Source organism: Schistocerca americana, chromosome 8, assembly GCF_021461395.2.
Source record: "Schistocerca americana isolate TAMUIC-IGC-003095 chromosome 8, iqSchAmer2.1, whole genome shotgun sequence".
In the NCBI taxonomy this organism is placed as follows: domain Eukaryota; kingdom Metazoa; phylum Arthropoda; class Insecta; order Orthoptera; family Acrididae; genus Schistocerca; species Schistocerca americana.
In genome coordinates this window covers 258,643,169-258,787,347 of record NC_060126.1, presented here as the reverse complement: position 1 = coordinate 258,787,347, position 144,179 = coordinate 258,643,169, and the positions used below count along the sequence as shown (strand labels likewise).

Here is a 144,179-nt window from a genome sequence, read left to right as displayed (position 1 = left end):
TTTGACATTATGATAAATCACCTGCAAACCGTTTCTCTACAATGTCTCAAGCCTGCCTTCGTTGACTCTGACACCCCTCTGCCATCCCAGTCGGACTGCCCAAGCACGTGCTCTTTAGACGAACCCACTAATGAGTCCATTCAACCTACAGTTGGGTTTTCTCTGTCCAATGATTCACCACCACAGTTTGTGGGTTCCTCAGGCATGTAATCATCATCCCCATTCACAGGTTTTGAAGACGTTTCAGGTACTAGAGATGTGTCTTTCATTTTGCGCTGCAACGGACCGTGTCAACAATGTGTCAATTACGGTGTTAGATAATCATGTGCTTGTAGTGCTGACTGACAGCACAGACCTGACCTTCACTGAGGAACTCAGCGTCAAGATAGTGCACAGCTTGTCCCTCCCACAAGAGTATGACCCGTCACGTGTTTGAGCTTTCATTTCTTCGGACGGCTCAGTCAGCGTTCGGGGAAGGCACGCTAACATGCTGCCTCCTCTGCCATACTGCTACTCCCGAGTTGGCCGACCCATCATTCCCCACCGCTGGTTTTTGGATTATGAGTTGGACTGGCGGCCGCCCTCTGCACCTTCGCACGCCGACCCGATGGAGATGGAGCTTCCGGTCATGCACCTGCTGCCTCGCACCTCTCACACCGATGCTGAAACCCACACAACCCCCCCTCAGGTCTCATAGGCCGTGCTGGGGGGGGGGGGGGGGTCTGTGTGGTGTTCATAGGTCACATCGACCACACAAATTAAAATCTTTGGAATATTAACTACTCTGATGAGCCGCCATGTTTAATTCAGTGTGCCTGTGTACTTCATGCAGTGTTCACGTGTATCAGTCTTTACGGTAAAATATACGTATATATAGAAAACTTGGGAACTGTTTATTATTTACATTATGGTCCATATCCAGAATCCCATAGTGTCATAAAAATGTTAAGGTATGTAGTAAAATGCAGTTTTCCAGGATTAACTTGATTGTAATGTGTAGTTTCTAAGTAGTTCTCAAGTTAAGTCAATAAGAATGTGTGATTTATAACTAGCCAAAAGTATAATTTGGTACTGACAGCTGTTTAAGATTTAAAGTAGTTTGAGTAGTTTCTAATACCAACAGCAACAATTTCAGCTTGCTAGGGAATGTTACTTATGCCTGTCATGATATACATGTGAACATTTTCCCAAATTCTCAGAAATACGTGACTTTCTTAAGCCTGTCAAGCCATTTTTCCAGTTAAATCAGTTTCTCACAGAATCTGAGGGCAGAATGTTATTCACTAGAAGGAGAATCAAGGCCTTAGAGGCAGAATTATAGGAAAAAATTTCACTGTATCAATATCGCTAAGAGAATCATTATCAAAGGTTTCTGTGGTATCCGTACCATAGATGAGTCTGTGCAAGTTGATCCCTAACAATCACAGTGGGCTAGTCACAGTAGATTCACATGCTCACCTCAACTAATTATGTAAAGCAATTTTGTAAATGTCTCTGTGGAAATGCCTCAGTGTTGTCACAAATCTGTTGTCAGCTATTGTTTGCACATGCATCCATCTTAGCTTCACAGTTGAAAGTTGACAACAGCACTGTTAGCTGTCAGGGATTATATTACACTGACTTGATTACAGTGACAAGCTGATGGTATGATTAAAATGTTCTAATTTTAACAGAAATTGAGTCTCCAAAATCACCAGTGCTGCTTAGTACTGAAATAGTAAATTATAAAATTAGAATTATAGATTCAGTAGCTACCAACAAAGTTTGCCAGGCTGTGGTACGCCTCTTTCACTGCCCTGTTGAACACTACAGTAAAAGAAGTACTTGCAGTGCTGTAAATGTGAGACTTTGAGTATTTTCTGGATGGAAATGTGTGAACACATCAGATGTATTGCATTGATACTTTCTTTTCATAAGTAACACCTGCTTTTCTAATATTTACTCACAGAATGAGACATCCATTTCATTTTATTGTGAAAAAAGACATGCACTTAAAATGTAATACATATATACAAAGATCTGACTTCCAGTCATTAGTGAAAAATGATTCAATATATTTTGCAGTTGATTGAGAGAAGGATGTAAAGATAAAGGAAGTAAGCAATTCCAAATAAGACAAAAGACAATGCAGCTACTTGGTGGTTTGTAACATTGAGTGATTGGGTAAGTGAAGTATTGCAATGAAATTAAAAAAGTGTGCCAGTGTCAAAAAGAAATTTATTTTCTCTTTTTTTATCACTTGTACAGGATCTAAACTAGCCATCAGATTTGCCCAAATATAAATTTGTAAAGTTTGCTTACAGGTCACTGGAAAATGAATTTGCAAAAGCACTGGTGACTTACTCAGCACTGTATCAAGGAGATCCTGCATCCTTGGCAGAACTGCTAAGGTGAGAAGAATCTGACAGAGCTCTGAAAGACCTTAGTGCAAACAAGACCCCTCAAGTAGATGATATTCCCTTAGAATTATTAAGATTTTTGGGAGACTCAGCCATGACAACATTTTTATATCTGGTGTGCAAGATATATGAGACATGGGGAAATATCCTCAACTTCAAGAAGAATGTAATAATCCCAATTTCAAAAGAGGTACACTTTGACAGGTGTATGTACCACCAAACCATAAGTCACAGTTGCAAAATGTTGACACAAATTATTTACAGAAGAAACTTATAGAGTCTGACCTTGGAGAAGAACAGTTTGGTTTCCAGAGAAATGTTGAAATATGCGAGGCAACACTGACCATATGACTTATCCTAGAAGATAGATTGAAGAAAGGCAAACCTTCATTTATCGCATTTGTAGATTCAGATAAAGCCTTTGACAGGAGAAAGCCTTTAACAGTAGGGACTGAACTACACATTTTGAAATTTTAAAGGTAGCAGGGATAAAATACAGGGACCAAAAGATTATTTACAAATTGTACAGAGACCAGACTTCATTTACAAGACTCAAAGCAGTAGCTGACAAGGGAGTGAGATAGAGTGTAGCCTATGCCTGATGTTATTCAATCTGCACATTGAGGTAACTGTGAAGGAAACCAATGCCAAATTTTGAAAGGATATTAAAGTTCCGGAAGATGACATAAGAACCTTACAGTTTCCGGTTGACATTGTAATTCTGTCAGGGAATACTAAGAACTTGGAAGAGCAGTTGGACAAATTGCCTTGAAAAGGCGCAGAAAGAAGTAACGAGTGTAATGGAATGTGTTCAAAGTAAATCAGGTGATACTGAGGGAGTTAGATTAAGAAATGAGACATGAAATACAGTAGATGTATTTTGTTATTTGAGCACCAAAATAACTGATGATGGTTGAAGTATAGAAGAAATAAAACACAGACAGGCAATAGCATGGAAAGCGGTTCTGAAAGAGTGCCCAGTATGGAAGTGAAATGTGTACAGAAGGCAACTGAGACGACAAGAAGAAGGAAGCTTTTGAAATGTGCTGCTGTAAAAGAACACTGAGTTCTAGATGGGTAGATGGAATCACAAGTAAATTGAAATGAAGGAAAATGAAATGTAGGCACAACTAGACTAAAAGAAGGGATTGATTGGCAGGACACATCATGAGGCATAAAGAAATCATCAGTTCGTTAATGGAAGTAAGTGCTGAGAGTGGCCAAGGCTAGAATACTGTAAGCAAGTTGAAATGGATGTACGTTGAGGTACTTATGCAGAGATGAAGATGCTTGCACAGGATAGACTAGTGTGGGAAACTAGTCTTTGGACTGAAGATCACATCAACAACAACAGACAAAACATACTGCAGACAGCTAATTAAATGAATCATTAAATAAATTATAAACTGCATAAATTTTCTAAAATTGAGAGTAAAACATAATCTATGTTTTATTCTTATGTCAGCTACTGCACACTGACTCTAATATGACGTATAATAAGTAACAGATTTTATTTGCTCCTCATAAATTATTAATGGCATATAAATTAGTAATTGGGAAGAAAAGAAAAAGATCTACAAATAAGTGTTACAAACATATTCCTTTCCAACAATTACATTCTAATTATAATTTTACTTTCCACTTCCTTGCTTTCAGTGAAACAAACTCATTGGCTATGTCACTGAAGTCCAATTTAGCTACTGTATCATATTCTGCTGACAATATAGCTGAATCTGACAGCAGATTTCAACTGTACTTATCCTTTGGTAGTTTTTTACTATTTTTAATTAGCTGAATCTGCAGTCACAGGAATGGTCATAAATATCCTCAAAGCTATTTCAGAAATGTTTGGACAAGAATTTTACCCATACTTTGGGGGGGGACTTCAAAGTATCCAAATGGGAAACTGTGTCAACACCCATTACCATCAGCTCTTTCTACTGGAATTTGAAAGCTGATATTTCATTAATAGCCCAGCTGCATTGATATTTCTGCTGTATTTGACATCAAATTCTACTGAGCATAAAGAACTTACATTTCCTGCATGCAGATCAAAGTACAGCACACGAAGTATGCAAGTACTTATGCCAGATCGGCACAAGTAACAGCACGCATAGTGGGGCTTCTTGCTGAAACTTTACAGACAACCCTAACTGAAAGCAGCACATTTTTTATATTGTGTTACTCCATCAGTTGGGACTGTGAACTGTACCACATGCTTGCTTCCTTCTATAAGCAGTGGCATAGTGAACGTAACTGACACCCAGGGCACAACATTTTATTGTTCCCCAAATTGACAGATGGGGCACAACACTTTTTGGCGCCCTCAGTCCCTCCTCATCTCCACAGCACCTGGGGTATGACACTACACTTTATTGGCTCCTCCCCCTCCAGAAACACATATAGTAATATAATATACACAATTTACTCTGATAATAATATGTTTTGCAGAAAATCTTGTTTGTTTAAGAGACCGTTTGGCTATTTGGCTCCCCTCTGCAAGTGGCACCTGGGGAAGGGTATGTTGTCCCCCTTTCACCCCTCTCTATACCACTGTCGGTAAGACAAATTTCCTAGGGAAGAAATTGAGAAAGGAAAGATGGAAGAAAAACCAGAGCTTATTACTCATTATCAGAGACTATAAAATGCTATTTCATTTGGTTAACATGGGCAAAAGATTAAACCATGGACTACTCTGCATTGGATGTGGCAACATAAGGCTGTAGACTCATTCACTGTGTGTTTTCACTATCCTCATGCATCTCCTAAAAAAACCATTCCAGTGTTGTTTGTGACAATGGTACTACAGTGGAGGAGGATACTATATGAATTTAACAGCTGCAATATGTAGTCTACTAGATGGACCAAGAATGAGCTGGTATGGAATCAGCAGGGTCAGTTACAGTCATTTCAAGGTATGAGTACTTTAATTTTATTAGCAGTTTGTGTCATTTCATGTCAGATGGACAAGGTGACCAAGTCAGAGTTAGTGGATTTCACTATTGCACTTACACATTTCTTGAGATAAGATACAGAGTTCTCTTTTAAAATATTGCTAACAGGAAATTAAAGTGAATGAAATTGCGTGTTATGTATGAGGTCCGTTTCCTATATTACATACTATTCTATTAAATAATTTCAAGCATCCTAGCTTTTAAGCTTTTATTTCACACCATTCCTCAGCTGGCAGAAACAAGAAGCTTTCAGTCAAATAATGTACTTGCTTCAGTCCCTACTTGCCAACCTCTGAGATCCTATAATACAGTAGCAAAGCTTCAGCAAAAACTTCATTGTTGAATGCAAGATAGCTGCATAATAGGCAGCTGTGTGAACCAAGTGCCCTGTTGTCACGTAACCCATGTGACACCTGTTTCATGCTAGTCATTTCTTTGACAATGCTTCTTGGACGAAATGATACTGTAACAACAGTGCTCATTTGTAGTTTTGGGCTGACAGAAAGGCTTCTTTTCACAGGCATGGCAGGTGAATTGTGATTTATTTGCCTCACAATGTACATGATCTAAATCATTTGGTTCTGGTACAGGTGAACTCACATACTGCTCCCAGTGGTTAATTTGTAAATAGTTCCCCCTCCCCCACACCTGCTACATCTGTGCCTGTGGTGGGGGCCCATCTCACTACTGCCTCAGTACAGCCCGGACTAATTAGATACCAATGACCTCAGTTTAGTGCAGTCTAAAGCAACGGCAAGTCAGCTCATCAGATGCAAGGAACAACATCTGGAATCTCAAGGTTCTGAGTGATGCTAATTCTAATTGTTGTAATTAGTAGCTAGTTTCAGGCTACATTGACGGAAGTTCTTATGAAACAACAAATAAGAAAAAATAATTTACATTGTTACTTGAATTAGGTAGAGAATAACTGAGTTATTCAAGATAGAAAGTGGAAAGTATAATAATGGAACTCCTCATGCTCTTAGCTATGCTGCTGCATATTGCAGAACTACACTGTATCTATTGAAGACTGTACAAAATATTGGAACTGTTGTTCAAGTTAATCTGCCCATAGGTGTTTGAACCTGTTATATTGATTATGTATATTTAAGCATGCCAGACAAAACATTATTCACTCCCAGGAGATATAACACTAGCAACATTTAACACCATCTTCAGCCTCAATAATGACCTGAAGCCGACGAGGAAGACATTCTAAAAATTTCTTAAGATGTGGCATATCAACTGAAACAATTAACTGAAGATTAGATTGCATAGAGCTATCAAATTTTAGGTATGTTGATTGCTATGTTTCACCAGTTGTTCAAAATAATCCTAGATACACTGATCAGCCAGGATTATGACCACCTACCTAGTAGCCGGTAAGACAACCTTTGGTGTGGATAATACCAGGGACATATCATGGCATGGAAGCAATGAGGCCTCGGCAGGTTGCCGGAGGGAGTTGCTACCGCATCTGCTCACACAAGTCATCTAATTCTTGTAAATTCCCAGGTGGGGGAATAAGCTGTGATGCCGTGTTCAGTCACATCCCAGATGTGTTCAATTGGGTTTAGATCTGGCAAGTTGGGGGCTAGCACAATAATTGGAACTCACCACTATGTTCCTCAAACTGCTCCTTCAAACTCCTGCCCTTGTGCCATGGAGCATTATCGTGTTAAAAAATGTCACTGCCATCGGGAGACATGATTGTCATCAAGGTTTGTACATGGTCTGCAATCAGTGTACGATACTTCTTGACAATTATGGTGCCTTGCACGAGCTCCACTGGATCCATGAATGCCCATGTGAATGTTCCCCATCGAATAATGGAACTGCCACCGGCTTGTCTCAAACCCACAGCATAAGTGTCATGTCGCATAGGAAGATTACAAATTCATGCCCTCCCATCGGTAAAATGAAGAAGGTATTGGGATTCATCAGACCATGCAAGACTCTGCCACTGTGTCAACGTCAAATGCCAATGGTTGAGTGCCTATTTCAGTCATAGTTGCAAAAGTCGTGGTGTCAACATTGGCTTATTCATGGACTGTCAGCTGCAGAGGTCCATCGTTAGGAGTGTTCAGTGCACTGTGGGTTCAGATAAACTTTTACTCTGCCCAGCATTAAAGTCTGATGTTAGTTCTGTCCTGTTCCAAGATGGCCGCCGAGTAAGTGACGCCAGAAACCATTTCCAGAAAGTTAAGTGATTTAGACAGGAATATAATTTAGTTTAACGCCGACAACAAATTAAATACGTGCATTAGTGTATCGTTTAGTCTTGCCGTTAAAGGTTTGACTTTTCTTTGCGTATTTTTTTCAGAAAACACGAAAAGATCGTAACTTCGCGAAGTCGCGCTTAGGCTTAAATTTTGTAAACGTGTTTGTTTCTTGTTTCACGGTAATTTAACTACTTTCTCGGTAACAAATAAGTAAACTACCGTAAATAGCGTATAACTTCATTGTTTTAATACAGATTTCAGAAAAACAGCGTAACTTTATATCAGAAACTTGCCTATATACATTTGTTTATAGGCCTAATTCTCGTAACGTTTTTGGAGAATCAAAGTTAAAGTATCTCGTTTAATTGTCCTTTTCTTCATTCCATCGAGTGAAATATATAATAAATAGCGTATACCTTCGTTGTTTTAATACAGATCTAAGAAAAACAGCGGAATTTTAAATCAGAAACTTGCTTATATACATTTGTGAATAGGCTTAATTCTTGTAACGTCTTTGTGATTTTCGGTAATTTAATTGATTTATTCTAGCTAAAGTATTATTTTTGCCATGAGTGAGAAGTGCCTGACTTGCCGTAGAATTGTTAGTTCCGGGGTTTGGTGTGATGGATGCAGTAGTTTTTTTCACTGGGGGGACTGCAGTGGCGTGGGTGTTGGAAAAGTGGATCAGGCTCATCAGTGGTTATGTAGGATTTGCAGCAGAGATAGGAAGATAGTGGAACAGAAGGGGAAAATTGCTGCCCTTCAGGCTGAGCTAGATCAGGCTAGGGAAGATCTGGACAGGTTAAGGAGGGAGAAGGGCAAAGAGAGGTGGGAAGTGGCAACAGGTATCAGAAGGAACAGGCCTAGAACTAAGTCTGACAGTTTTGTGGTGAATGTCAAAAATAAGTTTGACCTGTTGCTTCAGTTAGAAACTGATGAGCCTCAAGCAGAGGTAGGTGTAGACAGGACACAACAAACTTTCAATAGGAAATTGAAAAAGAATGTAGGAAAGTCATCGAAAAGGAAGAAAGTTTTGTTGTTAGGCAGTTCTCATGCCAGAGGTGTAGGCCAACTTCTGCAGGAGGAATTAGGACCAGAATACCAGGTCACAAATTTTTTCAAACCAAGTGCTAGTCTGGATCAGGTGACAGAGGATCTAGGTTCACTCTGTAAAGGATTTACCAGGGAAGACACTGTGGTTATTGTGGGAGGGCCAGGGAACAGCATCGACAGAGATCCTGGGTACAGTATAGAGTGTGACCTGGTAAAGATTGTGTCGGCATCGAGACACACCAATGTTGAATTTGTATCTGTCCTGAGACGCCATGACCGGCCTCATTTGAACTCTTCTGTTGGGAGAGTTAATTTGGAGTTGGAACGGCTGCTTGGGTCGGGTGCGGGGGCTCATATTGGTGTGGTTCGTGTTGATTATCTCAGTAGGTGGGACTATACCAGGCACGGCCTACATCTCAACAGGAAAGGGAAGGGGAAACTGGCTGGGGTAATAGCACGAAATTTAAGGAGGGGAGGCACCGCCATGAATGGTAAAATACCAGTGGTTACAGGTGTTGGAGCAGCACCTTTTTTAGGATAGGTAAGACAGAAAGATGTCAAGTTCTACGAGAGGTCAGGATTGAAACAAATCTTCAGTTTAGGAAAGAAATTAAACAGCACAATTCTAGCACATTGGATCACCAGTCACAGCTATCAATTATAAATTTTCACCAATCACCAGAAATTTTATCTCCACCAAGTTGTATCTCAGTCCTAGGTAAGTGCATTGATGAATTAAAGTCACCCAACCCAGTTGACATAATCTGCCTCTCTGAACACCATGTGACCACTGGTATAGGAACTAGGCCTAAGCACAATGAGAAACTCAGACAGGAGAGTACTGCAAATGTTAGAATAAGGAAAGGTTCTCATAAAAGTATAATTAAAAATAATGTAAGTATATTTCATCAAAATATTGGGAGTTTAAAGAATAAAGTAGATGAGCTTCTGGTTTGTTTAGAAGATTTAGAAGCTGAGAATGAAATAGATATACTATGCCTGTCTGAGCATCACATTGTTACTGATATGGATAAGGTAAATGTAAGTGGTTATAAGCTCTCTGCACATGTAATGAGAGAAAATATGGAGAAAGGAGGAGTTGCCATGTATGTCAAAAGTTATCATTGTGCAAAAAGTATAGAAACAAAAAAGTTTTGTGCAGAGAAACATATAGAAGCATGTGCCTGTGAGCTTAAATTAAATAAAGGCACATTTATAATTGTAACTGTATATAGGTCCCCATCAGGAAATTTTCATCTATTTCTGAAAAGTTTGGACTCCTTGTTGTGCTATCTGTCAGACAGGGGGAAGCAAATTATTATTTGTGGGGACTTCAATGTAGATTCTCGGAAAGAGGGTAATAGGAAAAATGACCTTGAACTATTACTCGGTTCTTTCAATTTGACACCCGTTATTGATTTTCCTACTCGGGTGGTAAAGGATAGCAGCTCACTGATAGATAACTTCTTTATAGACCAAGATAAGTTTAACCAGATAAATGCTCAGCCTGTTGAGAATGGTCTTTCTGATCATGGTGCACAGCTAGTTACAATATATGACATAGCTCCATTCAGCAATACTAAACAGTCCTCCAAAGTAGTACGTTCAGTCAACGATTTAACAATTGCAAATTTCAGGGAAGGCCTACAGCAGTTAGACTGGGATGAGGTGTACCGTGAACCTGATGCCAATTTAAAATATAATTTATTTCATGACATTTTTGTAAATGCATTTGAAAACTGCTTCCCCAAGAAAATAGTTAAATATACTCATAAGAAACCTTGTAACAAACCATGGCTCACTAAGGGTATAAAAATATCTTGTAACCGGAAAAGGGAAATGTATCTGACAGCAAGAAAGAGTAGTGACCCAGAAACTATCAAAAATTATAAAAACTACTGTGTTATATTAAGAAAAGTTATTAAAAAATCCAGGAGTATGTGTATCATGTCTGAAATCAGCAACTCTGATAATAAAATTAAAACAATTTGGAATATTATTAAAAGAGAAACAGGTCAACCAAGAGCAGAGGAAGACAGTATTACCATCAAATTGAATGAAAACTTTACGAACAAAAAGTCAGAAGTTGAAAATATTTTTAATAATCATTTTCTAAATGTTGTGGATATAGTAGGATCCAGGTGTTCATTAGAAGATGCTAGGCTGTTAATGGAAGAGGCCATACCTATGCAATTTGATACAATTGAAATCTCACCCACTTCTCCCTCTGAAATTAGGAAAATAATAAACTTGCTTAAAAGCAAAAACTCACATGGAATTGATGGCATTTCCAGCAAAATACTAAAAGCTTGTTCTCAACAGATAAGTAAGATTCTCAGCCACCTGTGTAATAGCTCTCTGGAACAGGGCATTTTCCCTGATAGACTGAAATATGCTATTGTTATACCTTTGCATAAAAAGGGGGATAAATCTGATGTCAACAATTACCGTCCAATCTCCCTTCTAACAGCTTTATCCAAAATTTTTGAGAAAGTAATGTATTCAAGAGTAGCTTCACATATCTGTAAAAATGAAGTACTAACAAAATGTCAGTTTGGTTTCCAGAAAGGTTTTTCAACAGAAAATGCCATATATGCTTTCACCAGTCAAATTTTGAATGATCTGAATAACCAAACACCACCCATTTGGATTTTTTGTGATCTCTCAAAGGCTTTTGATTGTGTAAATCATGAAATTCTGCTAGACAAGCTCAAGTATTGTGGCATGAGTGGGACAGTGAACAAATGGTTTAATTCGTACCTAACTGGAAGAGTGCAGAAAGTTGAAATAAGTAGTTCTCGTAACATGCAAAGATCAGCACATTCCTCAAACTGGGGAACTATCAAGAATGGGGTTCCACAAGGGTCAGTCTTGGGTCCTTTGTTGTTCTTATTATATATTAATGACTTGCCATTCTATATTCATGAAGAGGCAAAGTTAGTTCTCTTTGCTGATGATACAAGTATAGTAATCACACCTGAGAAACAAGAATTAACTGATGAAATTGTCAATACTGTCTTTCAGAAAATTACTAAGTGGTTCCTTGTAAACGGACTCTCACTGAATTTTGATAAGACACAGTACATACAGTTCCGTACAGTAAATGGTGTGACGCCATTAATAAATATAGACCTTAATCAGAAGCATATAGCTAAGGTAGAATATTCCAAATTTTTAGGTATGTCCATTGATGAGAGATTAAATTGGAAGAAACACATTGATGATCTGCTGAAACGTTTGAGTTCAGCTACTTATGCAATAAGGGTCATTGCAAATTTTGGTGATAAACATCTTAGTAAATTAGCTTACTACGCCTATTTTCACTCATTGCTTTCATATGGCATCATATTTTGGGGTAATTCATCACTGAGGAATAAAGTATTTGTTGCACAAAAGCGTGTAATCAGAATAATAGCTGGAGTCCACCCAAGATCATCCTGTAGACATTTATTTAAGGATCTAGGGATATTCACAGTAGCTTCTCAGTATATATACTCTCTTATGAAATTTGTTATTAACAACCAAACCCAATTCAAAAGTAAAAGCAGTGTGCATAACTACAATACTAGGAGAAAGGACGATCTTCACTATTCAAGATTAAATCTAACTTTGGCACAGAAAGGGGTGAATTATACTGGCACTAAAGTCTTTGGTCACTTACCAAATAGTATCAAAAGTCTGACAGATAACCAACAAGTATTTAAGAAGAAATTAAAAGAATTTCTGAATGACAACTCCTTCTACTCCATAGAGGAATTTTTAGATATAAATTAAGAAAAAAAAGAAAAAAAAACCAAAACAAAAATATTAAAAAAATAAAAATAAAGAAAAACAAAAAAAAAAAACACAAAAAAATAAAGTTGTTATATTAACTTAAGTATGTTGTTAAATTAACCTAATTATGTCATGTATTGGAAAATTCGACTCGTTCCACATCATTACGAAATATCGTATTCATGATCCATGGAACTAGTATTAATCTAATCTAATCTAATCTAATCCACAGTCCACTGCCTGTCCTGTTAAGTCTGCCCAGCCTATGATCTCCAACATCTGTAATGAGGGGTGGCCGCCCATCCCCACGCTGTCTGGATGTGGTTTCATCTCGTTTTCACCATGTGTTGAAGAACTCACCACAGAACTCCTCAAACAACTAACAAGTCATGCAGTTTTCAAAATGTTTGTACTGAGCCTCTGTGCCATCACAATCTGCCCTCGGTCAAACTCAGATAAATCATGCACCTTCCCCATTCTACACACAGGCAGCACTCTCACTGATACAAAATGCACCATGTGTGTGTCTGACTATCAATCATTCCTTGCCAGGTGATGCTACTATTACCTGGACGGGTTTATATCAATAGTAGGTCAGTGGTCATAATGTTCTGGCTGATCAGTGTATTTTCATTAGTGTTAAAATAGGTTGATCTGACAGGCCAATCATGGTGTTTGTCAGACCACAAATGTATGCATACTGTGAGTATGGCTATTTTCATCTTGAAAGATGAGGGTGTTCGCAGCAGACTCATCATGAAGATGTAGAAGAAAGGACACCATTTAGTAACAAAAAATGTTGAAACAAATATCCTGGTTCACGTTACTGTAAACTGAATGAAAAGGCCCAAGTCATGGTAGAGAGGGCGACCTCATAATACCACAGACCACCTCCATCCTGAACTACTCTCTCCACACTATAGCAGGCCGCTGTGGCTGAGCAGTTCTAGGCGCTTCAGTCCAGAACCGCGCTGTTGCTACGGTCACAGGTTCGAATCCTGCCTTGGGCATGGATGTGTGTGATGTCCTTAGGTTAGTTAGGTTTAAGTAGTTGTAAGTCTAGGGGGACTGATGACCACAGATGTTAAGTCCCATAGTGCTTAGAGCCATTTGAACCATCCACACTATACAGGTTCAATGCCTCATTGGATCGTTAGTGCACTTGATATACTGCATCATTTGAAATGAGGCAAAAGTGTGACTCATTGAAGCACACTACATGCTTCCAGCCAGCTACTGTTCAGTTTTTGTGTTGTTTGACCCATTAAAGAATGCCGCTTTGTGCACTGCTATTAGCAATGCATTTTTATGACATACTTAACTCTGAATGTCCAATGCATGTAGTTTCCTTTGCAATATTCATAACAACATAATAATAATAATTATAATAATAATACATTAGCTGAGGTGGACCCACATACACTGACAGCAGAAATTCATGCTGTTTGAAACTGATTGCCATTGACAGGTGATGACACTCATATGCTGTCACCGTCAGAATCTTTTTATGACCACAGTACTTATAATGTGTACAGTTTGAGATTGGTACACCATTTCTTGTACACACATTGGACAGTCCACAGTGATACATCATCAAATTGGGCTACTTCGTTCACAGTGTGGTCACAGACATGTCCAAATATGATAATGCCTTTCCAATAGACTATTATGTCTCTATGTTGGCCCATTTTACTGTGTTGGTTCCATACAACTGACTGGCACATACACACCAATTCATTACCATACCATAGCCTTTGTCAGCAGAGGAGGGCCCCATGAGCATGTGATACCAATTGTGCACCAAAGCAATCAGTGTGGTCTTTTAAATGGCTGATAATATTTTGTCTTGCGACCTTACAACTTGCACATGTTTCACAATGTAGATTATTCCACTAGCCCATAATAAGAGAGCTTTAATTTGAAGGATTGTATTGAGTGTTACTGTTGTGTTGATGATGAGTATAGCACTTTTAATGGAAAAGTTAGTTAGCTGGTAAGAGCAAGACACAAATTATGGATCTGATAACACTGAAACTAGATGTAAAAAAGATGAGAAGAGAAAGGATGGTAAATGAAATGAAAATGACAGAAGAGAATAAGCAGAAGTATGGATGTGGTAGGCTAGGCAAAAGTAAAGAAAAGATAGTTACAAAGAGAACAGTGAGAGGTAGAAACCAGTTTAATAGGTTAATTTGAGTAGGTGGTATATTTTATATGCAGTTTTATTGGAAACTGTATTTCACAATTTTTGGTACAGAAAGTAAAGCAAGAAGCATGGCAATGTTTGTACATCAGAGAGTTTATTAAGCTTTCTTTTCTAACATAAACCTGTTAGCAAATTTCGGGATGGCAGAGCTGGAGGAGGAAAGCATCTGCATTAAATTTTGCATGAAAATCAATAAAACCTTTACAGAGACAAACCAAATGATGCAGGAAGCTTACAGTGATGAGTGCTTAAGCTGTATTTAGTGTTACAAATGGTTCACATGGTTTGGAAATAACAAGATGGAAGATGAAGCCGACCCTCATTCAAGATGTCCTTCGATGTCTACTGACGAGATCATGTCAGGAACTTCGATGAAATTGTGTGTGCCAATTGAAGGCTGACTATCCAAGAGATTGCACAAGAATGTAACATTTCAGTTTGATCACGTCATGAAACCCTGACGCAGCATCTTGCTGCCAAGTTTGTCCCACAGTTCATCAGTCAAGACCAGGAAGATCTTTGCCTCATAATCTATAACAGCTTTTGGATCACACAAACAAGAACAAGATGTTCCTTAAGGGAATCATAAATGGTGATGAGACATGGGTCTGCAGTTGTGATGTTGAGACCAAGGTTCAATCTTCACAATGGGTGGGGAAATGTTTTCCAAGACCAAATAAAACGTGTCTGCTCAATTCAAATGTCAAAGCCATACTGATGGATTTCTTTGACTTTGAAGGATTAATTCATCATTAATTTGTGCCACAGGGACAAACTGTTAATCAATGGTACTATTGGCATGTGTTATGATGCCTGTGAGAAAATGTGAGAAAAAAATGGCCTGAAATATTACAATACAATTCAAGGCTCTTGCATCACAATAACACATCTGCACATTCGTCCCTGTTAGTGCATGACTATAGCATAAAAAATTAAATCATTGGGCTGACTCATCCTCTGTACTCTCCAGATCTGGCCCCTGCAGTCTTTTTTTAATTTCCAGAGTTGAAAACCCCATTGAAAGAATGAAGATTTGCAACAATAGACAAGATAAAAAAATTCACAAATGGTGCTTCACACAATCCAGCAAGAGACGTACCAAGACTGCTTCCAGAAGTGGAAATGGTGTTGGGAGTGGTGTATCAATTGTGGAAGAGAGTATTTTGAAGGAGACCACACACAATAAATAAAAGGTAAGAACAGAAAAAAATTGTCGACAAAGTTCTGGAATTTTTTGAAGAGACCTCATATGTGGCCATGTGAGTGTAAGTTGTGAATGTGTTTTGTTTTGTCTACATCTGATGAAGGACTTACTCCAACAGCTAAATAATATTTAGCAGTCTTTTTACAATGTGCTTGCCTGTTATTCAGTAACTTCTTTATTGGTGAGTAGCAGTCTATCCTTTCAAATTGTTATTCCAACTGAGATTTTCCATTGGTTGGTAATGGTTTGCAACCTATTTTAAAAGCATTTGTCATAAGTTATTATTTTTAATTTATATTGTGTTTTGAAAATTTCATTTTATGAAAACCAGTGTATTACACCAATTGAAAGGTTACAGAATTCAGCTGAATTAAATTCAGGAATTTCCCCTTAAGCACTACAGATGTGAAAGTTTCTGTACCCACATCTCTACATATAAACTCATCATAGCCCAGGCCAAGCCACTAAGGACAAAAACTTGAAATGTGGAGACGGTGATAATCTTATATTTGTAGGAATCATTTAAGAATGCATTTTTCCAAATTCCACCCCTAAACAGGTGAAATAGAGGATGAAAGGTATTTTGAATATAAATCACTATTAAGACAAGTTTGAAGCTATAACTAAGAAAAGTGATATTTGGTATCCCAGGTAAAAAAATTTATCTTTCAGCTTTTTTGTAAATTCAACCCCTAAGGGGATAGGTGGAAGTAATTTTTTTTAATAAATCATTATTAAAGAATTACTAAAGCTACTTCTCTGATAATTGATGTTCGACTTCTTGGGTACGAAAAAAATAAAAAAAATAAATAAATAAAAAATAAAATAAAAATATACATATTTCATTGTTTTTGGAAATTCAACCCCTAAGGGGGTGAAATGAGGGGTGAGAAGTTGTAAGAGAATATTTCATTACGAAAGTACTTTTAAAGCTAAATCTATGAAAATTTGTATTTGGCTTCTTGGTTAGAAATAAAAAAATATGCATGTCACAGGAAATTCAACCTCTAAGATTGTAAAATAGGTGATGAAACTTTCCATTGAAATATCACCACAGGAACTCAAAAGGCAGGGTTAACAAAAACCTCCAACTCCATCTACCAGAATTACTTTTTGCTCAGAAGTACATTTCAGAAAGACCTAGCCTCTATGTCCTTAATTAGCATGAAAAGCTTAAAAGGGCTTGCAATTTGTTAACTAAATCAAAGAAAGCTATTTAACAGTCACCATGACAAATCAGCTTTGTCAGAATTGCATAGAAAAAGAAATGGATCTTTAATATATTAATTTTCCAGCAGGCATAATATATTAGGATGGTGCATAAAGCATTTTTGTTTTGCATGTTGGTAGTGTGGCTGCTGTGGGTTTATTTATCAATTGTCATTTTTTTATTTGTAGTTCACTGCTGCTATCTGAGTTTTGTCATTTGGAAATACTGACTGGAGTTGTGAATGCTAGAAAATGGCTTGCCAAGTGGAAAAGCCGGAATATTTCCAACATATTCTCCTGTTTCAGTTCAACAGAGAGGTGACATCATCAGACACTATACAAAATAGGCAAGAAAATGGTTTTATCATTTTAAGGAGGATTGTTTAGACATACGTGACTCTCCACAATCAGGAAGACCTTTTGGATTTGGTGAAGCTCATTTAAAACCATTAATCCACAATGATCCACGTCAGTGTACTTGAGAACTGGCAAATGTGATGAAGTGAGACCATTCTACCACAATGTAACATTTGCAACAATGGAGAAGATTAAAAAATCGGATGTATGGGTACCATGTGCACTAAGCCAAAAATCACAAAAATCAGCAGGTGGCCATATGTGCATCTCTGCTTGCTCATCATCAACTGGCTCACGAACAAAACTGGCCATTCTTATCCCATATCATTATTTGTGAGGAAAAATGGTCTTTATGCTAAAATAAGGAAAAGAAAGATATTGTTGAGCCAAACAACAAAGGAGCACCCCCCCCCCCCCCCCCCCCGCATACAAAGACCTACCTGCATCCACAAAAGATAATGTTATGCACCTGGTGGAACGACGACAGTGTAGTGTACTTTGAATTACTTCCCTGAGGTGTAACCATCACTGCTGATATTTGTTGCCATCAACTGAGATGTCTTGCAGCTGCAATCCAAGAACAGTGACCAGGAAGACTGTGTGAAATGATGGTACTCCACAGTAATGCCCACACCAATTCCACTAGACTGACAAAAAACACTATGCAGGAGTTGGATTGGGAAGTTGTTCCACACCCACCTTGCAGTCTGATGTTCATCTCCTCTCCTCTCTATTGAACAACCTTCAAAGAACTTCCTTTCTGAATGAAAATGCGCTCTGAGCATGGGTTGACGAGTTCTCCACCTCAAAACCATATGATTTCTACATTTGTGGGATCAAAACGTTACACCAGTATTGGCAGATTGTTGTAAATAGCGAAGGAGAATATATTATTGATGACTACAGTCTCTGTTATATATATCTGTTGAGTTTATTAAAATTCTGGAAAAACACTACAAACTTATGCATCAACTTCATGTGTTCATAAAATTATTTTTGTTGTAATTACTACACAAATTAATCATTACTGATGACAAAATAAATGCAATTCCATGTACAGGAATATCCATTTGTGATGTGTGAGTAAGAATCTATACATTGAATTAAATTTTCTAAAAAAATGTGCAAATCTTACCCAAATAATTGCTTTATTAAATTTTAATTTCCTGTCTGCAGCTTAGTTTGTGTAGACTAGATACACTGTTTGCACTGAGTGTAGATTTACACTTGAGCAATGATATTAACAACATACAAATTACATTGAAGGAATAAAAAATGTGCAGACCATACAGTCTATATAAGTGTAGCAGTGGGCACTAAGTTAATCTTTTATAAATGCCCAAGCATGTCTGCAACTAATTTTATAATACGAGGGGGGGGGGGGGGGGATCAAATATAAATGGGGTTTTTGTTCCTGAACATAACAGTTGGTAGAACTGGCCCCGCACTTCTGTTATGCTTAGGCGGGACCATTAGAAGTGAGGAGAGCGTGCTGTTAGATATTGCCGTCCTCAGACCAGCATTACAGACAATAACATTCGTGCAGTTAAAGACATTATTGACAATGATCGAGAGTATCAGAAATTGCACAAAAAGTCAGAATTAGCTACGGGAGCTGTCAAGCAATCATCACAAATGATCTATGGTTCTGTAAAGTGTGTTCCAAATGGGTCCCTAAACTTTTGATCGAAAATCTGAAGTTGAGACATTTGGAGGTCTGGCAGAGGCAGAAGAAGGTGATGCATTTTTGAATAGGATAATCACCTGCAACAAAACATGGATTCACCACTACACTCCAGAATCCAAACAAGCCAATAAGGAGTGATGGAGGAAAGGGAAGGCAGCACCAGTGAAAGCCAAGACTTGACTGTCAGCTAGAAATGTCCTTTCAACCGTTTTTTTTTCCGATCAGTGAGGCATTTTGCTGATTGATTTTTTGCATGCGCTACACACAATCAGTGCTGCTTAGTACTGCGAACTGTTGGACAAGGTGAGAGTAGCATATCGCCAAAAAAGACGAGACCAATTGATTCAATGGGTCATCCTCTTCCACAACAATGCATGACCCCATACTGCAGCTCTGTCTCCAAGCTACAGGAAATGCACTTGACTACACTTATCATCCTCCTTACAGCCTGGACTTATCACCCTGCGATTTCCATTTATTCGAACCACTTAAAGAAGTTCTAGGAGGGTGACGATTTGAAGATGACGAGAGTGTGGAAGACTTCGTGCTCAACTGGCTGGTGACATGACCCAGTTCTTTCTATGATGAGAGCATCAAAAAGCTGCCCATACACTGGGACAAATGCGTTTCCAAAACAGGAGACCATGTGGAAAACAAATTTATAATTGAGTTTTTCAATAAATGAATTTAAATAAAAAATAAAATCCCATTCATATTTGATGCACCCTTGTAATTTGTATGATAGTTAAAATATTACAGAAAGACAGAATTTATGCACATGATATCCTGTATTAGTTCAAATATTTGTTTTGTATTTCATTATCTGTTTGAGGTACTAGATGGGCAATGTGCAATGGATGGAGTTTGTCAGCGGGGCATTCTTGCACTGTAGCAATGCAGCACAGAGCCACCAACACTGCACAAAGTGACAATGAGGACCTCGGCATATGACACTACAAGATTAGCCCAAACACATTAGAAATTATTAACAGAGACAATCTGAAAGAGAATCTACACCAAGGATGTGTTTTATCACCTTTCACACTGTTTCACATTTCCACGGGATGTATATGGTATCACGATATTGATTTAAATTACCATTATAACAAAGCCAAATAGAACTTATTTGAGATTCTTATAATGATTATACATGCAGAAATTGTTTAAAATCGGAGATATGTGTATATCAGCCCGTGAAAGGCACCAATACATTCCAAACTTCCAAGCACAAAAATGCAATTTTTCAGGGGTCGTATCCCACAGTCAGGTTCTATTTATCGAAGAGGTATGGGTCAAGTGTTTTGTATAGCCCTTGGCCTAGTGAGCATTTGTATACCTATCAGAAAAATGTGCATACTGTAGCTACCCTGCAGTACAGTATCAAAATTTAAACATTACACATTTCCTCCATCTGTGGCAAATTGGTTGGTTCTTTTGCATTAGTTGTGGTGTAAGATGGGCCTTAGATATCTTATAAAAGTACGATTTGTTCATGGGCAGATCCTGAGAAAAACCCTAAAAATCAAGAATTTGCAGATGGCCATTTCTGTATTTTCCATTCGTGGCAAATCATCGAAATTTTTGCCCTCTGTTCTTATGATGATATTTCAAAACATTTTTCTGGTATCATTATGCATTACTGATATCCAGAGTTACTGAACTTATGCATGGAATATCCAGTCTTAGGCATAAATGTAGTTTTAACACACAGCAAGGATTTTGGGGTGATCACGAGGGTTCCAAGGTCACCACTTTGTTTTTAGTCACCATTTTTTTTATCTGTAAAGCTTTATGATACACTGTCTCTGTATAATGGGCATCTCATGCCTCAAAGGGTACGCTTGCCTGGAAATTATTCGATGGTGCCACCTGATAGCATTACACATCTCACAAAAAATATTTTGTCATACAAAATTCTTTGGAGTTGCAAATCAAACACCACATTTTTTTTGTGTACTGCCCATGTGGCCTAAAAATGTAGTGTATTTTTATATAAAGCAGTGTAATGTGAACTTGCATTGGATGAGAACCAATTTTGTTTTAACCTTATATAGTGTGTCCATATTTGTTGTTTGTGTGTGTCAAAGTGTGTAAATTTGTTGAAGCATATAAATAAACTGACAAAACTTTACTCGTCTACAGAATTCCTTTTACTTAAGCAGAACGACCTACTGTACCAGAGAAAAGAATGGAGAAAGCTGAATAATGCTTCTGTTGGTGCACAAAACAGGTGAACATGGTCCCCTTTGAAAGATTTTGACAAAAAGAGTGGAACCAGCTGCCTCAATCCGCTTTCCATCTTTCTTATCAAAAATTTTGGCGTACGAACAAATTAGCACTTTTTTGTGCTGAAAGAGAGTACAAGAGAGACAGTGATGGTGAAAGAGAGAGGAGACAGTGCCAGTGGGAAAGGAGGAGATAGGTGGAGACTATACAGTCGTCCCCCCAACCTGTGAACTTTAACATTAAAAAATAACACATTTTAATGTTAAGAAAGTTCCCCAGTTTAGGGGTCAGAACCCTGAGCAAATCATCGCCAAGGAGATGTGCAAAGAGGAGAGAATGGTGGTTGAAGAGAAAGACTAAAAGAAAGGAAAAAGGACACAGTAGCAATTGGAGAGGAAAAAAATGAGATACAGACAACAGCAGTGGGACAGAAAAGGAGAAAACGGTAAAGACAGGAGACAAGGTGTGAGGATGGTAACAGTTAGAGAGAGAGAAAGGAGAAAGTGCCAATCGGAGAAAATGGAGGTCGTAGGAGAGAGACATATATAGACATTGGCAGTGAGGAGGAGATGGTGAGTCCTTCATTGCAAAGAGACACTAGGTAAAAGGATTTAGAATATCCTGTGTTTAGAGTAGTCTGAATACCTTTTGCATGCCACAAATTTTGGTAAAGAAGGAGGAATGAGAATTGAGGCAGCTGGTTCCCCACTTTTCTGACAAGTTTTTTTAAAGAGGACCATATCTGCCCCTTTCGTGCTCAGACAAGAGCATTTTTCAGTTTATCAATGTACACTCAATACTGGTCTACAAGACTGTTATGGAGTGACTTTAAAACAGAATACCACTATATATGATTCACCGTTTAGCAAATGGAGAGTGTTTACCTAAAGGCAAAATGAAATCCATGATCACGCCTGATACATGATTGTACAAAGAACTTATGTCAGAAAATATGATATTATTAAAGTATCAAGGAGACAGAACTTAACAAGTCATCAGTTATATGAAATACTAACATAAGAATTATATTTTCTGAAAGTGATCTACTCCATTCTGGCATTATCCAAACAAAGCAAATCTATCAGTACCCTACAATGGGAAAAATGTTTTAGTGATTACTCAGAATAATGCAAATATTATAAAAAATCTTCAAATGTTAAAATGCGTTGCCAGATTCTCTCAAACTTTTCTCCTGTATCCTGCACCATCATGAATTAACAACCTGCTAGTTAAAGCTGCTACTTAAGGCAAAGTGTAGTGAGTAAACAATATCAGTTATTTAGTGTATATAATAACAGTTTCCACAAATGTTCATACACTTTTCAGTTCACATTGAGAATACACATTAACCTCCTAAGTTTGAGACTCCTGTCTTCTGAGATGTTTATAGTTTCAATACATGTGATTCACAGAAAAATTTCCTAGATTATACTTACATCTAGTTTTCTTCTGCACCATACATGGAACCAAACAGATTGTCATGAATTCAGTTCCTAGTTAACTTCAATTGTAGTAACTGTTAAATGGTGCTTCCAATGAAGAATGAGCATTGCAGATAATACTGTTTCACAAATTGCCTCGAAAATTTTAGCCACTGAGATAATTATTTCCACTGACAGTGCACAGGACATACTATTTACTCATTTTTTGGTTGGTTGTTATAGTTACAGGCATCATATTGACATCAGTGACATCTGTAAGAGTAACATCCTGGTGGCATAGATCCATGGCAGATGATGTTCTTGCTGATTGTGTAATAAACAACTGGGAAGAGGTTACAGAAGAGCATGTAGAAGATCCAGAATTTGGAGGAGACACTTGTGATGTAGATGATGTAGCTACTATCCCTACCATTTCAAACACTACTACAGTAACTGATGGTAGCTGTGTAACGAAGTGTCATTTGGACGTGTGGGTGAAACATATAATATGCTTTCAGCAAGCAGTGTAGACTGTTTACTTGTGGTTGAAGAAACATTTTAAGCAAGTTGTGAAACTGACACTGATATTGAAATTTATATGCATGCTCTGAAGTTGTTCGTGAACTGCAGGCCACTGGGAAATGTCTTCCTTCTTTGGGCATATTGCAGTGCTTCGAGAATTTCCACATAAATTCTAGAGCCACTCGTCTTTCTACCATCTCAAACACACGATATTTTAAATATAAGTGCGAGAGTGGAAGCGTATTTACTGTGCCACCTGTTTCTGTGTGAAGTTGGAAGTTTGTTATGAGAAGACTGTAAGAGTGGCAGCCCACTGACGACGACAAGTGTTTGCCGCTAGCGCCACAGACGCTGTGTGAAAGAACACGGAGTGATTATAGGCTATTCTTTGCTGTGTTAGTGAAGATGATTATTATAAAAAGACAAACGAACAATTGAATAGAGACTCTTACTTACTTCATGTCTTAGCCCTGCACGAGACAAGACATACGTGATGTCCATAAATCATTTGTTCGTTATACCAATGAAGTTATAAATATGTGTAACAGAGTCTAATGTTTGATGACTAAGTTGACTTGCAGAAGTTGTTGATGGTGAAAGTTGAAAATATATTATGATTGAACTAAAAGTATTCTACGAGTACCCAGTTATTTCGAGAATAGAGAAAGAGTCTAACTAATTCCTATAAACACCGAAAATCTACAGAGTAGTAGTTTTTGGGAGATCGACGTAGCTGAATATCCAGAAAAGAGGATTGGCTAGTCACGTCACGTTAGTCTACTGATGAGAGTGAGGTGTGCATTGTGATGCAATCCAGTTTCGCACCGCTTCTCGTGTCATCAAAACTACTAGAATATGTATACTAACAGAAATTGATACTGATAATTACCTGCAGACTTGGAAATAAATATTTTAACTGAGCAGTTTTACTGATTATTATTCCCAAGGAATACAAACTTACATATGTTTCATCGTTCTGCTAACTAGGCTTAACCAGCAGTATTGCTAACGTAGTATGTATGGTGAAGGATGATATGAAATGAACAATTGTCAACAGAACCAAGAAATAATTGCTAAAATTTAAAAAAGTTCAAACTGAAATTTACTTCTTTTTACACATTATTTATAAATATAATTACACAGAGTGTATATGTACACAATTATTACATACAATTACGCAATTTCTGCAAGTGTTGTTACCCAGTAATATTAAATTTTAAATCAACAAGTCATGTCAATATAACAACGGTAGTCTATAGCTGTACAACACAAACATGAATTTGAGCAGCACATGCCAGTAATGCAAAAATCCACAACTCATCATAAAACAGATCAAAGAAAGAGAAGAAAGAATGGTTATATGGCTTATTCAAAACAACAAGAGCACATTCCTAGTGAGACAGCACAAAACAGTGTGTGGCAGATGAGAAAAGTTGAAACTGAGTAGTTTAACATTGATTTCCACAACTCACTGGCTGAAACATTTGTGGACCTGTGCAAGCGTTCTGCATTCATCTTTTCCTCAACAAGAAGTTATTTACTTATACATGTATAGATATTTCAACATGTTTAAAATCTTGTTAACAACAACCAACAGGTGGATTTTCTTACATTTCTATAATGTAGAAGGTATATCAATGAGATGCAGTGACAGTAATTTTAAAATAGGTGTTAATCTTTATGACATCACACCTCTTCTGCAGATACAGTTAGATTTTCAGTTGCTTCCAGTGTGGCATACGTAAAAGGTGCAGATTACAGCAACATTTTAAAACTACAGTTATCAACTGCAATTAAATGTTCCATAAGCATGTAAACAGAATTTACACCAAACATTTCCAGCACATTACAAGTACTGCACTATTTGCACTGACACAGGATTGTACACAATGGATTCATCACTACAATAAAATGATGATCCCAGCAATAACAGTGTTAAAAAGTTTCATATTACTACTGACAAACAAATAAATTTGGAAATATTTGAGATGACTGCTCAAGAAAAATATCTCATTAAAAGATACACTTCAATCTTTTTCCAACTTTGATAAATATTCATATAAACTGCATCTAGCATTAAAAAAAACTGCTGAAACAGTGTAGCATATTCATAGAATATTAGTATTTCATCATTTGTATTTGGTTTTTAATCAAAATGTCAAATTTTATGAAAAATACAAAAATATCTACAATTGTTGACATTACTGTAAATAAAAAGAATTCCATATTTCCTCATATGTACTCTTTCATGTTACAAAGTAGACATATATTTATAAGACAATTTTCTTCATGGGCAAGACTTTCATTGCATCGTAAATACAAAAATGGAAGAATACAAATAAAAAGACAAAAATAAGTATTATATTTGTGGTTGAAAACTGCACTGACAAGATGCTTCATAAAGGTTCTGTACAAAAAGTGACTTATCTCTTCTGACAGAATAGCCTTGTATCATTGTAAAAGAGTGTGTGTGTGTGTGTGTGTGTGTGTGTGTGTGTGTGTGTGTGAGGGGGGGGGGGGGGCAGAGGGAGGGAGGGAGAGAGAGAGAACGAACTTAAGATAACATTAAACACACAATTCAATGAGTAAACGTCGTGATCTGTCAAGTACAATTTAATATTATTAAGACTCATTTATAGTTTTTCACTCAGTACCTTGTTAAAATGGTAGTCTTTACTCTATTACTGGTTTTCATTAAGAATTTAGATGTGCCCATCAATGTAATATTTGCTGAGCTGATACATCAACCATCAATTTGAATGCTGGTTTGAAAACAAGAACACTTAGATGTAGTGTTTAGCTGACTTAATCAGACTATGAAACCTATTACCACAGCTGACTACAGGGACCTTGCACATCAACATAGGTCTCATAACATACTGAAACTTGGCATTTCTAGCATTTACATTCAGCAGTGGAAGACTATCACAATAAAAAAAATTATAATGAATATAAATATTTGCCATCACTTCTTTGCCTTTTGGAATGTAAAAAATAGTACCACTGTCAGAAAGGAAAACCAAATTTGAAAATTTAAATTTATAAAGTGAAATAACTGCAATGAACAAAACTCCAAAATGTTGCCAATAAATTAACAGAATTCAACAGGCTATTAAGCAGACTTATAAACTGTAAATGAATTATGGTGTGCAGACAGGATGACTGCCTTAATGATGTAAGCAGAGTCCGCTGTAATGGTAGATTTTGCATCACATTAACTGCATGTGGGCTGGTTGACTCGGGAAACTTATGTAGCAAAAGAACATTACCACAGGATACAGTACATGGATTTTAACAGTACTGGCTATGGCGGATGAATTTGCAACTGCAGGATACCATTGCGGCAGGTGGCACCCTACACTTAAGATCAGAAAGAGAGATGATGACTTCTAGTTTAAATTCTGGTAGTATTTGCTTTTCAAATTAAGTTTTAATTATGTTTATTTTCAAGTTAAATTATGGACTCTGATAAGGATGATAGATATATATTTATCAATTAATACACATTCTAGATTTTTTTAAAGAATATAATGAAATTTTGCACAAAAATAAAAAAGAAGGAAAAGGAGGTTCAAAAGGCAAGTTGAGAGAGGAAGGAAACTGCGTGGTACTTTCAATTTATGACTTTCAATGTCAAACATACTATTCATCAAAACAGTAAGAGAAAGACATCAGGATCACAAAGTATACCACACTAATAGATAAATTACCAATATTGGCAAGCATTATGCTATTCGCTGTGTCTAACTTACAGCAAGAAACTGCAAAATCCAGAAACTATATAAGAAATCAACACATTATGTAGACACAAACCTTTAATAGACTGAAGTAAAGGAGAACAATTTGAAGACAATCGGAGCAAATTAATGAAATTAAACATGAAAATTTCTTCAAACGTCACCAGGTTCTTGCAAATTACAAGTGAAGAACGAAACAATACCTCTCTGGTAGACATTTTTCAGTAAGATTTTCAGTACAACAGAGATGTGGTGCTGATTCACAATCATAACAGTCAGATAAAGAAGAAGAAAAATTGAAGCACAGAAAGAGGCACTATTTCTCACAAAGAAAATACATACAATAACCAAATTCAGTTAATTAATAGTGAGCTTTTGGACAACTGAAGTACATACCAACTAGTTAGTACAAATTATAGTTAATATGGCAAAACTAATTATGTACTCTACTTTAAAGATGACAGTCCAGTGTCCAGTATACAGATACATTTTTTAGACAGAAAAATTTGAGATGGGTAATTTGGACTAAGATCAAAACTGTGCCACGAACCCTGGAACTTACAAAGTCATAGTCATTTCCTTCCTTCATGTTTCATTGACATTAAAACAGCAAAATTTAGTTAATCACGGACAAAGTATAATCAGCAATATTTTGCATCAGTAATGAGGGCAGAAATAAAGTGTGACTGACACACAAAATTGTCATAATTTGTGAATTACTTAAACAGTTGTAGTCCTTGAGAAACTAACCCTTATATATGAAAGAATATCAAGCATTGACGTAATAACAGGGAACAAATAGTTATGATGTAGAAAGCAAGCTTGTGGTGTAGGAATTATGGTTTACTAGATAAAACTAATTGTGTGCTTGGGGCAAATATATTCTCCTCACATTCTTTAATGTCAGCATTTCGCCATTGGCTAAGTGTTTGTTGCTGACATATAATCAATTCTCTCTCTCTCTCTCTCTCTCTCTCTCTCTCTGGCAATGTACAATTAATTTCAAGTTCTCAAATTACATTGACAACACAGCAGTCTTAGAAAATAAGCCACATAACATTGTTATTGCATTCATTAGTGAATTAATAATACTTCAACTACAAATAGTGAAAAATGATCAGATATAAAGCTTAGTCTTCAGCTGAAACGCCAGCAGATTATGTTTTGGTCTTCTTCTTAACTACTGAAAGCCTGTCATACAAATCAAAGTTAAAAACAAAACATAATCACAATCTATTCTCATAATAAATTTCTTCCGAAATATTTACCATCATTTAAAAAAATAAAACTATAATATGATAAATATTCGAGGAATTAATTACACTTATAATTGCATTCAAAATGTCACTTTTGTGTTTCATGACTATGACACAGCCTTTAAATCAAAATCAGTGTTGAAAAAAAAAAAAAAGTCTAATGGAACTTTGCAAATGATACATCTACACAATTTATAAGTCATTACTTGGGCTCCAGAAAAAATTGACAAATTACAGTACAGAAAAGTAACATTTACAGACCTCCATAATGCAGTGCTCACCTCTGTAACAATCTCAGTAGAAAACAGAGACCTATACTCAACATAATTGACATGCCATGTAATATGAAATGGCAGTATTCAATTTTGAGCCTACATGCTGAACAAACACAGAATATATTTACAAATCTTGACAATCAAAACACTATGAAGTTCTTGCTTCTCTGGAAACATAAGAAAAAAAATTACAAAACTGAAATTGACTGTATGCATACTACCACCATCTATCATTATTTGTAGAAACTACAACAGAATTAGCAGCAATCTGAAAATGGTTTTACCACCTTGTGGGAGTTCGTTGGAAGTTAAAGAACAAAGATGAAGAAAGTACGCACAGATAATATTGTAGAGTCCAGGACAAATATGAGATATGATGCATGGCAGTAACAAATTTTAGTTTCCAAAATTTGCTATCACCTGTTTTATTTATTGGTCCTCTCAGCTCATTACACTTCTGATAAATACGGGATTTTTTCCTTGAAAACAGTTTGTAGCCTGTAATGTCAGATTATGTGAACAGAGGTTATGAAACAACAACTTTCTAAAACTGACTCTGTGAGGGGTTGGGGTTTAAGAGAAGAACGAAACCAAAATATGTTGAAATAAACTCCAAATTAAACGTATTACAATTCACAAAATGTGTTCCACAAATTATATGGATGTCTTTGAGACGGTTTTCAAGCTATTTTCAAATGAAGTATTCCTATAACTGCAGAAAGGTGCTACTTTGTAACTGACAGCTTGATGAACATAGGTTATTAGCTGCCAACATGTTGCGATCATTTTGCTAAACACATGAAAATGAAATTTAGAACATCTCCAACAAGGTTAAGGTATGCAGTCATATTAATAGTGTCCAAATACCAGAATGGTAAATAAATCAATAAATGATATTTTTCAGGTCTGCATTTAAATTTGAGGGAATACGCATTTTAGCTGAGAAAGTGACACACCCATTTTCAAAGCTGAAGGACTCTGAACATCTAAAATTACTGCAAATTTTACCAAAACAATTTAAAAATTGATTACTAAGTTTTCAAATATATAGGAGCCCAAAACTATAGACTTAATATGGCTACCAGGTTTTTAATGAACATTCAGATCTCATTCAACATAATCTTTCACATCATATCGTTAAACTCACGGAACAAAACAGCCAAAGCTTGGCTTCTCAACAGTCTTTATCATTAATGATAATGACAGAAATCAATAGTTATATTAAGAAAATCTATCAGAAACTCTTTATCAAGCTTAAAATAAACAATCATTGCAATTAAACGCTTATGAGTTTGTAAGCTACATGGTTTTTAGTCCAAAGCAAACCTCAGATACAAATTGCCCAGGACATAATAGACAAAAACAGGCATGTAGCCCACTGCTTGGTGTCAGGAAATAGTGTATAACTAATGGACTTCTCAGTTCTAGCCTCTACATTTCAGTACGAACAGCAGAGCAATTGTAATCAACAAAATATTCTCCATTACTATGTAGTAACTTCTAAACTGAATATACATTTTCATATAATATAAATGTACAACAAGAATAAGAAAATTATTTCTTCTATATTGCAGTTATGAGCACCCTATTATTAAAACTTTTCACAGTTTATCTTCCTACCTCTCTGAAAAATAAAAAGTAATTTCTTTTGTGTTCCAGTTAGAGAGACAAGAAACCAAAAGGGTGATTGTAATGTGCTTCTCTTAGCAACAAAGATAGATGCTTTCTGGACTAAGGACACAAAACTATTACACACACTCGATACACGAACATATTAATCTATCAAATAAATGAACAAAAACAGCTAATTTTACAGTGTGTCACTCTACACACTGTAGTATCATCAGACTTATCACGTATAGAATTGGCAGGTACACTAGTCACACATACTTCTTATCCACATGTCATTTCATCACTTCTTACAGATACAAATCGTACAACCCATTCTTACTATGTAAGAATGAGGTAATCAATGTTACTAGTTTACAGATATATATAGCTGCCAGAATAGTTTTCTCTGAGACTTACTCATATATCACATGTCTCATTTCAAAACATTACATATTAACTTTACAGCTTCAAAAGTAGGAATACACAAACTAATGTGCAACAACCACAAATGGGCAAGAGACTTCTCAGTGGTTAACAGCTTCGGATAATTAAGTATGTGCACACAAACAGCAGACATGCAGTAGAATTAATGAAATTCCAGGACACAAGTACACCTCTGCCATTTTCTTAGCGAGATACGGAAGAATCCCGAGGGCCAAATGCTCGAGTCAGCCATTCGCAACCACTACATGGAGGGCAGTGACGCTTCAGGTTTGATGCAGCAAGGGTTCCATCCAGTGGCTGCAGCATGTCAGGTAGAGGTGTTGATGGGAGGCCAGCAGCTGCTGCTCCCAGTCTTTGAACAAAAACTGCCCACTCCTCCAATTGCACAGATTCAGCTGCTGACGAAAGTTGTTCAGCTCGTTCCAAAAGGGCACCGTACACAGAAAGTGCAAACTGAAAAACAGAAACCACATCCAATGATGAGAAAAAAAAAGTTAATTCATCTCAGCATTTCACTGATTATATGACACATACACAGAACCCACATCTGAAGTTAGTATTGTATTTCTTGCTCTGCACCACAAATATCACTGCATAATCTGATTGTGTGTCTCTGCCTTAGCAGAAACAAAATTACACAGTAACTCATGAGCTATTCAGCACCAGCAGCAAAGAGATTATGTTGAATTTTGGGATCACATTACGTAAGGTGAAAGGTGTTCAGAACATACAGTGTACTACTTTCACATTCACAAGTTAAAGAGGTACTTGAGATACATGAAAAAATGTTTCACCAAGATGAAACTGTGGCATCTCCTTTGCTGCTTTATCGGTTGACATTTCCCAAAATGCCCACATGGCTGTGCACCCGGAAAATTTTCACTGCCTCTTCCTTTAGCTATAAAAAGTCCTGAACAAACTGTTCTTTGTTTGCAACGTTCCAGTGCTGAATGAACTGAGGGATTCCAGGTAGATTAATTGAAAGGGATGGTGGAAGAAAGTGCTAACCCTCAATTTTGTGAAAATTAGTCTGTACATGCCATATGTTGTGGTTTCAAATGCACTATGTGCTGATAACATATAGTTCTATTTCTACTGCTAGAAGGGGCTGATAACTATATGCATTGTTTTGTCTTACGGCATTTTTAATCTTATCTTTGGATGAAAACAGTGCCGTCCTATGGAGTAAACATGGCAGTTATGTTGTAATCTTGAATTCAAATAAAAAGATAGCTGTTTGGCGAGGATGGTTGTGATCCATTTACTGATGACAGTGATGCAAATCCCAATTATAAGCATGGGAATACATCAATTGTATAAAATACCTGAAGTGCGGCTTAACATTATATTTCCACCAGTCTAACCTCAAATGGTTTAGGCTTACTAAAATTTTGGGGAAATTGTTAACACTATGAGACCATAAATGTGATGTGAAATATAACAATAAATTCTAATAAAGATGTTACTTTTTCATTTCACATTCCAATAACATAAAAACATACTATGCCGGTGTCTGAGGGTTAGCATTGTTTTGGTCCTGACATTAAACGCTGTTAGTTAATATCATTTTTATCCTGTTTTAGTTCTCTCCAAACATTTGTGTGTTTTTATTTCTGGAAAGAATCAAAGTCCACATCCACTGATAGAGAAAAAGGAAGCAGCAGGTCACCACATCCTACACCAAATAGACTACAACACACCAGAAAAGAAGTACTGCTGAGAAGGCAAGAAACAAGCGAAAAAGAAATGAAGCCTGACCAGGCACGGCTCGTAATTAAAGGCTCTGAGGCGGAGCCGCCCCAAAATATATGTTAAAGTAAATTTCGCAAGAACGTATTACATAATTTAAATTATCAGGACGAATTTCGTATATTTCCCATTCCGATTAAAATAACGACGTTCAACGTTTTTGGAACTGTTTGTATCGATGAATGTTTTCCGAACGGTTAGTAGTGTTTAGGCTGCGCCTTGGAAAGTCCGTAAGCTGCGTGTATTAGCGGTTTAGGGGCGTGGCTTCTACATAGCATTGCTCGTTATGGGCGATCCGAAGGCTCAGAGCTTGCAGCCTAAGGGTGTTATACCAACCACCACACGTTTTTCACGTTCCACTATCTATGTAATAAAGGAATGTAGAGTGGCCGAAACTTCGTTATCCAATATCTGTCTCTGCACATCTCTACTACGCCTCGATGCGTCATTAATCGACGTTTAGTATTTTTGTTTTGATAATGTTTTACATAGTAGTTTTGTTTCTGCCATTGGCTATTGTATCCACATTTAGAGTAAGTTTGCAAATATCCCGCCAGAGTGCACTAGACTACGGTAACATAACAGTACTGCCATCTAGCGAGAGTTTCGTAAGTGATTAGAGGACAAAGCGCGCGAAATTTGTCCCGTTACTTTATTTTCCGTGCTTGCTGATGCTGACTGCTTTTGTTGACACCGTGTGATATTAGCAAGTTTCTATTTCGGAGTGTATTTTGCAAGATTTTAGTGAGTTTTACTTCCTTGTGAATATCTGCGAATTACGGCGAGTGTGAAACCAGCGCAACATGAATTCAGTGTGCAATTTAATAGGTAAAAGCTTGGAACACGGCCACAGGATGAAAGTGAAAGAACTTGGTGCACCCAGACCCGATCTAACGATCAATCAAGAACAGAAACAGTGTAAATCTAGGCAAGGATACAAACGCAGTTTTAATAGAGCAATGTACGATGCAGCTGAGTGGTTGTGTGGTTGTGAAGTGAAAAACGCATTTTTCTGTTTCACCTGTCTTCTTACAAATAGTACTGATAGTGCCTGGACTGAAACTGGTATCGCTGACTTAAAGAATTTTCACGCAAAGGTGAAAAAACATAATTCCAGCGAAAAACATTTAAATGGGTTCATTGAGTTTTCAATGCTAGGGAAAGTGGACATTATGTGCCAATTAGACAGTGCTTACCGCCGTAATATAAAGATATATAATGAAAATGTATCAAAAAATCGGTATATTCTGGGTAAACTGATAGACTGTATTAAATTTTGCGGCAAATTCGAGCTTGCCTTAAGGGGCCACGATGAAACAGAAGATTCCAAAAACCCAGGAATTTTTCGAGGATTAGTCAGTCTTATGGCAGAACTGGACTGCGTCTTGAAGCAGCACATTGAGAAATCAGAAAACCGTGTTTTCTTAGGCCTATCGAAGACAATTCAAAATGAACTCCTGGAATCAATTTATGAGGTGTGCCTTAATCTCATCAAGAGTGAACTGTCGAAGGCAAACTTTCTCGCAATAGAAGTTGATGAAACTACTGACTGTGCAAATTTGTCACAATTGGTCCTAATAATTCGCTATGAGCTACTGGGACAAATAAATGAAAGATTTATTTCCTTTGTACGCCCAAAAAGTCACAGTGCAGACGATGTAACTGCAGCTGTTCTCTGCGAGCTAGAGAAAATGAATGTACAAGAAACACCTGAAAAACTGATAGCTCAGTGTTACGACGGTGCTCCTGTTATGAGTGGCCATAAAAGTGGAGTTCAAACTAGAATTAGAGAAGTGTACAGGAATGCTCACTTTATTCACTGTTACGCCCATCAGTTAAATTTAATTGTTGAACGTTGTGTGACGGGCAATAAACAAGTGCGGATCTTCTTTAGCAACTTGGAAGGAATTTCCACCTTTTTTTCACGGTCTTCTAGCCGTACAGCCATTCTTGACGAAGTAGTGAAGAAGCGTATTCCTACCTGTCCTCAGTCCATCAGATGGAATTTTAAATCACGGAGCGTAACCACTGTGTACAAATACCAAAAGGAAATTGTTGAGTGCCTAGAAAGAATTATTGATGATGATGCCAGTGATTACAAGACAATAAACAAGGCCACGGGACTGAAGGGTTTCCTGCAAGACGAAGATTTCCTCTTCTGGTTAAATTTTTTTAATACAGTCATGCCTCACTGTGACATTCTCTTTAATCAACTGCAGCAGAGGAATATTGATGCAGTGAAAACTGTTGAATATGTTTCGCACTTTGCAGATTCTGTCCAGCAAGTTAGGGCCTCACTTGAAACTGACGATCTCTGGGAACAGGTAGAACCAACTGCAAAACGGGGAAGTTTCACAGAATCAAGAATAGTGTGTGCACGAAACGTTTGCGACCTCATCACAACTCAGATCAGAGAACGATTCAGTTTCAATGATCACTTATCGATTGCACAGCTGTTTGATCCATCGTTGTTTGCAAAACATCAAACTATTTTTCCGGAAAAAGAGTTTAAAATAGCTGTTAATTTGTTCAATTTACAGTCTTCTGATCTACGTCATGAGCTGAACGTGTTGTACAGCCGAAAAGATTTTATGAAGGCGTCAGGTGCTTTGACCTTGTTGAACTGTCTTTACGATAACAATCTGGCTAAAGCTTTTCCTGAAAGTGTAAAACTTCTGCAAATAATAGTAACATTCCCTATGACGACCGGCGAGGCAGAACGCTGCTTCTCGACGTTAAAGCGAGTGAAAACATTCATGCGCAACACTATGAATGAGGACAGACTTTGTGCGCTTGCAATGTGTTCCCTAGAAAAAGAATTATTGAATCGGCCAAATTTCAATGAAATGGTCATAGACCACTTTGCTGCGCAGAAGGGGAGACGAGCTGACTTCGTCTATAAACAAATGAATTGAGGTAAGCAAAAGTGCATTCATAATTGATAAGAGGTAATTCTTTATATTAAGTCCTACTTAGCCTATTAAGTGAAGTGGATAAAAAAGTGTAGTGTCATGTTTAGCCAGTCATAAACGTGATGACATTTTCCGAAACGAATCACTTTTGGTACCGGTACAGTGTGTTGCGCTACAGTGTCACATTTTGTGTACTTTAGCACAACAAACCGTACTAAAAATGACGTATTTTGGAGAGATCTTTAGTGCACTATTTCATATAAATGCATATTTTCATAATACACAATAAATACGAACTGTTCGCTTCTCAAACATGCGAAATAATATGGCAGTTGCACGGATTGCTCATGCCACCCAATCACAGCACAAGACTTGTGACGTCACGAAAACATTACAGTATCGTCATGCGAACTCGTAAACTTCGAGCTTTGGAGGTTAACCACAATAAACGCCTTACGTTTAGTACTGAAAACACCAAAAATATTAAGCAACCGCAAAGTTAACATTCATCGCATTAAAGATCTCTCCAAAACGCGTCTTTTCATATGATTTGCTGCAGTGTCAGAATATGTAATGATGACGTATAAAAACACTAACCAAAGATTTTAATTCGAAGTTAGCTTTTAATCATATTTAATACCTGATTATAGAAGATACAGTACGTAAAATTATGGGTAGAGAGTGATCTGCCACCCCCCTCCCCCTGAATTTTTAGTTGTTTATGTCAGACTAATCTGTAGTGTAACCCGAGGTCTATGTTGGCTCCAATCGATAAATGCCGCAGCCTTCCCCAATATAGAAACCACGAGCCGCGCCTGAGCCTGACCTAATAGAAACCATAAATGGGAATTAATTCCTGGGCACCCTGTTGGGCAACTGTGTAATTGTCTTCAGAAGTGTGAAGAAAAACTGACTTCGGAGGGGGGAGGGGGGAGGGGGAAGGAACACATTTATTTGGTCTTACAAAATCATATCCTGTGAAAACATTCTTCTCACAAGTAAAATTTCTATCATTTTAACATCAAAATACATCAACAACTGCAGAGTGTGGACAGTGTCTTTTCTGGTAGTCCATATTAAAACAAGTTGGGAAGTACACTCAAAAAGATCAATGGGCAAAACACGAAAATCGTACAAATTCTATTCCTGAAGATGGAATCCAGGCTTTCCACAATGATATCACAAGTGTATTTTGACAGTGATTTTAATATCACAGGATTATCTTGTGATTAGCTTGTAAAGTACAGTGAAGAAAGAAGCATTCAATCTGTCGGTGGAAACAATAGAGATGGGTACTCTGTCAGCTGTATAACATCAGATTTCAACTACCAAAGTCAGGTACTTGCATGATTTGTGATAAACTGCACATTATACTCAAAAATCCAATGAGTACCATACTAATGTTGAGAAGAAAGACGCCCTTAAAAGAAAAAGAGCTGCATCTGAGAAGAGCTGAAGCTTTGAGGAAGAAACTTCAACAATACAGTGCCGAAGCAAAAGGAAAGCCAGAGATATGATATTTGTATGTTATTACATATTGAGACTTTACAATATGCGATAAATCTAAGAGAATAGTTCATGACAAAGTTAAACATGTTAAAAAAAGTCTGTCAAACCCCAACCTTTGGTAAATTACAAAACAGGTTTTTAAATATGTAGTGAAATGGAACATTGAAATAAGTTCAGCAGTTACTCTGTCCAATAGCTAAAGGATATTGCTCTTTACGTACAATTTTATAAGAGTCTTCTCAAGTCTGGGTCTGATCAAATCGGTGATGATGGTGGTTTTACTGCTCCCAATGATATAGTTATCAGTGCTTCTGCTGAATATGAATGTGTGTAGTTTATGAATTGAGCAAAAAAAGATCTTTCCTTACAAAGGATTTTATTCTGATGATAGAAATATGTTAACACTTTTTTAAAATGTAAATTATGTAAAAATACATGGGAAAAACTCATAAAAATCTGTTGGAAAAAACACAAAAAGAACAGAATGGATGAAGTATAGGGAAAAAAGGTGAAACATGAGGGAGTAGGGATGATAGTGAAAGGTGAAAACGAACTTAAATAGACATGAAAACACAAGGAGATAAAAGAGAAAAATAAATAAAAAGACAATGTGGGATGCAGGTCAGTGGATGGACATGTGTGAAGAGAGGGGACAGCAGATGTAAATAGATTAGAGAAGATTAGTACACACATTCTGGAATAAAAGTAGAGGAATGGAGGGGGGGAGTTTGGCAGGTCGAGGTTCAACAAGTTCATGTGGCACAGGAACGAACGGAAAATAACACGCAAAAACGTCTGAGAGTGAAGTAGAAAGAGTGATCAATTTGAAGTTCTAGGATTATTATACCGGCAGTAATGATGTGGGACATGATATGCTGCACCAATAATCAGCATGCTCAGGTAGCCGTGTGTTGCATGTGGATGAGAAAGTGGATATAGTGCGGCTAGGAAGTCAGAGTATGTGTGATTTGGAAGGAGGCAGACAAAACATAGCAGAGCAGACAAAGAAAAGTATGGACATTGAGTAAAGTAATGCATTAGAGAATAGTAATAACGGAAAACACCACTATGTTGCAGGAAGGAAGAAAAGGCACTGGGCAAAAATCAAACAATGGAAAATCCAGTATGGAATAATGATGATATTTTGAAAAGAACTGACTGCTATTCAAGATATAGAGCTTTTGGCCAAAAGGCCCTACTAAAATATGAGGACAGACTGTGTACAGCAACTGCATCTGATGAGAGAGAAGTAGTCGTTGTTGTTGTTGTTGGTGGTGGTGGTGGTGGTGGTGGTGGTGGTGGCATTGGTGGTTGTAGTGGTGAGGAGGAGATTGGTGCAGGGAGGGAGAGCAATAGCAGAGTAGGCATGGTAGTGTGCAAGGACATGGTGGGGTCAGGGAGAAGAAGAGCAGAAAAGGAGAGAAGTAAAGTGGAAAAAGACTTGTGGGTTTGTTGGTGGAATAGAAGACTACTTAGTGCTGGAGTGGAAACAGGGAAGGGCAGGGACTAGCAAAGGTTGAGGCCAGGAGGGTTACAGAAATGTACGATATACTGCAGTGAGAGTTCCCACATGAGCAATTCAAAAAAGTTTGTGCTGATAGGACCAATCCAAATGATGCAAATGAGTGGTCCATCTCTCTCTTGGCCCCAGTCAGTCAGTGGACATTCATGCAAAGAGAGAGAGAGAGAGAGAGAGAGAGAGAGAGAGCTAGCTTGTTGATTGTCATGCCAGCCGTCTACTGAGCCTATGCAATATCCTTGTCAATCCCTTCTCCACCCATGCTCCAAAACATTTGGCTCATGGCAATAGATCTAGAGGCAAGACCTGTCCCATACATCCTTCCAACACCACCCACTCCAGTACAGTCATAGGTATCTCCTGTCTCATCAAAGCAACCCTATCTCGAAAGCAGTCATGGGCCCCCACCATGTCTGTGGATGCTACCACAAGCAGCTTTACGGCTTCCCCAGCCCCTACCCTCTCCGCACCAGCTTCCACACCTAGACACAGTAGGCAGTGTGTGTGTGTGTGTGTGTGTGTGTGTGTGTGTGTGTGAATGCCAGATACATTCAGGTAAATCACAATGACACTCCATGCTCCACCAAGGAAATTGCAAATGTAATTAACTCCTAAACCACAAAAACTATGCCGGCCGGAGTGGCCGAGCGGTTCTAGGTGCTACAGTCTGGAGCCGCGCGACCGATGCGGTCACAGGTTCGAATCCTGCCTCGGGCATGGATGTATGTGATGTCCTTAGGTTAGTTAGGTTTAAGTATTTCTAAGTTCTAGGGGACTGATGACCTCAGAAGTTAAGTCCCATAGAGCTCAGAGCCATTTTAGCCACAAAAACTATCATGCAGTTGATTATATTTCTAGAATAGTACTAAAACTCTGTTCTTCACTTATATACAGTGTATTCAGTGACACATGCAACATATAAAATCACAGGAGATATTTCTAGGCAGAAAAAATATGCTACCGTCAGGTGCCTCTACCAGAAAGTAAGGAAGTAAGAAATGAACAATTATTGATAAGTCTCACTACTTACATCCTTCTCACCGATACTCTCAAAATAAGATTCTTAGTCAGTTACCCACTCTCAGAATATGCTACTTCTCAACTCATGAATCAGGTTATACCAAATTTAAATGACAAAATATTACCCACTGGAATTTTTTGTGACTTGTTGAAACAATTTGATAGTGCAGTTGACAGCATCATCCTAGAGAAACTCAGATTTTCCACTCTAGCAAACTACAAGGTGCATTCAAGTTCTAAGGCCTCCGATTCTTTTTCTAATTAACTACTCACCCGAAATCTATGAAACTGGCATTACTTCTCGACGTAATCCCCCTGCAGATGTACACATTTTTCACAACGCTGACGCCATGATTCCATGGCAGCGGCGAAGGCTTCTTTAGGAGTCTGTTTTGACCACTGGAAAGTCGCTGAGGCAATAGCAGCACGGCTGGTGAATGTGCGGCCACGGAGAGTGTCTTTCATTGTTGGAAAAAGCCAAAAGTCACTAGGAGCCAGGTCAGGTGAGTAGGGAGCATGAGGAATCACTTCAAAGTTGTTATCACGAAGAAACTGTTGCGTAATGTTAGCTCGATGTGCGGGTGCGTTGTCTTGGTGAAACAGCACACGCGCAGTCCTTCCCGGACGTTTTTGTTGCAGTGCAGGAAGGAATTCATTCTTCAAAACATTTTCGTAGGATGCACCTGTTACCATAGTGCCCTTTGGAACGCAATGGGTAAGGATTACGCCCTCGCTGTCCCAGAACATGGACACCATCTTTTTTCAGCACTGGCGGTTACCCGAAATTTTTTTGGTGGCGGTGAATCTGTGTGCTTCCATTGAGCTGACTGGTGCTTTGTTTCTGGATTGAAAAATGGCATCCACGTCTCATCCATTGTCACAACCGACGAAAAGAAAGTCCCATTCATGCTGTCGTTGTGCGTCAACATTGCTTGGCAACATGCCACACGGGCAGCCATGTGGTCGTCCATCAGCATTCGTGGCACTCACCTGGATGACACTTTTTGCATTTTCAGGTCGTCATGCAGGATTGTGTGCACAGAACCCACAGAAATGCCAACTCTGGAGGTGATCTGTTCAACAGTCATTCGGCGATCCCCCAAAACAATTCTCTCCACTTTCTCGACATGTCGTCAGACCGGCTTGTGTGAACCCGAGGTTGTTTCGGTTTGTTGTCACACGATGTTCTGCCTTCATTAAACTGTCGCACCCACGAACGCACTTTCGACACATCCATAACTCCATCACCACATGTCTTCTTCAACTGTCGATGATTTTCAACTGGTTTCACACTACGCAAATTCAGAAAACGAATGATTGCATGCTGTTCAAGTAAGGAAAACGTCGCCATTTTAAGTATTTAAAACAGTTCTCATTCTCTCCGCTGGCGGTAAAATTCCATCTGCCGTACGGTGCTGCCATCTCTGGGACGTATTGACAATGAACGCGGCCTCATTTTAAAACAATGCGCATGTTTCTATCTCTTTCCAGTCCGGAGAAAAAAAATCGGAGGCCTCAGAACTTGAATGCACCTCGTAAAATGGATGAAGATTGTCGCACTAAGGAACACACAGAGTGCTAAAATATAATTTTCAGAATGGGTAATAATCACTACAGTGTACAACAAGGTCAATATTGGATCTCATTAGTAGTTGTTAATATATATCAGGGGTGGCCACAACACGGTTTGTGAACCACATGCAGCTCCTGCCTCAGTCTAATGTGACTCTTGTCACTTGACAATGCTGTACACACACAATCTTCTTGTCATCCTGATAACACTATACACAGCAGTTAACCAGTTACTCCTGTCAACAGTAATGGTTTTGTTGTTCCCCATACAGTAACACTGTTAAAGTAAAATTGTGATTTTTTGCTGATGTCCTTACAGTTACTACGGTGTCTATGAAGTGAAAATAAAATAAAGTGCTTAATAAAGATTGGGAAGAGAAATTGATTTTTGTAGAGATAAATAGTAAATCAATGTGGGTATCATATCAAATGACACTGACGCTGTTCAAGGCCAGAAACCTAAATCATCATAATGAGACTAATCACAATGGTTTCAGTAAAGACTTTCCTCTTTGTTCTCATTTACGGAAAACTAAACTGACCTAACTTTTTAAATTGATCAATGATGCTGGTTTTAAAATCAAAGCAAATTTTCTTCATTAATGATCTAAAAAGAGTTCTTCATTACTCACAAACATTAGTTTCCTAACAATATAGCTCACTATGAATCAGTTCTGTAGGTACATGAAATTCAGTACTGCACAAGTACATCAATAATGAAACTGAATATTCTAAATTCTTTGGTATTTGTGTTGTTAAGAACCTAAACAGGAAGTTACAGGTTGAAAAATAACCTTAAAAATCTAAGTTCTACAACATTTGGGTTATGAATATCAGAATTTGGAAAAGAAGATGTCAAAAAAATTTAGTTACTTTTCATATTTTCATTCACTAATGCCTTAAAGCACCAAATTCTGGCATAACTTGTATTGGAAATACAGTGATTGTTGAACAGAAGTTTGTAAAAAGGATGATACGTGGTGTCCACTCTTAAAGACAGCTCTTTGAAACAGTGGGACACACTGGCAACAGCCTAACAGAGCACTGTTTCAAATCAATCACATTTTGAAAACAGGAACATTAATAGTAAGACTTTATGCTATAAATTACTGTATACCAACAAGACAAAACCACACACACACACACACACACACACACACACACACACACACCTTAAGTCATTCATGGAAATAATCAGCATGTCACCACGTTATCATAGCTTTCACCAAGAAGATGTAGTAGCAATTAAATTGACTCATTCTATATCATTGCCAGAGGTCACAATTATGACCTGAGGAACACACAATTAATTAACTAACTAAAAAAACTGTCACATTCTACAAGTTGTATGAAGAAATTTAAAATTTATTATGGATTTTCTTTTCATAAGTGGCATCTTGTGCCAACACAGAAGGAAAAACTCAGTATCTTTTAGGTCGCTCTCTACTACAGGCCGTTTCACCCAGAAGCCTAATGACTATGTGGCACGGTGGTTTAGGAATAGTCACTCACTGCAGTGTGAGCAATGATTATGAATGCTGGAGAAACTTTGACAAATTTAGCTGACTGACTTTTCTTTAAAGGCATATGGCATTATTAGGAGCTGCCATTGACTAGTAAATACTGGTTCACTAGAAATTTAGAATAGGCTTTTTCTGCGAGTTCTTGTTTCAGGGTGATACCTGCATGCTGTAATGTGTCCAAAATATAAGACAGAAGTTTTGGCTGAACCATAAATGGTACACCTATAATCTTGACGGAACCAAATGCATGTTTATTAAACTGTTGTAGACATGACCTATCTGCACCCCAAACCTTCTCACTTATACACTTTACAATGTCTCAAGATTTAAGTACTCTTACTAAATTTAAAGTTCCACAGATTTGATGCCATGGGAGCCTTTGAACCTGAGAGACTAAAATGGAGAATGGTGCAATCAAAATGCAATTCTACTTTATTATAGCTATGACAAGCATGATTAAAATGAACACACACTATTATTTATCATCTGAAAACTTGAAACCTGATTGTCATCAGTCAGCCTCTGGAGTGTCAACTGAAATGACAAGTTATCGATGCTAGATGGGAGGAGGAGCAGTAAATTCTAACATTCTCAGCGACCATACTGTTTAGAACAATGGTAGAGAAAGTAACACTTAAAAATGTTCCCTTAAGGAACAACATTATTTTTTATAAAATCTTGAAAGCAAGTATCCCACTTGGTAAAGAGTACTTGTCCTGCAAGGACAACTATTACATAGTGGTAACTGTTCATGGAAGCGGTAATTATGAAGTTGGTTGAGTCTGTTGCACTGTGTAGTAGAATAAATTGCTTTATCAATATAAAAAAAAAATCTTTATATGGTGCTGTCGACATGGGGAAGCTTCCTGTACAGCCACCTCCCTTAACGTCAGGTTATCTAGTATAGGACAAAAATTTCTGCATCCATACTGGGAGCAGTTAATATGTTTGTTTACAACATCCACAAAAGACAGCATCAAGGGTCTTTCTTAACTATCTCATGAGAGTCACTAAGGTAATTGCTTGTGGTGTTACAATCCTTCCCTAGATTTTATGAGGGGTATGTTAAAGATTCCCCTTCAAGAATTTGGGTATAGTTCTGTGAGCACATGCAGTAAAAGGGACCAAGAAATATTTACTTTGATTCTTAACGCAACTGATATAGCACGCTACACACAGTATAAGGTCCTGGTGTTATATCTGTAGCAGCATCTTATTGCATTTTCAATTCCCACAGAGGAAAGAGGCAGTTTACATGCTGCTTAGTTGTCACAATGTAAGTCAAACTGCAGTCTCTCAGTAGCTTCTTTCAGATATACGAAATGTGGGATCTTTGTTGCCGCCAGACATTATACAATGAAAACAACTAGCCACTGCTTGAACAGTGTCAGATGGAGAAGTTAAAACAATTCCGTCATTCATTCTTATGGCACATGTAATACAATTAACGGAATTCAGAAAATCTTGACCCATTCTTATCTGTCATCCAAGTGTTCGCCATGCTTCTGCCCTCGTGACCTAAAAGGCTGCTAGGGTCTTTGGCCTGGACATGAGCCTTCATCATGTTGTCCCTCTGTCCCTGTCTTTATGTTATAAACTACATAATGAGCTAGGGTCTAGTTCACTCTGCTGTGCAGACCTTTGTGTGGAAAATGGACTGAGATATGAAAGAGGGCGCCTAATTATAGAACAGTGTCCACTTCATACTCTGCAATGTCTCTGAGAGTCAATGGATAAGAACGGCCCCTATAGCTGTGCTAAAATATATTATTTGGCATTTGTTTACAAGACAGATGTCTTCCAGAATAATGAGACCTTGACCACCTGGGTCAGGTATTGTGCGAACCTCAAATTTCACGGTGTGCATTAAACTCTCTTTCACTGATGAATGACTTGGGGAGGGAGGATGCTTAATTAGGTCTACAAGAGCCTCTTTAACAAGTGGTTCATGAAGTGGGACTATACAGCACATATGGTGTTTTAGCGACACATGAGTGACAATGGCTATTGCCAGGAAGTTAGTGGAGAGGGGGATAGCTGAAGTGCAGCATGTGCTAGTAATAAATAACCATCAATCCACTATTAGCAATGTCCCCATTTCCGAGGAGAGATCTAGTTCAGGGAACATGGCATGAGAAACTTCTCACTGTGTCCCCTATTGACACAGGCATAGTGGCTTACTCTGTGTGTGGACTTCTCTTCTGAATATGTTCACATTGTGATGAATTATGGGAGCTACCAATCTGTGAGGGTTTTCTTTTCCATTTTCCTTCTGTTGCAGTGATGTGCAGGTGATAGGCTATTCAGTTTCATGAAGACATCTATGTCCACAACATTTTTTCAAATCAAAAAGTGACTGTTTAGTAATTCTAGGTTTTTATGGCAATTTACTTTGGCTTTGGTCAGTTTTTTGGTTGAACCTAGCACTTTACTTGGAAGTGGTGGTGTTTTTATGGGTGAAGATGCTAGCTCATTAGTTTCCCCAACATTGAAAATTTTTATTTGGACGACCCTTTCACCAGCTTTGGAGCACTTGAGAATTCAGAGGGAATTTTCACTTCGCAGATGCAATTGCAAATACTTATATTTATGCTTGACTCTAATGTTTGAATTTAAGTTGATATGTTGCTCTTGGTGACAAGTTCTTCAGAGCTGTTGCAAAGGATGAGGTGAAAATTTGAGGCTGTATTGCCTTGAAGACTTTCTGAGCTGGAATCTCCTCATCAGCTTCAATCTCTGAAATTTCTTCCTTCAATATGCACACACATAGTAGAAAAAGGAAGAGAAGGAAAAATGGTATAGGAATCTTGACTAGGGGAAATGAATGAAAGAGGAAGCCACCTGGTAGAATTTTAAACAGAGAATAAGTTAATCATCCATATCATTCAGTTGAAGAATTGTGAAAGAAGGTTGTATATGTGGAAGAGACAGAGGAGGAGGAGGAGGAGGAGGAGGAGGAGGAGGATTAGTGTTTAATGGAGCGTAAGCTCAGATTAGGAAAGGATTCATGAATGGGAATCTTTAACATAACCCCCATAAAACCTAGGGAAGGATAGTAACTCCACCTTGCCGTTTGAAAGGAACCATTCTGGCTTTTGCCTGAAGCAATTCAGCGAAATCATGGAAAACTTAAATCAGGACGGTTGGACACGGGTTTGAACCATCATCCACCTGAATACGAGTCCTGTGTGCTAACTATTTTGCCACCTCGCTTGGTGGAGGAGATTGAGGGACACGAAGATTTCAGGTTAATTACATATTGGTAAGATGGAGATTTTGAAATCATTTTTTAAACTGTAGGGCTTTTGCAGGGTCAGATACGAATTCTGACCACAGTTTGTTATGAAATGCAGACAAAACTGAAAAAAATTGCAAAAAGACAGGAATTTAAAAAAATAAAACCTGGATAAGTTGAAGGAACCACAGCATGTTGAGTTTCAGTGAGAACATTATGCAACATTTGACTGGAATGGGGGAAAAGAGCACAACAGAGGATGAATGGGTAGCTCTGAGAGATGAAATAGGGAAGTCAGCAGCTTTTGGCAATTGTGACTGAGCTCTGTTCTTTGCAATTTTGAAGGTAGTAACAGAAAAATACATGGAGAAAAAGGTTATTCACACAGGCACAAAAATCAGATGGCACTTGGGCAACTGAAGAGTCAAGGGATGTAAAAGGGAAGCAGTATTTGAGTAGGGAGTGAGACAGGCTTGTAACTTATATCCCATGATATTCAGTCTGAGCATTCAGTAAGAATTGAGAGAGAGAGAGAGAGAGAGAGAGAGAGAGAGAGAGAGAGAGAGAGAGAGAGAGAGAGAGCACTTTGAGGTTCATTAATAACATTTTTATTCTTTCCGACATGGCAACAGACTTTAAACAGAATGATTGTGTCTGGGAAACAGATTAAGATGAACATTAACAAAAGAAAAACAAGGGTAATGGGTTGTGGTTGAATCAAATCAGGTGATTATGAGAAAATCAGATTATGAAATGAAATACTAAAAGCAACAGGTGAGGTTTGCTGTTTTGGCAGAAAAATCCCTGATGGGAAGAGCAGAGAGGTGAAAACACAGACTGGCAATAGTAAGAAAAGCATTTCTGAGAAACAAGAATTTGTTAACATCTAATACCAATTTAAGCATTTGGAAGAATTTTCAGGAGGTATTTGTCTGGAGTGCAGCCTTGTACAGAAGTAATATGTGGACGATACACAATTCAGACAAGAAGATTAAGAAGATTAGATTGGTAGGTCGAATAACAAATGAGGAGGTGCTTAGTCGAATTGTGGAAAATAGAAATTTTTGGTACAACTCAATTAAATGAAGGATTCTTTTGATAGGACACAGCACGAGGCATGATGACATTATCAATTTCGTATTGGAAGGAATTGTTGCGTTGATTTTTTTTTTTTGGGGGGGGGGGGGGGCAGAGAGAGTGACTGTAAATGGAGATGAAGTCTTGAATACAGCAAGAAGGTCCAAATGGATGTTATCTGCAGTAGTTATGTAGAGATGAAGAGACTTGCTAGACTAGCATGAAGAGCTACATCCAACCAATCTTCAGAGATGACGATGACAGCAACGCCAGCACACAGCAATCACTGCATCACACAGGATGATCATCTGGACAATTTAAACTCTTGAGTAGAGATGTACACAATTCATTTGCTTCATGTGGCTTTGCACTGGGTTTTGTATATAGGGTCTAATTTTGAGACAGATAAAAACAGCCATGATATGCTCTGGTAGTATGGAAGTGTTAAAATATTAAAATTAATGTCTTTTTTTTTTTAGTGACCCACTTACTTTCTTCATAATTTTTTCACTTCTGTGATGTTCACATTGACTATTATTCTTCTATTTCCATTATATCAAGGCTGGTGACTTATCCTCTTCCTGAAATCAAGGGTGTTACACATTTCAATTATTTTAAGGTAGTTACCTATTTTTTGCTCTTCAGCAGCTTAGACACTTTGACATTGCTATTTCAACCAGTAAAATGCTGTTTCTAAGTCATTTGACTTCTTTCAAAGAACCAGCAATTGCTTTACGGCTTTGGGAATATGTAAAACGGAGATCATTTCAAAGGATCCCTCCTCTCTCATAACTACTATAAATGAATTTTGACAAAGTTTGTTCCCCATTACCCTCTTTACCATAATTCTTTAATTTTGTTCTCTCCGGAAGATTGTCCACCACTTGAGCTTTCTTTGTTGGTTGTGTTTGTACTCCCTCAAAGTTCACCTGTCAAATGTTTGAGCAGAAAAATCAATTCTGTTTCTAGGAGGCACTAGGGTAATAAACGTTCAGCCAGACAGAGCTTTGCTTGTCTAGTTAAGTCTCACTGATTTAGGGTGTGCCAGGTGCCCCTGTAGCACACTAGTGAGCTGGGCAGTTAAGCCAAAAGGCCTGCTCTCCACTGTCATGTCCCCACGACTGTTGCTGAAGCATGCCCAGAGTGTATGCTAATAACAGGACTCGTGGCACTGACCGGCAGAATAAGGCAGAGGTTAGAGCTGCTAGAATGAAAGGGAAGTAATATTCCAAGGGCTTGGAGCCATATGTTCATCCATGGGGTGAGTGTGACCAATTGATGATCTACTTATTTTATTTCTTTGGTTTAACTGTGTCACAAGCATAAGGGAACACTAAAATAATGTAATGCGTACATTTCTGTGCACTGTGCCACTGTTCAATTACAGCTTTACTTAAACTATGCTAAAGAATCTAGTGGTTTATTGATAATGCTATATTCAAATAATACTGGGGACTTCTGCTTATTTGTATACAGGATCCTTCAGGAGGAAAGGTAAATATTTTAGGAAGTGCTAGTCAAGACTAATTCAAATAAAGCAATGTATATAATGTGTCCAATTCGTGTTGGTTTCAGAGACACAGTTTTTAGAAGGTAACCTGACTAAACACTAACAGAAAGTGGTAGCAAATGCACATGCAAAGCTCAAAGTTGATTTTTATAAATTCCACCTCTGATTTTAATGCACCTTTCAATTATCTTAATACCACTATGTGTAGCTCTTCTGGTGTTGTCTTGGCTTTCTTTTATGGGCACCGTACTATACACATTCCAAATGGTCAATCTCTCTCTTATGCCTCCTACTTCTTTGTAGAATTCACATTTCAACCACCCCACAGCCAAAAATCTATAGGAGTACAGCCCGGGGACAGTGGTGGCCAAGAAACATGACCATTTCTGCTGATCTAACTTCCAGGAAATGTTAGGCTTAGATGATGTGTCTCCTGATGACTTAGAATGTTCAGGGGAAAGGGTGGCCACCATACTGGAAGAACATAACCATCCTTGTAGCCAAAGATATTTCTTCCAATAACACTAGAAGCTGGTTTTAAGAAAGTCCAGATAATGGGGCACTATAAGATAATGCAGTAACACAATCAAGTGACTATCACATAACACATTTACAGAGAAGTGTTTTTGAAAATGTGTCTCCACAGAGGACTGTGTATTTTTGTTGGACCACCAGTGTGAGCTACAAGTCTTACTGATACTAATAAAAATGAAAGTGGCTTCATTAGTGAACAGCATTAATGGGATTACTTGGTGATTTGCAATTAGCCAACTATAAAATTCCAATCATCAATCTTCATCTCCTTCTCAAATCCACTGTAAATGGCAAGTACAGAAGCCTTGTATACATCATGTCTCCCATATTCTTATATGTGGGCTGATCTGTGTAAAAATTCTACATGCAGTTGATGAAGAACTACATTCTACCAACTGACTGATGTATTCTACTACATCCACATTTTGTTCATTTGCACATTCCGATGAACTATGACTGATGGGCACTGCACCAGTCTCCTGCTGTTTAGTGAAAACATGAGTAAAAACTTTTGGCTCTGTTACTACACAGTTGTGAAATCATCTACCATATTCTATACAAGCAGCAGCAGTGTTTCCATTACAAAACTCGTAAACAAATACCACATTGGCATACCCAGCATTTGTAAACATGTGCAGCATATTTAAATGTTACAGTAGACCCGACCAATAAGTCACAATCTTAACTGAAAAATTCAATTACGAAAACTCAAACACGATTTCATAATTTGAAACTCAAAACAAAATTGATAATTGATAAATCAACCCATTGCAATGGAGTACCACAATTCAAACTGAAGCTTATCTATGCAGCCAATAAAAACTGAGCACATGTTTTACAAAATGTTTTATTCAAACTAGTCTACAATGCCACCTCATAATTCACTATTCGTCCTGAAACAGTCTTATAAATTGATCAAAAATGTTTGCACCACCTACATATTTGCAACTGTCTGAAGGCATAGATTACGGGAGACTCAATAAACCTTATAGAACTAGAAACAAACTTTGCTATGAGATACAGACAAAGCTATAGCCAAAATAAGGCAGCCTGAAAGTGCTCATCTGAGAAATCAAAAACTGCTTTGGGTAACAAGGAATATTGTGATGGTCCATTCCATACAATGTAAAATGGATCCTACCTGGTATTTACTTAATTTGATTTACATAGTGAGACAAAACAACAGGTCTTATTCTACTGTTGGCCACACTGGAACCGAGCATACTGTGTGATTTCTCTCCTTGTCATTCTAGTAATATCAGCCTGTACCCTTAAAGTGGTGTAGGAGATCCTTTGCTATTTCTTTGTGAGTTACAACTTCTTCAAGAATTAAAGGCTCAAATATTCTGTGTCTTCACACTACAAATGAAATGTGACGCAGTTTCTTCTCCTTCACAACATAGCCTATACTTAGTTGCTTCTTTCTCTACGCCCATTGTGTGCAAGTGTTTCTTGAAGGTCCCATGACCAGTCATTAATCTTACCACGGGCAATCTGTCTCATTTGCAAGCCCACAATTGTAATACTTCTCTTAAAAGATGGCTCTGGCATTAATAGTTTGCCATGTTCTTGTTTTCTGGATCTTAGTCCAATATTCTGGGTGATGCTCATGATCTAGCTATGTAGTTTTGATTTTACTATTACCTTAATGGTGGTTAAGACAGGTTGCATTCCCATAAATGGAGTTGTCGCACCTGTCCTGTCTAGCCTATCAGCTTATTCACTGCTACTAATTCCTGAGAGAATGACCTTTGACCCCACTACATGGGCTGATACAGATTTCAGAGCTGCTTGACTGTCTGAATGAATATAGAAGTAATAATTCTTGTAGCATCTACATAGAATCTCCTCTGCACATGCTGTGAAAGCAAATATTTCCACCTGAAATATCGTGGCCAGCTTCCATTGAGAAATTACCCCCTAGTGTAGGCTGCACTTTGTATACACCGGCCCCAGCACCTTCAGTTGTTTCAAGCCCTCAGTAAATCAGACCAGGTGTCCTGACAAGTATCTTGCCTCATTCTTCCACTGCTCCCTACTTCCAATTGTTACCCTGAAAGGTTTACTGAATGAGCTGTAAGTTATTGTACAGTCAGCCAGCATTTCCCTGTCCATTCCTATATTTATCATATTCATTACACTGGTGGGATTCTAGACACCTTAAAGTTATGACTGGGTCTGTTACGTTCTCCTTGGGGAACACACGAGCCAAAATTTGCAGGAAGCGGTCACTAGCAGGTGTTGTTGACACAAGGCAGCGACTACAAGGCAATTCTCCAATGTTTTGTATCCAGAACAAAAAAATGAATATTTGAATTATGTGAAAGTAGTGTATGCCAATCAAGTGGGCAACTCCCTGTATCTAAAATCCTTGTTGCTGTATAGTAGCAATAAGCACACGGTATCTATTTCCTATGGCTGGCTGGCTCTGAGCACTATGGGACTTAACATCTATGGTCATCAGTCCCCTAGAACTTAGAACTAATTAAACCTAACTAACCTAAGGACATCACACACATCCATGCCCGAGGCAGGATTCGAACCTGCGACCGTAGCAGTCGCGCGGTTCCGGACTGAGCGCCTTAACCGCTAGACCACCGCGGCCGGCATTTCCTATGGGCAACAGATTACACAGGTCTGCGACATAAAAATTGTTTCAAATTTATTAAGTGATTTTTATAGTTTTTTCAATGCTGATTTCAGGAAAAATAGTGAAAAAATTCCATCACATACAGTTATTTCACAAACTGCTTGTCTAGTTTTAGCTTTTTTCGATATTTCAGCACTCTAATGAGTTTGTATTTTGGTTTTTAGGATCTCCTCAAACTGTTATTTAGCTGTTTTTATACTAAATATACGTAAAATAAAGAGTACTTAGGAGAAACCAGCAGTATTTTCACGTCAGTGCCTGTCTGTCGTGCTTCTGCTGCCACTCCCCTCCCCTCAACCCCCCCCCCCTCCCCCAATTACCAAGCAGTGAGCTTTTGCTCTTCACGTGTTGTTGTTATTAGTGATTTAAAGTAGTGACTGTTTTCTTGTGTTGCAAAGTTGTTTTATGGATAATGGACAATGGCTACCAGAGGATGTATAAACTCGCCAGATTGCTTCTGCTACAGTTGTGGTAACTACACTTTTAAAAAAGCAAAAGAAACATTTCCGATTTTGTTGAAAAAGCATATTTTGCCAATTTGGTATAAAGTTAGACGATCAAGATAAGCCTTGGGCCCCACACAAAGTTTGCTCAGTGCATGCTGAAGAACTGAGGTAACGGTTTCAACGTAAAAAGTAGCCCTTACGTTTTGGAATACCAATGGTTTGGAGGGAGCCCAAAAATCATAGTGATAACTGCTATTTTTGTTCTTGCAATGTATGAGGTTTCAATTTGAAAAACAAAAAGGATATTTCTTCCCTAACATTCAATCAGCCATTTGCCCTGTTCCTCATGGACCTGAAGAACCAATACCCTCTCCTCCAGATTCTTTGAATGATATAGGTGATCATGAGTCACTGGCTCAGCAGGTGATAGTGAACAAGACAGAGATTGCTACGATCCTTGCACAACCAATCCCATTCCATTCTCACAATCTGAACTGAACGACTTAGTTAAGAGACCTAGGTCTTTCTAAAGAATCGGCACAGGTTTTAGGATCTAGATTGAAAGATAAACATATGTTGGCTCCGGGTACATCCTTTTCTTGGTATTCATTGAGGGAAAAGGAATTTGTACCTTTCTTCTCTCAAGAGGGTGACCTGGTGTTTTGAAGTGATGTTCCTGGACTTATGGTATGTTTCAAAATAGAATATGCTCCTGATGAGTGGAGACTTTTTATTGATTATTCAAAAAGAAGCCTTAAAGCAGTACTACACAATGGCAATAAGTATACTTTTATACCAGTTGGACACTCGGTTCACTTAAAAGAATGTTACAGAAACCTTGAACTGGTTTTAAGCAAACTCTGCTATTCAGACCACAAATGGATACTATGTGGTGATTTAAAAGTGATTTCAATGCTGCTGGGTCAACAAAGCGGCTATACAAAGTTCCCTTGCTTTCTCTGTGAATGGAACAGTAGAGACAGAAAGCAACACTACATAAAAATAGATTGGCCCTTGAGAAAAACCTCACAGGTAGGGGTTAAAAATGTTGAAAGGAAAAGCCTTATGGATCTCAAAAAGGTGTTACTTCCCTCACTTCACATTAAGTTGGGGCTGATGAAACAATTTGTTAAGACATTGCAAAAAGAAGGGAAGTGTTTCAGATATCTTTGTGGACAGTTTCTTGGTTTATCTGAGGCAAAGCTAAAGGAAGGAATCTTTGTAACACCAGACATTAGAAAACTAATGACACATCCCAACTTTGTGGACAAAATGGAAACAAAAGAAAAGGCAGCATGGACATCTTTTAAATTAGTTGTTACCGGTTTCCCAGGAAACAAAAGACAACCGTCACACACATGCTCAACAACTTTAAGAAGTTGGGCTGTAACATGAGCATTAAAGTTCATTTTCTGCACTCACATCTTTACTACATCCCTGCAAACCTTGGTGATGTAAACGAAGAGCAAGGCGAAAGATTCCACCAATACTACTGCTGTATGATAAAGAGAGATGATCCTCAAAAAGTCCACAACCGGAAAAGCAATAAAAGAAGATTCGACAGAAAGTGGAAGCATTATTATAAGGACTTATGAGCTTAAAGAGAAATGGAAGTGTACTGGAAATGTAGTTTAGAACATGATTTATAAATAAAATAAAATTTTATAATGTTGGAAAAAATGTGATAAATTGCTTAAATTTTGTTATTATACCCAAAAATACTCCCTTTTTTGTGAGAAAACCTGACATGATAAAAAAAAAAAAAAGGACTGCGTTTTTGAAATCAGCACTGAAAAGTAAATAAAAGTAAGTTATCAAATTTCAAACAACTTTCAAAAAATATTTTCTTGCAGACCTGTGTTACTGAGTAATGGGTGTGAGCCAAAGAAGTAATGACTGTGTAAAACATTACAAAAATATACGGTTGCTATACTGAATATCCCTCTTCAACAATTGCTCCAAATTGTGTCAATAGCTATAATTTTTATATTTTTGAACATTATCTAATACTTAAATGGCTGCATTAGGTTTCCCAACATAAAAAAGAGAATTTTAGAATTGCTTAATAATGGTATCTTACAACATATACTTCTTGAGTGAAAGAAATATCTTCACCTTGTTAGTGACAGAGAAGGAGCGAGGTGGACTGCGTACAATGCTGATTAATGGCAACATTTCAGCCTGGGCAGCGAGCCATTGATGGAAATAAGGATACAGAGCTTCCACATCTCGCCTTGGTGGTGAAGCAAGGCCACGAACCACCCTTCCCCACAGCTGAGCCAGGCTGGATGAGTCCAATGGCAATTGTGGCAGCAGCCGTAGTATAAGCTTCTGCAAAATGGTAAGTTTTCATTAACGCTTTGAAAAAAAAAGTTATATGTTTTATAGCACAGATAGTTTGTATATGTATTACAAAATTTAATACACAAGCATTAACATTGAGATGTGAAACAAAACAGAGTCTTTTCTCAAAACCAAGGAGAAAACAGGACGACAAAAAGGCAAAAAGTGAACATAGACATGGTACATGTTGAAAGGAAATGGATAATAAAATAAACAGTCAGATTCATTTTACAGAAATCATATGCTACAGTTGCCAGTTATGTTATAGTTTTAGTCATACAACTCTTTTCAGCTCAGTTGCTAGTCATCTTCAAATGTACTTAGTGTTTACGCCGATGACAGAATGATCACACAACAACATGTAACACTCTGAGTGATGCATTGTCTTGAATGCAGCAAAAACGGCCAAAGCTTGTTTTCAATAGACACTTGTACTCTTACATTTACATCTAGACTCCTTATACATTCTTCTCAAGTCACTGTATACTGCATGGTGGAGGGTACTCCATATCACTATTGGTTGCTTCCTTTTCTGTTCCTCTAAAAAATGGAGTGAGGGGAAAATGACTGTCTACATGCCTCTGTACGAGCCTTAATTTCTCTTATCTTTGTGGTCCTCACATGAAATGTATATTGGCAACAGCAGAATTGTTATACTGTCAGCTTCAAATGCCTGTTCTCTAAATTTTCTCAATAGTGTTCCTCAAAAAGAACATTGCCTTCCCTCCAGGGATTTCCATTTGAGTTCCCGAAGCATCTCAATAATACTTGTGTGTTGTCTGAACCCGTTGGTAACCAATTTAGAAGCCTGCCTCTGAACTGCTTCAACGTCTTTCTTCAATCTGACCTGCTGCAAACCCCAGACACTCTAGCAGTACTCAAGAATGAGTGCACTGGTGTTCTATACGAGCTCTCCTTTATAGATTAAACACACTTTCCTAAAATTCTTCTTATAAACCAAAGTCTATCATTTGCCTTCCCTGCTGCAATACTTACAAGCTTCTTTCACTCCATACTGTTTCGCAATGTTATGCCAAGATATTTAAATGCCGTGACTGTGTCATGCAACACATTATTAATGCTATATTCAAACATTATGGCTTTGTTTTCCTATTGTTTTGCATTAACTTACATTTTCCACATTTAAAACTAGCTGCCATTCATCACACAAACTAGGAAATTGCTCGAGTCACATTGTATCCTAATAGTCATGCAACGTCACCTTCATGTACCCACAGAATGGGATATACAAAATAACAGCGGTCCTATCACACTTCCCTGGGGCCCGTCTCTGGTGAACACTCACCATCAAGGACAACATGCTGGGTTCTGTTTCTTCAGAAGTCTTTGAGCCACTCTCATATCTGGGAATCTATTCCATACGCTCACACCTTCATTAAAACTCTGTAGTGGAGCTCCGTGTCAAATGCTCTTTGGACATCTAGTAATATGGAATCTGCCTGTTGCCTTTAATCCATGGTTCACAGGATATTATGTGAGAAGGGGGCAAGCAGAATTTCGCACAAGTGATGCTTTCTAATACCGTGCTGATTCATGGACAACAGCTTTTCCATCTCAAGGAATATGCTCAAGAATTCTGAAGCAAACCGAGGTTAAGGATATTGGCCCGTAATTTTGTGAGCCCATTCTTTTACACATATTATATACAGGAGTCACCTGTACTTTTTGCCAGTCACTTGGGACTTTGCATAGGACGAATGATTCATGATAAATTCAAGATAAGTAAGTGGCCAATGCTATAGATTACTCTTTGAAGAACCAGTCTGGGATTCCATCCGAATTTAGTGAGTTACTCGATTTCAACACTTCCAGTTGTTTCTCTGCACCAGGAATGATTATTACTATGTCCTCCATATGAAAGTCCATGCAATGGCCAAACGAAGGTTTGTTTGTATGATCCTCCTGCATGAATGATTTCTTAAATGTGAAATTTAAAACTTCTGTCTTCCATTTGCTATCTTCTACTGCCCCACCAGACTGCTCAACAAGTGAACGGATATAAGTTTTACACCTACTTGGCGATTTTTCACAAGGCCAGAATTTTCTTGGGTTTTTAGCAAGGTCTTTTGCTAACATGTGACAGTGGTAACTGTTGTATGCTTTGCACATCAATCTCTTTACCACTGCACGAATTTCTACTAACATTTGCCTGCGAATTTCGTTGTTAAACCACAGTGGGTGTTTCCCGTCTTTTGTCCACTAGCTCGGCACGTAAATCTCCAGAGTACAATGTACAGTCCATTTAAACTTTGCCCATAATTCCTCTGTTCCAGCATAATGGAACTAAATGATGTCAATGCATTATCTAAGTAGGATGTCAACAACTTCTTATCTGCTTTTTTCTCGCGGAAATACTCTCCTAGCCTTCTTGATTGATTTATTACCATTAAAAAGCACAACTGCTATGATGCTATCATGACCATCAATTCCTGTCTCTATTATGATGCTATTGATAAGGTCAAGCCTGCTTTTAGTTACAAGGTCTAAAATATTTCCAATGCATGTGGGTGGCCTAACTAGTTGCTCAAGGCAGTTTTCCGAAAGTTTTTGAAAGTACTTCATAAGACTGACTGTCTCTACCTCTTCAATGAATCCACTGACATCCCAGTCTAACTCAATAGATCAAAGTTACCTCCAAATATTGCATGATCTGGATGTGACCATGCTGCTGAGTGTACAATTTCTTTGAACAATTCTAAAACTGTTGTGCAGAATTGGGTGGCAGGTAAAAACATCCATCAATTAATTTTGTTTTACCTCGACCTTTCAGGCCCGTTTCACACTGGGATACTGGTGATGGTTGCCAGTGATGGTCACTGGTGACTGTGGTGAACACTTCTGGAACACTAGAGTCCGACAACGCAGGTATTGCCAACTGATCAGTTAGTGAAATGGACTCGTACAGGGGTAGCAACTAAATTTTGCTAGCCTTTTATGGTCCGAAAAATAAGGTATTAAATTTGAAAAAAGAACATATAACTTACCAATTTTGTTTTTCTCATCCATCCTCTTCTCACTGAAATCAGGCACAAACATCGTTATAATTTCTTGCCACGCATTCGTTTTCATCACTTTGTTGCTATAGTCTTCGCTTTTCATATCCCAAATAGCAGGATGACTTTCTATTTCACTTACAAAATCTTCCGTGTTAACCAAATCTAAACTCATGGCTACAATGCATGCAGTGTAATGTAGAACGAATGTTTCACGTCATTGTCTCAGAAATGACTGCCTGTCGGTTGGCAAATCTGCATCGCTGTGTCTGTGATTTGTGTTCCAGTGTGAACACTGCAATTCAAACTAATGCACGTCCAGTGGTGACTGCTGCAAACACAGTGACCTTGTCTCTCACATGTGGCAAGGGTGATTCACTGCTGGGTCACAGTGTCTCGGTGAGGCAGTGTAGCATCCTGGTGTAAATGCTCCAGTTCAGATGAATGTACCTCTGTCTGTTACCTTTGCTGGTGACCGTCACCAGTGTCCCAGTGTGAAACGGGTCTTATATGTGACCAGGTAATGACACTGCCATTCGAATTTGACGTCAACAGAGACAATATTTTTGTCAACTGCAATGAACACCCTCCCTCCTATGGTGCCTAAATATCTTTTCGATGTATGTTCTGCAAATTACTAAATATCTCACAATTATTTACCTCGGGTTTCAGCCAGCTCCTGGCTCCAAGAATAATTTGAGCATGAGAAATTTTGTTGAGGACAGCAACAGTACTTTGTTATGAATACATCGACAATTTACTGCTAAAATTTAGACAGTCGAAATGGCTTTACTCCGAATGTGGTCTGGTTTTGTTATCTGCAAGTCATCTGATGAGTGCTTATCAGAGTACCTCAAACTACTGCCTAGCTTGAAAACAAACCATGTTCACTTCACACGTACTCTGCTACCCGAGTAGCTGCTTCCTTTGTGTAGTGCACCCCTATCAATGTCACTTCTACAATTTCTGAATTTACACTTACAGTTAAAAAAAGGTGGGAGTAAACCTCCTAAACAGAAAAACACGCATGAAATTTTAGATATATACGACTCAGAATACACTATAAAATCAACTTGCTGCTCTGTAGATGTGCACCAAGGCCTGACATATCCTTAAGGACATAGGCATCGAAAGCAAATTTGTATGGGACTCCCTTTAAATTTTCAAAATGCAAACATTGGCAAATGAGTTAACAGTAAGAAATTGCCAAATACATTGGCTAACATAATCATACGGAACGTGACAAACCATGTCTTCAATTTTTACTGGTACACATTAATTAGTATTTAAAAGAAATAACAGTGGAATTACGTCTGTTGTGCAACAACTGTCTACACATACTTGATATTGGCCTACACTTCATCACATGCAGCTACCACTCACAGACTGCTTCCAAAGATGTTGCAGAATTTTCCACATTTTGCACACACAGGTGCAAACTTATCATTCTCAAATTTGTAGCTCTGATAAATATGATATAAATATAATCAACTGCTTGACAGTATGGCCCAATCAGGGAGAGGAGATATGGTGTTGTGGGAATTCATCCAAGTAGAGTATGAGGTCCTGTAGGTACGGTTTGATAGGTTAGTGAGGAGAGAGAGAGGTGACAGAAGCATTGACAAATGGAAGTTAAATTGCTCAATGGTCAGCCAGGCAGAGAGTAATGGCGACAAAGCTAAGGCTGCAGAAGTGGTGTAAATTTGAACAATAATATAACAGTGGAAAGACCAGGATGAGTAACAACAATATGGAAAGGATAGACTGTTTGTTACTCATCACATGGTGGAGGCACTGAGTCGCAGAAAGGCACAATGAAAAAGGATGTTAGGAATATTTCAGATAAGTCCTTCTGAAGAAGCAGAAAACACACACACATTCACACACACGACTATTGACTACTGACTACTGGAACCAAGGTCTGAATGTAACTGCATCTGATGTCAATAGCACTCTAGCTGGGAGGGGTAAGGAAGAGGAATGCAACAAAGAGGGAGAGGAACAGCAGGATAGTGGTAGAGAGAATGCCAGTGCTGCCTGCAGGATCATGTCGGGACACAGTGGGAATGGGATAGGCTGGCAGGGTGCAGCAACAGGTGTTTGTGCTATGGGTTAGGTTGGGGGACAGGAGTAAAGGGAGAAGAGAGAAGTCAAGAAGAAAGGACTATAAGGGTGCATTGGTGGCACGATAGAATGTGTAGTACTGGACTGGCGGCACGGAAGGGGAGATACAGGAATTTTCCTGAACCCTCCTGGCCTCAACCTTCAATAGTCTCTGTCCTCCACCTGTCTATCCCATTCCCTGCTCCTGCTCCAGCACAGCACATGCCTTCTATCCTGCCAACTCTACTGCATAATTTCTTCCTTTTCTCCCCTCTCTCTCACCCCCCCCCCCCCCCCCCCCCGAACAAACTACTACTCCTCAGCAAGGCCTCCCAACACTGCACCCAGACACCCTACCCTGTCACCAACATGTCCCTGCATGCTCGTGCAGGCAACACTGGCATCTTCCCCCACCCCTAACCTGCTAACACTAACTCCTCACCACAGCATTCCTATTCCTTACCCCCACTAGCCATTGCATTCAGATATTGGAGCCAGGAGACATAGGTCATATGTGTGCGACTCGTGGTGTGAATGTGTTGAGTTTCTTATTTCTGACTTTGTCCGAAACCTGACATATTTCTAGCATTCTCTTTCACTGTGCCTGTTTGTGACACAAAACCTTCTCTATGTGGTGAGCAGTAATATAGCCTTTCCATATCACTGTTGAACAATAATACACTCACGGAAAAAGTCACAACATCAAGAAGGCGTTGTGTGACAAACAAAAGCTGGTAGATGTGTTTCTACATCTGAAAGATGATGTCTCTCAAATTTTATGCCAGTCTAAAAAAGAGTGGCACTGGTAGTGGCACTATGAGGATGCATATCAGGTTTGCTTTAAATACACACAGTAACTGTCATGAGCATTAGTTAATCTTTGAGATTGGATGTGGTGCACTGATTTTAGTCAAAAATGCCTTAAAGGCAACAAAGATACTGTTATCAACATCTCACTGAGGTTGTGTAATAGGGCTATGAGAAGTTGGATGTTCCTTCTGAGATACTGCAGAAACACCTGATAGGAGAATGCATGGTATAAGAAGACTGGGCTCTGGATGTCCACTTGGCACTACCAAGAGGGAAAGCCATCATGTTTAGTGCACGGGTCTGGTGCAGCATACTGCAACTGCAGCAGCGATTTGGGCATCAGTTGGCACCACAGTGACACAATGAACTGTTAACCAATCTAAGGACGTCTTTGAGCCGGACGACACATAGTGTACATTCCACTGACCCCAAACTGCCACTATTTGCGACTTCTGCAGTGTTAAGCGAGAGCTCATTGGAAGGCAGGGTGGAGATCTCTTGTGTTTTCTGATGAAAGCTGGTTCTGTCTCATTGTCAGTGATAGCCGTATGTTGGTTAAGACGACACAAGTTGAGGGCCTGCAACCAACCTGTCTGCGTGCTAGACACACTGGATTTACACCTGGAATTATGATCTGCAGTGAAATTTTGTATGACAGCAGGAGCACTCCCGTGGTTATCCCACAATCCCTGCCTGCAAATTTGTATGCTAATCTGGTGATTCAACATGTTTTGCCAACATTCATGAACAGCATTCCATTGGGTGTTTTCCAACAGGAAAATTCTCACCCATATACCACTGATGTAACACAACATGCTCTACAGAGCAAGAGTGCCAACATGTTGCATGGTCTGCTCAATCATCAGAGTGGTCTCCAATCAAGCCCATATGGGACATCAACGGATGACAGCTCTCTAGCATCATGCATCATTCACAAGCAGCATTAACCATCTGTATACTGACTGACGAAGTGCAACTGACATCCCTCCATCCCAAAAATTGACATCCGCTACCTGTACAACACAATGCATGCATATATGCATGCTTGCATTCAACATTCTGACAGTTACATCAGTTATTAATATACCAGAATTTCACACCTGCAATGGATTACCTTGCACTTACATTAACCTGTGATCATGCAATGTTAACCACTGAAGTATGTTGCCTAGACAAATGTATTTCTGAAATTTCATTACTCTACAGTAATTATTTTCTAGTGTTCTGATTTTTTTTTTCTTTCAGTCTACATAAGGAATCAAAATGGCCAGTACTAAACTGAAATACCTACAACTGCCCTGATGATGTCATTTACTGTATGGCTCCAGTTTCAGTAAAAGAAAGGTTTGGGAGTGGAGTTAAGATTCAAAGCAAAAGGATATCAACAAGATCTGATTATGACACTGCTATCCTCGGCAAAAGTGAAGAATTACAAGATCTTTGAATGAAATGAATAGCTGAATGAGAAGAGAAGATGGACTGGAAGTAAACTAGAAAGAAAAGAATTTAAGTGTTTGAGATATAACACTACAGAAGGACATTGAAAATTTTGTGGACTGATAAGGAATGAGATGGTGAATCAGTGAAAAAAGGAACACACAGGGAACACTGATAGGGACGAGGTACAGGATGATAGGATCTGTGATAAGACATCAGGGAATAACTTCCTTAGAACTAGAGGGAGCTGCAGAGGGTAAAAACTGTAGGGAAATAGAGAGATTGGAATATATTCAACTAATAACAGAGGATGTAGTATGCAAGTGCTACTATGACCTGAAGAGATCAGCACAAGAGAGGAATTCATGGCAAGCTGCACGAAACCAGTCTGAAGACTGATGATTGAAAGTTGGACAGCTATGTCTTTGGGGGGTGGAATCATTAGATTCAGAAACCAGACCATTTTTTTTTACTAAAATAACCACTCTATTATGTTTGTACTTTGGATACTACATGCACACAAAATTAGCCAAATTTGCAAATCTTCGTAAATTAATAAAAATTTATCAAACAGTGCTACAACAAAACATACAAGGGCTCAAATGGAATTGACTGGGGAATGGTTTCATTTGTTCTCTGTACCAGCATTATGCGAATTTACGCATATAGTTTCCAGAGGCCAATTACTACATTTAATTGTTTGGCACACAATTTAAACATCCTCATATAAACAAGGCAACAGGATGTAGTACACTGGAATAGTTTTCGAGAAATATAATTTTTTCCAAATTATTACGGCGCATTTTCATCATTGCAGTTTTATTATTTGCACAACTGCATAAAAACTGACGGTGCCAGTGAAATCAGCAGGCAAAAACAGTACCACATTCATTCTCTATATTATTATTGTTATTATTATTATTATTATTATTATTATTATTATTATACCTCTTCTCTATTGTGCAATAACCAGGCATCATTTCATAAATTTATAATTACAGATTTTATACAGAGGTTTCAATCATACATTTACAATCAACATATCACTTCATTCGGTGCGTCTGTGCATGCATCGAATGATCCTTTTGCCATATTCTTAATTTAACTTACTTCAATCACTATTTATGTACTGACATGCAATGAGATAGTTCCATCGGCTCAGCATATTGAAGGTAGGTAGTACAGTGGAACTCGAGACATGGTGACTGATGAGCTGTGATAAGGCTGCCATATTCAAGTACAGAATATTCTACTGGAACAGTTAGCATTGAATTTATATAGATATTGGAGAACATTGATTAGGATCTGAGCATGAATGATTTACATGCATTTCAATCCAAGATTAGATGGACTTTTATTTAATGAGGCATTCTCGAGTCATTGAGTGCAGATGGACTCATGCCAATATGATTAGATTGAGAACTGAATAAACAACACCATACGTAACTTTCTGTATGAAATAATAATTTGGAGAAAACAGTATCACTCAACGAACCCTGCCCTTCCGGACGCAGAGAATGCTTGCCAGACGATCACCCAGCAGGACTGCAGAGACTATTTTGCGCAGGAGGTCTTCTCTATTTTCTGTCACTGCTTCCCGTATTTCTGGTATGTCGCTCTTCAGATCTTCCACTTGAAGTATTAACATGTACAGCTAGGGAAAAAAAGACACACACATAACACACGAGTGATTAACACTTTTTAAATTGAATGATTATCAAAAACAATAGAGCACTATTTAATATAATTGCATCATGCTTTGCTTCCTCCTTTAAACTTGGCAAATAATTTTATTTACCCCTACAATATCAAGCCCAACCTATTAGCAGACTTTCCACTCTATGGTCAATGGCTAGTACTGAAAAAGCAATTATTCTATACATTTCATTGGGGTAAAGCCAGATTCCATGATTATCTCTTTACATTCTGATATTACCGTTTCTTCTAAATTGAGTCCTTATCCCATTTCCTTTGTGTATGAGTTCTGGGGAGGGGAGAGAGTTTGAAACCACACTCTTGCAAGTTAGTTATTCACAGTACCATATTTGTAACTCAGAATTCTCTTCATTCAACAGAGTGTAAACTTTTAAGGAGATGGAATTTTCTCATGTTGTTGCGTTTGCCACCTGAGTGACCTAAGGATATGTAAATTTCTTTAAAATATTGTTAAATGATTTTTAGCCATTATCATTTTATAAGGTAACTACAAAAGTGTGTATTGTTTACGTTTCATGTTTATGCATGGGGATCAGAGCAACATGGCTGCATATACTTCGCTGTGAGAAGACTACAAGGATGCTGGTCAGAGTGAAACTGTTAGAAGACAGCCAGCGTCCAGTAGAAGATACCGCCATTTTGTCCGGAGTTACTGCATCAATTATTTCTCTAAGAAAAGTGAACTTAAATTCTCGTCATGGCGAATATTGTAAAATGTGATAAAACAGACCAGTGTGAACATGTTAAGGGATGAATATATTTACGGTGTCAAATTTTCTGAAAAAGGATATTATTTTGCACCTTTTATTCCTTGACTATTCAGATTGAAGTTGGTGATTTTAAAAACAAAGTGACTGAATTTTTGACTTCTATGAAAAAGACTCAGCTGATAAGATCTCCAGTAGTTACACACTTTGACAAAGTAAGCAATGACAGAAGTAATTGATATTTATGAAGAAAAGTCACTTTAAAAGATATGGTCTTGAGATGCATAATGACTATTAATGCCAAAAGTGTTCATAGTGCTAATAATTCCTATAGTAATAACTTATAATTGGATAGGTAAAAAATCTACTCACCAAGTGATCTTTTAACTTTGAACAACTCGCTTTTCTGAAAACTGATGATAGTATTATGGAAAGGATACATTGCTACTCACCATACACAGGATTATGATGATGATGATGATGATGACCGGTTTGTGGGGCACTCAACTGCATGGTCATCAGTGCTCTGACACATTCCCAAACTATACCACACTAAACACAGTCCAATCTAGTCACTTTGATGAATGATGATGGACTGATGAGGACAACACAAACAGGGACTGGATAGTCCCTGGGCAGAGAAAATCCTCAACCTGGCCGGGAATCGAATCCAGAGGTAACCATACACAGGAGACACAGAGTTGCAGACAGGCACAACAAAAAGACTGCTACACATTTGAGCTTTTGGTCAAAAGGCAAACACACACACACATTCACACAAGCATAACTCTACCTACCTATCTCTCTCTACCCCCCCCCCCTTCCCCCCGTCCTCTCTCTCTCTCTCTCTCTCTCTCTCTCTCTCTCACAAACACACACACACACACACACACACACACACACACACAAATGGCCACCGTCTCTGACTGCTGAAGCTCGACTGCTTAGCAATCCTTTTGTTGTGTGTGTCTGTGACTCAACATCTCCAGTATATGGTGAACAGCAATCTATCCTTTTCATGATATTGTTATAAGAAAAGCTAGTTTTTCATGCATTCCAATGTTCATGACATCGTATCTCGTCATACAATAATATAATTTTGCAAGTACACCCACCGGTATAGGTGGATATATCTTTACAAAGCGTAGCGCACACAGTTATATGCTCTGTTCGTTGTAAGAATGAACCAGAGGTAAACAAACACAAATGCAATAATTGGTCAAAAGCCATAGCGCATGTCCCCCGCCACCCGCACACACTGGTGCACACACTGGTGGTGTTATGCTCTTGGAAGTAGGTCCTACTTACATATTAGATACATTGTTACTAAGTTACATTCAATGAAACTGTAAGATATTCTAACATATTAACAGCCATTGATGTCTTTCTTAATCATGCTTTAGCTATGTCGTTTTTATTTAAAAAATCGTGTGTAGTCACAGTCTCTGTACTGTAGTGCTCTGATTATCATCATGCTATTAATATGTAGTAAGAAAATGGCTGAGGTTGCTTCCTGTTCTGTAGTGAAACACGCATTTGGAACATGGTTAAATTTACGGAAGGGGGGGGGGGGTGGGGGGGGGGGGGGGGGGGAAGACCGGCTTTGAAGTTTTCCAAGGGACCGTATTTAATACAGTTGATATATCAGTATACACTGGATATATGGTGGAATCAGTTGCATAGTAGATTCATAACTTAGTGCATTTCATGGATCGCTGGTTCAAATATTGTTTTAGGTTTTTTTTTTCATTCAATTTGAAATATCTACATGTCGTAATTGAAAATTCACCAAGATTTTTTATGAATAATGCATGTCTTCTTGTTTTTAATTACATACTGCATGCAAAATTCCTGGTTTAATTTCAAATATTAATTCTTAATTATCAATATTTTATGAAAGATTGTTAATAAAGGTTGCTTAAATTAAGAAAACCTAACAATTTAATTTTTAGGGCAAAAATGAAACACAAAATACTCTATACTCTGTACTCTTACACGAACCAGGGTGATCAGTGTCGTGGGAACAGGAAAAACAATCTTTTTTACAGTATCAAACACACCATACAAATGCTGCATGTTTACATTTCTCTCTGTATCATTACAATATGAACCCAACAGAACTGATCTGAAGTGAAGTTAAGGGATTTGGCCCAAGAAATAACAAGACTGTTAAGATGGCAGACATACCAGAAATAAAGCACACACTGTTTTCACACGTCACTGGTGAACGCTGGTGGAATATAGAATGGCAGTGCCAAGGAGCCTTCATGGATTCTGTTGTTGACCGACTTGTTACTTTCAGTATTCAACAGTACGGAGAAATCCCTGCAGTATGCTTTTGTATCACACAATCTCACTCAGAAAAATTACCCTGTGTTTAAGTTAGGAATTTTCATCACTCATCTGTAATTATAATGCTATCCTAGGTGAGAATGAGAGCATTTTATGCTTTCCATCTGGTCACCCAAGAAGTTTGTGGTAGTCTTGCCAAATATTGTTTCATTCTCTTTAAAACTTAAATGACATTTGAAGCTATATTGTTTCTTTGCTCGTTTGGCTGACCAGTGCTGTGCAGGTTTAATGCGCTGGTAAAGCTGTTATCCTGCATTATTGCTCAGTCTATATGCATGTAACACTGCATAAAACACATTCGTATGATCGTACTTGACTGTAGTCAATACAGCTTGGCTTCAGCTCCTCGTGACACGAAATCCAATGAGATTCAAGCAAACGTGGAAGAATACATGGCGTAATGTTTACAACAGGTTTATTCTTATGATGAACAGATTATAGTCATAAAAAAGTAATACATTAAAATATCATATCTGACACTGAAGTTTATCCATATGAACAGCAAAACTAGAGTAGGTGGTGAACTTTTTTTCCTCTGATTATCTTGTGGAAGGAGTAATTGAGGAAAAGTTTTGATAAGGTTTGAAATTATGTTATACCACCCTAATAGTCATTCTTCTCCATCTCACTGTCACCTGTACACTTCATAAAAGTATTGCAATTCATTGCAATGATCACACTTTGACATTCTGTGCCTGCCCATGGTTCTATTCTGCTTTTCCTACAAAAATGTACTTTAGAAATCTATTGTACTTAATTAGATGTCCAACTGGCATTAACCAGTGATCTTTTCCAATTATTACCTTTAGCTGGACCATCTGTACCTGGATAATTGGAAGTATGCTGCACTTCTGGAACCTACTTTAGAGTTTCCTAAACTTAAAATATCTATCTGCAAAACTAAGAATCTTGCCTCCTGAAGATAATTACTGGAGAGCCATACTGCTTCCAGAAAAATTAGACAAACATTGTGGATGTCAAGAAATCCACAATGTTTTTGTAACTCCTCTTCATCGAAATTTCCTAGACTACATTAGTTCATTTTCTACAGTTTACAGAAACTTACCCTTTCTATTTCCAAAAGAAGCTGCTTAGTTTTCCTCAAGTCCTTCTGCTGTGGTGGCAATACTGCATCACTGGTATCTGTGTTCATGATGTCCATATCAATTATCTTCCTTGGTGCAGTGACACTTCCAACCTGCAACAAACACCATGTTACCTTTATTTACTAAACATCAGCAACTGGCTTTTGTAACAAAGTAAGATCCAGTGACTACTTTAACAACCACATCAACCAACTGTTTTTAAAACCAGTGAAATCTTAATTACTACAAACTCACTAGTCTAATTTAATTTTACATATACAGGTCAATTGATTTAAGGCCTAGCATATTCAGTTCAATTATGTTTGAATATTTATCATAGTATAATGTCCATATATAATGAAATAACCACTATAAAATACCATTTACTATATTTATAAATTACAGAGCACAACAATCAGTCTAGTGCCTAGCCATTATCAATGCACTATTTTCTAATCTCGACGCATGTTAGTTCCCTGTTGTTCAGGCATCAGTCACAGTTCTTTTCGAATGGAAGGTAGCCTGATGATTTAGTATACTGTTATGAGAACTTCAAATTTTGTCAAAAACAGCTGTATTGCTGTGTGAAAATGCTAATAAAAATTGTATGCAAATTGGTTAATACAGACTCAAGATTGCACAGATAACAAACAAAAAGGGATAATCCAAAATTACCAGTAACTGCTATTTACAATACTTATACATTGCTTCTCTGACTGTGAAAATTTATTTACAAAATAGGACTTAAAACACACTGTATTTCATATGATTTGCTTTCTTCTGTTACTGTTTGTAGTTCACTTTCTCCCAATGGTGACTCATTTTTCAGAATCAAAATATCAGTACAGGTAATGAAATTTCTTCCTGCATAATTTAACAACAGATCCAAACATTCCAGTGCCTCAGTAAGTGTGATAACAGATGCGCTCTCTTCCTCTACTCGACACACGTTGTTCTCTGTGACTTTATCACTTACCTGATCTTATCCTGATTCATGGGCATAATTGCTGAACTGCTAGCTGATGTTTCCGCCATTTATGTCTTCCCAACCAGAAGTTATTCATTGTAGTTCGAACAAAATGCTTTAGGCTTAGTTTTTTATTTTCTTAAAAAGTCAGCGAGTGACACACAGATACTTAGCAAGATAATTAGGAAGCTGGATCATCTGCACCTGAATAATTGGAAGCATGCTACACTTCACAAAGCTAAAAATACAGTTTCCTGAACTTAAAATATGCCATTCTACCTCAAAATTTCATAGCTTTTGCACATGAATTTTCCTTTTGATGCAGAAATCATTACAAGTATTATAGAGGAGGAGATAGTACACATATATTAAGAAATAAAGAATGGACAATGATTTGTAGATAAGTAAAAAGACAGTAAGAAAGGTAAAATGGTATGGGAAGGAAGACAGCCACATTGGTGCTGTACAACAATATTAGTTGTAGAGGAGAAGAAGGTAGAGACATGTTAAGGAATAAAGAATGGACAGTGAGTTGAAGATAATACGCAGGTCTCACAAGGGCCTAGTCTGAAAAGAGATCTCTGTGATATATCCTCACACACCCACAGTCATTTCACCACCCCCAAGAATCGGCCACATAGGAGTGCCCACTTGTCACTCAGTATCACCCTGAACTGAAAGAACTGAACCAAATCCTTTGCCACAGCTCCGATGGTATATCATCGTGCCCTGAAATGAGGGACATCCTACCCAAGACCATTCCACCCCCTCCTGAAGTGGTATTACATCTCCTCCCATTCCACTTAAACAATATCCTCATCCACCCACATGCTACTCACACTCCCAAGCCCTTGCCACATGGTTCATAACCCTGTGGAATACCCATACACCCACCCAGTACTTCCCACTCCATTCCTGTCAAAACCTTACCCTACCAATCATCAACAGAGCCACTTGTGAAAGCAGCCATTTCATATACCAAGTCTACTGCAATCACTGCATAGTTTTTATACTGGTATGAAAACCAACCAGCAGTCCAACCCAATGAATGGCCACTGCCAAAATGTGGCCAAGAATAAAGTTGAATACACAGTGGCACAACATGGAGCCGAGCACAATCTCAATTCCAGTTGCTCCACTTAACACTGGATCCTTCCCTAGATCACCAGCTTTCCTGAATTATACAGATGGCAGTTATTCATGTAACACACACCCCTTTTCCATAACCCTCCTGACCTCAATTGCCATTAACTCACTGCCTCCACATCCTCTACCCAACAGTTTCCCCTCTGCTCTGCCGCATCACCCCCTCCAAATTAACATATCCACATCACCTTCATTGTGTGGCACTACCAACCAGCTCTTGCCCCTGGCCATCACACACTTAGCCTGTGCATTGCATGCCTAGTTCATGCACCTGCCTCTCTTCCCTCCTACATGCCTGCCTAGCCATCAAACCAGTTGCCTCCCTCCTAACCACTAGGTAGCCACCACCAACCCTCTTCCTACCTCCTATGTCTCTCCCTCACTGCCCTGCACACTCCACCCCCTCACAATCCCTACCCCAGCCTAGTCCATGTGTTGAACTGCATTTCTGGTATTGTGTGTCCAGCCGGCACTATGTACAGACAAAAGCATGTGAATGTGAATTTTCTTTTTACTCTAACTTGATAAAGGATTTACTCCAAAAGTTAGCAAGTTTTCTTTCTCGTTTGTGTCTGCCGGCCAATGATTCAATGCCTCTGTTATCAGTGTGTGATCTCCTTTACTCCTGAATGATACATATTTATGAAGATTGATTACTTCGCCAGAAAACACACTGGCTGACCAAAAAAGTGAAGTACGCAGAAGACATGGTCAGATGTTACTGTAACTTTGTACACATACACACCATCAGCAGGTACGTAAATGTTTACAGTTGCAATTCTCTGTGGCAGGTAGAATGTCCACCAGGGTGCAATTACGACATTCATGTTCAGAAGTGTTACATCTACCTCTACATCCATATTCTGCAAAGCATGTGAAGAGCATGGCAGATGGCATGTCCCAGTGTACCAGTTATTAGAGTTTCTTCCTGTTCAATTCGCATACGGAGCGTGGAAAGAATGATTGCTTGAATGCCTCTGTGCATACAGTAATTATTCTTATCTTATCCTCAAGATCCCCATGTGAGCAATATGCAGGAAGTTTGGTATATTCCTAGAGTAATCATTTAAAGCCAGTTCTTGAAACTTTATTAACAGAATTTCTCGGGATAGTTTATGCCTGTCTTCAAGAGTCTGCCATTTCGGTTCCTTCAGTATCTCTGTGACACTCTCCGAAGGATTAAACAAACCTGTGACCATTCGTGCTGCCTTTCTCTGTATACGTTCAATATCCACCGTTAGTCATATCTGGTACGGGTCCCACACACTTGAACAATATTCTAGGATGGGTCGTACGAGGGATTTGTAAGCAATCTATTTTGTAAACTGATTGCTTCCCAGTTTTCTACCAATAAACTGAAGTCTACCACCCGCTTTACCCATGACTGAACTTATGAGATCATTCAATTTCATATCCCTAAAAAGTGTTACACCCAGGTATTTGTATGAACTGGCTGATTCCAACAGTGACTCATTGATATTATAGTCACAGGATACTATGTTTTTTCATTTTGTGGAGTGCAAAATTTTTCATTTCTGAACATTTAGAGCAAGTTGCCAATCTTCGCACCATGTTGAAATCTTATCAAGATCTGGCTGAATATTTATGCAGCTTGTCTCGAATCGTACTTCATTAGATACCCTACCAGGTATAGTAGGGTAAAAACGGGTGTGAACAGCATCGGATGCTGAGTGATCAATGTGATGCACATGGAGATGCTGCGTACTCATGTATGCAGCTCTTTCTTACTTTTATTCCACTAGTTTGGGAAGCACACCGCTTTTCAATTTCTGCTCTCTTGCTGTCTCCAAACAGTACTTTTTCCTAACCTTAACTCCAAAGCAATCGTTTTGGTTGCTACCCCAGAATCCAGTTGTGTTACAGCCCACAGTGTCTGGTCCATAGTCGCTACAAAGTTCTTTCATTTATTACCCCTTTCAGGAACACTAATTAAAACACAAACCACACAAAACAATTATTTAACAATGCACTTTCTTTGGATGTCTGAAGAAACAAAGAACACAGGGTTACCAACAGAACTGCTCTCCATGTGTGTTCATTGTTGTTTTTGATGCTGGAAGAGGGCTTCACTAGTATCATTTGTTGAAGAGTGGTTCTGGTAATTAATTCGGTATTAATAATACAATATGTACCTAATAACTATGACTCCAAAATGTGCTAGGAGCACACAACACACACAAAACATTTTGAAAGGTCACACAGCACTGTAGCTGGCACCCACTTGCTAATGCCTTGGAAAAATACAGTACATACAATAAATTAATCCTTTCTTATCAAAGATGATTATTATTATGATATTAATTAAGTAGGCTGGATACTAAAAAGGCCGGATAGTCAAGAGACTACTGTAGTGGCCACCCTGCAATACTGTGTGTCATCCCATACCACTGGCTAAAGACTAGCAACAGCCAAACTAGGAAATTATCACCCCACACACAGGCTGCCATTAACACAACAAAAAAGACTGGATTTGGAGTGCTGCCATGACCAGAAAGCAAGGAGTGCTAATAAATGGCACTGAATTGTGATCGGTAGTGAATTGTTATTCTGCACTACCCTGGATGACCATGGTCCCCTTCTCCCAATGTTCCAGAGAGGCAAATTGGTGGAGAGGCAAATTGGTCGTACTTCTGGAGTCACGGTGCGGGGGGCAACCCAGTATCACGTCATGGTTGGCAGTGATAAGGAAACACTGTCGGCACGATGGTACATCACAGACTTCATGGGTCCTCATGTATTACCTCTTACGTTTCCAAGAAGATAGTGCTACTTCATACGTATCTTGTGTCTCTACGAACTGTCTGTGTGATTGACTTACCCCCCATGGCCACAAGATTCCCAGGTATGTCCATGACAGAACACATGTGGCACCAGCTCTGACATCATCCCAGCACCAGGACCCAGGATATTAAGGACCAGTTAAACAGTTTTAGGCCAGCTTGCCGTAGGAGAGGATACAATGGCTTTATGACTCCCCTCCCAACAGTATCAGTGCATGCACCCAGGCCAGAGTGGGTGCAATGTCATACCCGTAAGTGTGCTTAAACTGCCAAGTTATTTGTGAATATGACTTGATTCTGTACTCACTGAAATAACATCACATACCCTCTAAATCCATGAAGCTTCAATCTGTTTCCTTCTCCCATTATGGGTCATTTTCCCACAAAGGGTATAAAAGTGTGGTTTGGGGAGAGGGACAAACAGGGTAGAAGAGGATTACGAAAGAATATGTCAGTATGAAATACGTGGTTGTGGGAGGTGGCAGGGCTGAATGCAGGTAATCAAATGTAGAATACCGATTACTATGAGAAATGCAGAAAAATAGTTGAAGAAAGGCAGAAAAGATAGGGGCAGGTTTCAACTGGTGAGCTATGGTGGTGTAGAAAAATAAGATACGGAGTTTGAGGGTGATGTGAGGCAGGTGGGAAGAACAGGAATGTTGTGAGATCAGGAATGTGGATGGAGGCCTGGGCATGTTCCACTTCTAGATGGAAACACAACACAACTGACACTTTGTATTACACTTGCAGAAGGCCCCAACCTGAAGTTTGCCAAGTGAGTTCTCAAACTGAGCAGGAGTGTAGACCCGGGGCTGTTGGAGTGAGGACTGGCCTCCTTCCGACCGCTGACTATCCCTGCGCTCCCTTTGCCGCTGCAGCTGCTGGTGGTGTTGTTGAGCAGCAATAAGGACACTGCCATCTTTCTGCTCATTTTTCAGTTGGCGAGACATAAATACCTGGAAGCAATTAAATATTGCACATTTATTCTTTTACTTGCAATTTTGTCTTCTCTCTATAGTGAATAAGGTTTTCTGAACAAATGTATCACTACCCCTAAAATTTAAACACTGAATTATTCACACAATAAACATAGATAAGGGTATAGCATCACTGACAGAATGCTTTTGAATTTTGTATGTATTAAAATGGTTTGGAATATAGCACCACCATAAAAAAAACCATTAATAGCTTGTAAAAACATTGCTTTCTAACAATGCCGTAATTAATTAGTTTCATCACCACCTGTTTCAAGGTGAGAAAGTTTTCAGTTATTCTGTCATGTGTTTCTCTGTAAATGACATGACTTTTTTCATTTGTGTGTCAAACAGACAGGCAATTGTGAGATAGAAATATCAACATAATATAACCAAATAAGCCTTTAAATTTATTACAAAATTTTTTAGTTCTAAGCAAAATCATTTTTGAACCAGCCTTATATATCAGTACCGTTCCCCCCAAAAGTGCTCCAGATGCTTTTTGCCTTCCACATGAATAAAAATAAGACATTAGTTTTCAAACCAACCATCTATTATAAAACTAACTTTTATTTTGAGCCTCTTCAGTATTTTGGACACATGCAGCATATTGCTCACTATTTGTTTCTCTTAATAGTCATGAACAACACCCACATATGAAAATTCTGATCCTTACATCAGCAAAGCAAAAAATGAAAAACTTATGCACATCACCACCGATTCTATAGAACAATAAATGAAGATATTACTCTAAACACATCACTTATTTTTTAAACAAATAATTGTTGCTATTTCAGTGATTTTTGGCCTCTCCTTTTTTAACCATTAGCTGAAGGTGCCAATAAATATGAAAGGAAATCCATCTTGCTACATCAAAACAATTTTAAGCATAAAGGAGAACTTTCAGACGTATCACAAGTAAAGCAGTACATCAGAAGAAAGTGGGACCTATCAGAATCTCTTTCTGCATGCCAGATTTACAGTTAGAGAAGCATTATGACAATTGTGTTTTTTGAAAATAATTTCCTCTTTATTTATTTTGACAGTAATTAAATATATTTCTCAATATAGAGAATTGTTTAATTGGATAGATAAAAATCTACTCACCAAGCCGTGGCAGAACACACACATAAAATACGGTTGTAATTGGCAAGCTTTCCCAGACAGTGGCTCCTTCTTCAGGCAGCAGGGTTGAAGGGGAGTTGACGGGGAAGGAAGAGAGGTGAAGGAAAAGGACTGGTGAGGTCTAGGAAAAGGGGTCGATTTCGGGAAAGTCAACCACAACCGTGGGTCAGAGGAGACTGGCTCCAAAAGCTTGCCAGTTACAACCATCTTTTATATGTGTCTTCTGCTGCGGCTTGGTAATTCAATTTTTTATCAACCTAATTAAATAATTTTGTCAATAACTGACTGTTTTTGTTTCAATATATAGAAAAGTACTTGTTTTCAAGAAGGGAAGGAAAACCTGCAAGCTGCTCTCCATAATAGATTGTAACTAATCAACATGCTCTTATTTTTGTGCCGTCTCATTATGAATTACTCACAGTATAATAATAATCATCTATGTGTGGTGTGTTAGTGTTAAGCTGTAGCATTTGAATGCCAAGCAACCACTGCCGTTCACGGTGGCTCATGAGACCAGCATATTCATCCACCACACCATTCTGCTGCTGATGATTGTAATGCTGTCTGTGGTTGACAGCCTTCCCCACTGCCCGCAACCTTTGCTGCTGTAACTGTTGCTGTTGGATATGGAGTGGGTGGTGATGCATTGGGTGGTGTGGGTGATTCTGTTGCTGTAAGTGTTGATTCTGTTGCTGCTGCCACATATGGTCCCCCATCTGCAAGACATTACCATTCACACTACTAGTACACAAAGAGCCTAAATGATCTATATACATACATCAGATGTGCAGATAAGTACTTACGTTCAGGAGCCATAATATCAAACAAATGACAGAAACATGTAAAAATAGATGATAGCACACTTATCTTTTGGAACCAAATGTTCCCTCTTAATGGAGGAAACAGGAATCGATTGAGGAAGGTCAGATGCGGGGGGAAGGGGGGGGGGGGAAGGAGGGAGGGAGGGGGAGAGAGAGAGAGAGAGAGAGAGAGAGAGAGAGAGGAAGGCTGGTTGGGGGGGGGCAAGGGGGGGGAAGGAGGGAGAGGGAGGGAGGGGGAGAGAGGGGGAGAGAGAGAGAGAGAGAGAGAGAGAGAGAGAGAGAGAGAGAGAGAGAGAGAGAGAATGGCTGGTTAGATTAAACAAAACTTAGGCTAATAAGTGTCCTCCTCATATGGCAACAAAAGAATTCCACATCCAAACTTGAGTATGAGGGGTACACCCATAAATTCTTTTAAATAGTGACACCATTTTCTGCAAAATATTCTGAAGGTAGGTTAGCACGAATAGGACCATTATGAGACGACCAGTGAGGGAAGGCTAGAAGAAGACCATCACACAGTGGACCAGCTCTATTAATGTGAGCATGTAACAGAGACAGTGTATCACTTTCAGGAATAGCTGAATAAGCTGAAATTAATTGTAAAACACAACAAAAACTGGAAAGGTGAAAAAATTTTCGTCAGATGTTTAACATTTTGTAGACTAGCTATTAGGAAACAGACCATCAATGCTGTTATTTAAAATGTTACTGGCACATATGTTGGGTTGGGTTGTTTTGGGGGAGAGACTAAACTGCGAGGTCATCGGTCTCATCGGTTTAGGGAAGGATGGGGAAGGAAGTCTGCTGTGCCCTTTCAAAGGAACCATCCCGGCATTTGCCAGGAGCGATTTAGGGAAATCATGGAAAACCTAAATCAGGATGGCCGGACATGGAATTGAACCACCGTCCTCCCGAATGTGAGTTCAGTGTGCTAACCACTGCGCCACCTCGCTTGGTGGCACATATGTAACTGCAAGAGTAATACGTACTAAAAAAGGATAAAGTTTCATGTTTTGTTTTTCATTTATGTCAGTTCTCTGGTAGAGTACAAATTTTTAAAATAATAATAACAGAATACATAACCATCCTATCATGAAAAAAGTGTGAAGTGAGTAATTGAGCAATTTTTTTCTTTTTGAGCTTCTGAAATATCTTGACCACTCAACAAAAGTGACATCTTTGTAGCAGAACTACTGCAAACTGTGAAACCTAATAAGTACACTCTTGAAATCACATCAGTTTGATAACATTGGTTCAGCCATTTGCGACAGAAGTTGTTACTTTCACTAATGTTTCTTTTGAAATGATTCTAGACACTGATAACAGAATGCAGCACCAGTCAGTGGACAGGTAGTGAGAGGTCCGAACATTGTTTCGTGCAAAATTAACCCAGTTTTCTAGTGCCAGGTGGCTCACGCAGCTTTTTAACATAAAGCTGTATGAAAAACAGATATTAGACACGTTATCAAGAGAAGCACTATCAAAACTGAATACAATTCACACATATTGGCAATTCTTTGGTTACAGTGCACAAACTGTATCATTTATACAAAACAATGAGTTTATAGACTCTTGACACCAGTCATAGTCTACGTAAATAAAATTAGATAATATAATAATTTTATCCTGCAACTATTCCATTGGTCGGTGTTCGCATACAAAAGCAACAATATGGGATTGTAGGCCCACTTGTTTATAAGCCACACCAGGCATTCCCACAAACGCTCTTCAACAAACTTGAGAAAATGACGGTGAAACTACATCAAACAAACATGAACCTTAAGTACAATAAAATCTGATCATCCAACAATGTAATTCCTGATTATATTAAAATTAAGTACTCACCAAAACTGTATTCATAACACACCGCAACCCCAACTGAGTAACGCTGACATACATAAGTTAATGGTTTTGTGTTTGTTCATTCACAGAGTTTTAGTTAACATGAAGTATGCTAAGAAGAACGGCAATAAAAAAACACAGAAAATAAGCCGGAAACAACGGCATCAATTGTAAAATCATGCTGTGACATACAGTAAATAAGGTATTATGAAATTATTCACAGAAGTAATGTTTGGAACAAAATACAATAATGTTTTACCCTGTTTTACAAGTATGCTATTTCTATATGTTTTAGAATCAAATATCCCTCAGATGATGGTGATATTTGTCGCTGAACCTAGTTTGGGGGAATAAATAAATAAATAAATAAATAAATAAATAACAAAAGTTCTTGCATCAAGGTAGACGCACAATCCCATATTGTGGTTACTGGATAAATGTAGTTGGTAGATTTAAAAATATCTATTCAGAAAGTGGTGGCAGGAGAAAACACATAAAACAGAGTTGAAATTTGCAAGCTTTCAGAGCCAGTGGCTCCTTATTCTGGCAGAAGGATTGAAGGGGAAGTAAGAAGGGTGAAGGAAACGAACTTGTGAGGTTTAGGACAGGGGAGAGTTTGGAAAAGTCTCCCAGAACCCCAGGAGAGAACACACGTACCTGACAAGTTGAAAAGGGAAGACTGATTGTTGGGGACCGCACTAGTCAAGGTTTGAAACCCCAAGAACTTAAATGTGGAAGATAGGGTAATAAGCAAGACAGAGATTACTGACTAAACATTGTGCATGTATTAATAAGAGTGGAAAGTTAAGCGCATTGTAACTGGTAGAGTTGGTTGGGGAAGGGGTATAGATCATAAAATAAAAGATACAGAAAAATAAAAGGGAGTGAAGAAATGAATGGTTACTGAGAAGAAACACTGAGACTGAAGAAATTAATGTAAATCAAGGCCACATGAGTGGCTATTAGAACCAAGGATATGTTGTAACACCAGTTCCCACTGGCGGAGTTCCAAGAAACTGGTGTCTGAGGAAAGACTCTATGGCATGTGTGGTAAAACAGGCACCGAGGTCACGGTTGAAAAGTTGCAGAGCATGCTCTGCAAAAGGATATTGTGTGTTGCCAATACACACCCTTGTCTATTCCCACTCATAACTAATGACTTGGTGGTAGTCCTGCCAATGTAAAAGGCCAAACAGTGTTTACAGAACAGCTGGTATGTGATGTGTCATTTGAGAGGTGGCTCTCCCTTTGATAGTATATGTTTTGCCAGTTACATGGCTGGTATAGGTGGTGGTAGGGGGGTGCATAGAGCAAATCTTACAATGTGGACAGTCACCGAGGTGGCAATAGTATGAACCATCGGGTAGGAGAACAGGCACATAGGAGCAGAGGGTTTGACAAGGATATTGCGGAGATTTGGAGGGTGACAAAAAGCTATTCTAGCTGTGGTAGGCAAAATGTGGGACAAAATGTACCTCATTTCAGGGCACGATTTTAGGAAGTCATAGCTTTGTCGAAGTAGCTGATTAATAAATTCAAGGCCTGTATAATATTGAGTGACAAGAGGTGTACTCCTAAGTTCTCTTTTGTATGGATCAGCAGTACTAGGATTGGATTAATGGACTGGAAGATCTGCCTTTGAACTAAACTAGTGGAGTAATTACAGCCAGTGAAGGCTGAGATGAGAATGGTGGTGTACAGCTGTAACACATCAGCATCTGAACAAACATGTTTGGCTCGGATGCCGAGGCTGTATGGGAAGGAATGTTTGACACGGAAAGGATGGCAACTGTCAATATGTATGTACTGGGGTTTGTTAGTGAGTTTAATACGAATGGAAGCACGTAGCTGACCCTTGATGAGGATGAGGTCAATATCAAACAGCTGGTATGTGATGTGTCATTTGAGAGGTGGCTCTCCCTTTGATAATCTCTAACTGTGGGAAACAGAAGTTCTCGCACATATCAAGATATGTGCTTCCTGTAACAGTGTTCTTGGCAAAGAAAAATGGACCATACACCTTTTCCTGTGAAACTACACAAAACATATTAGGCATAGGACCAAGTGAAATTTAATTGCTATAATGTATTTAGAGATTCCAAGACAATGAGTCCATTTGACAAAGATGTCATCAATGTATCTAGACCAAAACAGGGGCTGAAGCCTTACTGATACCAGGAAAGCTCCCTCCAAGTGACCAGTTTCTCAGAACTCTGCAGGTGGGAACTGTGTTCCAAAATGTGCTCGGTTCCCGCCACCAACCTGGCCTTAATTTCTTTTTTCAATAACTATTCCTTTCTCCACTCCCTTTTAGTTTTATGTATCTTTTATTTTCTGACCTACTGACCTATCCCCCCCCCCCCCCACACACACACACACACACAAATACACATGCCTCTATCACTTACAATACACTTAGCTTCCCACTCTTATTAACACATAACAATGTTTAATCAGCAATCTCTGTCTTGCATCTTACCCTGTCTTCCACCTTTAACCTCCTAGGTTCTCAAACCCCAGCCAGTACAGTCCCCAACAATCAGTCTTTCCTTCTCATCCTGTCTGGTAAGTCTCGCCTGACCTGGGGTTCTGAGCAACTTTTCCAAACACTCCCCATGTCCTAAACCTCACTAGTCCTCTTCCTTCATGCCTTTTCCTTCCCCTTCAACAATTCTGCCACAAGGAGCCACTGACTCCGAAAGCTGACAAATTTCCACTCCTTTTTATGTGTGTCTTCTCTGCTGCCGCTTGGTGAGTAGGTTTTTTTTATCTACGCAATTACATTACATATTTTAAAAAAATAATTATTTTCACTGATGTAAGTAAATACTAGTGTCCTTAAGCAAGTGTTTGCTGTTATTTACACAGGCACCTACAAATGTGCAGTTAATAATAAAAAGTTGTTTGTAAATAATGTTAACATCTATTACATCTGTTATCGCACACAAATTTTTATTACGACAAATAAAATGTATACTGGCACATTATGTACCTCAGCAACACTCAAAGTAAGTAATATTCCTCTGGGTTAGTATATAATTTGCAAGCTTGCTCTAAGATAGATCTTTCATGTCTGTTAAGTACAAATGTGGTACCAAGTCAGTTTCAGATGTATTTTTTGGGACGTGAAGACAAGCAACTAATTCTAGATTGACAGGGATATAGTCCCTTCAAGTGATATATAATGTAAGTAGAAAGTAAATGAGTTATAACAAGGTAATCTATAACCAGTTTCTTAAGAATGTGGTACAGCTGCAGAAATAGTACATCTGATCAAAAATACACTTTACCTTTACAAAGCTCAACTATCTGTAATTTTCATTAGGAGAGTGATATGTTTCACGTATTTTGCAATGTTAATGATCAGTGACACACAGCAGGGCACCTATCACACTTACAGCTCAATGGAGATTGAGTCTACTATAATAAGCTCTAAAAACAATGCACAATAGTTAATTATTAAAGCCCAGTAACGTTTCTACACAGCTTACAATGATGATGAAAGATGCACCATACATTTATTGAATCAAATTTTTTAAATCCATTTTCTCTAATTGGAAAATAGCAGTAACATCCACAAAAATATACTACAAATTTTCACTTATAAAGCACAGGGTGTATTGGAAAGAATCATCTGATTTGGAATGTCTAGATTTCTGAAACTAATAGACATATATAATGAATTTTGTTTTTTGATGAATGGGTAACTCAAAAAGTTTTTTTTTTCATATACTTTCATAGCCGTTCAATATGCCACCCCTTGAGATGCACAGCATGTGTCAATGCGGTATTCAAATTGTTCCCACACTGCAGCAAGCATGTCTTGAGTTACAGCTTCCACAGCTGGTGTTATGTGATATCTCAGTTCATTCATTGTTGTTGGTAACAGTCTTTTATAAACTCCCACAAATAAATAACCAAACACAGTCAGGTCTGGTGACCTTAGGGCCAGTAATTTAAAGCTGAGCCATTTGGTCCAGTGTGACCAGTTTGCCGTTCAGTAATCCTTTGAATTAAAAATTCCCGCACTCCCAGATTCCAGTGTGGTGGTGCTCCATACTGCTGGTAAATGAAGTCATTCGAATCAGTCTCTAACTGTGGGAAACAGAAGTTCTCGCACATATCAAGATATGCGCTTCCTGTAACAGTGTTCTTGGCAAAGAAAAAATGGACCATACACCTTTTCCTGTGAAACTACACAAAACATATTAAATTTTGGAGGGTACCTCTTATGTTGTAAAACTTCATGTGGTTGTTCTGTACCTCACATTCTCACATTATGGTGATTCAACTTTCGATTTAAAGAGAATGTTGCCTCATCACTAAACAATAAGCATGGAAGAAAACTGTCATCCTCCATCTTGTCAAGAATGAAATTGCAGAACTCCACACGTTGTCTTCACCTTCACGAAGAGCTTTCAGTAGCTGAATTTTGTATGTTGCATGTGTAAAGTCGACACAACACACGCCTGATTGACACTAGGGGCACGTTGAGCTGCATCGCGAATGGATTTCTACGTACTCCTTGTGAAACTGCGACAGATGCATTCGGCGACTGTGCCAGACACTCGGGGACGATCCGGCGATTTGCCTTTACACAAACAACCTGTTTCTCGGAATTGTTCATGCCTTCCTCTAATGCTTTGTCCTGTAGGAAAATCCACGCCACACCTTATACGAAAGTCACGCTAAACAGATATTACTGATCCACACTGCGCAAAATGTAGAACACAAAATGCTTTCTGTTGTCCCAACACCATTTTTACTAGAACTGAAGTGAGCGCACACTGCTGAAACCTAGCACGAATAATGAAAAACTCAAGAGTCTGCTCTTTCCAACAGTACATTGTTCAAGCACATATCTTAAATAACATAACAATTATGTTTTTTTTTAAAATTGGATGACTCTTCTAGATACACCCCGTATTATTTGAGATACGTACGTGAACAACTTACCATTGGAAAGACCAAACTATCGAGTTTTACATGGTTCCTGTTCGGTTGCAGCAGAGTGCACCCACTTCAATTCTAGTAAAAACGATGTCGCAACAACAGCAAGCATTTTGTGTTCTATGTTTTGCGCAGTGCAGGTCAGTAATAATTTTTCAGCACGACTTTCGTACTAGGTATGGTGTGGATCCTGCTACAGTACAAGGCATTAGACGAAGGCATGAACAATTCCGAGAAACAGGTTGTTTGTGTAAAGGCAAATCCCCAGACCACCCCGAGTGACTGACACAGATGTCAAAAAACACATCAGTCATAGTTTCACAACGAGTCTGCAGAAATCCATTCACCGTGCAGCTCAATGGTTCAACAAGTCCCCAATGTCCATCCGGCAAGTGTTGCATCGATGTTACATATGAAACCATACAAAATTTAGCAACTGCAAGCTCTTCATAAAGGTGACAAACAACGTGTCGAGTTCTGTAATTTTGTTCTTGGCAAGATAGAGGATGATAGTTTCTTCCCCGCTTCGTGTTTAGTGATGAGGCAACATTCTATTTAAATATAAAGGTGAACGGTGAACTGTCATATTATGAGAATATGGGGAACAGAACAACCATATGAGAGGAATTCTCCAAAATTTAATGTGTAATTTCACAGGAAAAGGCTTATGGTCCATTTTCCTTCGCTGAGAACACTGTTACAGAAGCATATATCTCGATATTCTTGAGAACTTTCTTTTCACACAGTTGGATACTGATTCAAACGACTTCATTTACCAATAAGATGGGGCTCAGCCACAATGGCATCTGGAAGTGCAGGAATTTTTAAATCAATGGGTTACTGAACAATGGATCGGTCGCAATGGACCAAATAACGCAGCCTTACATTACTGGTCTCCAAGGTCACTGGACCTGACTAGTTATTATTTCTTGTGGGAGTTTATAAAAGATTGTGTTTATGTGCCTCCATTACCAGCAACAACGAATGAACTGAGACATCACTTAACAGCAACTGTGGAAGCTGTAACTCAAGACATGCTCGTGTCAGTGTGAGAACAATTTGAATACTGCATTAACATATGCTGTGCATCTCAAGGGTGGCATATTGATCATATATGAAAAGGTATTTAAAAAAACACGTTTCGAGTTTCCCATTAATCAAAAAACAAAATTCATTGTATATGTTTATTACTTTCAGAAATATAGCCGCACCAAATCCGATGATGCTTTTGATAAACCCTGTATATACTGGCAACGATATCCACCTTTATGGTATGTCCTCCTGAGTGACCTTCCTTAAGAAAGAATCTTAGCAAATGGTCATTTAGGATATTAAGCTCTGCCACACATGTAAATGATTATGAACAGGAAGAAAGAAATTAGTTCACTGGAATGATGGAACACATTGACACAAAGGATTTTCAGCCTAGTAGTATTGTATTTCATAGTTTGGGAACACTGGATAATGTGTGTCAGTAAGGAGAAGTACTACGCTATAACCCCACTTTTACGTTCCCGGAATTAACATTTACCACCGTTTACGACATTTTTTATCGGTCCCATCATATTTCCTATGCCCACAATGTTAATTTTCATCTGATTTTGCCTCAACATATTTATAATTTTCCCGCGATTTACGCATTACAAAAAATGTTTGTGGAGAAAAACTGACGCTGGGATGACTTTGGCCGTCCAGTAGTGATTACAAATATTACGTGGTTAAGTTTCTTGACACCAGAGCACCCCACTCAGCGGATTTGAACCAGTAAACATGTAAAAGTTGGAACAATTCGTGCCATATCTCCCACTGCTGCCAAGCCCTATTTGGCGTGGTGGCTGATGGGAGTAACTATGTTCGTTCAAATGAAGATATCATGACCAATCACAACCATTTCCAAACTGTCTGTACTGCGCAAACAAAGTTTTGTTTTTGATGTGATCATCATGACACCTTTGTTGAACACTATTTGGCATGTTTCGGCATATGGCAACTTGGAGCGCTAGTTGACACTGTCATTCACTTTGTGTTGCTCAAATGTTTTTAGTTTAAACACAGTGCCAGTTACGTATTTTATTCATGCTGAGCAAAACATGTTTCGAGAAATTATTCTCATTGCAAGTGGAGTATTTATGTATGTATTTTCTGTGATATTACACAAACAAACAATGTGAGTGATAGTTTGCATGTGTGTGTGGTTTTCTACATATAACTGATGAGGCAAAGTACCTGATAACCTCAAAAAGATGACTACAGTGCAAGAGATGCAGAATAACACATATTCAAACACCACACAAAATACTTGTGTACATATTTGCACTTGAAAATGAGAAAAAATTCTCGAAATGCATTGCGCTAAGCACGAAAAAAATACATAACTAGTGCAGTATTTCATTATTTAAATAACGAATGGCAGCTGCAAACTTACCAAAACATCGATTATGACATGAAATTGAGTTCCTACTTCCCAGACAGTTATCAGTTCCAGTTACATCAGCTGTTTTTATTAGATAATAAACCTTTATTAGATAATAAACAAGTCCCTGACAAGTCTTTTGATGACTTATGTACATATATCACACATAAAGTGCAAGGGGGTATCCTAGGCGTAACTTTTACAGCTTAAAAGCTTTTACAGCTTAAAATTTTACATTTTATCACGTTTTACGCCATTTTTTTGAAGTCCCTCGAAAACTTTAAAAGTGGGGTTTCACTGTATGTTCCAAGTGGAAGCTCTACTGGCAATTTAGTCTCAATTTGATAAATCCTTATGAGACATCCATGAAAGCGGCTTATGATGGTAAAGCTATTCCAAGAGTTAACTAGGAGTTATGTAAGAGACTGTACAAAATGCCATACTTTTCAATGATGATTATCAACTATTTAACACAGAATGAAGCATCTGTAAAAGTGAATAACAGGGGGAACATTACTAAGGGTGATTATTGTTACTTTTTGTTGCTTCAGTGTTTGCAGAGACATTTAGTTGACTAGGCAAACAGAAGCCAGCATATGGCCAGATATTTGGACAAAATGAAATTTATGGGAAGATTTGGCAATTTTGATGAAATTTTCTAGTTCTGACCATAGTCATGATCAATTTGAACAAAATTATGAAATAGCAGCCTCAGAAATCCCAGGAAATCTTCCCCACAGAGATTCAGACATTGAGTGGGTGTTTTTTGCTTCTATTGTCCCATCACAAAAACATCAGATGAATGGTAATCTCATCAATGAACAGTTTGTACTCAGCAGACAATAAGACAGCAATTATATCTACTACTTACGGGAAACCCTGGACGAAATTGAACATTTGGCCCCCTGTGTGGCACATTTCTCAGCAATCCATTATCACCTGGAAAGACTTGTAGGCTTTTCCCAACAGTACCAGGATGGCCCATTAAATGTGGAGGTATGAATCTTAAGAGGTTTGGATTTGAACCTGAAACAAAAGGGGCCACTGTCAGCACTACATCACACCAGAGGGAGAACAGAGCAAACACTGCCAAGTTTTCATCATCATGAAAGTGTTATTAACTAATCCCTGATATGTTGGATGACTCGTTCAGATAAATCATAACATGGAAGAGGTTTTAAACGTCTGATTATAAAAGCCACAATTTTTATGTTAATGATTCATTGTATTATGCGTTCTGCAAACATTTCATGAATACTTCCACGGTTCCAAATATGCTCAAATCATTAGCAAAAATTTTCATAAATCACGAGACACAAACAAATATCAACAATCCCTATGGCAAAACTGTATCTGACTTGCACACTGTTTTTCGAAGTTCTCGAAGGAAGCACAACTCAGAACAAACAACAAGTGAAACAGTGCAATAGCAGATGCAGGTATTCTAAATTATGTCTATGTGCTAAGGTGGCATATAACATTTTAGTTGATCATCTTGTTGCTGTTGTCTTCAGTCCAGAGCTGGTTTGATGCAGCTCTCCATGCTACTCTATCCTGTGCAAGCTTCTTCATCTCCAAGTTTCTACTGCAACCCACGTCCTTCTGAATCTGCTTAGTGAATTCATCTCTTGGTCTCTCTCTATGATTTTTATGCTCCACACTGCCCTCCAATACTAAATTGCTGACCCATTGAGGCCTCAGAACATGTCCTACCAACCGATCCCTTCTTCTAGTCAAGTTCAATACTAAATTGGTGATCCCTTGATGCTTCAGAACATGTCCTACCAAATGATCCCATCTTCTAGCCAAGTTGTGCCACAAATTCCTCTTCTCCCGAATTCTATTCAGTACATCCTCATTAGTTACGTGATCTACCCATCTGATCTTCAGCATTCTTCTCTAGCACAACATTTTGAAAGATTCTATTGTCTTCTTGTCCAAACTATTTATCGTTCATGTTTCACTTCTATACATGGCTACACTCCATACAAACACTTTCAGAAATGACTTCCTGACATTTAAATCTATACTCGATGTTAGCAAACTTCTGTTCTTCAGAAAAGCTTTCCTTGCCATTGCCAGTCTACATTTTATATCCTCTCTACTTCGACCACCATCAGTTATTTTGCTCCCCAAATAGCAAAACTCCTTTACTACTTTAAGTGTCTCATTTCCTAACCTAATTCCCTCAGCATCACACGATTTAATTCAACTACATTCCCTGTTTTTGCTTTTGTTGATGTCCACCTTAAATCCTCCTTTCGAGACACTGCCCATTCCGTACAACTGCTCTTCCTTTGCTATCTCTGACAGAATTACAATGTCATTGGCAAACCACAAAGTTTTTATTTCTTCTCCATGGATTTTAATTACTACTCCAAATTTTTCTTTTGCTGCTTACTCAATATATAGATTGAATAACATCGAGGATAGGCTACAACCCTGTCTCACTGCCTTCCCAACAACTGCTTCCCTTTCATGCCCCTCTTATGTGAGTAATAAGAAGTATTAGCTGTACTCTCATATATGCCATCATGAAGAGTAAAACTGGTTTTACTGCAGATGTGAACGCACGTACAAAACTAGAATTTAAATTATCAGCTTTAGATTTTTCGGGATTATGTTGAGAAACTCTCCAGATGCATACATGTCAGAACCACTGTGTCATGCAAGGCAATTAGAATGAGTTGCGAGAATTATATGAGAGTTAAGCAGTTACTGTTTGTGGTGATTACAATGTTGATACTGGTTTACTGGTCAGCAACCCTGTCCCATAAGTCTGTAGTTCTCTCAAATGAATTTTCATTTTGATAGAATTATAATATTGATTTTCTAGTGAAAGGACTGATCAAATCTGCACAGAGCTTAAATAATTTTGATTGCCTGTCATCAAAATGATGAAGTAGAATGTTTGATTAGATTAGATATGCTTTATGTTCCAAAATTCCACAGTAACAAGATCCTCAAGGATATACAATGTGTCATAAAAGAATAAATAACATATATAACAAAGACAGTTGCTGGGGAGCAGCCTTTGTACTAGCTAGGGGTGCAGGTAGCAGGGGTAGGCGACAGATGACTGGAAACCCAATTTCTTAGACTAGGGCATGAGATAACAGCTTACAACTTAGCTGATATGGGGACCCAAACTGGGTGGCCATATTGGGGCTGGGGATGGCGTATACGTGTACACACACACACACACACACACACACACACACACACACACACAATCTATTTTGTGGGGGGTGAGGAGGCAGCAAGTTACCTTGGGCTCAGGCCAGGAAAGTTACAGATCTGAAGGATGTGCTCTAAGAATAGCTCCCATCTGGGCAGCTCAGTAAAGTTGCTGGTGGTGGGGAGGATCCAGTTGGAAAGTGTTGTCAAGTGGCCGCTGAAATCTCTAAATGTTGTGCTCTGCTGCATCTTGTGCCATTGGGTGGTCCATCTTGATTTTGGCAACAGTTTGGCAGTGACCATTCATTCTAGTTGACACCTGGTTGTTTGTAGTTGACAACTGGTTGGTTGTCATACCAATGTAAAATGTGCAGTGGTTGCAGTAGAGCCAGTATATAACACGACTGCTTTCACCAGAATGTAACACGATTGCTTTCATAGATGGCCTGGCCTCTCATGGGATAGTATAAAACTGTGACAGGACTGTAACAGGTGGTGCTGGGTAGGTAGGCGGGTGGGTGGGTGGATTGGGCAGGTCTTGCATCTGGGTCTTCCACAGTGATATGATTCCTGTGGCAGGGGATTGGAGGTGTCAGTGGCATAGGGATGGAGTAGGATGATGTGGAGGTTGAGTGGGCAGTGGAGCACCACTACGGGGGGAGTTGGAAGTACATTAGAAATAGTATTTTACTAGTAGAAATATACACATTCATGCACAAACCACACATACATTCAAATTTACACACCCACGGCCACAACAAAACTAACATATTCCAAAGAGGTAGTAAATTTGTCACAAAATATGTAACTATACATTACACAAAGATACATGTGATAATTCTTAAACTACTGTATCCCTGCATCATCAAACAGAAAATGAGTTTATAACAGTTATTTACATTGAATATATCTAAAAACAAAGATGATGTGACTTACGAAACGAAAGTGCTGGCAGGTCGATAGACACACAAACAAACACAAACATACACACAAAATTCAAGCTTTTGCAACCAACAGTTGCTTCATCAGGAAAGAGGGAAGAAGAGGGAAAGACTAAAGGATGTGGGTTTTAAGGGAGAGGGTAAGGCGTCATTCCAATCCCGAGAGCGGAAAGACTTACCTTAGAGAGAAAAAAGGACAGGTATACACTCGCACACACACCCATATCCGGATATGGACTGCACAGTCTCAGGCAACTGAAACCACACTGGGAGCAGCAGCACCACTGCATGATGGGAGTGGCAAATGGGGTGGGGTAAGGAGGAAGCTGGGGCGGGGAGGGGAAGGGATAGTACAGTAGGGATGGCGGACAGTGAAGTGCGGCAGGTTAGATGGAGGGCAGGGGAGAGGTGAGGGAGGGAGGGGGGGGGGGGGGGGGGAGGGCGTAGTAAGTAGCGGAAAATGAGTGTGATGGTGGAATGGCGGCTGTGAAGTGCTGGAATGGGAACAGGGAAGGGGCTGGATGGGTGAGAACAGTGACTAACAAAGGTTGAGGCCAGGAGGGTTACGAGAACGTAGGATGTATTGCAGGGAAAGTTCCCACCTGTGCAATTCAGAAAAGCTGGTGCTGGTGGGAAGGATCCATATGGCACAGGCTGTGAAGCAGTCATTGAAATGAAGGATGTCATGTTTGCCAGCATGTTCAGCAACATGGTGGTCCACTTGTTTCTTGGCCATGGTTTGTCGGTGGCCGTTCATGCGGACAGACATCTTGCTGGTTGTCATGCCTACATAGAATGCAGCATAGTGGTTGCAGCTTAGCTTCTAGATAATATGACAGGTTTCACAAGAAGCCCTGCCTCTGATGGGATAGGTGATGTTTGTAACTGGACTGGAGTAGATGGTGGTGGGAGTACGTATGGGATAGGTCTTGCATCTAGGCCTATTACAGGGGTATGAGCCATGAGGTAAGGGGTTGGAAGCAGGGGTTGTGTAGAGATGGATGAGAATATTGTGTAGGTTCAGTGGACAATGGAATACCACAGTGGTATTCCACCATCCACCAAACCTACGCAATACCACAGTGGTATCCCATCGTCCACCGAACCTACACAATATCCTCATCCATCCTTACACAACCCACGCTCCCAACCACTTACCTCATGGCTCATACCCCTGTAAGAGACCTAGATGCAAGACCTGTCCCATACATCCTCACACCACGACCTACTCCAGTCTGACCACGAACATCACCTACCCCATCAAAGGCAGGACTACCTGTGAAACCAGTCATGTGATCTATGAGCTAAGCTGCAACCACTGTGCTGCATTCTATATCGGCATGACAACCAAGAAGCTGTCTATCCTCGCCCATCCAGTCCCTTCCCTGTACCCATTCGAGCACTTCACAGCCATCATTTCATCGTCACACTCAATCTTCCTCATTTTCCGCTACTTACTCCCCCCCTCCTCCACCTCTCCCCTGCCCACCGTCTAACCCCAAAAGCTTTATTTGGGACAGTCTTTTTGTTGTGCTTATCTGCCATTCAGCATCTCCGCTATATGGTAAACGGCAACTTTCGTTTTCATAATAGTGTTACATTCCATGCTGGATTTTCCATTGTTTAATTTTCAATGACATATTTCCAAAAGTAGTCACATTAACACTTACAGAAAATACTGGGTGGTTGTAATTAAACTTTCACTACCTGAGAGGGCCCCCATGAAAAACAAGTGGTTATAGGATAATGAAACTTCGTGAGCCGGCCAGAGTGGCTGAGCGGTTCTAGGCGCTACAGTCTGGAACTGCGCGACTGCTACGGTCGCAGGTTCGAATCCTGCCTTGGGCATGGATGTGTGTGATGTCCTTAGGTTAGTTAGGTTTAAGTAGTTCGAAGTTCTAGGGGACTGATTACATCAGAAGTTAAGTCCCATAGTGCTCAGATCCATTTGAACCATTTTTGAAACTTCGTGGAAACATTTGCAAGGCCACACGGGAGAGAACTGATGAATAAACCACTGAAAGAAACATATTTAAATATTCACATGAGAGGCTAACATTTGTTAACTGCATACCATGATTAAGTTCCAGGTTACAAACGTTGCTCAATACGACAACCATCTGCATCCATTGCAGTCTAGAACTGCATTAAAGATATCATTTCTAAGTTTTTTGCAGCACTTTCTGAATGGCGAACCATGGAATGTTCAGCTGTCATGACACAGCTCATATACTGCTTGAAGATAACATATTGCGTACAGCATCCTCAGGCATAGCAACAATAACTTCAACAACTTGTGGTGCAAATGAGTGTCAGCCTCTTCCAGGAGCAGTTTCCAAACTACCAGTCAATCCAAACTTTCAAAACATATTCTTCAAGCCCAGTCTGGAAATAAGACATCTCTGTATTCCTTTACTGTGTTGATATTTGCAAAGATCAGCAGTACTGCTGCTGCTATTTTGATGAAACAGCTTTACAAGTGCAGCCGTGCTCACCTTGTCCACAGCCATTTTACAGACTATAACTATAACAGCAATGCTTCTGTTTCACTCCAACATTGTCATACCAGTACCAGCATCTAACAGCAAGTCACGATTCCAACACTACTAACTACACAAATCCTGCAGCACACAGTCTGAACGTCATTCTTGTATTAAAAAAAATTAGGGTAAGGTTAAACATGTCAGACCAGATATTTACTTGTTAGTCCAATAGCTGATAATCTCTTGCAGACTCTTTTCAATGAACTAGTTGTCACTCGATACCTCTTCTGTGTGGTGAGTAGCTCTCTATCCATTTCATTTTGATACACATTAAATTCCAATTGTCCAGTATCACACTGAGCTCTTTCTCGATGTTATCATATGTGGTTCCAGTTCAGGTACAGTTTTCATGTGGACAAAGTAGAGTTGGGTGCCATTTGAACTCAGCTGCCCAATTCTTAGATTAGCCTTATAACTTTCCCCAACTTTGGAATACTTCTACTGTATGCCCCAAAGTAAGGAAAGAACAGTGACATAGTACTTAAGTGAATCTCTTACGTTGGGTGTCCACACAGTAAATAGTTTTCCATCTACACTGACTCACATAGCAAAAGTTTAACTACAACAACCCTGTAGAATGAATAACTGCAGATATTAAAAGGCCTCCCAGACACAAATTTATCAGTTTCTTGCAAAAGCACTACACTAAACCACAGTTCCTAAATCACTATCACAGGTATAAAAAAAGATACAGAGTAGGGTACCGCTCGCTGCAAAAATCATTCAATGGCAAAATAAAATATAATGTAGAAGATAAAAACAAAGTAATATCGCATGTCATACAAAATGAAACTGGAATAAGCCGATGCAATTGTAGTAACATACAAATGAAAAGATGGGACTAGAGTAATAGAAAATTGTCAGGAATTGGCAAATGTTGTAAATGACTAATTCTCTGGTGATGCAAAAAAGTTGCAAACAAAATCTTCCTAAAACACATGTAGTACACACAATGACTTACACTACAAGCACAATGATGATGTTTTGCTCAGCGGAGCCAGAAGTCAGGAAGACAATACAGAAATTAAAAAATAAGAAGTCAGCAGGTACAGATGAAGTTCCAGTCTCTGCACTCACGGCACAAATAGACAGCATACAAGCTTTCTTAACATAATAATGATTTCCTTTAGTTAGGGCACTTTTCTCGAGTATCTAAACATGCTAGAGAAAGGTAATGTGAAGAATCTTGAAAACAATAGGCCAGATTCACTACTGCCAGCATTCTCAAAAATAGGTGAATTAATCATTAAAGGTGGACTAATGAGTTACATGAATAAATGCAACCTTTTTAATGAAGCACAGTTTGGGTTCTGAAGTGGGAAAAGTGGAATACTGGCTATTACAGTCACACAAAAGTGATACTTGAAGCTTGTGATGAGGATTACACTGTACAAGCATATTCTTAGACTTTCCCAAGATTTTTGGCAATGCTGACCATAAAATACTGGACTAAACAAGCTATAAGCACTAGGGGGTAGCAGGAATGGCAAATGAAGTGTTCCAAGTTGTACCTGGAAAGGTAGAGAGGTTCACAGGTCTGCTGCTGATAAATTTGTAATAAAACAATGACCAACTGTCTTTGAGGAGGACGACAAAAGGGCTGTTGATATAATACTGATTCCACATGGGACAACTAATGTCATTCAACCAATTGACAAAGAATGTTTTTGACAGTGGAAAGTAATTTTCAGGAAACTGTTGGACTATATAATTTCTTACAGTTCTTTGTCATTTCAGGTTTCTCAACAGAACAGTAGTCTTAAACTGGTCATTTGTGCATTATCAGTTTGCAGTGCCATGTTTTCTGAATTTGATTAAGTATGTCTGGTACTCAGCAGAAAATGCAGAACAATAGCTGGGACCATTTCTTGCTCTAACCCAGTTCTGCCTGGACAAAACTAGTAATTACCATGAAATGTCTGAATAGATTAGCTTTTCATTTGTTAGGTGTGTCTTGTGTAAGGAAGATATTTGTTTTCACCATTTGATAGGCACTTCACATTTTTGTAATTACCTCAGAGAATAAACAAAAAAGTGTTTCATTATAAGTATAATTAAAATGTTATCATATGAACTGTGCTACAGAAATCACCGTAAAATGATATATGTGTAAGAAATATTCCATTTCTGCAATGAGACATCAACCACTGTCATGTTTTTTTCCCCTCTCCTGATCACATTTGTAAGAATTACATCTCCAACAGTTTAGCTGCCAATACAAAATGTAGATTATTAAAAAAATAGTGTGACATGCCTGAACTGGTTAAGGTGCTTAAAATAGATGTTTGTGCAATCTGGACTTTCACACTATATTATCTTGTCATGGTTGCTTTCACTCATTCACATATTCATGTGATCGGCAAGAAGGGCTGTACAAATCACTGTTATAAGCTATTCTCCATGCAGAAAAAAATGAGTAACTTCAACCTTCTTTGAAAATACTTTCTGTGCATCTGAGCAACTAAAATTCTGACAGTACTTTTCTCTCAGTGTATTATTCTTGTATTAAAAAAATTTAGGGTAAGGTTAAACATGTCAGACCAGATATTTACTTGTTAGTCCAATAGCTGATAATCTCTTGCAGACTCTTTTCAATGAACTAGTTGTTACTCGATACCTCTTCTGTGTGGTGAGTAGCTCTCTATCCATTTCATTTTGATACACATTAAATTCCAATTGTCCAGTATCACACTGAGCTCTTTCTCGATGTTATCATATGTGGTTCCAGTTCAGGTACAGTTTTCATGTGGACAAAGTAGAGTTGGATGCCATTTGAACTCAGCTGCCCAACTCTTAGATTAGCCCTATAACTTTCCCCAACTTTGGAATACTTCTACTGTATGCCTCAAAGTAAGGAAAGAACAGTGACATAGTACTTAAGTGAATCTTTTTTTATGGGGGGTGGGGAGGGGGGCGAGGGTAGGTAGGTGGAATACGGCCCCCCCTCCCACCACCCCATCCCCCCCCCCCTACACACACACACACACACACACACACACACACACACACACACACACACACACACACACACAATTACTGGGAATCAGCACACTTGGAAAGATGACGTCAATTTTGATACGATGACAGCATGTGCCACCTGGGTGTAGTGGAAGTACTGGTAATAGTTTCAAAATCGTCTGCCAACAGATAGGGTAGTGCCATGGCTACCAGAGCAACATCTGTGTCTAATCAATGTGGTGTAAATGTTTGAAGCAAGCAGGCAACCAAGCCAGAGAAATGCACTCTTGTTTTCCCAGCCAGCTGAGTGAGTTTGAAAGGAGACAAGTTGTGGCCTTCTGTGATCGGGAAGGTCCTTTCGGAGAACTGCACATGAATTTTCAGTGATCACATGAACTTTCACACATGCACAGGTGAGGTTTTGGGATGTCCACACAGCACAGATGCCTGCCAGGGTCCTCATATTGTAAGGACAGCAGTGGCAGATCATACAGCAACAACAGCACAGATAAGAGGGCTTGTGAGGCCATACATGTCAACATGAACTATTTTGAACTGATTGTCAGCAATGGACTATACGTACACACACTTCTAGCCCATCTTCCACTCACGCCACAGCATCCATATGCACAGCTCAACTTGTGCCGTCAGAGAATCACCCAGAAGATCGAATAGCGTACCTTGGTCTTCAATGATGAAAGCACATTTTGCCTACACAGAAGTGATGGTCAGCTGATCATTTGTGCATACAACATGCAGCTGTGAGCACTGTCTCACAGAGTGCATCTGTCCATGAGACACTGGCCCCACCGCAGGCCTAATGGTCTGGGTATGATAAGCTACAACTCACATTAATCTTTAGTGTTTTTGGAGGGGACCCTAACCAGTGCTCGGTACATGCAGATTGTTGTCAGACTCATTCTTTTGCCATTCTTGCAACAGGGAGGTGAGTTGGTATTTCAATAAGATAATGCTTGCCCACACACTGCCGGTGAACTCGACATGCTCTGCAAGACATGCAGTAACTTCCTGGCCAGCATGATCTCTGGACTTGTTGCTAGCCAAGTTGTCAACCAACAACTCTTTATGGAACTATGTCAACAGGTTGAGCAAGAGTGGCATAATGTATCCCAGGACAGTATTCGCCATCTGTACACTTGACTGGATGCCAGAACCAGAAGCTAAAACACATCCAAATGTGGGTATTTCAGCATGGGTCAATACCTGGAACTTCTGAACCACTTGTGTTATTGATGTGTAAATGTAATCATTTCTTGCATCCCCCCCCCCCCCCCCCACACACACACACAAAGCATTTTTTTTTTATGTACTCACCTAGTCGGTGGTTCGCCTGGTGCAACAGCACTGGGTGGATACCAGGCGGTGGTTGGGCAGGAGGTGGTGCAACTACTCTCGGTGGAGGCACCACAAAAGGGCCATTCGGATGACTTGCTGCTCGAGTCAGTCCTAACACTGGTGGGGGGAAACTTATGCCCCGCCCTAGAGTTGCCTGGGTACCACGAACAGCTTCCTACAATTTCACAACATGTTATTTAGTAAAAGTTTAAAGTTATTCAAATTCTGCAAATAACTTCAGTTAAAGGTAAAACTTGCCTGAGACTGCACAGTTATTGGAGGAGGTGGAAATTGTGGAACCTGAGGAGGGCTAGTAGGCTGAGCAATTGGCCCAGCAGCAGGACTAGTAGTAGTAACAGACGAGTGTCCTGCACTGCTGCCACTGCTATTACTGTGTCCAGATGACATAGTAAGCTCCCGCTCGATGTCTTCAACACGCAGCACAGCTGCTGGTGGAGGTGGTTGGCTAGAAGCTGAAGACACTGCCGACTGCTGGATGAGACCTCGCTCAAGTTCTTCCACTGTGCACACACTCTGGGAATGAACACAGACAGTTCACTCAATGTTACTTTTGTGCCAATAACATCCACAGATCCACATGGATCAGATACAAGCCTTACTTAATGAAACTAGAAACAAGGCAATCAAACAGGCGAGGGGGCAGGGGGGGGGGGGGGGGGGAGCACAGGCCTGAGAGAGGTAAATAAGAAAGGCGATTCTATGCATGCAGCAATGCAGTAGGTATAAATGTGGAATAAAAAGGAAGAGGAATCCAAATGAAAAACATAAAATACAGATATAAACAGAAAAATCAAACAATTAAAAATTCAGTATTGAATTTAACAATCATACGCAACGGATAGTTGCTACTCACCATATAGCAGAGATGTTGAGTAGCAGATAGGCACAACAAAAACATTGTCACAAAAATAAGCTTTTGGCTAACAAGGCCTTTGTCAAAAATAGACAAAACATACACACACATTTTTGAAGAGTTGTGACTAATTCTTCAAATGGCGTAAGGCATCAAGTGCACTGATGGTCCAATGAGGTGTTTGATTCACAGACAGTGGAGGGTGAAGTTCTGGCCAGTTAGATCTCCCCCCCCCCCCCCCCCCCTTCTACAATGTACAATGAGTTGGGTCCACTCATTCAAGATACCGTGAACGTGAATCAGGATATTTATTTCAACATTCGTGGTGACTAAGTGTTGCACTCTCTTCTACATCTACATAATGAGCATGCTGCCTACACTTCCATCTTCCAAGATAATGACAGCCATGCTCATAGTATGTATACATTCCTTGTTTGACCAACACTCAGACATCATATCACAACTCAACTGGCCTGCTAAATCATCCAATCTTTATTACACTGAAACCATTTGGGACAATATGGGACAGTGGGTGAAACACAGCAACTGACATCCGCACAATTTGGTAGCTCTACAGCAACTACCATCAATGAGTGGCTGCAGCTGGATACGGCATACCTGAAGAAACTTGGGAACTCTTTTTCTTCTTTACACTGAGACCATTATTACCACAAGAGATGGTATTACACAGCGTTTGTGTGAGGCCTCCAGGGGGTACTAAGTTTTTGACTGGTATGCTTAGACAAAATATATTCTTAACAATGCTGGTGAAAATATAACATTATGAAAGCTTCTGGCAGTTGGTTGTCATTGTATGGACATCTTTCTGGAATTCTGTTGTATTCACTTAGTATACAACCAGTGCCTCACTCCAGATTGAAGAATGTAAGAAACAGGCTTCAAATGTTCATTGCTTTACCAATGAGTTTGTGTGTTAAATATTTTATGTTAACCCCTCAGTCCTGGTGTCCCCTATGGGGGACATAACATGTAGCATTATTTGAAAATTTTTCCCCGAGCTCTTATCATTTTGGCAACACTGAAAAGTGTTTTAGAAGGAAGTTCAGAGATGGCAGAACCTCCTGCAATAGCAGTTCATCATTGTTGTGTTGAATCACATTGTTGCCAGCCAGAATAGAAAATGGCTGACAGAAGAAAGTGGGTCAGAGGAGAGGCTCTTTGTAAGTATTTTATTACTACTTTATTCTATTTTAATCAATACAACATATATGGGATAATGTAAATGAATAGTCAGAGAATAATTATTTAAAATCATAATTTTACAATCGTCTTTGAAAAAGTATTGAAATTCGAGTGTAGCCTGTAAGGGACACCAGGACTTAGTGCAATGTGTAACGTGATTTGTCAACAAAATATATTTCATCCTTTTTTTTTTTTTTTTTTTTTTTTACAAAAGTAATACTTTAATTGTTCATTTTATATTCTGTGGTGAATATTAGATTAATATTAATTATGTTGCAGGAAATTGTGATCTACAGGTGAACAATTTTACATTATTTTTTTTTTTTTTTTTTTTTTTTTTTTTTTGCCCCAATTAAAATGCATTTGAAGATTTTGTAAATGAATTATTTGATGGAGATGTTAGTGAATTGGAGCTCTCTGATGAGGTGTGATGATGATGATATCCATACAGATCCAGACTATCATGTCAGAAACGAACAGGAATCAGATATAGCTAACGAAGATGAAGACGAAGACGAAGCTGAAGACAGGAACAATAGCAGATCAGAAAAAATCTGCTCTATTCAATCTACCACCGACAGGACATTTTGGAAGAAGACTTTGGATTTTTTCCCTTTAACCACCTGCATCTGAACATGATGAACAAGTGGTAATCAGTGTGAACTTACCACCTCATGACTACGTGAGTAAATAAAGGCCAGAAAATATTTTTAGCATCCTTACCGAATATACAAACAGAAGGTATCTTAAAAATACTGGGAGAGAACTGAAATGTACTGTAGCTGAAATGAAAGGATTTATCTCTGCAACAGCGATGATGTCATACTTGTGCTATCTTAGGATTAGGACGTATTGGGCCAAAAAGAGTAGGGTGGAAGGTACTGCTAAAAAAAATTTGCCGTGACAGATATTTTACAACTAGAAAACATCTGAAACTTGTTGATGGTGAAGTGTCCCTCGAAGTAAAACAAAATAATAAATTTTGGAAAATACAACCTATTCTTGAAAGTGTACAGAATGGCTGTAGATTGAACTCTAGGCCCACTAATATTTCTGTTGATGAACTTATGATTCCATTTTGGGGTCACAGTCCAACAAGACAAGTCATAAAATTGAAACCAAACCCTTGTGGATTAAAGAATTTTGTACTGGCTGTAACTGATGGATTTCCTATAGATTTCTTCTTTTACCAAGTGAAAGATGATCCTATAGTGAATGACACTCAATTTGAAAATTTTGATGTAGGTGGAAAGGCTGTTATAAAACTGACAGCTACTCTTCCTCCTGGAGTGATCATTTACATGGACTGTTATTTCACATCGGAGTCACTTTTAGACAAACTGCACAGTGAAGCTGAGTGTCAAGCTATTGGAACATTACAGAACTCCAGAATTCAAAAAGTTTCCAAACTATCATTGGACAAGGATATGGAGAAAAATGGTAGGAGATCTAGTGATCAATCAGTGAGAAGTGATGGCCAACTTTGTGTAATGAAATGGTTCGACAATCTCCCTGCTATCTTCATATTCAGTAGAGAAGGAGTAAACCCAGTTGATAGATGTTGCCGCTGGTGCAGGAAAGAAAAAAAGTACATTCAAGTAGATTGTCCCACAGTTGTAAGCACCTACAATTCAAATATGGGAGGTGCTGACTTTCTCGACAGATTGATCAGCTATTACAGAATAAGTGCAAAAACTAAGAAGTGGACTGTAAGGGTGATTACGCACTTCATTGATTTCGTTATTTGTGCTTTATAGCTAGAATACAGACATGATCAAGCTGTCTTGGGTACATCGAAGAATGACGTTCTAGACTGCCTCCAGTTCAGAGAAAAGTTTGAGGAAAACCTATGGCATTCACACAAACCTTAAGCGATATCTGATGATGATCTTGACTTCAAAAATCCAGCACCAAAGCATTCAAAGTCTAGAATTGATCACCCTCCTGATGCCATTCGATCAAAAAATGTTCTACATCCACCACAATTTTCACAACTGGTTTCCAAAACTCGCTGTCGACTTCCAGGGTGTTCAGCTAATAAGGCACACATAAAATGTCCCACCTGCAAAGTTTTCCTCTGCCTGCATGATAAACACAACTGCTTCAAGCTTTATCATCAGCTGTGAAGACTAAATGAATTAAATTTGTCATCACAAATAAATGATTATGATAGACCTACTGCATTCCGGATTTTTTTCTAACTGCCGTCTGCTTCACATCTGCTGTGCAGCAAGGTACATAAATTTAAGTATTAACTGTCTTTTTCTTACTTGTCACTTCTTTTTCCGCATGTTTTTGCTTTTAGGAAGCTTTAATTCATCCGAGATATGGAGGAGGCCCTGGCGGTGGCAATAGAGAGCACTGGGTGCACCTGACTGTAAACTGTTGCTCATGTCGGCACCAATGACTACTGCCGTCTGGGCTCAGAGGTCATCCTCAGTTCATGCAGGCAGTTGGCGGAGTTGGTGAAGGCAGAAAGCCTCGCTCGTGGGATGGAATCTGAGCTAACTATTTCTAGTATCATTCCCAGAACCAATAGCGGTCCTCTGGTTTGGAGCCGAGTGGAAGGCTTAAAACCAGAGGCTCAGACAATTCTTCAGAAATCTGGGGTGCAAATTTCTCGACCTCCGCTATGGGGTGGAGATGGTTGGTTGGTTGGTTTAAAGTTTAAAGGGACCAAACTGCAAAGGTCATCGGTCCCTTGTTTCATAAAAACACAAAGCACAGTGAAACTTTCCACCAGTCAGGCGAAGCGCTAAAATAAAAATTCTGGGGGAAGAAAAGCCCCATGGTCAATGGTAAAACATGACGGAAAATGGAGCACAGCAACAAAACCAACAGAGAGAACAAAGGCAGAAGGAATTAAAACTGCACAGCAGAGGACTGTGGCGGGCTGATCACGAAAATAATAGGATGAGCCAGCCACTCTGCAACACGTTAAAACCTCCAGCCTAAAAGATTAGGGTGGAGTCGAATTACAACACAAAACTAAGGAAAAGATACAGCACAAAAGAGGGTGACGCAATAAAATTAGAGGGACCTATAAAAGCCACTTGCTCGAATAAAACTTAAAACACGATCTGCCATAGAGACATCGTTACCTAAAAGAGATGATAAATCACCCAGGAGATTAAAAGTTTGCCTGAGGGCGGTTAAAAGAGGACATTCCAACAATATATGGGCCACCGTCATGGTTTCACCACAGCGACAATGAGGGGGGTCCTCTCGACGCAGTAGATGACCATGCATCAGCCAAGAGTGACCAACGCGGAGCCTACAGAGAATAACAGAATCCCTGCGAGAGGTCCACATGGAGGAACCCCACACGGTCGTGGTCTCCTTTACACGCCGCAGCTTGTTGGGTGCAGACAGAGTCCGCCATTCGTCTGCCCACATCCCAAAGACCCGACGGCGTAACACCGATCGGAGATCAGTTGCCGGGAGGCCGATCTCCAACGGCAGTTTGCGGGTGGCCTGTTTAGCTAACTTGTTGGCGTGTTCGTTTCCCGCTATCCCAACGTGTCCCGGGGTCCATATGAACATCACTGAATGTCCACACTGTTCAAGAGCATGAACGGACTCCTGGATGGCAACAACAATGGGATGGCGTGGGTAGCACTGGTCAAGAGCCTGTAGACTACTGAGAGAGTCACTGCAAATGACAAAAGACTCTCCAGTGCTGGTACGAATACGCTCAAGGGCACAAAAAATGGCTGTTAGCTCTGCGATGTAAACACTGCAGCCGTCCGGCAAGGAGTGCTGGTCTACATAGTCCGCGTGAGCATACGCGTACCCCACACGGCCATCAACCATCGAGCCATCTGTATAGATAGCCTCCGAGTCGCGGGATGCGTCGAGGAGAGAAAGAAATTGGCGGCGCAAGACTGCAGGAGGAACTGAATCCTTTTGCCATTGTGAGAGGTCCAGCCAAAGCTGCGGCCGACGAATACACCAAGGTGGTGTATGTGGGTGGACCTGAAAAGCAGATGGAAGAGGCAAAGACTCGAGGTCACTAAGGAGTGACCGAACACGGATCCCAATCGTATGGCCTGATCGAGGCCGCCGGTGTGGGGTATGGACTGCCGCATTAGCGAAAAGGAGACGGTAGTTAGGGTGACGAGGCGAACAACGAACGTGGGCAGCATAGTTGGCTAAGAGTCGTAGACGACGAATGTGGAGCGGAGGAACCCCAGCCTCAGCAAGTAGGCTATTAACAGGACTGGTGCGGAATGCTCCTGTCGAACCCCACAGTGGTGAACGGGGTCCAGCAGTTGCAACGCTGAGGGCGACGCGGAGCCATACGCCACACTCCCATAATCCAGTCGGGACAGCATGAGGGCTTTGTAGAGTTGCAACAGCGTATTATGATCTGCACCCCAAGTTGTGTTGCTGAGGCAGCGGAGGGCATTCAGATGCTGCCAGCACTGACGCTTGAGCTGACGAATATGTGGAAGCCAAGTAAGCCGGGCATCAAACAGCAATCCCAGAAAACGGTAAGTGTCAACAACCCTGAGCATGGCATCCAGAAGATAAAGCTCAGGGTGGGGATAGACAGTTCGACGCCGACAAAAGTGCATAACACAAGTCTTCGCAGGAAAAAATTGAAACCCATGGGCTAGGGCCCACGCGTGCGCCTTGCGTATGGCTCCCTGCAACCTAAGTTCTGCAACACTAATGGTGGAGGAGCTGAAAAAGATGCAGAAATCGTCAGCATATAATGTGGGTGAGACAGATGACCCTACTGCTCCTGCAAGGCCATTAATGGCCACAAGGAAAAGGGGCACGCTCAATACAGAGCCCTGTGGAACACCGTTCTCCTGGATATGAAGTGAACTATGGGATGTGCCAATTAAAATGCGGAATGTCCGAACAGATAAAAAATTCTGAATAAAAATGGGGAGAGAGCCCCGGAGACCCCACCCATGCAACGTGGCGAGAATACGGTGCCGCCACGTCGTGTCATATGCTCTGGAGAGGTCGAAGAAGACGGAGAGAGGTGTTGGCGCTCAGACCGGAAGCGCAGCTGGACCCCTGCAGCGCGCCTTATCAGTCCTTATCAGCGCGGTTACGCAACTGGAAGTGAATTTTTGAGCAACACGGGTCTAGTAATACTAGGACCCGTGTTGCGTCCAAGAGGCGCCAGAGACTAAGTCCGAACCAAGGTCACGTGTAAAAACACGCGTACAGTACGGAATAACGTACGTTATTCCGTACTGTACGCCCCCTACCAGTGGGGAGGGGGGGGGGGGGGCGGGCAGGCGTAACTGTACTGTTCTGTGGGCCAACTGAGAAGGGAGTCTTTTCAGGAACTGGTGGCGGCAGAGTTGCAGCAGCATAACTCCTCAACATAGATGTGGGGTTGAGCCGTTCTAGCTTCTTTCTTGCCTCTTGGTAAGTTAAACGGTCCAGGGTCTTAATTTCTTGTGTCTTCCGCTCTCTTTGGTAGACTGCACAGTCTGGCAATCAGGGAGAATGATGCTCCCCACAGTTAACGCAGGTGGGAGGCGGAGCACATGGAACATTAGGATGTGAAGGTCGTCCACAATCACGACACGTGGGGCTGGCATTGCATCTGGAGGACATATGTCCGAACTTCCAGCACTGGAAGCATCGCATAGGGGGCGGGACATAGGGCTTGACATTGCACCGGTAGATCATGACCTTGACCTTCTCAGGCAAGCAGTCACCCTCAAAGGCCAGGATGAAGGCACCAGTAGCGACCCTATTATCCTTGGGCCCCCTAAAGACACGAAGCACAAAGTGCACACCTCGTCGTGCCAGGTTCTCACGTAGCTTGTCATCAGACTGTAGCAGAAGATCTTTATGAAAGATAATCCCCTGGACCAAATTTAAGGACTTATGGGGAGTGACGTTAACGTGGATGTCACCGAGCTTCTCACAGGCGAGTAACGCCCGTGACTGTGCAGATGAAACTGCTTGTATCAAAATAGCCCCGCTCCTCATTTTGGAAACAGATGCCACTTCCCCAAACTTATCTTCAAGATGGTGAACAAAGAAGAGAAGCTTAGTCCCCAAAAACGAATCCCCATCGGTTCTGCTGCACACAAGGTATCGCGGTGAATACGGCTCCTGTCTGTCCGCAGCCCTACGTTCCTCCCATGGCGTGGCTAGGGAAGGGAATGATTTGGGGTTATATGTCACAGCATTAAATTCTGTCTTACCACGCTTAGAGACGTTGGCGGTCGTGCGACCACCGGATTGAGACTTCACCTGCTTCATTGCGGGGCATCTGCCTCGATGCCACCCACTCTGACCAGGGGCTCTCCCCACAGGCGCCACCCAGCCACAGCAAAGGTCACCTGACAGGATGGCCGTTGCCGGGAGTCCTGATGCCCGAGAGAGACGAGCATCGACTCCTTGGCTTACGTGGGGAGGTGTCAGCTCAGGCATCGGCAGTACGATCCCTGTGTTGTCAGGGGGCTACAACCTAGAGGGTACATGACAACCCCACCACAACGGGCTGGCTACCGTGCTGGATTTTGGGTGCCATGGGTAGTCCATAATGATCGTGGGTGCAGATGGTGATGCACTAAGGGTGCAACTTACACAAATGATCAGGTGTGTAAGCCCAAAATGAGGGATGGAGGGTGCAGTTATGACGCCTAGACGATAAAAAGTGCCAAGGTCTGAGGGCACAGAGGACTCATGGTGCACCACGTAAGGTGTCCTTCCCCAAAAGGCTCGTACTTCTGTTGAATTTGGAAAAATGGGGGTCAAACCTCAATGGGGACCATCACATTAAAGGCTGAAACAGTTGAGACTCCTTTTAGTCGCCTCTTACGACAGGCAGGAATACCGCGGGCCTATTCTAACCCCCAAACCCACAGGGAGGATGGGGTGGAGAAATGTAGGGTCCCCCTGAATAGGTCAGGCGTGCACTACATGCAGGAAGCGGCTACAAGGGTAGTGGAGTACATGTGAAGTGCACATGTGGGCTTTTTAGGTTAGAGAATTCCCTCCCTAAGCCCGACAAGAAGCCTCCCGAGACACGACAAGGTAGTAGTAGGCAAAACGCAACAGGGAATAACAATATGAATGTGGTAATAGTAAACTGCAGGAGCCTCTATAGGAAAGGGCCTAGAACTGCTCTCATTAATCAACAGTTACAATGCCTACATAGTACTAGGGATGGACAGTTGGCTGAAACCAGATGTAAACAGTAATGAAATTCTAAACTCAGATTGGAATGTATACTGCAGAGACAGGCTGGACAGTGAAGGGGGAGGCGTGTTTATAGCGATAAAAAGTACAATAGTACCAAAGGAAATTGACGGAGATCCGAAATGTGAACTAATTTGGGTGAAGGTCACAGTTAAAAGCAGGCTCTAACACGGTAATTGGATGTCTCTATAGGCCCCCTGGCTCAGCAGTTGTTGTGGCAGAGTGCCTGAAGGAAATTTTGGAAAATATTTCAAGTAGATTTCGCGACCATGTTATAGTTTTGGGTGGAGATTTTAATTTACCAGATATAGACTGGGAAACTCAAACGTTCATAACCGGGTGGCAGGGACAAAGAATCCAGTGAAATTTTTTAAAGTGCTTTATCTGAAAACTACCTTGAGCAGTTAAATAGAGAACTGACTCATGGCGATAACATACTAGACCTTCTTGTGACAAACAGACCTGAACTATTTGAAACAGTTAACGCAGAACAGGGAATCAGTGATCATAAAGCGGTTACTGCATCGATGATTTAAGCCGTAAATAGAAATATTAAAAAAAGGTAGGAATATTTTTCTGTTTAGCAAAAGTGACAAAAAGCAGATTTCAGAGTACTTGACGGCTCAACACACAAGTTTTGTCTCAAGTACAGATAGTGTTGAGGATCAGTGGACAAAGTTCAAAACCATCGTACAATATGCTTTAGATGAGTATGTGCCAAGCAAGATCGTAAGAGATGGAAAAGAGCCACCGTGGTACAACAACCGAGTTAGAAAACTGCTGCGGAAGCAAATGGAACTTCACAGCAAACATAAACATAGCCAAAGCCTTGCAGACAAACAAAAATTACGCGAAGCGAAATGTAGTGTGAGGAGGGCTATGCGAGAGGCGTTCAACGAATTCGAAAGTAAAGTTCTATGTACTGACTTGGCAGAAAATCGTAAGAAATTTTGGTCTTATGTCAAAGCAGTAGGTGGATCAAAACAAAATGTCCAGACACTCTGTGACCAAAATGGTACTGAAAAAGAGGATGACAGACTACAGGCCAAAATATTGAATGTCTTTTTCCAAAGCTGTTTCACAGAGTAGTTCCTTCTCTAGATTGTCGCACAGATGACGAAATGGTAGATATCGAAATAGACGACAGAGGGATAGAAAAACAATTAAAATCGCTCAAAAGAGGAAAGACCGCTGGACCTGATGGGATACCAGTTCGATTTTACAGAGTACGCAAAGGAACTTGCCCCCCTTCTTGCAGCGGTGTACCGTAGGTCTCTAGAAGAGCGAAGCGTTCCAAAAGATTGGAAAAGGGCACAGGTCATTCCCGTTTTCAAGAAGGGACGTCGAACAGATGTGCAGAACTGTAGACCTATATATCTAACGTCGATAAGTTGTAAAATTTCGAAACTCGTATTATGTTCGAGTACAATTGACTTTTCTGGAGACTAGAAATCTACTCTGTAGGAACCAACATGGGTTTCGTAAAAGACGATCGTGTGAAACCCAGCTCACACTATTCCTCCACGAGACTCAGAGGGCCATACACATGGGCTCCCAGGTAGATGCCATGTTTCTTGACTTCCGCAAGATGTTCGATACAGTTTCCCACAGTCGTTTAATGAACAAAGTAAGAGCATATTGACTATCAGACCAATTGTGTGATTAGATTGAAGAGTTCCTAGTTAACAGAATGCAGCACGTCATTCTCAATGGAGAGAAGTCTTCTGAAGTAAGAGTGATTTCAGGTGTGCTGCAGGGGAGTGCCATAGGACCATTGCTATTCACAAAATAAATAAATAAATAAATATATATATATATATAAAACAAAGATGAGGTGACTTACCGAACGAAAGCGCTGGCAGGTCGATAGACACACAAGCAAACACAAACATACACACAAAATTCAAGCTTTCGCAACCAACCGTTGCTTTGTCAGGAAAGAGGGAAGGAGAGGGAAAGACCAGAGTACGCAAAGGAACTTGCCCCCCTCCTTGCAGCGGTGTACTGTAGGTCTCTAGAAGAAGGTCTCTTTCCCTCTCCTTCCCTCTTTCCTGACAAAGCAACGGTTGGTTGCGAAAGCTTGAATTATGCGTGTCTCCCATCCTTCATCAAAGACACCAACCACTTTCTCGAACGCCTGGAATCCTTACCCAATCTGTTACCCCCGGAAAACATCCTTGTAACCATTGATGCCACTTCCTTATACACAAATATCCCGCACGTCCAGGGTCTCCCTGCGATGGAGCACTTCCTTTCACGCCGATCACCTGCCACCCTACCTAAAACCTCTTTCCTCATTACCTTAGCCAGCTTCATCCTGACCCACAACTACTTCACTTTTGAAGGCCAGACATACCAACAATTAAAGGGAACAGCCATGGGTACCAGGATGGCCCCCTCGTACGCCAACCTATTCATGGGTCACTTAGAGGAAGCCTTCTTGGTTACCCAGGCCTGCCAACCCAAAGTTTGGTACAGATTTATTGATGACATCTTATTATCTGGACTCACAGTGAAGAAGAACTCCAGAATTTCCTCTCCAACCTCAACTCCTTTGGTTCCATCAGAGTCACCTGGTCCTACTCCAAATCCCATGCCACTTTCCTTGACGTTGACCTCCACCTGTCCAATGGCCAGCTTCACACGTCCGTCCACATCAAACCCACCAACAAGCCGCAGTACCTCCATTATGACAGCTGCCACCCATTCCACATCAAACGGCCCCTTCCCTACAGCCTAGGTCATCGTGGCAAACGAATCTGCTACAGTCCGGAATCCCTGAACCATTCCACCAACAACCTGACAACAGCTTTCACATCCCGCAACTACGCTCCCGACCTGGTACAGAAGCAAATAACCAGAGCCACTTCCTCATCCTCTCAAACCCAGAACCTCCCACAGAAGAACCACAAAAGTGCCCCACTTGTGACAGGATACTTTCCGGGACTGGATCAGACTCTGAATGTGGCTCTCCAGCAGGGATACGACTTCCTCAAATCCTGCCCTGAAATGAGATCCATCCTTTATGAAATCCTCCCCACTCCACCAAGAGTGTCTTTCTGCCATCCACCTAACCTTCGTAACCTCTTAGTTCATCCCTATGAAATCCCCAAACCACCTTCCCTACCCTCTGGCTCCTACCCTTGTAACCGCCCCTGGTGTAAAACCTGTCCCATGCACCCTCCCACCACCACCTACTCTAGTCCTGTAACCCGGAAGGTGTACACGATCAAAGGCAGAGCCACGTGTGAAAGCACCCACGTGATTTACCAACTGACCTGCCTACACTGTGACGCATTCTATGTGGGAACGACCAGCAACAAACTGTCCATTCGCATGAATGGACACAGGCAGACAGTGTTTGTTGGTAATGAGGATCACCCTGTGGCTAAACAATGCCTTGGTGCACGGCCAGCACATCTTGGCACAGTGTTACACCGTCCGGGTTATCTGGATACTTCCCACTAACACCGAACTCCGGAGATGGGAACTTGCTCTTCAATATATCCTCTCTTCCCGTTATCCACCAGGCCTCAATCTCCGCTAATTTCAAGTTGCCGCCACTCATACCTCACCTGTCATTCAACAACATCTTTGCCTCTGCACTTCCGCCTCGACTGACATCTCTGCCTTTGAAGACGTCTGCTTGTGTCTGTATGTGTGTGTGTGTGTGTGTGTGTGTGTGTGTGTGTGTGTGTGTGTGTGCGCGTGCGCGTGCGCTCTCGAGTGTATACCCGTCCTTTTTTACCCCTAAGGTAAGTCTTTCTGCTCCCGGGATTGGAATGACTCCTTACCCTCTCCCTTAAAACCCACATCCTTTCGTCTTTCCCTCTCCTTCCCTCTTTCCTGACGAAGCAACCGTTGGTTGCGAAAGCTAGAATTTTGTGTGTATGTTTGTGTGTCTATCGACGTGCCAGCGCTTTCGTTTGGTAAGTCACATGATGTATATATATATATATATATATATATATATATATATATATATATATATATATATGATCTTGTGGATAACACTGGAAGTTCACTGAGGCTTTTTGCAGATGATGCTGTAGTATATCGCGAGGTTGTAACAATGGAAACTTGTACTGAAATGTAGGAGGATCTGTAACGAATTGACGCATGGTGCAGGGAATGGCAATTGAACCTCAATGTAGACAAGTGTAATGTGCTGCGAATACACAGAAAGAAAGATCCTTTATCATTTAGTTACAATATACCAGGAAACAGTTAATTCCATAAATTATCTGGGAGTAGGCATTATGAGTGATTTAAAATGGAATGATCAAATAAAATTATTCGTCGGTAAAGCAGATGCCAGACTGAAATTCATTGGAAGAATCCTACGGAAATGCAATCTGAAAACAAAGAAGTAGGTTACAGTACACTTGTTCGCCCACTGCTTGAATACTGCTCACTGGTGTGGGATCCGTACCAGATAGGATTGATTGAAAAGAGAGAGAAGATCCAATGGAGAGCAGTGCGCTTCGTTACAAGATCATTTAGTAATCGCGAAAGTGTTATGGAGATGACAGATAAACTCCAGTGGAAGACTCTGCAAGAGAGACGCTCAGTAGCTTGGTACGGGCTTTTGTTGAAGTTTCAAGAACATACCTTCACCGAGGAGTCAAGCAGTATATTGCTCCCTCCTACGTATATCTCGTGAAGAGACCATGAGGATAAAATCAGAGAGATTAGAGCCCACACAGAGGCATACCAACAATCTTTCTTTCCACGAACAATACAAGACTGGAAAAGAAGGGAGAACTGATAGAGTTACTCCTGATTTAATTTGTAGCAGTTGAATAGAAGTAAGCTTGCATAATAGTGAATAAAAGAGGAGAAATGCTGTTACTGCTAGCGCACATTCGGAAAAGTACGGAATCTTGGAAAGATAAAAAAATAATCCAAAACATGATGATGATAACAATAATAATAATAATTACAGAGCAAAAATAGAAATTCAGTAGCAAGTGAGTAATATCACTGCAGTATTCAGCTTCTTAATATTGTTTCATGAGACTTATGGGAAAGCTATCACAGGGAAAAGGAAGGAAGGAAGGAACGAAGGAAAAAAAGAAGGAAAATTAAGGTTTAAAATACGGAAATTCCATGTCCTTTTCACGGGAATAATCCCTATTTGTCTCAAGCAATTTTGCAGATGTGGATTTGAATCCCATTCCTCTCAAATGTTAAGCTCAGTGCCTTACCAATGGGCCACTTCGCTAGTCGCAAAATTGGCAGAGAGAGAGAGAGAGAGAGAGAGAGAGAGAGAGAGAGAGAGAGAGAGAGAGAGAGAGAGAGAGGGGAGGAGAAAAGATAATTTCATGTGAATTTGAAATACATTTTCATAAGTGATAGTGTTTTTTTTACAGATCTGCTATATATATTTGCAGAAGTACATATAACTATACTTAATCTAATATTTAAAGATTGGTATCAGTAAAAATAACCTTATAGCATGTTGCAGATATGTTGAGCTATTGCTAGGGACAAAAACATTTATGCAGTAGTTCAGCTTACAAACTTGCATTTTTCAGAGGACATGTAAACACATTGCAATCTAATTGAATTTTCTCATTATGAGTGTATGAAGGGCGAACTGTTTTAATTGTTAAAAACCATTAGTAAGCCGAGATTGCATGAAATACTTTTAATACAAGGCAACTGGTTTCAACAGTCTTAGCTGTATCTTCAGGTCTTAAACATTTTTTGTAGTGAAACATGTTCATTTTACACTGACCTCATGCACAAGATGCCAAATGGATAAAACTCAGCACCTTCTTCTGAAAGTGGATTTTCACTTTTTAGTATAAAGAGCATTCAAAAAGAAACAAGTCAAATCTGGAAATCGCAAACCGGTGACAGGAGGGTAATATCGTGGCGCGTCTAACGAGGTATGGTACCGACCAGAGGGTGGAAGTGCACAGCCCATCGCTAGAAGGCACATGTGCACGTTACGTGACTATACAGAGCTAGCAGCAGCACGCATCAATTGTCTGACTTGCCAGTGGCACTGCAAACAGTGACATGGAGGCATCAACAGAAGAGCAAAGAGGTGTTGTTCATTTTCTGATAGCGGAAGGAGGAGGAGGAGGAATAGACATTCATCGATGAATGTCATAAGTGAACAGCAAACACTACACGTCCCTTGCAAGGGTCAAGGCGTGGTACAAGCACTTTGGGAAGGACGGGTGTCATTAGCCGATGATATCATCCAGGTGGTGGATGCAGTCAGTACCCAGGACTGCCGAGTGACAGTGAAAGCCACAGCCAACATGGTCAGATTGAGCGTCAGAAGTGTTTACGCCCTCATAAAGGTACAACTGCACATGCATAAAGTGTGTGCCCAATGGGTGCCCCACAGTCTTCAACCACACCAGGAAGCATGTTGAATGGCCCACTGTCTTGCTCATCTGCAGTGCTATGCTCGGGAAGGGAATGCATTCCTGGCACGATGGTGGCTGGAGATGAGTCATGGTGTCATCACTTCGAACCAAAATTAAAACAACAAAGTCTCCAGTGGAATCATCCAGGGTCACCACCACCAAAATAGCCAAGGCCATCCACAAAAGTGCAGGAAAGGTTATGTTGACGTTCTTCTTTGACAAAGATGGCTCCCTTCTGATTCACTTCCTGCAGCACAGGACAGCAATGAATGTCCAGTGTTACCTGCAAACTTTGACCACCCTTTGCGAAGTGATCAAATCAAAACGACCATGCAATCTCACTCCTGGGGTCATTCTGCTCCACGATAATGCAAAGCCTCATATGGCCGACACAGTTGTGGCACTCCTGTAGAAAATCAAATGGGAGGTTCCCGGCCACCCTCCACACAGTCCGGACCTTTCGCCTTGTGATTACACCATTTTTGGTCCTCTTAAAAAGACTGTGAGGGGCAAATGATTTACCTCGGCTGACAATGTGCAACTGTACATGCAGAACTGGTTAACATCACAGCCCTGGGAATTTCATGAGACAGCCATTCACCGCCTTGTATCACAGTGGAACAAGTGTCTCAACAGCCAGGGTCAATACTTCTAACATACAGGTACTGGTTTCTGTAATTATGCCTCCAGTTTGTTTCTTTTTGAATGCTCCTTATGTGTGTCCAGCATATGTAAACAGATGTGCTATTGTGTACATATTTGTATTGTGTAACAGGCATCTGTCAGCAATATGTATAAAGACATGGGCTTTTGGACAAGATGCTGTGTGCTTTTAAATATTTTAGCGATGACAAATGTTTATAATGTGCTGAGTTTTATCCACTTGACATCTTCTGCTTGAGGTCAGTGTACAATGAACAAGTTTGACTACAAAAAATGTTTAAGACCTAAAGATGACAGCTAAGACTTTTGAAACCAGCTGTCTTAAATAAAAAATATTTTGTGCAATCTTGGCTTTTGATTGGTTTTTACCTGTTTTTAACACTGCAATCTTGTCGTCGTGTCCGCAGCCCAAATTAGGACAACATTTGGGATTGAGCATCCAGGTACAATAACTGTGTGATAGGAAGAAAAATGCAAGTTCCTCAGCTAAGACATTATGTTCAAGTTATTGTTTATGTGCCTGTCAATGGCTCCACTGTATGGTGATTGATTGTCTTTGTTCACTCCATTGTCTGTGTTTCACTCCAATTTTGAATTTTCAAACTTACTTACCTTCCCCCCTGGCAGTGGTTTTGGGGAAACAGTGGTGGTAGCTGTTTGAAATGTGAGACCATCCAACTTTCCAACACCCCACATGGAGAAACTTGATGGAGACATGTTATTGAAAGCACCCAAGTCTGCAACTTTAGGAAAGTTTGCAACATTCTGTGAAAACAAAACAAAATAACTAATGGTCAATATTAACTGATTGTTTTGGTTACTACATAAATTTATTTTTATGGAACATCTTGGCTTTTCAAAACAAAGGTTAATAATATTTCTTCTCCAGACAGATTACCAATTAAATAAATTTTTGGTGTATCATATGCAAGTTAAAAAAAAATAAGTTAAAGAACTGACTTATTTTTTTACAAATCCAGTCGTGGACCACAAATGTCTATTAATCAGTCTAAAAATTCCAGTCAGTGATGACCATCTTCAGCCCTGGATAAATGCAGTATACTACACAGTTCATGTCACTGTGCATTTTGATGGTACCAATGTTATGGACTGTGTAATATACTGCATTTACTCAGTTGCAAAGATGGTCACTGATTACTGAAATTAATAACCTGCTTAATAAACACCTGTGGACCATGACTGGTTTTATAATAAAATAAATAATTCCTGGCTCACTGGAGAAACCTACTGTTGCTACTTGTTAAAGAAATGAGCTCACTTGATTGAATGATAAATCACATTATTACTTCTTATGCTCTCCAAAATTTTCAAATCTGTTAGCTGTTATTGACTTCAATGACTTAGTTTTGATTCATTTACTTACACCAAATAAATTTATTGATGGTACACTATATCACACAAATGAGACATGAAGACTTAATGACAGCTTACTATAACGTGCAACACAAACTGTCAGTTATATACTACACATTGGAAAATGAGATGAAACATCTACACATTCCCTTGACCACATTTGAGGGTATAATTTTAATTAAAAATTATGTCAATACTGTTGGATAATAATATGGAAAAATATGGACAACAGTTTCTAAGAACAGTGAAATCATGGAAAGGATTAAAATTTTTGCTGGTCTAAGATCACTAATGAACAATCCACTCACTCACTGTGGGCAACTATGACACTGACAGTCCTGCAGAACATAACATGGCTAACTTTACTGGGTGCCTCCAAACCACACAATCTGGATTTGTCACACTGAACTGTGCAGGGGAAATTTCTCCCTAGAACATGGTTCAAATGGCTCTGAGCACTATGGGACTTAACATCTGAGGTCATCAGTCCCCTAGAACTTAGAACTACTTAAATCTAACTAACCTAAGGACATCACACACATCCATGCCCGATGCAGGATTCGAACCTGTGACTGTAGCGGTCGCGTAGTTCCAGAATGAACTGCCTAGAACCGCTCGGTCACTGCGGCCGGCTCCTAGAACATGTATTTGCTTCTACAATACCCCTGTTCTTCACTTGCCCTCTTTCTATCCTCCTTTCCCTTTTACTGTTTACTCAGTCCCATATCCTTTACCCTGAATGAGCCTCTCATGCCCGATTTCTTCTCTCATCTACTCCTATCAACTTTCCACCACGAAACTCTTCCCGATTTTCAATCTCTTACAACTACTCTGCACCCTTTCCTCAATCCCCTAATACTTCCTACTTTCTGTGTTCCTCGCAGGACAACTATACCAATACAGCCCCTGCACCAAGCTACTTGTTCCACCTTGGCATTATCTTTTTCCTATCCCTCATCTGCCCTATTTCTCTCTTTATATTCATAACAAGATAAATTTTGGTTTCGTGTCTGTACATTGCTCATGCTTGAAGTATGTGGCAAGTAACTATCTTTTCTCCTCCCATTGTTTGCAATTCACCCAGGGCTTTCTGGTGTCAAATAATAACTAAAATACTTACAAGCAATCTCTGGCATCAAAGAACAAGCAGATACACAAAGAATTCATCTGGACTTTACATTACTGGCAGAATTTCATTTTGACTTGCCATCTATCTTTGTGCATAGCAAGAACTGCTCAGGATACAAACAGAAGTTTAGATCTAATATTCACCTCTAAATGATTATTGTGTTGATGAGATTCTGATGCATCTAGGTCTCCATTCTCTAAAACAACATCATCTGCTCCTAGATCACCTTCATCTTCCTCTTCAAGCATAAGATGGGCAACTCTAGCCTCAAGATCAAAGTCTTCTGAGGAATCAGAATGAGGAAGCGACTGTGTGCGAGACAGGGGCTGGTTGCGTCGAGGTGTCGACGATATAGGCCCTGTTGCTGCACCCTCACTTCCATGAATAGCGAGTCTAGACTGCTCAGCCAGTTCTGCCAGTTTCTCATGGTCTTCTTCCCAGTCTCCTTCTGCTACAAAACAAAACAACACAATCCTGCATCTTATGAACTTAAAAATATTCATGTGTGACAATTTAGCCCATGATGAATGTAGAACCAAATCCTGCACATAAATATTGTAGCAAGCATTATCTGTGCTCCAGTTTATCAATTTGACTTAAACCAAAACAAAGTATTATTAATAATTCTACAATGGCACAATTCCCTCATTCCAAAAATTGGCAATAAAGTAATGAGAAATTTTAATGCTAAAGCAACCCTTTTTCATTATGTTTATCCATTTTCTGTAATTTTGTATAATAAATACTGACGAGAAAGGTACAACTGAGGAGGAGGAGGAGGAGGAGGAGGAGGAGGAGAGAGCGATGGAATGAGGGAAAGGGAGACATACGTGCCTCAGTGCCAGACTAAGTCCATGTCTGCTAACAGGTCACCAGTTTTGACATCAATGTTACTGTTTATTTTTTATGCAGTTATTCAGCTGACACAGTGAGTAAAAACTGTTTCTCCTATGGGTGTATTGACTACATTGTGATTTATTTGCTATTCTCGTTCTCCTTCTTTTGACCCAGCTCTTTTTTTTATCAGTTCACTATCTCCAATGTATTATTCATCAGTTAATTTCACAAGTCTGTTTGTAGGAGTGTATGTTATCCACATCTTACCATCATTTAACAATTTCGGCAACAACTTTCTTGAAATTTATCTATGAGCAAAGTGTTGTGTTTGGCTACGATTCATCAATGTTAAAGATTCTTCTAGTCCACCGTATGTTGTTCACAGTATATGGTTGAACAAGTGGGCTTTAAATTTATGCACTAATCAATGATAATTTTTACTGTGGATGTCTCATTTGTGTGTGTGTGTGTGTGTGTGTGTGTGTGTGTGTGTGTGTAATTTGGGATGCCTTACTTGTATCTTATCTTATTCTGCACCGAGCATGTGACACAAGATCTTTCTCCCTTGCCATACTAGTTCGGCAAATTATGTTTGAGACGGGTAACTAATATTATTAAAAGATTTCGTAGAGTGTAAGACAAATCAACTAAATCAACACAGGCACCACAGATAATTGAATAACTGATCTGCCACAACTGAAGAGGGAATATTCAAATCGTCTTAATGAATGGAGTAGTTCACCAATGCATCTGACCACTACATCATCACACATCGAACTTACAAAATGATTTAGTCACACATCAAATAGGTAATACTCGGGAGCTTAATGTATTTGAATTTGGATGGGGGAAAATATACAGAGCTCTTCTACAAAAACACTGTAGTAACTAGGCCAGGGCTTTGTACACAACTGATAAACGCCACAACAAGTCTGCAAAGTAAACATAACGTTCAAGGCAGAGGTATCAGTGTCTTCAAGTCATAACTGGTTAAAGGCACTGATGTCTCTACTTCAAATGTAGTATTTACTTCAAAAACATTGCATAGCTTTGTCACTTAGTAGCACCAGCAGTCAGTTGAAACTGGGTAGGAATAAACAAACTACCAGTATCTTGTCATGGCATACAGAGAGATTTTTCAGTGGTCCCCAATGATCATGTTACAACACACTGAAACCTGTGCATCAATAGGTCCATCCCTCAGTGTTCTGCTGCTGCTGTTGTGTTAACTGAACAACCTGATTTTGATCATCTTCGCCACTTTGTTCGACTGCATGTTATTAATACATCACACTCGTCTACAGAAGACAGCAAATGTTGTCACAAGTTTGATCATACTTGCCACTACTAGTGACCCTCATTGATTTGCAGCATAAAAACTGTCACTCCTAATACAGCTAATTAAGTGCATATGAAAGGAATAGACCAATGTTTTCCATACAGTACATGTCTTTTACAACAAGGAAGAAAAAGAACTGTTGCAACTTAACATACAATCAAAATCCTGTCTGCCTACATAGAAAGCCTACAGGTTGACTAGACAGCTACAGTAATGACCACCAAAAATTTCCTTGTCAAGTGTATTTTATCTGTAGAAAAGTTTTGGTGTACCATATTTTATTGTTTATAAGATACACCTTCATTTTAAGCATTTTTTTAAATTACAGTTTTACCATTTTTATTATTAAACTGCAAAGCCAGACTAAAAAAAGTTCTTCGTTTTTAAAAGCGAACTGACCTTTAAAATCCCTGAAAATTGGCAGCTGAATCTTCTTCTTCTTCTTCTTCCTCTTCATCCTCTTCATATAAAAAATGGTCTCCATTACAATCGAAAGCACTAATTATGCTGCACTTCTTGAATGATTTTCCGAAAGTCTTATCACACGCTAGACCATGACTATTTATCCACTGGCACACTTTTTGATTGTAGGTCGTTTTAAAGCTCCCTTTGGCTTGAGTTCATGTTAGGTTTTATCCATCACCCATTTGTTCCATTCTTCTTTCATATACATTTTAAATGATTTATTTATCAACACATCAAGAGGTTGAAATTGTGAAGTAAGTCCTCCCACAATAACAGCTAGCTCCATATTACCCTGTCTCAATTTCTCTTTCACATAATTTTCCAAAAAACAACTAAATTGATCTGGCACATGAAGAGAACTCTTCTTCAAAAAACACCTTTGCTTCTCTCCCACACTCTGTTAATCCACAATTTCATACTGGCCTCATCCAGCCAACGATTGTCTACGTACATTGACACCACCAGTTCGTGATATTTCAGAAGGTTCTGGCATTTTCTTGCACTTGAAAATGATCATTGGATTAAGTTTGGTACCATCAGCACAACACGTAGTGCGTTTTTTTTCATGTCCACTAGTCTGTAGTTACAGTTTCAGCATCTTTCATAGCAACCATTTAGTTACTCGGCACATCAAATGTCACATATTTGCTATTCAGCTTAGTTCCACATTCATTTTGTTTCAATGTTGAATAATAAAATGATTGGAAGATAAAATTCTCTCTTCAAACTCTTGTAGCTTTTTCTGAGATATTTTGGTTTTCGTTCGCATGTTATGTCCGTGACACTTCAAAAATCTGTAGCACCAATCAACTCCACCCTTACAGTCTATCAAGTTCCACTGCAGCACTAGCTTACGAGCATCTATTTACATAATTTTTATATTAATTCCAACCGCATTCTGATGGTGTCCTTGAACTCATTTTCTAGTTTTGCCCATTTTGTATTCAGTCCTCTATTTGACACATTCAGTCTTCCTAATTTATTTTGGTTTTTCTTTACTAGGCTGCCAATTGTGAATGGTTTTTTTCTGTTGGTAGAGAGCTGCAATGCCACCCAGCTGCTCTATTTCCATGTTGGTCTGCATATGCTACTACTTTCAATTTAAAGCCCACATCATGTTAATACCTTTTATTTTTTTCCATTGCAAAACTAGCTACTACCAAAAATATTGTACTGTTATGGTAACAAAAATCACTTTAAATTCAAGTTCACTGGCACTGTACACTGCAATGACACAGCAAAGGCTAAACAGTGTTCTGGGTTTGTGATGGTGGGGTGAGATGAGACAGTGTTAGCAAGCTTGTGAATCCCCGGAACTCATGTTGAGTCCAATGTTGCCAGACAAGAGAAAGGTTTCCTGTGGCACCGAATATATGACCATTTTTAAGACTGGTGGGAGTTTTAAGTCAAACACTTGATATTTTTATTCTAATTTCTCGTATAAGATGCACCTGAATTTTGGAGGCAATTTTTTGAATCAAAAAGGTAATTTCTTGTATAAGGTGCACCTGAATTTTGGAGGCAATTTTTTGAATCAAAAAGGTGTGTCTCATAGACTGTAAAATATGGTATTTTTGAAATATCAAACAAGGGAAACTCCAGTAGAAATATCAACAATGAAGGAGAAGACAGATTTCTCCTTACTGTAAAGAAGACAAGCCAAGTTGGAGACAGGCACAATATACACACACACACACACACACACACACACACACCCGAGAGAGAGAGAGAGAGAGAGAGAGAGAGAGAGAGAGAGAGAGAGAGACTACATGGTGGGGGAGGGGGGGGGGGGAGGGGTTAGTGGGAAAAGGCAGTACACAATCTAGATGGGGAAGAAGTGGTGGGGGCAGAAGAGAGAAGGGTAAAGGTAAGGAGAAATAGGTTAGCACAGGTTTAGACAAGGTGGATTAAGAGAGTGTAAGATAACCCAGAGAGAGAAGTCCCACCTGCATAGTTAGAGAAAATTGTGCTGAAAGGGAGTATCCAAATGGTCTGAATAGTGAAGCAACTGATGAAGTCATTTGTGCTGTGCTGTGGTGTGCAGCCTGTTCGGTAAGAGGGCGGTCAAGTTTACTGTTTACCCCATGGCCATTCATGTGAGTAGATGATTACTTGTCATAACCACAAGAGATTTTGTTATGGTTTGGGTTATAGCTGTCAAAGTGGAGGTACTTTGGTGGTTGGTGCGCTTGATATGAAGAGAAGTATTTATGGATCCATCTAAGAGATGGACATTGATGTCTAGGAAGGTGGTTCACTGAATTGGGAAGGACCTGATGAAGTGGTTTTGGGAACACTAACCACTAGCAGTACCTCCACTTTGACATCTACATCCACATCTACATCCATACTCCGCAAGCCACCTGACGGTGTGTGGCGAAGGGTAACCTGAGTACCTCTATCGGTTCTCCCTTCTATTCCAGTCTCGTATTGTTCGTGGAAAGAAGGATTGTCTGTATGCTTCTGTGTGGGCTCTAATCTCTCTGATTTTATCCTCATGGTCTCTTCGCGAGATATACGTAGGAGGGAGCAATATACTGCTTGACTCCTCGGTGAAGGTATGTTCTTGAAACTTCAACAAAAGCCCGTACCAAGCTACTGAGCGTCTCTCTTGCAGAGTCTTCCACTGGAGTTTATCTGTCATCTCCATAACACTTTCGCGATTACTAAATGATCTTGTAACGAAGCGCACTGCTCTTCATTGGATCTTCTCTCTCTTTTCAATCAATCCTATCTGGTACGGATCCCACATCAGTGAGCAGTATTCAAGCAGCGGGCGAACAAGTTTTCAGATTGCATTTCCGTAGGACCCTTCCAATGAATCTCAGTCTGGCATCTGCTTTACCGACGATAAACTTTATATGATCATTCCATTTTAAATCACTCCTAATGACTACTCCCATATAATTTATGGAATTAACTGCTTCCAGTTGCTGACCTATTTTGTAGCTAAATGATAAGGGATCTATCTTTCTATGTATTCGCAGCACATTACACTTGTCTACATTGAGATTCAATTGCAATTCCCTGCACCATGCGTCAATTCGCTGCAGATCCTCCTGCATTTCAGTACAATTTTCCATTGTTACAACCTCTCGATACACCACAGCATCATCTGCAAAAAGCCTCAGTGAACTTCCGATGTCATCCACCAGGTCATTTATGTATATTGTGGACAGCAACGGTACCATGACACTCCCCTGTGGCACACCTGAAATCACACTTACTTCGGAAGACTTCTCTCCACTGAGAATGACATGCTGCGTTCTGTTACCTAGGAACTCCTCAATCCAATCACACAATTGGTCTGATAGTCCATATGCTCTTACTTTGTTCATTAAACGACTGTGGGGAACTGTATCGAACGCCTTGCGGAAGTCAAGAAACACGGCATCTACCTGGGAACCCGTGTCTATGGCCCTCTGAGTCTCGTCGACGAATAGCGCGAGCTGGGTTTCACACGACCATCTTCTTCGAAACCCATGCTGATTCCTACAGAGTAGATTTCTAGTCTCCAGAAAAGTCATTATACTCTAACATAATACGTGTTCCAAAATTCTACAACTGATCGACATTAGAGATATAGGTCTATAGTTCTGCACATCTGTTCGACGTCCCTTCTTGAAAAGGGGGATGACCTCCGCCCTTTTCCAATCCTTTGGAATGCTACGCTCTTCTAGAGACCTACGGTACACCGCTGCAAGAAGGGGGGCAAGTTCCTTCGCGTACTCTGTGTAAAATCGAACTGGTATCCCATCAGGTCCAGCGGCCTTCCCTCTTTTGAGCAATTTTAATTGTTTCTCTATCCCTCTGTCGTCTATTTTGATATCTACCATTTTGTCATCTGTGCGACAATCTAGAGAAGGAACTACAGTGCAGTCTTCCTCTGTGAAACAGCTTTGGAAAAAGACATTTAGGATTTCGGCCTTTAAGTCTGTCATCCTCTGTTTCTGTATCATTTTGGTCACAAAGTGTCTGGACATTTTGTTTTGATCCACCTACCGCTTTGACATAAGACCAGAATTTCTTAGGATTTTCTGCAAAGTCAGTACATAGAACTTTACTTTCGAATTCATTGAACGCCCCTTGCATAGCCCTCCTCACACTACATTTCGCTGCGCGTAATTTTTGTTTGTTTTCACGGCTTTGGCTATGTTTGTGTTTGCTGTGAAGTTCCCTTTGCTTCCGCAGCAGTTTTCTAACTCGGTTGTTGTACCACGGTGGCTCTTTTCCATCTCTTACGATCTTGCTTGGCACATACTCATCTAATGCATATTGTACGATGGTTTTGAACTTTGTCCACTGATCCTCAACACTATCTGTACTTGAGACAAAACTTTTGTGTTGAGCCGTCAGGTACTCTGTAATCTGCTTTGACAGCTGTCTTCTGTTCCATATCAAGAATGAACTTCCTCACAGCCTAACTAACTATGAACAATGCATTCGCAGTGGAAAGCAGGAACTGTTGAAATACACCAATAACCATACTTCAGCCTTTATTGGCCATAATATTCCATTCGGCTCATCCATAAACAGATCTCTTGTGCTATGTCCTCCTTGACAAGTAGACTTGGTAACCAGGCATCATCCTGCAATCCCCTGATTATCCAATGTCAGCCACATCTTTGACCAGTGCTTTGATTACCTCTCGCCTTGCCCTGAAATGGGGAATATCCCACCCACATCATTGAAAGTAATGTTTTGCCACCCACCCCACTTACAGAATATCTTTGACCATCCCCATTCCAACCTGGACCCCACAGGTCATTCCCCTGTGGTTGGCACAGATGAAAGATCTGTTCCATACATCCAGCCACCAACTCCTACTGCAGTTGAGTCACAGGCATTTTGTGCCCAATAAAAGGCAGGGTCACGTGTTAAAGCAGCCATGTTATATATATATCTGCTATGCTGCAATTACTTCACAGCATTCTATAAGGACATGACAAGTAACCAACTGTCTACTCACATGAATGGCTACTGCCAATCTCTCTCTCTCTCTCTCTCTCTCTCTCTCTCTCTCTCTCTCTCTCTCTCTCTCTCCCCCCCCCCTCGTCCTCCTCCCCACCTTCTTCTTTTCCACTGCTTTCCCTTTCTCTCCCCCCCATCTCTGCCTCCTTCACCTCACCTCCTCCTTCTCCCATCCATCTTACTATATCTCTTACACGCTCTAGCTTCTGAACTCCTTTCAAGTCTTGTTGTGCAGCTACTAAGTCATCTGTCCAAAGACCTGCCTTGTAGTATCCAGCTACATGCTCCTTGCTTGTGCATCCTTCACCACCCCTCCCCACCTCCATCAAAACAGGCAAATAATCAGTATCATCATGGTCATGTGAGTGACAGTTAAGGAGTCTGCATTGTGTGGCAATGTGTGTACTTTTGCTAGAAAAATAGCAAGATCCCAACAGTTAGTAATAATGTTTTCTGTTACATGTGACTGTGTACCACAAGCAGTCCCTGATTTTATGTATAGTGAAAGAAAAGGTATTTTACAATGTACTTTACCACATCCCAATCAAACATGTTACCATATGAAACTTCCTGGCAGATTAAAACTGTGTGCCCGACCGAGACTCGAACTCGGGACCTTTGCCTTTCGCGGGCAAGTGCTCTACCAACTGAGCTACCGAAGCACGACTCACGCCCGGTACTCACAGCTTTACTTCTGCCAGTACCTCGTCTCCTCGTTACCATATCTTAATCACAGACAGGCAATTCTCATAACACCAATGTAAATAATGAATTAACATTTTGGCAACAAAATATGGCAACAGTAAATTTCTGGGTGTGTAGGTGGATGAAAATCTGATCACATTTTGTTTGTGGAAAAGCAGTAGTAGCAGCTTATATCTCCCTAGCCTAGCATTAGAAATAGTATACCAGGGAACAATTTATCCCTTTCTTAACTAGAGCATTGAATTATGAGGTTGTTCAGCTGATGTTCATTTAAGAAGTATATTCTTGTTAAAGAAAAGTGGAATAAGACTTGTACATGGGATAGACCACAGAGAATTATATCATGTGTGTCTGTGCAGCATTAATATCTAACAATATATTCTTTACACATACTTAAATTACTCATGTTTTATGGGCAACCAACTGAAGTTATCATACATGAGATAAAATAAAAACAATAAGTGAAATTAAAAACAACAGATTAAAGCACATACATCAACAGTTTGATTTAACAAACTACCCAAAACTCTGAGAACATATAAATGGGGAATGACCATACAAAATTAAAATTTTCTAATAGATAAATGTTCATTTTCACTCAATGAATTTTAAGACACTGTTTGTGATTAAGGCTATAGCATATCAGCAGCAGTAAATTATGTGTATCAAATAGATAACATACTTTGTAAGTGTGATTATTGTAATACTATTATTCCTGAAATCTGCAAAAGAAAAAAATTATACCTTAGCTATTTTTCTATGCATATGCTATTCAAATTTAGATACTTGTCACAGGACTCTACAATCTTTCCTACACATTCTGTAAACATTGCTGGTAAGTTGTTTGTTCAGACACTAATGTGCTCTTTCAGTTCATTGTCATTTCCAAGCTACTTTTCACCCAAAAAATCCTTCAATTTCAAAGACAAATAGTAATCACCTGGAGCAAAATGCAGGCTACAAGCAGATGTCAAAAATTTCCACTTAAGCTACCAAAGCAAATCCTTTGCGAATACAGCACAATGCGGGTGAGCGTTACTGTGAAGAAGCACAATGCCACTGGACGACAATCCATGCCATTTGTTTAGAAGGGTACAACATAGGATCTGACAATAGGGTGCTGCATTTATGGTCTCTTCCCTAGGCATAAAGTCTATTAGTAGGACATTCTTTTGATCCCAAAATAATGTGGCCTTAACCTTTTAGTGCTCAGAATTTGTTTGGTTTTGTTGGGGATCATGAATGATGCCATGCCACTGACTAGTGCTGTGTCTCAACTTTGTGTCTCAAATATTCCTTGTTATCCTTGTACTGAATGAGAAAAGCCAGTGCTGCCCCCATGGTTTTCTTTTCCCCACCTGTCAAAAGTCGAGGAATTCATGTGGCATACATAACCCAAATCAACACTAACAGTATTTGATAAAGAACTAATCACGAAGTTTCAGGAAAGCACAAGTTCAGTCCACTAACAATGAGATTTCTACCCTGTTGTAGTTTTTCCTCAATCCTTGATTTGAGTTTACCTGTCATAACTGAAGGTTGGTCTGAATATTCTTCATCACAAATATATTTTTGTCCCCATAAAACATGATGCACCATTTTCGAACTAAGGTTTCCATCATTACATTTCCATATGCTTTGATTACCTGTATGTAGATTTCAATACAGTAGACTTTGATCGCATTCACAAATCATACTACACTACAAACTTCACACTTGGTGGAATAATTAATTTTGTCACACATTTTAAAATCACACAAATAAACAATAAATGACCATTCCTCCTCACTGTTAGCATCATCCTCTTGTAAAATGTTATAAAAGATCTACAACATAGTGGCGGGGGTGGGGAGATAACTACATGACTCCTCAGACCACATCAGTTATTCTTAGAATGACTCTTGTATACCATAAATTTCAGAGAAGGTGGTAACTAATCACTTGCTTTGCTCTTTCTACCTATGTGGTGAGTAAAACAATATGATAACAGCTGTCACTACTGCTATGAATTCTGCATCCTGCCACAGATTTATTTTTGTACGGTTCAGAGTGTATAAGATCACAGTATTTATTACCATTAACCTGAAGACATAGGAAAAACTCTAGTATGCTATTATTATCATCATCATCATCATCATCACCACCACCACCACCATCACCATCACCAACTCATACACCCAAACATAACCTATCCTTTTGGATCACTGCCTAGTTTGGAGAAAATACAACACTTACATATCCAAGTGTTAACAGATAAAATAATTTAAACTTTAGGAGACCAATCACCAAAAAGCAGAAGCACTGAGTTGTCAACAAGCACATGGAAAAGACAAACAAAACTTTGCTAGCTTTCGTAAGTGTTAAAAGATAAACAGACAGAGAAAAAAATTATTTATTTATCCCATTCATTCCATTTTTATGATGTATTGCATTATCTTTGACATTATTTTAAAAAAGGACAAAGTGTTGTTATAATGTTGCTCTGTTACTGCTTTAATGGTGTATGCAGTTTCTCTCTCAGTAAGTACAATGTGTGTGACACAACACTTTTATTCCATTACAACAATGGTTATGGGCCCTGTTGTGCTAATGAAGAAAACAGAAAACTGTGTTAGTGTCAATTAACATACCTAAACCTCATTGGTGTGGTGAAGACAAAATATTTGTCAATACTGGCTCATTATTTTTGTTCGACACATTTGAAAAATGTTAATTAAAGCCGAGCTGTGTTTGTGGTCTCACGGGAAAGGAAACAACACTAAACTGAGTGGGAAAATAAACAGAGATGATGGAAAACAGACACACCATTGAGAAACCAAGTGGAGTGAATTACACTTCCTGGTCATATTGGATGAAAATGATTCTACTAGATTCTGATTTGTGGACTATAATTGTGTCTGGTACAAGGAACCTGGCAAAGATGCATCAGCTGCTGTTAAAGCATATATAACACATCATGGTAAGGTGTCAGCAAAGGTTGTACTTTCTATATTTGACACACAGAAAATACACATACAAAATTTTTCAAAACCAAAACCATTATGGGAAGAACATCAAAATATGTGCCTCAAGAGATAGCAAATTTCACACAACTGATACAGAAGTTATATTCACTAAAAATGAAGAATTGTGAATACATGAGAAATTATCTAGAACAAAAATTGGAGATTTAGCAACAACTATTCTGTGTGGATTTCCAAACGAATGGGCTCTAGCTGTTACAGCTTTGTGCAATTTGCCAGATAATTACTTTAAGTGTGCTACAAGTAAAATTATTTTACATATGCTACAATTAAAAGGCCTCTACTTGCTGAAGATGCAAGACATCATGAATACAATGAAATAAACATTCTGTTATGTCCTTGAAAGGTATTTATGATACAGAAGATTGCAAGATCTACGATAAATGTAGAAGACTGCTCATTAAAATTCACGAGAAAGGTAGTTCATATCATACAAATACCTGAAATGTGCAGCTGACAGATTAATAAACATCTTGAGAAATAATGTATGAAACACCAGTAAACAACATAATAAGAAAGGAAGTAGTCCTGTGACTAGACTGTGAAAAAGAAGAACCCCGTTTGCAGGCTGTTTGGCAGGTAAATCAGCCCAAAGACCATTTCTAAAAACTGTATCACAAGATTCTAAGGAACAAACAACCATTTTACAACTTGTTTATGGTGATCACATAGGACCTACTGGTGTTCCAAGTTTAGGAGGCAATAGATAGATAATGAGTATCCTGGACGATGCAAACAGATATATAATTGTGCATCTTTTAAAAAATAAGGATGAACTATTTGAAGAATTCAGAACTCTGCACAAATGGTCAAAGTTTTGTGAATCTAAATGAATTTGGCATGAAATAACAATAACATACACACCACAGCAAAACTGTGTAGCTGAATGCCTCAACAGAACATTAACGGTCATGGTAAGGTTACAGTCGCTAGGAAATAATTTATTGAAGAGTTCTTGGGCTGAGCTGAGTACACTGCAGCATACATAAGGAATCGTGTCAAAGATGTCATTCTAAATTACCCACAACGGCAGAAAAAGATGTTCTTATAGGGTATTCTCCATATAGCTGTGGATACAGGATCTGGATGCCAAAAACAAAAAAGGTTTTCAAATCCAGGGACTACACAGTAAAAGAACTTTTCAGTGGAAAATGCTCAACTGAAAGTAATAAACAGAAGGAATCTACTGAACTGTACAATGACATAGCATTATCATTTCCAAGTCTTGAAGATGAAATATTAAGGGAAAAAACACTGAAGAGGAATTTAATGGTTTCTCAAATCGGGAAGAAAATTGGGAAGAAACTAAAGGTAATCAGGAACCTGTGGAACATACTGAAACTTCATTAAGTAGATACAGACCAAGAAATGATGTAAAAAAAAAAAAAAAAAAAAGAAAGAAAGAAACAACAGGTTTAAGCTAGTCATCCAATGACACTTCATTCCAGAGAGAAGGCTTACGCTGAAAAAGCATAAACAAATGTCATGCAAGGAAGGAACACTGATGATCCATTATTGTATCATGGAGCAGTTAATCATGATGAGGCAGTGGAATGAATAACTGCAACGAATGAAGAAATTAACTCCTTGAAGAATCATGGTGCTTGGAAATTGGTTGCACTACAATCTCGGGTAAGTCCTGCAAAGAACATATACGTATTTAGAAAGAAGAGAGTCGGTCAGAAGTAGTGGCAAAGGGATTTAGTCAGACAGAAGGTGTAGTCTATAAAGAGATCTATGCGCCTGTTTCATGTGTTGAGAAAAATTAACATATTGGTTAGTAAGAAGTGAAGAGTGGATATCTGCGTACCACATTAAAGGAAAATGTACATATGCTCTGGGCAGAAGGTTTCATCAAGAAGGTTCAAAAAAGTTTTGTTTACAAGTTAAACAGGGCAATATATAGAGTGAAACAAAAAGTGGCAGATACTGGAATGATCATTTAGGTAACTCACTAGAAAAACTGGGATTTATTCAAAATGCTATAGATCCATATGTACAAGCTAAGTGCAAAAGGAAGAGAAAGCTGTTCTATCTGTATACATGGATGACATGCTTACATTTGCATAAAATGAAGAGATGAGGGAAAAGGTAAAAATTCTTTTAGAAAGTTGCTGTGAAATCAAGCACATGGGCTTGGTGTCACTCGTTAGGAGTGAAATTTGAGACCAGCAAAAAGATGGAACAATTAGTCTTTTTCAAAAGGAGTACATTAATCAACTACTTGATAGATTTGGACTTCAAAAGGCTAAGGGCACCAAGACCCAGTGGAAATGAAACTGAATTTCTTTGATGAGAAGTGTGAAGAGGAAGTTAAAAATCCTCCATATCATGAACTTTTTTGTGGGCTTCTTTACTGTCTCCAGGGAACCTGACCAGACATAGTTTTCTCAGTGGTAAAGTTGTTACAATATTGTTCAAAATTTAATACGAACCATTGGAATGCGACAGAAAAGGGTACTAAGATATGTGAAGGAAACATTGCATTACAAACTCACACACTATCCCACTGGTCAAATGCTTGAAGCATTTGCTGATGTTAATTGGGCTACTGGAATAGACGACTGCAAATGCATTACTCCATATGTAATATTACTGACAGGATCTCCAGCGTACTGGGCAGAGAATGAAACAAACTGCAGTTGTGCTGAGCACAATGGAAGCAGAATACATGTCAGTGGCACCTATGCAAGTGAGGTGGTATGGATAAGAGAATTACTGAAGAGCCTTAACCTTAAAGGACTAACTGGAGAATCAACATCTGTGTGGTGTGATAGTCAAACAGCAATCGTACACTTCAAGAATCATATACACACACCAAGAACAAAGCATACTGCCATAAAACATCATTTCATCAGGGAGAAAGTAATGGATGGAATGACTGACATCCGATACATTTTGACAGATAAACATTAGGCACATTTGTTAAGAAAGCCATTGAATCAGAATTTTCATGAATGTCATTAAGAAAATGTTACTCAAAATGATATCTGTGGCTATTTTTAGACATCATTTTGAGGGAGGGAGTGTTAAGAGACAAACGTGCCAAGAAGAGATCCTTTATTTATTTTAGTCATTCCTTTTCATGATGTGATTGGATTTTATTTGACGTTATTAAAAAAAAATGTTGGTATAGTGTTATTCTGTTGCTGCTTTAACAGTGGATGCAGTTCGTATTTCACAAAATATGATGTATGTGATATAACAGGTTTATTCCATTAGAACAAGAAGAAATCATTTGATGAGCTAGAAAACACATGCACACACAGACAGTGGAGACGGGTAGCTAGCAGCTTGGAAAGAGGTCACCCGTCACCTGTCCCCAATTCTCTCCTCCTGCTTCCTGCCTCTTTCTTCCTCTACCCATTTGTCTAACACAACCTTCGCCCCAGTCCACCTGCCAAACTGCACTCCCTGCACTGTGTGTCCAGCCAGCACACTGCAGGTGCACAGGCAGAAGAGTGTGTGTGTGTGTGTGTATGTGTGAAAGGGGGGGGGGGGAGGGTTTAGGCTGGCAGATTTCAAACATTTCTACTTCAGGTTAGCTGACAGCCAGTCAGTTTTGGTAAACAACACGAAATGGTTGTTTATTATGTCACCGCTTCACAAAGGGAGCATTTCTGATACTTTCACACTCATCTTTTCACCTTACAATCACTTCAAAATACAATTTTATCTTCATACAAGAACTTGTTAAACATGCATAAAAGAAAACATCTCTACTCATCAAATAGAGAAGGGAATGAGCAGCACACTGCAGAAACTAGTTTAACTTTGAGAAAGTCTTGTCAGAGCATCTCCTGTTGTTGCTGCCTGACTGGATTCTTCAGAGGAGGAGTAGGAAAGAAGAAGATTGGGACAGAAAAACATGTTTTGGTGGCACAATTAGTTGGGTGCAGGGAAAAGTTTGGGATAGGCCACTAGGAGGAACAAGGAAAGAAAAAAAGAGGGAAGTGGCAGAATAAAGAGGAAGCAACAAAAAGTTAGAGAAAGGGACAGGAAGTAGGAAAATTTTCCAAAAAGGGGGCTGGTAGACAGTAGAAGAAAAGTGAAGGGAAGAAAAGCTGGTGTGGCAGGAAGAGGAACCATTATATGTGAGGATGTAAAACAACCTACCGCTGATTCAAAATTCCTTTTGCAGCCTTCTAAGGATTGTAGAGGGACTTAGCATATGAAGTTTTGATAAGGAAACAATGTCTGGATGTAAAATCAGTTTGAAGATCGGATCACTTTGAAATCTTTCACTTTGCAGAATACATGCAAGCTGAGGAAAGGGCGCTGTCGTCAGTCGCTGTTCTAATTATGACCTTACGTAACACCTTCATCCGAATCCAACAACAACTACAAGAAATTGGTACATTCAAAGCTGGGAGGGATGGTTATGGTGTTCCACGGATGCATTGCACTCTCGATTTTAAATGGGTCATTCCTTGTCACATAGGAGAGAACCCAAGGACAAGTATTTGAAACACTGCCCACGCCATGCACTCCTACAACACACTGGCCAGAGTTCAATAATATACTCTGCGTGTGTACTGTGAAATGGCAGATTTGACAATGATCTTATCCTCAAATTGATTCCGTATCCAAATGGCACATTTCCAGAGATGGGTTCCTTATCAAAATTTCATCTACTAAGTCCCCTCTACAACCCTAGAATCCTGTAATAGGAATTTTGAATCACCTTGTATGTACATATTCTGCAAATTACTGAAGAACATGGCAGTGAATAAGTAGCTTGGTACCAAAGGTTAAAATTTTCTTCCCATTCCAATCATATACGGAATTTGGGAAGAATGTCTGCTTACATGCTCCCGCGTGTGTTGCAAACAGTCTAATCCTGTGTTCATGGCCCCTATGGGAGTGATATGAATAAAAATTAAGAATATCTCTAGTTTCTTCACTTAATACATGTACTTGATACATTGTAAGTAGGCTTTTTCAATGTTTCTGTGACACTCTACAATGGCTCAAACCTGTGACCATATGTGTTGCCCTTCTTCGTATACATTCAATATACCCTCAGTTTTGTGTGGTAGGCCACACACTTGAGTAATGTTCTAAGACCGACTGCATTTTCCCAGTATTCTGCCAATGAACCACAGTCTAATACTTGTTTTACTTGTACGTGAGCTTACGCAATCAATCCATTTAATATACCTATAAACTGTTACAGCCAAGTATTAGTGTTGGTTGACTGGTCTCGATTGTGATACATAGATGTAGTTACAGGGTATTATTTTACAGTGTTTTCTGAAGTGTAAAATTTCACATTTTGAACATTTGTACCAAGATAATAATCCTTGTACCAGTTTTAAATCTTATCAAGATATGATTGTATATTTGCACAGTTTTTTTACAGTTGGTATCTCATTATAGATAACTGCATCATATGATAAAAGTCTATTATGAGTACTGTCTGCCAGTCATGAAAATGCAATATAAACAACATGGGTGCTAACACACTTCCCTATACCTCAAGTTACTTTTTCTTCTGTAAACAACTCTCCAACCATTATGACTTGCTGTGCCCTACTTAGCAAGAAATCCTCACTAGCCAAAAATTTTGTTGGACACTCCATATAATTGCACTTTTGCTAATAATGGTTTGCATGGCACAACAGGGTAAAAAGTTTTTCAGTTTTTTGATTGAGGGATCTATGGAACATTACGGATAAACTGGGAGATAAATCATTTGCAAATTCTGTATGGAAAATGACAAGATTCAATAGGACACAGGAGCCTTGTTGAATTTTAGTGAATTTAGCTGATTCCCAGTGCTACTGACACTAATTTCTGTATCATTCGCCTGTGTCATGGTGCAAGTAGTAAACTGAGGCATTACATCTTAACAGAATATATTCCTTAGTAAAGGAACATTTGAAAGTGGAATTCAACACTACTGCTTTTCCTCTGCTAGCCCGAGTTTAAGTTTTTATGCTATCCCTGAGTGACTGAACACTTCACTTTGGTGCGATAGTCTTTACATATGACCAAATTTTCTTTGGAAATTATTACAGATATTTTGAAAAGATTTTGCTGTGATAATCACTGAAGTATTCTCACATTGGACTCTTGACAGCCAAACACGCCATTCAACACTCTCTGTTGATAGCTATCTAGCTTTCTTTTATACCTGTTATGCAGCAGTCACTGTTTCTTAAAAAGTTATTTCACAGAGACTGTAAATTATGGAAGGTTCCTTTCACATAGCAGTTCTACTATGTGATTATTTATATAGGTCTTCTCACCTAGTCTTTTAGGCTCACATCACACTTCCTCTACACACTTTTGTCAAAAGATACATGTTTTATTTTTCCTTGTTATAGCTACCTATTTTCTAGCTTACTGGACATGAAAAGCCATCTACTTGTTTCAGTTGTCACTGGATTTTACTAATCACTGTTGCTACAACTGCCTCGTGGCCACTGATACCAGTTTCAATATGAACATCCAAAAAACTGTCGGGTTATTGATTGTGATTATGTTGTGTTGTAGGCAGCTTTCAAGGATGGTATTTAATAATGTTTCACAAGATAACTTGTCACACCCACCATTTACAAAACTGTAATTTTCTATATCTGACTGTTGGGAGATTAAAGTCTATTCCAGTGATTTGGAAACATAGGATTAAAGGAGGAAAATGGGAAAAGGGCCAATAACAGTCCTTGGGAACACACAAATTTTAAATTTAACTAACAAAAAGACACAATACAAAACCGCAGTAAATGAAGCTGGCAAAAGGGAATGCAGATGAATAAAAAATTTGTGACAACAAGTGCAAGAATAGCAGAGCAGTGACTATTAAAAAATACAAAGCTGTAGCAGCAAGCACGGCAGAGAGTAAGTTAGATGCCACTTACAGGAAATTAAAGAGACATTTGGAGAAAAGAGAAGCAGTTGTATGACAGTCAAAAGGTCAGACAGCGAGCCAATACTAAACAAAGAGGGGAATGCTGGAAGGAATATATACAACAGAAAAGGAACTTTATGAAAATATTGTCGACCGGAAGATGAATAAGGTAAAGAATATGTAATGAGATATGCTTCTGCAAGATGAGTTTGACTGAGAATTGAAAGACATAAGATGAAACAAGAGGTTTGGAGTAGACGACCTCCTCTCAGAGATACAAAGGTGTGCCGAAAAATAGTGCACCTAAATTTTTTATTATATAAAACAAACATTATTAACATTCTACATCTTTATTCCCCGTGTCTACACATTTGCAGTGTTCTGGCACTAGAGGCATCACGGTAACTACATTGGTGCAAGGGAAACAGCAAGCTGTAATCAAGTTTCAAATTCAAAGAGTTTGTCAACATATGGAGCACCCTTTCCTTCATATAGACAATGCAAAATTACACAAGAGCATGCAACACATGCAATAATCTGATGCCTTGGGTTCACTGTCAGATATCACTCTCAATACCATAATGACTTGGTTCCATCTGATTTTCATCTGTTTGCAAACCTGAAAGAACACCTTCGAGGACTTCACTTTGATAGTGATGAAACAGTGCAAAAAAGGTGAGATTGTGGCTCAATCAGTATAGTCGCACTTTGTACAGCAACGGTATCAACAAATTAGCTTCTCATTGTGTTCATTGGCAGGGAGACAATATTGAGAAATAAATATGTAGAAATGAAGAATCAAAGTGTAGAATGTGAATACAGTTTGTTTTACTTAAAAGCTTTCAAGAGTTTTCATAAGAAAAAATTCAGATGCGTTACTTTTCAGCATGCCCTCAACCCCTGGGGGAATCAATCACACAGAAACTGTTTTGCCTAGTAAGCAGTTAAGCATAACTTCATTTGTTGCTAGTTCAACGGAAAATAACTACAACCTCTTGCTATGATGTGGAACAAGTCAGTTCTTGAATGGTGATACACTTTCTCAGTGAGAAAAATATGGCAACATACTGACCATTTATTAGATTGGTGCATAAATTCATAGCATTTTTGTTTTGTATGTTGGTATTCCTGTTGATGTGGGTTTATTTATCAACTGTCATTTTGTTGTTATTTGAGTTTACATATTGTCATTTTGTCATTTGGAGATAGTGAGTGAAGCTGCGGATGCTAGAGTGCCAAGTGGAGAAATTGCAATATTTCTGACATATTCTTCTATTTTAACTGAATGGGGGAGGGGGGGGGGGGCAACAGCAGTGTTGGCAGACAGAAACATTTGTGCCTTGTATGGGAGTAATGCCATCAGATAGAGCATGGAAAGAAAACGGTTTTCTTGTTTTAATGAAGATCATTTTGACATTACTGACTCACCATGCTCAAGAAAATCTTTGGGGCTTGAAGAAGATAATTTTAAATGAATTAATCCACAGTGATCCACATCAGCATACTCAAGAGCTGGAAATGTGATGGAACTGCGAACATTCCATCATTACGTGACATTTGCATGCACTGGGAAAGGTCAAAAATCAGATGTATGGGTTCTGCATGCTCTAAGCCAGAATCACAAAAATCAGTGGGTGGCTAGATGTGCATCTCTGGTTGCTCGTCATCAACTGGCTCTTGAACAAAAGCAACCATTCCTACCCTCTATTGTTACTGGTGATAAGAAATGGATTCTTTGTGTTAACACAAGGAAAAGAAAGGAATGGCTGAGCCCAAACAAAGCACCAACTCACTGTACAAAGATCTGCACGCATGCACTACAGGTAATGCGATGCATCTGGTGGATCAGTAAGGGTGTGGTGTACTCCAAACTGCTTCCATGTGGTCTAACCATTACTGCCGACTTTTACTGTCAAAAACTGAGAAGTCTTGGCGATGCTATCCAAGAACAATAACAAGGAAGACTGCATGAAGTACTGCTACTCCACACAATGTCTGGTTGCATTCTACTAAACTGAGAAAAAGTGCTCTACAGGAGTTGGGTTGGGAAGTCATTTCACATCTTCCTTAGTCACCTGATCTTGCACCCTCAGGTTTTCAGCTTTTCTGCTCTGTCAAACAACCTTCAAGGAACTTGCTTTCCACATGAAAATACACTCCAAACATGGCTCAACAAGTTCTTTGCCTGTAGAGCTTGTGATTTCTACAGCCCCAAAATTGAAAAGTTATCCCTGTATCGGCAAACAGTTGTAAATAGTGAAGGAGAATGTATTATTGATGACAAAGGTCTTTTATGTGTATCTGTTTTGTTTATTAAACTTACCAAAAAACACTACAAACTTATGCACCAACTCAATACATAATGTCCCCCTCCTCTTGGAAGACCAAGGCTTGATTATAGGATAAAATGGATATGTGTAGTTTGCAATGTTTATGCAGAGACAAGGTGGTTTACACAGGACAGACTTGTGTCGAGAGTTGTATCATTCCAGTCTTATGACTGAAGAGCCCATCATCATCATCATCATCATCATCATCATCATCATCATCATCATCATCATCGGTAACAGCTGGGAAAATGTAAGCATTCCTGGTGACTGATAGGTTCCATATGGATTGAAGGTCTTGAGAAGCCATCATTGAGTGTTGTTAAACATTCATTTCCTGAGCTGAGGAAAACCACGTGAAATGAATGACAAAGACAGTGCTCTTGATCTGAAAGGATCTACAGGGTGGCACGCGAAATGTGTTACCAATTGTTTCTTTCACAATTTACGACGCACATTAGATATCCCGCTGGGATCTCTACAGCAGTACCAGCAGAGCTTAGAAAAACAAATAAGTTACGAAATGACGTGTAATTCACGATACTGCCACTAGGAGACTAGTCAGCAGCAATGGCTGACAATGAAAGACTGACAACACAGCAACGATCAGCAACTGAAATGAAAAGCCTTGTTGTGACTCAGAGGCGTTTTCGACAACAGTTTAACACACGATGGGTCCCTTGCAAGAAGACCATCCACAGGTTGTACGATAAATTTGTACAGGAAAGAACAGTATTGGAAGCGAAGCGACCTTGGCCTAAGCCTGTTTATTCGCCGGAGAATATTGAAGCAGTGCGGGTTGCTGTACAGAGAAGACCCAGGAAATCGTGTAGAAAGGCAGCAGTGCAACTGGGAATATCCAGACGCTCCGTTCAATGCTTTCTTAAAAGTGACCTCCATATGTACCCATACAAGATTACCTGTGCACAGAAGCTCAGAAAAACACAAGCAGCAGAGACTACTGTTTGCTCAGTGGGCGGAGGATAGGGAAGAAACTCTCAACATCGTTTGGTTTTCAGACAAGGCACATTTTCATTTAGACGGTGTGGTTAACAAACAAAATGTATGCTTTTGGGCCACAGAAAACCCACAAGTGCTTCATGAACGACAACATTATGCTCCGAGGATTACAGCCTGGGCAGCAATTTCCAGTGGTTCATGCAAGATGGAGCAAGGCCACATACTGCAAACACTGTGTTGGAGTTTTTACACAAGCATTTCGACATGCGGATCATTTCACTCAGGTTTCCAGGTCACTTCAATGACTGACAAAATTGGCCCCCCAATAGTCCAGACCTCAATCCATGTGACGTTTTTCTTTGGGGGTACCTAAAGGAAAATTTTTCTCGAAATGTCCACGTGATTTAATGGAGCTCAGAAGACTTATTCTTCAAGCTTGAAGTGAAATTACGGAAGACGTGCCGTAGGGTAATCACTAACTTCAGTGTTCGTTTGAAGGAAGTTGGAAAACGAAATGGTGGGCATATTGAGCATGTGCAGAGTTAGAACAAATCTCCATGGACGGCTCTTCATTGTAGTATACGTTCCTTTCAGATTGTATTGACAATGAAGTTTATATTAAAAAACAACATGGTAACACATTTCGTGTGCCACCCTGTACATGTCTCCCCCCCCCCCCCCCCCCCTCCACAGGTGCAGGTCATGAACATGTCATCAATGAATCTGTCCCAGGGGAGAGATTTAGGGCTCTAGGCAACAAGAAATGATTCCTGAAGATGACCCACAGGCTGGTATAGAATGCCCATTGCAGTACTAATTTATCTGTAGATGGTGCCTACAAGTGACAAGTTACTGTCAGCAATAACACCCTGCAATTGGTCATAGTTAACACAAAAGAGGTTTTGTGGCTGGAGGTAGCAAGTGTGTCATTTACAGACTCCCTACTAACACCTAAATTACACTGATGGAACTCTCCATACAATACATCTGTTGTTCTGGTGTAATTTCAATGTACACTTCATTTCCAGACCTACTACCTGGTCTCGCTCTCCATTAGTTCCTGTCCCCACTTGCCTGACATCCCTCTCCTCACACCATTCTATAATAAAAATCTTAAATCGGTCTCTCATCCCCAAAGACCCTTCTACTCCACTCACCCTGCACTTCAAGGTCTTTGCACATAGGCCAAGGATTTTTTTTTTCCCCTCACAGGAGTATTTTATGTTAGCCTTCTCAAACAAAATTTGCTGTCACACAGGTGATTCATTTTAATTTAATACACATCATGGCATCATTATGTTATTTGTTATTGTTTACATAAGCTAGTAGAAACCATTATTTCTACAATAATTCATTTTTTTCTGTTTCAGAAAATTAGTTATATGTCAACTGAACTCACCAAGTGCATCAGCACCAAACGTTTCATCATTGAGAGCATCATATTCCTCCTCTTCATCTTCCAACTCTGGTCCAGGTCCGTCAGGCAGTTCTTCATCTAAATAGCCCTAAAAATTGTAGCTGTCAATTATTACACTAACACAAGTAGCTTGTACAGTAACATTTTCAAACAGTAAAGGAACAAAAACATAAATGAATAAGTATCAGTCTAAAAAAAATTGGGGGTGGGGGTCAACCTATTGCTTCAACAATGGTAGAAAAAAGTGAAATATTTAGCTGAAAACCAAACGTTTCTCCACTTCCTGACACATCAAACTTATCGATACCTGCAAACTTTTTCCAACAATTCTCGTAGCAATGTTAATCAAATCAAAGACAGTAGTCACTGTTGCAATATTTCACTGTTAATTATGAAGATGCTTCATTTGTCAGACTACATGAACCATCATACTGCAAATAAATAGGCAATATTTTTCTGTTGATTATGAAGACAACGCATTTGTGAGACTATATGAATCATCATAACGCAAACAAATAGGCTATCATTCTAGTTATTAGAAGCACCAAAAATCTTACTTTTGACCTAATGCAACCTGTAAGTTATCTTGGTGATTTAGTTAGTGGCCCACAGCTCATATCCTGAATGACTGAAATATTTAGTAGCAACACATATTTAAGTAAGTGGAGCAAAGCATAAACTCTCATTACAGACATTCCAGTCTTCCTACTCTCTTCAATTTCCTTCATTACTTGAGAGAAAATACTCTTAATGCAGAGTTCCGACACATTTTTCTAAGAATTTTTTAGTGGCCTCAAAAGCTGGTCAACAAGTGTGATGAATTAAGATATTAAAGAAAATTGCCAACTTGTACATGGCAGTTGGTATGGATGCACAAATTTTTTAAATAATTGCTTCCTAAATGTATTTGGGTCATATGTATAGTTATCTTAAGAGACAGTTCAGATGAAAGAGAAATGAAACACTGAGCAATTTCATATTGGTAAAATTAATATTAGTGAAATCATGATAACTGTCAACTCCAGCAAAAAGGAAAGCTCCAATAACAGTCTATTCTTGTCATATAGATGTATTAAAAATTTATGTACTGAAGCATCGTCACACTGTGACTTTCATGATAGGCTGAATTTATTATTCAAATAGTTATTCTGAATGACACATACCAAAGCTTGAAGACTATCTGTCAGACTTCAACCTGCAACGTAACAACACAAATCTATGTGTCAAGTTTCTCATGTCAATGAGTCATTGTCCCTATTACCATCAACAACAATCACTGTTATTTTTAATCTGTTTCTAAGCCAAAGAATGACATCAAATCTTATGCTTGACAATATCCTTACATACTGCAACAGTACAATAGAAAGTTACTGTCATATGCAGAAAATACCATTTAAAATTTTTATAGGGACTATGTAAGGTAATGACTGTTTATTTTGTAGTTCATTTATTTATCCTCACAAGTTAGGGTTATCAGGCCCTCTCGTACATCTAATCATGCATTCAACATCATTCACATTATGATCATAACCACACGAACTATAAGAAGATTAACAATTAGCATATTCCCAATGTTATTCAATCTGTACACCGGGAAGAAATTTGGACACAGAATAAAGTTCAGAGAGAAGAAATAAAAACTTCAAAGTTCACTGATGGAATTGTAATTTGTCAAATACGGCAAAGAATTTCAAAGAGCATTTGAAAAGAAAGGATGTATCTTGAAGACAGGTTATACATAGACATAAAGCAAAACAAATGTAACTGAATGTAGTCAATTTAAATCAATCAATGCTGAGGGAATTTGATTTGGAAAGGAACCACTAAAAGTAGATGAATTCTCCCATTTCGATTGCAAAATATAACAGCAGAAGTGAGGAGGATATAAAATGCAGACTAGCAACAGCAGAATTTCTGTAAAAGTAAAATTCAATAACACTGAATTTATATTTAAGTGCTAGAGGTCTGCTTTCAAGGTCCAAAGTGTAGCCTTGTATGCAAATGAAATGTGGATGGTAGATAGTTCAGATGAGAAGGGTATAGAAACTTTTGAAATTTAGTGGTACAGGAGAATGCTACAGGTTACAGAGTTATATTGGATAACTGATGAAGTACTGAATTGAGACAAGAAATTTGTAGTACAACTTGAACATGTTGATAGGATGTATGCTGAGTTTACTACTGGTGGACAGGAAGGGCACATGATTTCAGTAAGCATGTTTAAATGGAAATAGGTTGCAGTACTTATGGAGACATCAAGACCCTTGCACAGGATATACTAATGTCGAGAGCTACTTCAAACCAGTCTCCTGACTGATGACCTAACAACATCATGTACCTACTACTATTGCTTTACACTGATTAATTATTTATAGGCCTAGAATCATTGTGCGTTATAATAGAAACACCCATTCAAATGTAATATTGAATAAGGTAATATGCCTGGGATTAAATACGTGGGCCTTCTTACGCTTCTATAATTCTTCCTAATCTATAAGACTTCCAATGTACAAATTATTCATAAATCAGAATACAAATTAACAAGAATATCATATACTTGCATCACTACTATCATTCACAATGGCCACCTGTTAACATCAGTTGCTGGTGTGTAAACATAACATTCCACAGTTCCCAAAACAAATTTGGGATCTCCAGCACAAAAAGTTTTAGATTTTATTGTGAAAATCAGAGTTCTTTCAAAGTTGAAAGTGCAGACCAGTTGTACAGAAATAAAAATACATACAAATTATGTTGCAAATAAAACAAGTACTATATTTTTGGGCAAAAATAAACAAAAAGAAACACATGTCACACGCACCAACTCCCTGTGGAAAGCAGTAATCAGCTTCTTGCAGACTATGCTGCTAATCCACAGGCCAAACATTGGTAGTCAGCAGCTAGAACTTTTAGGAATGTGGAACACCCTGAGCCCAGATGGATGACAACTACAAATCATCCAATATAATCAACTACTATTATCACTTAAAAGCCACACAATCTTTGCTGACAACACTTTACAAAAACCAGAATAACTAGAAACGAAATAGATGAAATTGCAATTACAAAAAAAAGAAAACGGTCCTCAGCATCAGAAAAACTACATAATGCAGCAGCCAGAACCAGAAATCTTAGGTATTCCAGAGCATATAGCATACATAACCAATGTTTACAACTAACAAAAACAACTCTGGTTTATCCTGTTAACTTTAAGATCACAACTGTCATTTAGCCACGCACGTCAATTATATGATTTGTGATAGGACAACTGACAAACCTACAAACATGTGACAAAGCTATATATCTGAGAAGTTGGCCGTTCAAATGAGGGCGCTATAAAATTTAAAACGACTGTTAACCATGACTGTGGCCAACCGACAGCAAATAGGAAGCAAGAGAACGATACAGATAACATAACGTTTCATTCCCGAGGGAAGCTGGAGTAACAACTGCGGCTCCTCTAAAGTTGTTATGAATAGCGACTTACCCGCTCTGAAGTTACATAACTTTAGCACCACAAAACACATGAAAAGCACGACAATTAACTGTATAAAGGCCTTCATTGCTTTTATCTTTCAACGGTCATTTCGGCTCATAACAAGCATGCTAATGTATCAAATCTTTCTTTCCAACATACATTGTGTATACTGATACGGTTTGTACTTGGTTAAGTTAAGAGCAAACTACAAAATTGGGACATTAGTGAATATAGAATTTATTATACTAACTGATAAGGACGTGTTAAATCCAAAAAAAGAATCTGCCATTTGTTCTGTTAACGAAAAAATGTCATAATCTTCACGTCAGCATGAACAACTCAGCTGTCATGGCTGACTGTTATAAAACTTTACTGAATTAACGCTAGATGTAGCGCTAGAAAGTAAGTTCGATATATGTATCGATAACGATATTGTTCGACTTATACGTTTCTCAGAATTTTGACATTAGCACATCACGGCAAGATCGTGCTATGCTGGGATATGAATGATTGCATTGCAAAGTGAAAGCGAAAGTTCGAATAAGGCAAGGACAGTGTTGTGGCGGCTTTTATAACTATACCATAGCGCTTGTTTTCCCGCGTGTTAAGGGAAATCATTTCGATATTTTGAGTGTTTAATTACATTTACGGTGTTAGATCCGTTGTTCAACAAGCTAATGCCTCTTATAAACCAACAACTACCAACATAAATGAAAATTAAGAACTTTGTCAAAATTAACTGAATTCGGGGATTGAAATGTTCTGTATAGCTACAGATTCACTGATGTCTTCATGTGATGCTAATTTATAACTTGACTCACTTCACTCCACATCCTTGAAGTTTCTGTATGGTAGGCTCAATGGAACCTGATGAATGAAACAACTCCAAGACGCTCATTGTAATTGATAAAGAGCAGTTCCATAAGCGATGAAAGTGTTGCAACACGTATAGTATGTTCAGTCGATGTTTAGTGTACTAAAAATCGTACTGAGTTACAGTAACTTCATTGGTACACATCAGAGAAAATAGCACAGTAATACATTTATAAATGAACATATTTAACCTTAATCTCACAGTTGTTTTCAGATCTGGATAATGCTCATAGCTAAACAGAAATATGTGGCTTCCAGGGATTAGTACTGGCCAGTGCTGGGCCTTGGTTTAAAAAGTCCAATGGGAATTCTCTCCTAACTTGCACACAATGTTTCTGCTATATTTCACAATTACTTTGCAGCTGATTATCACACTTTCAAATGTCAGTGTGCTTATTCCCCTCTTCATGTAAGACTTCCGCATTGTTACAAAGTATGTACTGTAACATAAAATAATATGACATTTGACTTTCACGTCTAAATCCTTCTATCATTTTTGTACTTTTGTTGCCAGTATATGGTACGACATCTCATGAGACAAGTCATTGAAACAGATTAGGTTTAATGTAGTATGTATAATCCATATCAATTCAAGCAGGCTAGGAAAAAATCTTACCTTCATAGTCTCAGATGTTATTGAATTTGGCTTATGTTAAAAGGAAGGACTAAGTAAGAAATGTGTATTTTTTTTTTCTTCTCCAAAAAAATTTCTGCTCCGAGATATAGCCCTGCAAAGATGACACGGCGAATACCATTTGGAAGATGCAAAATTTGGAAAAAAAAAAAATTAAAATTCTGTAACTCTGGAACAGTTCTAGATTTTTTTTTTTAATTTTATTTGGAAGAGAATTGCTTTATGATTACAAAGAAATTCTCCATTTGGACTTATCTGTCAAAGCTCTTTTACTCTAGGGTTCTGAGCTTTTTTTACATTTTATGAATTTTTTTTTTTTCATAATGCCAATCCATAATTTTTTTCTGTTGATTAGTACCATATAGTTCTATGTTCCCTCAGAAGGAGAGCTTCCACTTTTAGGTTGAACAGATTTTATAAACAATTGAAATTTTTGCCATACGTAAAACCTGCTTTATTACCACATTATCACATAACAGGCTCATAAAAATCAAAGCCCAGCCTTTTTATCATAATTCTAATTTCGAAAGAAGAGTAAGAGACTCATTTTTCAAGCATCTTAAATGGTTCCAAAATGTATGTGAAAGATCCAAAGACTTAAAGGTTTCAATTTATACAACTTCTGTGAACTCTGTTTTGTACTGAAATTAGCCAGTAAATGAACTAAAAACGTGTTCCACTGTTTCAGTATCTTCCTTTGATGTAGAGTGCTGCCTTCCTGTTGAACCATTAGGAACTGGAGCACTTACAGTCTTCAAAACACTGTAAACAGGAAGTGAGCACTGATGGCGTTGTTGCTGTCCATCAGCTGGAAACCTATATCCAGCAGCTGGTCCATGTGGTAGCATAAAATTCACTTCAATTTTGTTTAACTCATAACTGGTGTCTATAATCTCTGCAGTCCACCAGTTACAGTCATACACACACACCACAAACATCCACCTTCTCAGGTTGTGAATCTGAATATTATCCTGCTGTTTCTGAGGTGTTGGCTGAATGAACGAAATTTCTTCTTTCTTGCTCTTTTAAGTGCGTGCAGTACGAGTTCGCCCATCACTTTGAGTCCAAAAATGTATCTTCTGGATTCCTTTCACAGGAGTAGTTTGTTTGGATCATTGTTCTTTTTTCTGCTCACGGAATTCTTCGATTTCCTCATTGGACAAAAGAATGAGGGCTGTGGATGTGCAAGATTTCATGACTCTCATAAAATCCTCAGCATTCTGAATCGCAGCTGTATTTGGTCTGGAAAGATTATGTTTTGTAGCATGGTGCTTCAGCAGGCCTCCTACACCATCACAAGGCCCCTTCACATGGCCAGTAGCACTATATACACAGTCAGTTGGCACAAATGACTTAGTCAATTCAAATAGCTGGTAACGATTTTTAAAATGACTAGGAGCACCATCAGAAGTAATGATATTCTTCTCCCCTGTTTGCAGTTGAAGAATTTTGCACATTGTTAGTAAAGCATGTGCTGAGTCATGTCCTGTGTCATCACTTATAACTGCAACACTTGTGGTCTTGTTTTGAAAATATGTCACTCCTGTAAAAATTGAAACGTGGTCATTAATCCAATGATACCCTTGTACTGCTTGTGTGAGAATTACAGACCAGTCTTCAGCAAAATCGCAGTGATGCACTAAACATAGTTGTTCAGCTTGTACACACCCTTTCACTTCTGCAATGTGTAGTTGCAATTTCTTCATATGCTGGTGTGTTACTGCTTTCACTGACCATTTACCAAGTTCATCAATGAAACTGTCAAAGGCAACAGTTTTCTTAATTACTTTATTTTCCTCCCATGTCGCATATATAATTTCTGCAGAGTTATCTGCTACGTCTTACAGGCCAAGTGTCTGTAAAGACAGTCCTCCCTTTCCAGGGCAGTCACCACATTCTTGAAACAAACAAGTCTCTCGCTTTACATCACAGATTACTAATGACTTAACGTGCCCAATCAAGGTGTCATATATCTTGTGTTCCAGTAAGGTCTTCAAAGTTAAAAAATTGTGCAGTACACACATAAACAGACATGTCTAGGTGGGAGTGGCACTATCCACTTGCATAAAATATTGATCTTCCAATATGTGAA

General features: G+C 39.2%; 1 protein-coding gene across 1 annotated transcript; it reads right to left on the bottom strand.

Annotated features, from left to right (window-relative positions):
• Positions 1-30,104: 30,104 nt before the first annotated feature.
• LOC124545751 (protein PAT1 homolog 1) lies at positions 30,105-140,926 on the bottom strand. Its single transcript, XM_047124694.1, has 13 exons — positions 140,831-140,926; positions 137,085-137,190; positions 114,349-114,656; positions 112,315-112,467; positions 95,653-95,928; positions 95,374-95,569; positions 85,291-85,445; positions 74,813-75,109; positions 73,056-73,250; positions 67,362-67,493; positions 63,016-63,174; positions 53,929-54,144; positions 30,105-31,010 (listed from the first exon to the last, which is right to left on the bottom strand). The coding sequence occupies exons 1-13, from the start codon at positions 140,867-140,869 to the stop codon at positions 30,741-30,743; spliced, it is 2,502 nt and encodes an 833-aa protein (XP_046980650.1). The 5' UTR covers positions 140,870-140,926; the 3' UTR covers positions 30,105-30,740.
• Between the last annotated feature and the right edge of the window lie 3,253 nt (positions 140,927-144,179).

Bases quoted from the DNA above. Each gene is read 5' to 3' on its own strand.
- LOC124545751 (XM_047124694.1), bottom strand. From the start codon at position 140,869: ATGGCAGATTCTTTTTTTGGATTTAACACGTCCTTATCA. The intron at 112,468-114,348 runs GTGAATATTAGA...TTGTTTTCACAG, and splicing joins AACACAATAATCATTTAGAG to AATGTTGCAAACTTTCCTAA. The intron at 73,251-74,812 runs GTGAGTAATTCA...AATTGCTTCCAG, and splicing joins TAGATGATTATTATTATACT to GTATTTATGTCTCGCCAACT.